The sequence below is a fragment of the Python bivittatus genome, unplaced genomic scaffold, assembly GCF_059951505.1.
Source record: "Python bivittatus isolate LINGU-HERP-01145 unplaced genomic scaffold, Pbiv_v1 ctg000840_np1212, whole genome shotgun sequence".
In the NCBI taxonomy this organism is placed as follows: Eukaryota; Metazoa; Chordata; class Lepidosauria; order Squamata; family Pythonidae; genus Python; species Python bivittatus.
This window is the reverse complement of record NW_028277113.1, coordinates 11,778,974-11,901,921: the sequence shown is the minus strand read 5'-3', so window position 1 is coordinate 11,901,921 and position 122,948 is coordinate 11,778,974. Positions and strand designations below refer to the sequence as shown.

Here is a 122,948-nt window from a genome sequence, read left to right as displayed (position 1 = left end):
AGACACTGATAAAGTCCATTCAAGTTTTTGCTGTGATTTTTAAAAGACTATGCCACAATACTTTTGTTTTTGCTGCAGTGGACTAACACAATTATCTTTATAGCTTGTTTAGTTGTTTGATTCATCTTAGAAGACAGAAATTAAAATGACAAGATTCTTTTAATCATTTTGTGGACGATGCTGTTTCCCCCCACCTTTTTTAACATTTCCAGATGTAATACTTTCAAATCAGAGCTAACTTAACCTTTCAGTTTATATTTTCCCTTTTCATGCCTGAAAGATACAAAAAGAAACTTAAAAAGCACTGTGTGTGGTGGTGGGGTGCACACGCATTTACAAGTAAAAAGTATTATATAAGAGTGAGGATGAAGATTTAATAATGGACAGGAGGCAATCCTTCTATGCTAAATATATTGAAGAGAGGTTGAAGAAATTGCCTTGATATTTCTTTGATTTAGCAATGAAAGCAGTAAACAAATTCCAAAACATAAGCTTTGGGGTTCTTCCCTCAGTCCAACTCCATGGCATGTAATGAAAGACTGAACAGGATGAAAGATTTATATGATCTGAAGAGAAACCAGAGAAACAACCGAAACAATAGACCAGTGCCTGCATTACAGAGACATTCGTACTAGCCTTATCTCACCATTACTGCATAAATACCCAGGGCTTACAGGACCTCCCTGCTGCTTTCAGATACCAACCCTGCTACAACAGCGTTAACAGCGTTATCAGGTTCTGCACAGCAGCGCTTAAAATTTGTTGGATGATGAACTAGACTTAATGACCATCTGGTTCGCCATACTAGAGTGCTCTGTAATTTGATATAGTCTTCCACGTACTAACCTTTATGCCCCCCAACACCCACCTATTGCTCCTACCCCTCCTTTTAGATTCTTTTAGACCCTTGCTTTTATATATACTTTGTTTTAATACATATATTTTTATAACTTCTAGTTTTTCATAACCTTTTTAGACTCTGATGTATCTTCTATGCTTTTTAATAGTAATTTTATTAATTATATAATTACAATTGTAAAAACTAACACAAACTGAAAAAACAGAAGAATAAAAAGAAAGAGTAGAAGATGCAGAAAAGAAAGAAAAAAGGGAAAAACAGAAAAAAATAGAAAAGAAAATAATAATATAGTAAAGAAAAAGAACATAAATATACAAAGAAATTACTTCCCCCTTCATCACAAGTATGAACAATTTTAGTAACTTATCACCTTCTCTTAAAATACAACAAATGATCTCTTCTTCCCATATCCCATCTCTTATCTATAAACAAATCCATAAAGCATTATCATTTTAGTCCTGATGTCAGCAAAAGTCCATTAAAGGTTACCAGAGATGTCTATTTTAACCTTGACCAAATAAACCAACTTTATATTCTGTCCTTTTACTTCTAACAATCTTAATTTTAGTCCCTTCAAATGTCATAGAGCTTGATTTCTTTTAATTTGTTCTCACAAAATTCTTCAAAACTTTAACAAGCCTCTTTTGTAAATCCAATATAGGAAAATTATCCAGGTTTGGTTCATTATTTGTATGTACCTTTTAATTATTAAGACATCAGCCGGTTTCTTTTCTATGTCCAGTGTAACATCTTTTTCCATGTCAGTCTTGATTTTGTCAGGTAGAACTTGTTCCTCTTCCATAACATCTTTTAGACACAATCTATTTATAGAGGCAGACACTCTTAAAATTAACTTCTGGGTCCATTGTTCAAAAATATCCTTCAATATGTCCAGTGTTCAAGTATTTGTTTCATTCTGTAATTGTAAATCAAGTTTAAGTGTTCTCCTTTAGTTGTAATCTTTAGTTCCCTCTAGTGTCTACTTTTTAAAATCTTATCTTAATTTTTTTAAAATTTAAAACAAAAGCATTTTCCCACAGGAAGGATTCTTTATAATTAATTCCAAAATCTTATTTCAAATTTACCTTAGTCTGCTTGTAACTTTCTAAAATCAAAGTTTTAATCACCCTTTTGCTGTTTATTCCAGAAAATAATTTTTTAAGTCCTTAAACTTGTGTTTAAAACTTCTTTTGCTACGGATTGAAGGAAACGCACCCAATGCTGTAAAACCTGTTGATCCAAAGGTTCCTAATAGCTAAAAAGCAGTTAACAAGTGATTTCTGAAAGTGATTAGAAAATGAAGTATGTCAACTCAGTGTCCTTTCAAAGGTGTCAACTGCAGTTTGAACAAGATGGCTATTCCCTCATCTCCCAGACCTTTAATCCCGCTGGAGACTACTGTGTTGTGGTCTCCTTGTGAGGAGCAGGTGTTTGGAGCACTTGTGGGTGATCTCGAGTCCTCTCCTTGTCCAGAGAGGAATTATCAAACAGCCTGTCAACTTGATGGCTCTTCATTTCGCCACAGTCATCAGCTCTGCTTTTTGGAGCCATCTTCAGTCTGCCATTTCTTCCCTGGAAGCCCCGTATCTTCTATGCTTTTTAATTGACTGTACCCCACTCTCCTTATGCTGGTCTATGACTGTAATAAAGTTTTGATTTGACTGAACATTTTTTTTAATGGCATTAGGAGGTTCAGCAGAAGGCAGGTGCAAAGATAATATATACTTCCAGTTCCATAAGTCTGCTTCCCAGAACTGGAACCAAATGAGAAAAAAAGCTTATTTCCGACCTCACTTGCCATATTTCTTCCTCCTCCTCCTCCTCCTCCTCCTCCTCCTCCTCCTCTCTCTCTCTCTCTCTCCCATCCATCCATCCATCCATCCATCCATCCATCCATCCATCCATCCTATTTTGATGCTGCCCAACTAATTGACTGTCAGTGGCTCACAAATAAAAGCAATATAAAAACAATAAAATACACAGAATTAACTGGAACAAGTTTTCTATCTGATTATTGGACCTTCTAAGGTCCAGTCTCTAGGCAAAGATCTTTCCCATCACTTGTTATCTACCTTTTAATAGTGCAAAAAACTGAATCAGCCACTTTCATATGCAATATATATGATCTGCCTTCATGTTATGGTGCTCCTTCAAGAAAATGCCAAGAGCAGGGCCATATCAATTGTGGCTTCATCCTTTTCCTTTTAGATGGCTTTCTAAGTCTCATTTCATCCACTTATGTCTTTAGAACACCTTTCGGGCAATAAGAAATATTGTTCTGATTTCTATGATCATTAGAATTAGGCAACTTCTGTTACTCAATGAAGGTTGTATTTTATTTTAGATTTTTCTTCCCAGTTATTACAGTGTCTTATTTGAAGTGGAGAATCCTTTAAACACTTGGACATGTAGGATATATTTTAAGTAAATAAGCTCCACTGGGGACACTAAACATGAGTTTACACTTACCCACTTAGACCAATGGGATTGGAAAATCCCTAACTTCTATTGAAATAAACACAGTCATAAGTTGTGCATGGGGGCATTACGCATGAGTTTCAAAGACTCCAGACACCTTCACTTGAGTGGGATTTTCATATACTCTCACATGTTTTTCTTATGTTAGTTTTTAACTGTTTTAATTGTATTTTTTAGTGGTTTTGTTTTTAATTGTTTTGATTGTTGTGTTTTTGTTATTTTAATTGTGTGTACCACCCAGCATCACAAGTGCAAGATGGGCAGCTATATACATTTAATAAATAAATAAATAAATGATTAAAAAAAACATAGATGATTGTGCTGCAGTCATGCTTATGGTGGAGTCTTGTATTCACTTACCTGGGAATAATTGAATTAAATAGTACTGAAGTTTGACAGACTATGTTAGTACACCCAGAATTATGTTTCATTGTTAAACCCAAAGGCAAATGGTGTTTCAGTTCAGTATGACAATCCTTTAAGCTCAGTGGTTTATATTTGCTTAAATTGTCACATACTGGTTGAAATGATTTGGGAATTTTGAAAATAGTCTTCAGTGAGAAAAGGAAATTCCATATAATTTATTTGTAATTAGATACATTTACTGGAGCTTTCTTTTTCTTTTCACAGGAACCTCTCAAAAATCTGTTATTTAAAACAACTTGCAACAGGAGACTGGGGAAAGAGTTTGAAACCATCCGCAACCCACTATTAATTGCAGTGGGGTTTTCACTAAAAATGGTTTTCTCATTCTCAGTTTCTTTTAAATCCAGCAGTTTTACCCCCTCAAGCAAATGTTCATTGACAGTCAAGAAATAAAAGCAAACAAAGCATGTGAGTGATGACAGAATCCTGACAATAAAATGTAATGAAGCAAACTTGTTTCTAAAGCATATCATGGGCTTAAGCTGATTGAGGAATAATTGGAATGGAGTTTATGGCAAGCAGACCTCTATTAAATAGTACAATATATCATAACAAGAGCCTCCTTTGTCCACTTACTCCAATTTGAAGCATCGGCTGCTCACAGAGAGCCAGGTACCCATTTCTGGTGTCCACGTATGTCCACATGGGGGCAAGTGATGAAACATTCATCATGATATCATCACACAAATACTGTGACATACATGCTTGCATAAGATGTCATGCATCATGAAAGCACCACGCACATGTCATTTTTGCATCATTGTGGCTTATAGCAGATGTCGCTGCTTATGTTTCAGATTCCCAAGAAATAAACTAAGGGAGATTTCTGGTGTTGTTTCTGCGTGTGTTTCTCGAGAGGGACACAAAATATATGTCGATCTTGCTTTAATAGATTTTTGCAACGTTGGTTTTCTAATCTGTAAAGAACTATTTATAAAATAGTTGAATATTTATAAAATAGGGATACAGTGGTACCTCTAGTAACGAACTTAATCCGTTCCGTGACTCTGGTTGCAACTCGAGTTCGTTGCAAGTCGAGGTAAAGTTTCCCATAAGGTTCAATGTAAATATGGCTAATCCGTTCCGCCCTCCGAATTTGGTCGCACCCTGAGGTAAATTTCCCCCATAAGGTTCAATGTAAATACGGCTAAACAGTTCTGAAACATATGCATTTTATTTTTAAACCTCAAACACATGAAAAAAAGTACAGTACAGCACAGTATGAAGAGGGAGAATGGGGTGGGGAGGCAGTTATTGTTTGGAGGGAGAGTCTCCCTCCAAAGGGACATCGGGGAGATCTCCTTCAGGGGTTTCCTCTCTTCTTTGCCTCTTAGCTGCAGGCTCAGCTCTGGGGAAAAACCTGTCTAAAGTCAGTTGCCAGCCTGCTCTGCATTTTTTTTGGAGCCATGCTGACAAGCACACCAAAAACCTTCCAAACGCCACAAAACACACCACAAGCCTCACCAAACGTCTCCTTGCTACTGCGATCTCGCCCACAGGAAGCCGCGACCGTGTGGCAGCAGGGCAAATGGCCGTGGATCCGGTTCGTAGCTCGAGGCGGAGTTCGCATGTCGAGGTAAATTTTTGGGGCCAGAGCTGGTTGTATCTTGAAAAATTCGTAAGGAGGGGTGTTCGTAACTAGAGGTACCACTGTATTTATAAAATGGGATAATCCATGCCATGCTACTGTCACATACCCCAGTCATGTACTAACATTACTGTACATGCTAGTGTCAAATGCATGCACTTTAGAGATTTTGTTTTCACATATATGTGTATGGGTGTGTGTGAATCTTTATTGAACCAGAGCTCTCTTTCCCTGTGTGTGTGTTTGGACAAGGCCTCGCATTTACAGAAAAGTTACCAAAGTCTGCATGCAAATATGCAGCTTCCCTGAATGGCACCCCTGACATATGCGAATGGGCTAACCTGAACATCCTTTGTACGTGGAGACTGGTCAAGATAATCCCACAGGATCTCCTCCCACCTTGAATTCTTGATTGGAATATTTCTATGAATGCAGAAGTCGGTGTGGACACTTTGAAATTATACTTCTTAAGACCTGACCAAAGGCAGTTGATTCACTAATAGGAGTCAGGGGAGTCAAAGGAGGCATAAAAGATGGGCAAACAGAACTCATCTTCCTTTTCCTCACTTTTTAATGGAAGTAGAGAAATGAACTTCAGTTTATGCTGAACTGGGTTTGAAAAGGTCTCAGTTCACATCCAAGTGAAGATAATTCAAATCCAGTGCAGGCTTCTCCACTCAAAAAAAATTTTTTTTTAAAAAGGGTGGGGTAGGTGGGTGGGCGCAATCTGCAGGACTGGCACACAGGCCTGCATCCATTTTCCTCATATGGGTACATTCCATTCATGCACATACCCGAACTAAGCTGGGGCAATAGGTAAATGGCTAAGTTAGGTGACCCTGAGTTGGGTTTGAGTACCAATGACTACATAGATAACACTCACCCATTTGGATCTGAAAACATTAAACTCCATCTTCTCTTTCATGTAAGCTTCCTGCACAACTCTGAGGTAGCTTTCTGTGCAGGGTTTTTTCCCCCCTTTTTTCCACCTCATTGGTGTGTTTCTTCTTTCTTTCTTATTTGCTGGGTTTATGTCACAAGCTGCTCACCTCATCGAAACATCACCAGTGAGGCAGTTTATAGGCTGATTGTGTTAAACAAGAAAAGAAACTTACATATTCATTACGGAAGTGATGGAAAGCTGTGATTATTTCAGAGGCAGCAATGCCAGCGCTGGACCGAGGTTCTAGCCTGGTTTATGGTTCCCAGGATAATTTGCAGCATGGAAAAGGAAGTAAACAGAAGAAAAGGAGAAATACACCTTTGTGAGCATGTCCTTCAGGAGAGGAAATCCTGCGCTCCATTTTTTCCCCTCCTTTGTCTTCTGATAAATCTGCCTATTCCAGAGACCTTTGCCTTTTTTAACCCCACTGGCTCCTTTTCTGTGCTGGAACCCAAATTATGAAACTCCCACTGCTCAAGTTTGCCTGCTGTGATTTTCATCATCTTGGGGGCCCCTCAAGAAATCCATCCTTTCTTACATGCTGTGCCTGAGATTTGGATATTCTTTCAATGGCTCTTGTAGCTCCTGTTTCCATCTCTTCATTGCATCCTTCTCCAATCTGGTGCTCTGCAAAGGTTTGGATTGCCTTCCATCAGCCCAGGGAGCCTGGCCAAAGGTTAGGGAGGATTCAAACTGTAGTCCGCCTCATCTGGAGGGCCTCAGGTTGAGGAAGGAAGCCTGATCATCTCCTGGTCCTGCTGTTCTGTCTTGTTGGTGAAGGCTTAGAATGTAGCTGATTTTTGTAAGTTGCCTTAAGATTACTCATGTTTCGGTGAGTAATCATAAGAATGAAAGACTGATGCAGGCCTTAGAGCAGTGTTTTTCAAACTTGGCAACTTTAAGATGTGTGGACTTCAATTCCCAGAATTCCACAGCCAGCATACTGGCTGTGGAATTCTGAGAGCTGAAGTCCACACATCTTAAAGTTGCCAAGTTTGAAAAACACTGCCCTAGAACACTATGGGAGTTGATATGTAAACAAAATAAAAGATAGCTAATGTTGTTTGATATTAACAGCTATTCCATCCCCTCTTACAGCCTGGGGCTTCAGGAATTCAGCCTGTGAAAAAAGCATTTTTAGAGGAGAATATCCTCAATATTTGTGTCAAGAGAGCAGCTGTTCCTTCTTTCTGCAGATTGACTCTTTTTGCTTCAGTCATTTCCCCTGAACCTGACCTCTTGACTGTCATTTGCTGTAGACTTAACTTGTGTATTCAGGCTGTGGTTACTTAGTGGTTAGTCCTGGCCTCCTGCTGGAGTTGAGGTAAGTACTGTGGGGCCATTTTAGCTCTTGCTTCTGCCAGGATGCAGTAAAACTGAGGGAAAAGTGTGACATTTTAACTGTGATATTTTCACTGAGGTGAAGGTAGTCTAGATGAGATCACCATGTGGTTAAAAAAAAAAGAAAAAAAATTGGGAGATAGTGGTCTTCTTAGAGTCTTTGGGGAGATTTTTCTTCAAAGTTAAATGAATGCTCTAGCTTCTAGTGCAGTCTAAGCCTCAGAGAGAAGTAAGCTCAGTGCCTCTAATAGTAATAATAAAAAAAATACAGAGTATCTCGGTGCTGGAATTTTAAGGGAATGAAATTAAAATATCACACTGTAGCCCACAAGTCAATGACCAATAAGGCTGGTTAAACTGGTGGATTGCATTACTCTTGTTGGTAAGTATTAGACTAATTAGTTCATTTGAATTTTGTGGTCCTTGTTTGACTCTGATGGTTTTTTTCCCCTTGGAAGACAAAAGGGTTTTCATTTCTTAGCCCTGGGTTCAATTACTCCTAATGAGACTGTTTGAAGTCATACAACTAAGTGTCCAAAACTGTCAAGATTTTAGCAGCAGCTTCCAAGTCCTGTTGATATTCAGAAGGGATGGATCTGGGAGTGTTTCCCTGAAAACAATTAATAATCAATTATGATAAATTTAAAGTTTTAGTTTTCTCCAACAAAAGACAAAGGCACAAGTGGACCATTGATTCCCATGAATTAGAGCAGGTCAAATGTTTTAAATATTTGGGCATAGTATTTCAGGCCTGTAGGAAATTAACAGCCCAGGTAAATTATGCCACCTCTACTGCCCAAAAGAGTACACAAACAATAACCAAATTTTATAGGCAACAGGGTGTGCATTACATTCCAGCAGCAATCAAACTGTTTATGGCTAAAACCATTGCCCAACCATTATATGGGATACAACTTGGCCCATATACAAACTTAAGGGCTTATGAAGCCATTCAATTAAATTTCCTTAGGACTCTGTTCAGTATCCCAAAATGTATCCCTAATGCAGTCTTGAGGCTTGAAGCTAATGGGCCAAGCATTAAGACCAGGCCTGGACCAGGATTCTAATCTCAGGTCTCATAGTCATGTTTGACCCTACTGGCCTGATGCCTCTGCTGTTGTCAGCCAGCTATCAATCTCAGTGGCACTGTATTTGTAGAAGAACTTTGCACCCTTGGCCTCTCTCCTAAATATTTAGGCCAATTAATCCTGGAAAAGGCCAAATCAATAGCAAAAGAAAAAATTACGGACATTGTTCGCCAAAATGATATCACCAGTGCTCCTGAATTATATTGCCAAATGTTAGATAGTCACAAGCCCTCTACTGCAGGATACCTATACAATCTAACCCTAAGCAAATATAGATGGGCCTTCTCCAGAGCCTGCTTTGATGCCCTCCCTTCAGCACTGCTGGTGGAAGGATTTCATGGGACTCCTTATTTACAGAGACTTTGCCCTTGTGGATCCAGGGAGGTAGAAACACTTGCTCATGTTCTCTTATGGTGTCCTTTTTATGATGCCACGAGACATACTCTGATCTCTCCATTCATCTCTAAATTTGAGGGCCATACTGATAAATGTTGTATTTATTACTTTTTAAGGGATGCTGACTTGTCACTCACATACCAGGTGGCCAGATACCTTCATCATCTTATACAAGTGCGCAAAACTTTTAATTAGTTATGTCATTTTATTGTCTTATTGTTTTCTTCTTTCCCTGATAACAAATTGTTGTACAGTTTATTTTTACAAAGGCTGGTCAAAGACCATAATAAAGATATTTGATTTGTTTCCCCAAAGAATTCTACAAAAGATTTAGGAAGCCTTTCGTGCTGGTAAGGTTGGTGTTGCAGTGTTGGCTCTCATTTTAGCTCTTAAGGGAAATGGGAATTCTTCCAACTTCAAAAAGCTAGAGGACACGCATCCTGAGATGCTAAGCTGGTGTGTTTTGAGTGGGAATGAGAAAAAACAAAGTCATTGATGAGCAACTTTAAAACTCAGATCTTCCTTATTTAGCATTTTCTATTGTGGGAATTCTCCATAGAAGGGAGGCAATGTTTTAACAGTCATCAGGGCACTGATATTATAGCAGAAGATAGAAATTTGGATCCATTTATTCTGCTTTGGGGAGTTGGGTCCTCCTAGTATGATAGCCATATTATACTTATTTGAGGCTTAACACACTTTTACTTTAGTTTCTGCTAAAGATCATGCAGATATTGCAGCACTGTTATTTGCTGCTCTGCCACTGAATTGTGCTAAGGTAATTTGAAGGGGGGAGCTGTGTGTGGTTTCATTCATAGAATGAAAAACAGAGGATGTCCTTTGTAAAGCAGGGTGCAGAACATTAAAACATCCTAATGTTGGCATCAAATAAACTAAATAGTAATGTATGTTTCAAAAAAGATTTGTGAGAAATGCCTCAGGCCTTGTGCAAGCACAGCATCTGTTTGTTTGCACGTCTTTTTTTAGAGCCTTCTATGCAAGAATAGCTTTTTCAAAGTATGCACACTGTAACCTTGCCAGATGGTATCATTTAATGTATACATCTACTGTAGAAAATCATGATTAATTAAAAAAAAAGACAAATTGTGTAGGAAATTTTCTACATGCATTTGCTGAGTCAATGAGATAGCACTCCAAGTACTGGAAATGTATTTTGACACAAATATTGAGCAATGAAATTAGCTGTTCAACTTCTAAATAAAGATTGAAATCAAATCAATGGTGACCTCTGAGAAAAGACTTTCTTTTATTGATTAATTAGTTGGGCCATCATAGACCAAAAAGACTGTAAAAAACTAGCACAGATCAAATAAAACAGCAGTGGGAAAAAAGAACAAAGAAAAATTCAGTTCAATCTTTATTGCAGTCATAGACCAGTACAAAGACATAAGTTTATAAAACAAACATAGTCATACTTAGAATATTGACAACTTGTAGTAGCAGGCATATATATAAAAAAATACATGTTACCTATTCAACTCAACGAATGAGGGCTAGGATGTAGCCTATATTATCTATTCTAACTATGTACGGATTAAAAGTGTATTAAATGTGAAGTATAAAACTTAAAAATCTGCATTGTGACTATGCTATATGTAAAAGTATATATAGGCAAAATTATAGAAAATTTACTATAGTGTACAGGCCATTACAGAGGATAGCCTTTCTTAGCTTTTGGTCTCTTGATGAGGCGGATCTTCATTGCTGCTGTGTGAAATCTTGTTACCTGCTCTGTTACTGTGGGGTGTTCATCTATGAGCAGCAATTGCACGTGCTCGTGATCTGTGCGTCCTGGATGTTTGGCAATCCATGGCGCAATAAATTTAGCACGGGGGTCTTCGTAAAAGGCGCAGTGCAGGAGGACGTGTTCTATAGATTCAACCTCCCTTGAGCAAAGAAAAATTAAAAATGTGTGTATGTGCATGTAGACACAAATACATACACACATATATGGGAAATTCTAGAAGTTTATTGGACCAGCAAAAACAAAAACAAATCCCTTCTGGTTTTCTCAGGCTTAAAATGTTTACAAAAATATATCAGCACTGATCTGTTCACTGACAGTATTCTGATTATGTTGTTATTACTGTTATAGATAAGTAATGTATGTTTATTTGCATGGTTGAGTCATTTTATAGGCATTAAGGTGGTACTGTAAGCCACAGACAGAGTGCTTGAAAGATGGCATATAAATTTTAATATATGAATACTTTTGTGGAGACTTTCAGTTTTCTCAAAACAAATAGGCCTTCACGTGGAGCAGTGTTTGCAAGATGGCTCCATGCCAGCTCCATCAGCCAGGTGACATGATCACATTTTTCAGCTATAATGGTACGATGATGTCTATATACTACTATTACTTACAGCAACTGATCTGTCTGAGATTTGGTAAAACCTCAGATTTGCTCTTTGGAGAACGTCTTACATTTTCTTGATAGGATCTGTTGAGGAAGTGAGCTGTATTTCTAAATGCTGCATATGGTCACTGTGCAAAGAGAAATGCCACTGCAAAGATTAGCAGTAAATGTTGAAAAAATACAGTTGTTTAAAACTAGATACTCAAAAAGGTCTTGCAGAATCCACCACTGATCAGAAAGCAAATTGTAGAGGCTGCCCTTCGGTAGTCTCTCCTGGTTCCCATGAAGTTTATCTCTGTATTTTTTTCTGGGCAGATGAATGCACTTTTCAAAAAAGTACCGAGTTTCAGTCACGTGCTCTTCTGATTTCGAAGAATGCTTTTATGGGCTGTTTGAAACCCATAATCTTCTCATAAGAATGATGCTAATATACCATTGTTATTTTTTTCATTAAAATATGTTAGAAAAAGTAATAGCAAGTGCAGGAGCCAACAGGATGCCCAAAGAAATGACTCTGGATTCTACCATTCAAAACAGAACTCGTGTATCTGAAACATATACCTCTTTCGTTTGTGAGTAATGTGGAGCTGGGTTACTTCTTGCAGGTTCTCTGACAAAATAGCCTGTTGTAAAAGGACCAAACTGATACCTTCCCTCTGAAATGTGTGTTTTTTACATACAAGAAACATTTCCTTGAAGCCTGTCTATCTTCTTACCACAAATTTAAAAAAGCAACTTGTTCATCTTCTTGTAAAACATAAAACAAACCAATAAAAACAAATCAATAAAGCCATAGTTCCAAAATGAATAAAGTGAAAATCCATTCATTCAGTATTATACTTTCCTTTCACATTCTTCTGCTGTCATGAACTAAAACCCAAGAGTAGCATCTACACTAGTTTATTTGCCTATTGAATAATCAAGTAATTGTTTCATCATCTGAAACTACATTGTTCAATGAAAGTTATGCATTATGTGAGTTTATCTTTGATAAGAAAATGGAGAGTAAACAATAATCATTCATGACTACATAGACAACACTCACCCATTTGGATTGGAAAACGTTTACACTCCATCTTCCTTTCTTTTAAGTTTCCTGTACAACTTTAAGGTAGCTTTCTGTGCTACAAGGTTTTTAAAAATATTTTTAACAGAAAATACTACAATACCAACAGAAAAAAAAGGATAAATAGTTATAAGTAAAAGAAACCCTAGTTATTGTTTGGTGATTAAAATAAACTAAATGTGGCAAAAGGGGAGGGAAGTGCTAATTGATGAGAAAGAGAAAAAGATCCATATATCTGTTGGTATCAATATAAAATTAAATCAGTCTTTAAGCCTACTGTTAATGAGGGTGAGATGTAAAGCTGAGTATCATCTGCATACTTATGACACCTGACCTTGTGTTGATGGGTGACCTTCATTTAGATGTTAAATAGGAGCAGGGAGAGCATCAAACTTTGTGGCAAACCACAAAGAGGAAAATGGGGCTTGATCTTCCCATCTCTACTACCACCAACTGGAACTGTCCCTTTAGGAAGGAGGAGAACCACTGCAAAACAGTTCCTTCATGCACTCAACTTCTGGAGGAGGTCCAAAAGTATACCGTGACTAGTGGTTGTGAAAGTTGCTGAGAGATCAAGCAACACAAGGAAGGTAGCATTCCTTCTGTTCCAATTTCTGTATCTGCTCAGAGGCTGAAGATAGTCATCTTCATGGCAAGACCCCTCCCTCCCCTGAAATTTCAGGGGTGATTTTATGGTTTTCCTAAAGTAAATCTTCTGGCTTGTGGTATTCTGGACATGGTCTGGTTCTGTTTTGTCCAGGATCCTGTATATGGACTATCACGTTTCATTTACAGTTCAGAGGATTAACTTCTAGAAAAGTGCCAGGCCACCCTCAGAACAGCTGGATCAGAGTGATCTGAAGGAGGAATGGAACCTTCCAGAGTTCTCTGTTCCATTGCATACCAAGTTCTTTATCTTCAAATCAGATATGAACTGGTCAGGTCTTCAGACAGAGGACAGTCTTCTAGGCTAGCTCAAGACCAACTGCTTACCCAAAGTGGTGGATAATATGGCATCTCTCATGTTCAATTTACTAGGTTAGGAATTGAATCTTATTTCAGCATGGCTGTTGGGTCAGTATCCTCTGCTACACAGTAGAAGTGACATGACATATTCCAGTTTGTTCTCTTAAAACTTGCTATCACTCTCTGCATCTTGCTTAATACTAGGCCTGGCCCTATTTTCTTCTGAAACCTCTTCAAAGGCAGGTCACACGGCCAAATTACAATTGAACGCCTTATGGAGGCTTTCCCACATATACCACTCCAATTAGGCGTGAATCTCCTACATTTCCTCCCATATTTCTCACCACATACATGCTTGTATATGTGCAACTCAGTTCATGGCTTGCCCTTTAAGTAGTCCCATGTGGTTTTCTTTAATAATATTGTAAAAACCACACTGAAGAGAAAGACTATGATTAAAAAGCCAGCCATTTCACAAATCCAGAGCTCAGATCTAGCCACTTATATTTAGCTTCCTTGGGTTTTCTCTGTCATCATTAAGTGCTCCAACCAGGATTTTTCTTCACAACTGGGGATCAAAGAACTAGTTTGTTTTCTCAAAAATGCATGAAAAAAACCCTTTCAAAAACAGTCACTTGCTTTTGAAGAAGGTCAGATAAATGGCAAGAGATTTTCTTAACCTTTTTCTTAAGATATTTTCTAGAAACAAATGCTAGCTCAATTGTTGCAGTCTTGATGAAGAAACATAAATTAGGCAATTTTATTTCCTAAGATTCACTGAAGGAGAAAGAGGATGAAAAAGAAATGCATTGTGAGTGCTATTATAAATGGTGTGTATGTATGCGTGCATGCAGGGATGCAGACATATGTAGGCTCATGAAGAATGGATGTCAATTATTAATCTGATAGTATTTAGTTACAGTAGTAGCAGCAGCAAGTAGAGATAGCAGATCCTGGTTTGCTTTTTTTTCCTTCTAGGTCTGTGGCTTGCAGATACAGGTAGTCCTTGCTTTAGCGACCATTCAAAGTTACGACAGCCCTGAAAAAGTACCTTTATGACTGGTCCCCACAGTCACATGATTGAGATTTCAGCGCTTCACAACTGATCAGCATTTACAACTGTTGCAGTGTCCTGCAGTCACATGATTGCCATTTGCATGCTTCACAACTGGCTTCTGACAAGGAGAGTCAATGGAGAAGCAAGTCACAGTCATGTAATGTCTCACTTAATGACCATGGCACTTAGTGACAAAGTTGCTGGTCCCAATTGTGGTCTTTAAGCGAGGACTACCTATTGTCTTTATGAGGAAGAAAAGAGCTCTAGGTCAGATGGTGATAACTGCAGTAAGCTGAGATGTTTTCATGTATTATTCCTTTCAAAGAAATTAGTTGGAATTTCACAGTCAAAAGCTCTACATAGCACAGGACCAGGTTTTCTGCAGGATTGCTTGCCTCTAAGAGTATCTGCGTGTCCCACACATTCCAGTGAGGGTAGATACATTGGGTCCCTTCATTAAAACAATGTAATCTCATGGGATCCAGGAGGCCTGTCTTCTCTGTGGCAATCCCTGCCCTCCCCTGGACATACAGTTGGCCCCAACTCTACAAGCCTGTAGGAAGGTGGTGAAGACCTGATTCTTCCCCTGGGCTTTAAAGTCAGGTTGGGCCTATCTCCAATGAGCGTTTGTAGAAGATTGCAGTTCTATTTGCCATTTTATTGTTAGTATGTTTTAATGAGCTATCTTATTTGTATTAACTAATTGTGGTTTTCTTTTTGGTCTTTTTGTGTGCTGCCCAGGGTCACAAAGTTTGAGTTGAGCAGTTGTATAAATTCATAAATAAATAAATATCAGGAGAGAGGGATGTGTGAGAGGAGATGACGACAAGGATTGTAACTTAGTAAAAGTTGCCAAAGTCATGGCATATGTAATAACATTTACTGAATCATCTTTGTTCAGCAATTACCATATATTGGCTTCATTTGGGGAATGGGAGAAAAAGAAAAGCTTGATAAGACCCAGTGCTTCAGGTACTGAACTTGTCATTAAATATTTCACAAAGAAAATATCTGTATTACTTTTAATTTTATCAAGATAACTGACTTTACTTTGTTAAGACTACAAGATAATTGGAAACCAAATATATTTATGAATATACATTTGGGGGTTTCCAAGTTTGAATTTGAGCTAGCAACAGCAAAACCTGAATGACTACTTTCTAAAGGTAACAAATAAGCAGCCTGGCTTGAAATAAATTTTATGGTGCACATTAACCCATTTGAAGGATAGAAATAGCCTTGATGACCGGATTTTTTTCCCTAGCACAGTGATTCATAACATTTGAAAAGCTGAGTAAAAAAGGAATCCTTTTTACTTTTTCAGGTTCTTCAGAATATACCACTGTATGTTTATTTTCTGCACCTACAAGACTTACAATCTTTTCCAATAACAGAGTTTTACTAGTTGTGAACCTGTGTATAGGCAGACTTGTATGAATGCAGAAAGACCGTTATGTGTTCAGTTTGCTTGGCTTACCTTTACCAGGTTTCATGTATGTTCTCAACTGATAATATTTTAACCATGTATCAGCTCCACAGAGTCTCATACAGACACAACTTCTTTGTATACTCTGAGCTGTTTTCTTCCAGACTGCAACAGCAAACATATACAGTACTGTGCAAAAGTTTTAGGCAGGTGTGAAAAAATGCTATAAAGTAAGAATGCTTTCAAAAATATATATTGTAATTGTTTATGTTTATCAATTTACAAAATGCAAAGTGAGCGAACGGAAGAAAAATCCAAATCAAATCAATATTTGGTGTGACCACCCTTTGCCTTCAAAACAGCATCAATTCTTCTAGGTATACTTGCACACAGTTTTTGAAGGAACTCGGCAGGTAGGTTGTTCCAAACATCTTGGAGAACCACAGATCTCCTGTGGATGTCAGCTGCCTCAAATCCTTCTGTCTCCTCATGTAATCCCAAACAGACTCGATGATGTTGAGATCAGGGCTCTGTGGGGGCCAAACCATCACTTCCAGGACTTCTTGTTCTTTATGCTGAAGATAGTTCTTAATGACATTGGTTGTATGTTTGAGGTCGTTGTCCTGCTCCAGAATAAATCTGGGGCCAATCACACGCCTCCCTGATGGTATGGCATGATGGATAAGTATCTGCCTGTATTTCTCAGCATTGAGGACACCATTGATCCTGACCAAATCTCCAACTCCATTGGCAGAAATGCAGCCCCAAACCTGCAAGAAACCTCCACCATGCTTCACTGTTGCCTGCAGACACTCATTATTGTACCGCTCTCCAGCCCTTTGGTGAACAAACTGCCTCCTGATACAGCCAAATATTTCAAATTTTGACACATCAGTCCAGGGCACCTGCTGCCATTTTTCTGCACCCCAGTTCCTATGTTTTCGTGCATAGTTGAGTCACTTAGCCTTGTTTCCATGTTGGAGGTATGGCTTTTTGGCTGCAATTCTTCCATGAAGACCACTTCTGGCCAGACTTCTCCGGACAGTAGATGGATGTACCTGGGTTCCATTGGTTTCCGCCAGTTCTGTGCTGATGGCACTGGACATCTTCCGATGTCAAAGGGAAGTAAGCATGATGTGTCTTCCATCTGCTGCATTAAGTTTCCTTGGCCGACCACTGCGTCTACAGTCTTCAGTGTTGCCTGCTTCTTTGTGCTTGTGATGGAGGACGTGCGTGAGGAGAGTCAAGGCCATGGGGAGAAGCATCTCCTCAGCCCACAGGAGGAGCGTGTGAAAGCAAAGAGAATGAGACTGGGACCACCCTAAGGAATTCGTAATGTTTAGTTGCAGACTTTGGGAATTAGAGTTAGTCTGGTGAGATTCTGTTTAGCAGGTGCAAGCTAATAAAGAACAGAGCAATTCCAGAACTGTCTCGTGTAGTTTCTTGGGCTGAACCTGACAGTGCTGCTTCAAAAGAGCTTGAACAGCACATCTTGAAACCCCAGTCTGCTTTGAAATTTTTGCCTGGGAGAGACCTTGCTGATGCAGTATAACTAACTACCTTGTGTCTTGTTGCTGTGCTCAGTCTTGCCATGGTGTATGACCTGTGACATGAAACTGTCTTCCACAACCTCACCTTAGTAGCAGAGTTTGGGTGTTCCTCACCCAGTTTTAAGCCTCCTACACAGCTGTTTGTTTCAGTTAATGACTGTGTTTCAGCCTACATATGATATTGTTGATCATTAGCACCTGCTTGGTATACTTGGCTAATCATACACCTGACTCTAATTCTACTAGATCCCTGACTTTGTGCAAGTGTACAAAGTGTGCAAGTGTAAGAACTGATGATGTTTTGAAGGCAAAGGGTAGTCACACCAAATATTTATTTGATTTAGATTTTTCTTCTGTTCGCTCACTTTGTATTTTGTAAATTGATAAACATAAACAATTGCAATATATATTTTTGAAAGCATTCTTACTTTACAGCATTTTTTCACAGCTGCCTAAAACTTTTGCACAGTACTATATCCAAAAGTACTATGGAACAAAATATTTCAGGGTATATACAGAAGCAGCCTGTGTATAGTCTCAGTGTGGTATTTCACTGATGAATTGTTCAGTCAGTGGTTTTCCTTGTGATACTATGGAAACAAAAATTGGACTTGAAGCAAATTGGACTTTGTATTTTGTAAATTGATAAACATAAACAATTGCAATATATATTTTTGAAAGCATTCTTACTTTACAGCATTTTTTCACAGCTGCCTAAAACTTTTGCACAGTACTATATCCAAAAGTACTATGGAACAAAATATTTCAGGGTATATACAGAAGCAGCCTATGTATAGTCTCAGTGTGGTATTTCACTGATGAATTGTTCAGTCAGTGGTTTTCCTTGTGATACTATGGAAACAAAAATTGGACTTGAAGCAGGATAGAAAGAGGATTGACACTTTTGAATGTTGGTGCTAGAGACAACTCCTGAGAATATCATGGATAGCCAAGAAAACAAACAAATGAATCATAGAACAAATCAATCCAGAGTTCTCATTCAAGGCTCAAATTATGATATTTTGGGCACATTATGTGAAGACCCAGCTCTCTGGAGAAGTCTACAGGTGCTGGGAAAGATGGAAGGAAAGAGAAGAAGAGGACGACCAGCAGCAAGGTGGATGGACTTAATTTCAGCAGTGATGGATGCTCCATTGGATCAACCTGGAGATCTACCTATATGGTCACTTAGAGTCAACGGTGACTTGATGTCACATCATCAATCAAATTCACTGATAAGAGTTCTGCTATAATGCAGCATGTCTGGTTGAAAGAATTCATTCTATAGAGGTCATCAGGCAAATAATGGATAGATGGGTCTATGCATGAAGATATATAATGATACTGGTATACATGTCATCTTTTAATAAACCAAAAATCTCTGTTGGTATGGAGAATTTTAGTACATTTCTGTATATGCTCAGAAATTTGAGGAAACTGGAGGGTGACAACACTTATCAATATTTATTAGGATAATAAATACAACCAGCTTGCCAAGCTATTAAGCATAATGTGATAAATTGCTGTTTAAAATCTTTTAGGACAAATTGTCATCAAAACAAAATGGTTTTGTTTCATATTTCTTGCAGTAATGGCTCTATTAATAATTTTAGTCTGAATTTTGATTCAAGAAAGTGAGGTCATAGAAAAGAAGAGTACAGTTATTTGAAAACAAGACTGATGGCATTTACTGTTCTCTTTCCATGAAAATAATTCAGTTTCAGAATTATGTCTTCACCATTGTGGAAGAAGAAGCTTGAAAGCAGGTGAGCTGCAACTGCATGCTGCTCTTGAATATGTTTAATAGTTCTTCTAGCAATCTAAAAAAAGGAAAATATATTGACTGACTTGAAGAGGATAGGAGCATTACAAGAACAATGAAGAACCAGTCTGGGCAGGAATGGGGATGGTAGGAAAGGAAATGGATGTATCTTGCACTAAACAACTTTTCAGAGATGTAGTTGAGTTCATTTGTATAACAAAAACAATGCATCATAAAAAGTATGCAAATTTATTACAGCCATGGTTCCTGTGAACTACAGAGCATTTTATCAGATACATGAAATGCTATGATGAGTTTGTACTATCTGTAAAATGGATCTGTGTTACTGTTAAGAATACCCCCGCATGGTCTCTATTTTCTGAATTTTGTTTCCATTCAACCTCTTTTCTAACAAACCTGTCCTCTATCATGTTATATACAACCTCAGTAATTCAGGGTGATCTACAAACACTTCTGCCAAAATATTTAGTTTGTCTTTTAAGATGTGAGAAATTGTTGTCAATAATGCTATATATAGGCAGATGCATTATTTATAGATGCATAACCTTATCCTTTCCTATTTGGTTTTCTGAGGAATACATGTGCATTCACACAGACTGATTCCTCATGGGATGGAGTAAGATTCACAACTTCAACAGACTTTTATGTGTTCAAAATAAAATTGCAAAAACACAACCCTATGTATTTAAATATTTTTGTAGCTATTTCATAATAATCAGAGATACCGATATTCTTAAGAATAATTTCATGTAGTTTGAAATATGGGAGAGATAATTGCTCCCCTCTTAGCTTTTAAGTGGAACTCCTAATGTTTCCTCAGAACTGAGTCATGTTGAATGTTGTAGAATTTACTCATATTAAGCAAACACAAGGTCGCAGACTTAGAGGTTAACATTTTTTAAAGAGCAGGAACAATCTGATGAAATTCAGAGTCTCACGTAATGCTGCTTTATAGACAAACTGTGTGGCACAATCAGAAACTGAACCCTTTTGTCTGGCCTTTAGTTAAGTGTCTCTTTTCCCCTTTATTGTTTGTTTACTTCACTGGTTAAATCCAACATTCAGGAAATATTCTGATAATCATAATCATATTGTCTGCAAAAAATATGAATCTTTAGCTAGTATATGTAGTTTTTTAAAGTGTTAAGTGGCAAAGAAAACAAAACTGTAAGAAACAAAAAAAAAAGGAAAACAATTTAATTGTATATAAAAATATTAAATTATGTTTTAGGCAGCCACTGATTTCCTTTTTGGAAAAAAAACCCCCTAGTATTTAACAGCTGCAGTAAATTCCACAGCTGTATAATCTTTACTAGATCCAGTGACTAAAGGACATTAGCGTGTGAGTATCTACTCCCTCAACACCATCCTCCAGGAATGAGTACAAATACAGCATCCACATATAGTCAATATTTCATAAGTCAGTTATTAAGCCTAATTTAATACTGACAACAGATCTAAATCCTTTGAATTCATTATAGGAAATGCTGCTGTGTAATGAGTGTTGAGCTTGCAGAAGCAACAAGAGCATATGTGCGCTTTAGCTGATAAATTGCATTCTGGGGGAAAGCTCCATTATTTAACATCAATAACTCTCTGAAGCAGTTGGGACCAACTCTGATTCCAGATTCTTCCAATACTGAAATGAAAATTTATCTTTTTGTTTAGTTTAGGAGCAATGAACACATAAGGAAATATCTGAGGGCCGCTGTAATGAATTAGATAAAGAGTTCTATCTTGGACACTGGTAATCCAAGAATACATTTCTTCTTGGTCTTGAATTTCTTGATGTTTCAAAAAGTCAGGCATTTGTAATCTTTGCAGAGTTCTTACAAAGATAAATCACATTAAAGACCATAGAATGTGTCCATGGAAAAGTGGTGTAATGGAAACACCACCACCACACTGTATTTGCCATGCCTTGCCTTGGATCAAAAATAGGTTTATCCTCATGGAATGAATGCTTCAACCACTGTACTATTTGCAAAATACACCTTCTAAATTATAAAGGATACCAACTTACTTTTTATCTCCACCGCTTGACAGCTGAGGCAAGGCTTCCAGAGCTTGCTTAAAGCTTGAGCTGTAAATTGAACAATTATTTCCTTTACACAAGGTAACCAAAATTATTAATTTCCAGCCTCTATATGTGTTTGAATATGTGTGTTGTGGGTGTTTGCATTTGAATCTAGACTGCAATATGTAGATTCCTACAAAATTAATATTTACCACTAAAATTAATAAAACAGAGAGCCACTTACAGGAGTGTTTTCTGGATAGCATTCAGAGTCCACGTGCATAAGCACACAGACACACGGATGTATTTGCACATATTTGCATGCAATGCCCATTCATTTTATTCCACAAAATTTAAAGCTTTCACCAATCTGTTTTCAGTTTCATTTTGACTCTGAAGTCTTATCTTGTCTTTTAAAACTATCTTCGTTATATGAATATTTCTAAACCTTATCCTTTAATAAAAAGACAGTCTTTTTTATATGAAATGGATATGATGTTACAGGTGTTACTTTCATGTGACACGCTGGTCAAAACAAACAGCCTTTCTCCTCATTGCTGCCTGACAGAAAACAAATGGATTGCTTCCATTTAGAATTAATACTAAATATGTTTCATCTGTGCTAAGTATCTGTAATATGCTTTCAAACTCACCTAGGAAGCCTCTATTATGCACACTGATGAAACTATAACTCTTAGGCCATAATTTAAGGACTGCTGCAGTATAACAGGAATTGGTTGAAGTAGGAGGAATGTTCCTTTTTGGAACTCCATTTACCCAGCCAGATCCATAACCATCTAAATGCTGGCCAAGGCCCTGCTCATAGATTTTTCCTAGTAACACTAATGTATTTTCACTGAAGGAAATAAGTAAAAAAATAAAAATAAAAATGTCTTAGGAAGTACCCAATTATACAAATGCTATTTTTTTTTCACTAGAAACAGGCAGACATGACTTTTTTGGTCATCAAATTTTCTATATTCCATAAGGGCTTCACAATAGTTAGGAAAACCCACTACTGAGAACAGAAAAATAATGAATTCTGTGGTGTTGCTCAGTGCTCACAATGCTATTTATGAGAGCCAGTTTGGTGTAGTGGTGAAGGAGCTGGCCTAGAAACCAGGGGACTGTGAGTTCTGGGCCTCCCTGAGGCATGAAAGCCGGCTGGGTGACTTTGGGCCAGTCACTCTCTCTCAGCCCAACCCACCTCACAGGGTTGCTGCTGTGGGGTAAATAGGAGGCAGGAGGATTAGGTATGTTCGCTGCCTTGACCTGAATATAAATATGTATGGTGGGATATGATTATGATTATGATTACACTAAAGGTCTTGGGCTTGAGTTATTTCCAGGCAAAAAACCAACCCATAATGGAAAATATGCTGAGAGCTGGAGAGTTGCTTGAATCTGCCCAGGAAAATCTACCTCATGCTAGGAGAAACCTGATGAAATGGCGGGGGGATTCTTGTACGAAAAGCTAACAATGAGAAGCTAACAGGAATTACTTGGGAAAAAATACTGGGGGGAAATTAAAGAAAAGACCCGATGAAATAGTTTAAAACAAGCAAAATATTTTTATATTGTTGCAAGTTGCTTAGATTCAAGACTCAAATAATGAAAACAGGGATACATTTTGACTGTTACAACACCTTGAACTTCACTTCCAATAACCCACAGACTAGGAAGGCTGATCTTAGGGCTTGAAGTTGAAAGGTTGCAAAATATAGAACACCCACCACTATTTTAAGGTAGGGATACAATCTGGTCACATGCCAAACTCACGGCTTTCCCCCCCTTTTTTACTGAGCAAATGAAACTATAAGATAAATACAAAAAAAATTAGAGTTTTTTTAAAGATCAAAGACAAAAATTAAAGCAGGACGGAAATAAGAAAATATATAAATATATATGTGATCTTAAGCAGAAATACGAACAGGTAAAATATTCATTTGATTACAAGGGCTCAGCTTAATGTTCTAGGGGAGGATCCATGAATGCAATGGATCAGGGTAATGAAGCAAAGTGAGTAAAATCAAGATTTTTAATTTTTTTCCTTCTGTTTTTGGGGGTGATGTGGAAGTTTTTTATGTTTTATCGATTATAGTAGGGCTGCATTAGGGCTTATACTCTGTGCGTGTGAGTGCGTGTGTGTGTGTTTGCCTCCTCAAAAATAGCAGGAAGTCTTTCTACTAATTTTTTGCACCTGGCCAGAGGTAGTTCCAGAGGCCACAAACATGATGTTGGGAACCTCAAGTAGCCCATGTTTATATTAAGGCATTTTATGTAGGCCCTTTTTTGTTTTGTGCACATTTTATGATTTTTTTTAAAAGAAGGTGTTAACTGAGGCTGTCACTTTTTCCTCCTACTTACTTGCTTTCAGAAGTGAGGAATACAGTCACAGAATCTCGCAGGGCACAAATTTCAAGTCGAGCCTGGAGGACAAAAATATTCCAATGTTATAGCTTCAGTATCTTATTTTACAATGTGAAGGATCTGCATAAGCAAATTTTAGGGATAGTTTTATAGAGCAAGCACAAGAAAGAGGCCTTAACTTCTAGAAATGTTTTTTGTTGCTATGAACTCATTAAACAACTGTAAGGACAATTATAGATTTGGACATTGAGGAAGCAATTAAACTCAATCTGAATATTATGTAAAGTTTCCATATTTAGATTATGCTTTCTTTTGCCCTATATAAAAATATTTTGAATATATCTTCTATTCATTATTCTTTTACCCAGAAAGGATATGGTTTAATATATCATTTACCAAAGAAGAAGAAAGTTCAAGAGAGTAAAATCTCAATATGCATTTTGTTTTCTGTGTTTGTGTATGATTGTGCATGAATGAATCCTAAACAGAAGCAGGAAGCTTTGTTTTTCCCCCTTACAGTAGCCTTCCCTAGCGCTATGCCCTCCATACGTTGAGACAAATGCCCAGAGGCTATTAGGCCAGGGAAGCTGGCACTGGGGGAAAACTAACATTTCCTACTTTTCAGGTGAGTGATTTTAAGATTTTAAGATCCAGGGGCATCTACTGAAGTTTACAGATACCCATTTCATCTTACTGTGGTGTAATGGGTTTTCAAAGTAAATTCAAATCCTGAAGTTTATCCTATTTCAAAGGATGCTCTCTTTGGAAAAAAGTTCCCTTAGGTCTTTGAATCACAGATGGAATATACTACTATAAGAGGCTTTCCTTGGATTAAGGAGAGCCTGTCTTTTGACTGCAGATGCCTGTTAATAGATTTCCAAGGAAGAATTACAACAAAATACATGGTATTGTTATTTGTATGTTTATGGGACAACTTCAGAAAATTCATATAGACTAAAAAATGATAAAATTCTTGGACTGTCTTAGACTGCTATCCTATTAGTGTTTGTAGAACAATGTGGAACTAAAAGAGTTTGTTCCTGCACAATTAGCCTACTTCTCTTAGCCAGCTGATGCTGATCTTAGCTCAAGGATATTTTTTCTCAAACTTACTGTGCATTCAACCGCCTACAACCATGGGATTTTATGAAAATTCCATCAAAAAGAACTATCTGTCTGGAAGCACCCAAGGCCTGTAGCAGAAACACACATTCTTTAACAATAACATCCCATAACTTTACTACCTGTAGAGCACCATTTCTGCTGAAAGATGAAACACACTGCATTAGTCTGCTGAGTTCTTCAGCAACTGCTTCAACAATTCTTGACAGAACTCTGGGCACAAGCTCTTTTGAGACAGTGAATACCTGCAGATTTCAAATTAAACACAATGTAAAAGTTTGAATTTATTTTTCTCTCTCGTATTTTACCTACAGTTGCTATCATGAGAGTAACTTTAAATGGTAGACTTTATGATTTAGAACACCTTACTTGGCAAAGTTCTGGAGAAATGTAAAGTTTGCACATACTTAGGTGCCTTCAGTTGGTTTTTCTAAAGATACTGTTCTGCTGTGGATTTTAGATTCCATTTTTCATGGACAGAATCACATACCACTATTTTCTCTCTTACATCTCTGAAGGTAATAGCTGACACAGAAGGGGTACAAAAATTAGTTAAACAAGCAGGAACATGCAACAAAAAAATCAGGCCCCCTCATTCTTCATCTGTGTCTTCTCTATACTCTAAAACAGGGTTTCTCAACCTCAGCAACTTTAAGATGTGTGAATTTCAACTCCCAGAATTCCCCAGCAGGCTCATAACTATCAACTGAAGAACTATCAATCAATTACCTTCCACATAAAATTTTTTAATTTATTTTTTGGCACTGGAAAAGGATTGTTTTTCCAAAGATTAAATTTCACTTATATATTTTTGGCACTCAGTGTGGATAAGGTGCATTAGTCTCACCTCAGCATGTACGGCAATTATGTGTACTAAAGCTTCCTTTAAATAGTTTCTGACACCTGTAAATAAAAAAAGGACATACAGAGACACATTAAAAGTTGTTCAATTTATTTGTACCATGCTGGCTTCTTTGAATAAAAAAGTAAAGTTAATACCAGCATATAGAAAGTGAAAGCTTCTTCCAACCACACCACCACATTTATTTCCTTTTTGAAAACAAAATGGGGAAAGGCACATTTCCTTATTACAAACATTACACTAGCCATAAGTTCCTAGTTGTCTGGCATCTTTTTTTTCCTTCTTCAAAATAATTTGCAGGGCTTTTTTGGTTTGTGTGTGTGTGTTTAATAATGAATAACAGGGAGCTTTGACTCTAATGATCTGACTGCCACAATTATGAACTTGGAATATATGACTGCAAGGTGCCTACAACTGGTTGTGACTTCATCATATGAGATAAATTACTGCCAGTAAAAGAGACACAGATTTCAATAGAAATGCTTTCAGGGGATGGAACTCTTGGCAGTATTTAAGTAGATACTGAGAATGAATGGGAACACATTTTAAAATATTTCCACTTGAAATAAATAGAAACTTGTAGAGCAATTAATTTTGGACTGAATTCAAAGAAGTGTCCAAATATGCTATTTGAGACAATTCCTCCCTCTTTTGAAAAAAAGACAGATAGCCACAGCAAAGTTCCAAAGTGCTATTAGCTCTAACACAACACAACATCCAGGAAAACAAGCATGAAAAATACTGTTCCTCTAAATTTTCATGTTACTCATAGATTTGCATTTTAGTAGAGCTTAGCAGAATTTAGGTCAGTTTATAATATAACAAAGGAAGGATTCTATCACTAATATAATAAAAAAAGTACAGTACATAGGTGGTCCTTGCTTAACAACCATTTGTTCAGCGACTTTTTGAACTTATGATGGCACTGAACAAGTGGTACTTACGACCGTTCCTTGTAGTTGAGGCTGTTGCAGTGTTCCTACAGTCACGTGATCACAATTCGGGCACTTGGCAACCAGCTCACAATTATGATGTCACAGTATCCCGTGGTCACGTGATCGCCTTCACTGCTGGCTTCTGACAAGCAAAGTCAAGGGGAAATCCGGCAGGAGATCACAAATGGCGATCACATGACTTGTGCTTAGTAACAGCGCGGGATTAGCTTAATAACAACCAGAAGTGCCAAAATTGCTGTTGCTAAGTAGTGCACCCACATGATGTCGCATTTTACAACTGCATCGCTTAGCAATGGAAATTCCAGTCCCAAATACCATCATTAAGTGAGGACTACCTGTAGTTAAAATACTATTAATACAATTTTTTAAGGGAAGTAAAATTTATTAATGGCATATAAAGGTTTTGTAGAAACATTTTGTATGTCCTTTCTCCCCAAATTAGCCCACTAATCTCAGATGAACTTTGTAAAACATTGGGGCTGCCATTAAGAAAGTCTTGGTACTAATAATTACTGAAGGGTTCTTGAGATTGGCTCCCTCCTCAACCTTCAGGGGTATCAGAGGATACAGAAATGTATTATAAGTGCCTTCTCAAATAACCATAATTTGTCTTAAAGGGAAGTTGAGAACAACTTCTTACCCCCATAAAAAAACTACTAAATTTATAACAAGTCTGAAATGCCTCCATAAAATATATGTAGGAGTTAGTAATATATCCAAAAACTGGTTATTGATAATAGAATATATTTTTTATTGTTTTATCAGGTAGTTTGAATGGAGTATGGAGAAACAGTAGTAGCAAGTCATTTCTCTCGAGCCTATAACTAAACACCATAGAGACACAAAATAAGCACAGCAGTATTATAACATTATTTTTTTGTGTCTTCAAGTCATTGCTGACTCTTGGTGACTCCACAAACAATCAGTCAAATCTTTATTATGGTCCTAGACCAGCAGAGACTCCATAGACAAGTCCCTGCAGTTTTCTTGGCAAGATTTCAGAAGTGGTTTGCCATTGCCTGATTCCTAGGGCTGAGAGTGAGTGACTGGCCCAAAGTCACCCAACTGGCTTTGTGCCTAAGACTAGAACTCACAGTCTCTTGGTTTCTAGCCTGATGCCTTAACCACTACACCAAACTGGCGCTCTGAGTATTATAACATACAACCAATTATAAAATCACAATATATACAACAAACAGCCTCTAGGCTTAAAATACATGTAATATTTACCATAATACCAACACTTATGCATTAGTTAAGTAAAATAATATTCACAGAGGCCCAAGGAAAAGAAGTGTTTTTAAAGCCTTTTCATATGTAAAGAAGTTTGAGTCCAAGTGTAATTCTAGTGGGAATTGATTCCAAACAACTGGGGCCAAATGAAAAGAGACTCTAAATCATGATGTGGCTATTCGAGTACACTGGAGAGCCAATCAACACCTGCCAAATAATCACATAAAATACACAAGCTCATGAGCCACCAGCTGGTCTTTCAAATAGCTGGATGTGCTCATATGCGGCTCATGTTGTGTCAACACCAGCAACTTTCACAATGGTGAAATGGCTTTGTGGATATCTTTCACAAATATCCAGCCAATGTAATGACGGGTGATGAAAAGAGTTGGGATAAAAAAGGAAGGTTCAGAATAGTTCAGTCAGCAGGAATCTATCTAAAAAAACATATACCCAGAAATCAGTGACTGGGTGAGATAAAGTCATACCATAAGACTAACCTAAATGTTTATTTCAGCTCTATCTTAAACATGGGATTTGAGCACACCTGAAGGTATCAAAGCTTCTTTTTCCTAATAATTCTAGAAAATAATCACTTCCAAGTCTTAAAATAAATGAAAAAATCTGGGAAGGCTTTCAACAAAGCATAAACTGCTGTAGTCCTCACAATAGCCTTCAGAACATAGAGCTCAAAATACTAAGTTAAAAACTGCCAAGGGAAAGCAAGGAATCTTTTCAATCCAGCTTCCTCATATCATTGATTCTGAGGTTCATACAGTCTTGATATGATGAACAATGTGGGTTCAAATTAGGAAGCAAAAAGCTGTACTTCCTTTTCATAAGCAATCCAAGATCAAAATCCTCAAACCACTTAAAAAAGTGAAATAGCATTACTTGTAAAAAGTTAAACCACTTTTAATAAATCGTCTAATGGCTGTGACACAATATTATTACAAAATGTGCACTAGCTTTAATGGCTTTTTCAGCTAGCTTCACACATAGACCCTCAAGACTGATTCACTGACTATTTGTATTCAAGGTGTTATATGAGCATTTTATATTTATGATTTATTACAGCAATCTTTATCTATGCATATACAGCCAGCAAAAAACATATAGGTGCCAAAGTGTGTGAAGATCTGTTTGAACATGGATGATCCCTCTACTAAATCAGTGACTGGGTCCTGCATGATCGACCTACTATTGGAACATTTAACTAACAGAAACCTTGAATTCTGAAAATAATCTGTTATCCCAAGTTACACTGAGGAATACAGTCAGGTCCAGAAATATTGGGACATCGACACAATTCTAACATCTTTGGCTCTATACACCACCACAATGGATTTGGAATGAAACAAACACAATGTGCTTTAACTGCAGACTGTCAGCTTTAATTTGAGGGTATGTACATCCAACTCAGGTGAACGGTGTAGGAATTACAAGAGTTTGCATATGTGCCTCCCACTTGTTAAGGGACCAAAAGTAATGGGACAGAATAATAATCATAAATCAAACTTTCCCTTTTTAATACTTGGTTGCAAATCCGTTGCAGTCAATCACAACCTGAAGCCTGGAACGCATAGACATCACCAGACGCTGGGTTTCATCCCTGGTGATGCTCTGCCAGGCCTCTACTGCAACTGTCTTCAGTTCCTGCTTGTTCTTGGGGCATTTTCCCTTCAGTTTTGTCTTCAGCAAGTGAAATGCATGCTCAATGGGATTCAGGTCAGGTGACTGACTTGGCCATTGCATAACATTCCACTTCTGTCCCTTCAAAAACTCTTTGGTTGCTTTTGCAGTATGCTTTGGGTCATTGTCCATCTGTACAGTGAAGCGCCGTCCAATGAGTTCTGCAGCATTTGGCTGAATGTGAGCAGATAATATTGCCCGAAACACTGCAGAATTTATCCTGCTGCTTTTGTCAGCAGTCACATCATCAATAAATACAAGAGAACCAGTTCCATTGGCAGCCATACATGCCCACGCCATGACACTACCACCACCATGCTTCACTGATGAGGTGGTATGCTTAGGATCATGAGCAGTTCCTTTCCTTCTCCATACTCTTCTCTTCCCATCACTCTGGTACAAGTTGATCTTGGTCTCATCTGTCCATAGGATGTTGTTCCAGAACTGTGAAGGCCTTTTTAGATGTCGTTTGGCAAACTCTAATCTGGCCTTCCTGTTTTTGAGGCTCACCAATGGTTTACATCTTGTGGTGAACCCTCTGTATTCACTCTGGTGAAGTCTTCTTTTGATTGTTGACTTTGACACACATACACCTACCTCCTGGAGAGTGTTCTTGATCTGGCCAACTGTTGTGAAGGATGTTTTCTTCACCAGGGAAAGGATTCTTCGGTCATCCACCACAGTTGTTTTCCGTTGTCTCCCGGGTCTTTTGGTGTTGCTGAGCTCACCGGTGCGTTCCTTCTTTTTGAGAATGTTCCAAACAGTTGTTTTGGCCACGCCTAATGTTCTTGCTATCTCTCTGATGGGTTTGTTTTGTTTCTTCAGCCTAATGATGGCTTGCTTCACTGATAGTGACAGCTCTTTGGATCTCATCTTGAGAGTTGACAGCAACAGATTCCAAATGCAAATAGCACACTTGAAATGAACTCTGGGCCTTTTATCTGCACATTGTAATTGGGGTACTGAGGGTATATCACACACCTGGCCATGGAACAGCTGAGAAGCCAATTGTCCCATTACTTTTGGTCCCTTAACAAGTGGGAGGCACATATGCAAACTGTTGTAATTCCTACACCGTTCACCTGAGTTGGATGTACATCCCCTCAAATTAAAGCTGACAGTCTGCAGTTAAGGCACATTGTGTTTGTTTCATTCCAAATCCATTGTGGTGGTGTATACAGCCAAAGATGTTAGAATTGTGTTGATGTCCCAATATTTCTGGACCTGACTGTATATTTTTAGGTGATATCACAGGGTTTCCTGAGGTTATTGTGTGACAACTGCTGTCCAAGGCAAACTGTTGTGCAAGGCAAATCATACATGACAATTTCATTTGACTATTTATTTATTAGTGAAGCTCTGTCACATTTGATAGATATGAGAAGTAGGAAAGACCTTCAGCCACGTATGTCTAGTTCAAGTAAAAAAAAATCATCACATTATTCTGCAGATAAGATTTGCCTCATCTCTGCCTCTTCAAAAGATGCAGGGCTAGGTGTAACCTATACATTTTAAACTGGGGTGCAAATTACCAGCTTAAGACCAGTGACACACAGAATGTGTGAAATACCCTTAATATACCTTAATGCATGCTTTTATCGATTCTACTTGTTCAAAAAGAATATTCATTATTTTGATGTTAATCTACAGGTCAATGATGGTGTTATAAAAACCATAAACTTCTAAGACAGTCACAGGGACCATGTGATGTCATGGTATTCAAGAGAACTGCCCCCACCCACATACCTCCTGACTCACTTAGCAAAAAGACAGAACTCTGTCTTGGAAATTCCCCAGGGACACACATAATATGCTGTCTGGTATTAAGCAGATATATTTACCTCACTGAGCAACTGGATAAAAGGAGAAACTTATTTACTATGAAGTCTAACAGTATCTAGCAATTGTTTTACTGGTGAAATTAAGAACCACTTCCCTACATTTCTTTTTCTAACAAGCCATCAAGATATACTTGGAAAGCAACAGGGACAAATGTATTGGTAAAGTAAGAATTATAAATAAATGCATACATTAAATCTTAATAAACATGAGAAAAATATCTGCTCGTGTTCTTGTTTTTAAAAATATATGCTACCAAAGTGTCCATCCATAGTTGTACACATGCAGCGCATAGCGAGGCCCGTGAGATCTTGGGAACTGGGACCAGACAAAAGGAAGGTCAAAGAGCCCCAGTAGATTGGAGATCCAGAGAAGGGGCATCCTGGGGAACTATCAGGAAACTTAAATTTCAGAACCAAAGGTTCTCTTTGGCCAAACACTTTTAAGGAAGGATAAGATGACTACTTGGTCATCTAGGATTCTGGACAATCTCCCTTGATGAGGTGCTTTATCTTATGGAGCCATGTTGCTCCATCTCAACAGGACGAAGTACCTATTGGAGGCAAGAGTATTCAATCCCACAAGCACTGAAGTGGAGTAGATCTGCCACAATCAGCTGCTTCATTTTGATGGAAGTGGTTTCTGCACTGCTCATGCCCAGAGACCATTTTTGCTTGGTATAGCAAAGTTAAGCCACTAGAAAAGGGGATGCCACAATGATTCGAAAGTACTTGAGTCACACCATAGTCACTAGAAGGCTACTGCAAAGATGTGCACAGCCCTACAGGCTACTTTATAGGAATGTAATGGTATTAGTTTTTATGTCCTGGCAGGGTGCTGAATGGGTTGAGTGGAACAAGACAGAAAAAGTGATGGCACATTTGAAACCCAAGAATGCATGAGAATGGTGACTACTTGGTCAGGATCTGCTTAGGAAAAGGTCTGTTTCAAATAATGTGGTTTAAATTTATTCATGCCTGGAAATAGAAAAAAAATGAATGAAAAAAATAGGTCTTCCTACACTTAGATATAAGTGTATATGACATAAAAATAATTCTAAAACTAATGATACTAATCTTTAGATCTGGGCAATTTTTCTATGCTTGCATTAGAATAACTGGGAAGGATCTCTTTGAAATGTTCTAAAATGTACATAAGAAGAAAACACACTACACTGCTCTTTCTAAATCCTTTTTTTATCAAATCACATTGGGATGGTAGAATCAGAGTGCATTCACCCCTTCAAAAATCTAATGTGGATTTTAAAAGGTAGTAAGCAATATCTCCAGGTCTTGCCTGGCTGGGAATGAAGGCACCTTCCTCCTTTTTACGCAATGGCGAAAGCGTGTTTACTATTACAATTAACATCTGAAAAGCAAAGAAGCAATCTAGTGGCATGAAATGCCTTATAATGTGCTGAACTACCTCATGCTTTCCTCCATAACAGGAACACAAAAGATGTTCTATGTAGCTATTCAGACTACGTAGCCTAAACTTGCTGAATTGCAAGCCAGGATTAGGACATATATGCCTCCGAAACCATATACTTACTAATCCTGGCTTGCGATTCAGCAAGTTTGATTCGAAAGACTGAAAGGACTTTTGATGCTTATAGGATCCTGAGCAGCTAATATAGGGAGTACATGTTTCAGAGAGAACAGAAATTAAAGCCATGTTTATTTACAATGAAATCATATTTAACTCTGTGAAATGCCCTGCAAATGGATACTGTTTCAATGGGAAGTGAAAGAGGAAGCCCTTCACCAAATCTAAGGCAGCAATGCTAATCTCATTTACATCTCAGTGTTCAAGACTTGCTTCAAAGCTTTTTGATCATGAAAAACTCCAAAGGAATTTTAAAGAAAAATACAGCAGTTATTTGTAAGAACTGCCGTTTATCAGTTAGCAGACAGATTAATTCATAGAGTGCTTAATACATTTGTGCTTAAGGTCCTTGACCACAACATAAGAAGCAACTCCTTAAAATAGTAATTTTGTTCCTTCTTAAGAGAATAAACTTTCTAAGAGGTAAAGATTAATAGTGGATTTGTATAGTGAAACTTGGACCCTAGTTTAAAATTTAAAGCTTCAAACATGCAGTAGCTTGTGTGAAGAGAGAACAGCTAGCTTGCTTAAAGCAGAGAAAAAAAACAATTGCTGGAAGCGATGATCATCTGCATGTAAGGAAGCTAATTTCTTTCTCTTCAGTGTGAGTAATTTCCTGCTTTTACTGGAAACATTCCTCCACTAATCATAGAAGGATCTCAAGATGTGATGGTTCAATTTTGCTTCGATATTGTTGTCACCAGAAGAAAACGTGAATGTGTAGGCAAGTTCTGGAAAGTCTTCAGAAGGACAACCCACCCATTTAATTACATTTCCTGTTTTTAACCCCTTAATTCTGCATGAGCTCTGCCTGCCTGACAAAAATAAATTTAAGAAAGCTGGCTATTTATATCTCAGGGTTTCCCCTCCTTTATATGTTAAAAATAAAATGGTTAGAAAAAATACTATTTCATTTATAATTACATTTTTATAGTGCTAACTACTGAAATATCAGATATAGTTTATAATATAAACATAAAATCAGGATTAATTCAAATATTAATTTTTGCTTGAAAAAAATGTTAATGCTAACAAGGAGACCAATTTTCTCAGTTCAATGAGAAGTACACTGAGGGACCAGTAGAGGCTATAAAGAACGCGTGACCAAGCTTTCATCAGACGAGTGAGCTGTACCAGTTGTTGACTTCCACAGATAATCTCAATATAGTTGAAGATAGTTTCTCAGTTAACCCAGACTCAACCAATGTAAGATTTCAAAAGTGATAATCAGCATTTTGCCAGGAAATAAACTGGCAGCCAGTGTAATACTCTCAGTTAACGTGATATGGGACCTGAGTCTTTCCAGAGACCAGCTTGGCTGTTGACTTCTATACCAACTGAAGCTTCTAAGACTCATTACAAAGGCAGCCCATGAAGAGTATAATGCACTAATTGGAATCACACTCCTTCTACCGCTCCACAAATAAAGACAATCCATCCAACAGCCCATTCGATATAGTCAAGGTAATGGGATTATAAAACGTTTGAAGAAAAAGTCTGATAAATACAAGATTTAACTTTAGTTTCACCTTTTTGCTTTGCATAAATGCGATTTATTAACATTATTAAAATTGTACCAATATCTTCAATAAACCAACTAGTTTAAATGTGATATATACTTATAAATCCATAAAACTGTGGCTGCCCTAATAATGTCCTGTTGCAGTCTTTGTGAGATGAAATGACAGCTATTTTAAAATGAAAAATGGACTCGAAGATATGTAGTGCTTATGAATTTACTTGTCACTCAAACATTATGAATATTATCCTGGAGCTTTTAAGGAAAATGCAAAAGGGAATCCACTGATTTGAGAAAGGCTTACACTGACAAAAATACTTGGAATGCCAAGGAGATAACAGAAGCTCAATTATCTTAAAAATATATTCTCTCTAATTTTCCATTAAAATGCCAAATTGTTTGACAAAGATATAGAGAACATATAACCTAGCTAATGGCAAACCAAGGTAGTCCAAGGTAGGTAACTTTCTGGATCATTTGCTAACTAATTTTCTCTCTCTCTGCAGAATATTATCAATTCTAAAATGTTCATGTAATTCGCTTTGCTCCTTAGCTAATCATAAAACAACATAGATGAATGTGTGCTTATTAAATAAAGTTAAAGGACTGCTCATCTTCATTTAATGAATGAGGTCATGAAAACTAAGATCAAACATATACTCCTCTCATAAATAATTACTTGTGTCAGAGAGCCAATCACACCATTCAGCCCCTTTCAGTGTTCTCTATAGTGCAACACAGTATTTTCTATGTAATATACCCAGAAGCAATAGGAAAACCATTGAAGCACTTGATTAGGGTGGGTCAGTGTTTTGATTTGTAGATTATGTGAATTTTTTTACTGATACTTTGTCAAATTGAAGTACTCCTTTGAGGCTTTGCACAGCCTTGCAGTTAGGATAACTGCTGAAAACCTTTGCCCAGGCTCTCTTATCTTGGACATAAATAGATTTATAACAGGGATTTTCTCTCTTGCTTTATTCAATTTTGGAAATATCTCTCTGGGAAAATTCACTAGATGCATTCACAGATGCTTTTTAACTACTAGGCCATACAGGTAGTCCTTATTTAGTGACTGCAATTGGTTCCGACAACTTGGTCATTAAGCAAAATAGTCACTAAGTGAACACATGACTGAGAGAGATGCTGAGAAGATAACTGGTTGCTGCTGTCACATTCAGATAAAGTTTTCTTGTACAGTGACCTGTGGCTGATCCATTTTTTCCCTTTTTTTGCCCCCCTCAGAGGGCAAAGAGATTGCTTAAACAAGTGATCTCTTCCTGAGCTGCTTTTCTCCACAGTGCAAGGCTTCCCAAAAAGTGCTAATAGCAAGTTAACAAGCTCAGCTGTGTGACTTTAATTAGTTGATTAGAACCCTCTGACCCTTAGCAGATGCTACCTGAAATTGACCAAATCTTAATCAGTTTCACACTGAAGGCTTTTGTTGTCATAAATGTGTGCACTGGTCAGAAAATGAATTTTTATTACCATTTATTACTGTCATTTTTCTGAATGGTTGCTATCTGAGGCAGTTGCTAAACTAGGACTACCTGTAATGTTTTGCAAGTGGCAATTTCGTATTATTCTACTCTGAATTATTTTTTTTTTTATATTTTCATTTGTACTTTTATATTTTGACGCTAACCATCCTGGTTCTTTATTTAATTGAAAAATAATGTCTTCTAAAAATAAATTACTTTCACCAATAAGCACCAGAGATCAGAGAATATTTTATGAAACAATAAAAATAAGAAATAATTTTTTGTTATAAAATTTTATTTTATTTGTAGCAAGCCCAAGAGAAATAAACAATGAATTAAATGCCAGAAACAATGGATAAAGTTGCAAATTTGTAAGCTAAATTGGAGAGGCAGCTTTTAGCTGATATTGACTAATCTTGAAAAAAGATTAGGATCACATTTTAGCTGGAAGGTCACCAGGAAATCCCAGAACTGAACGTTAGACTGGGAAATTAAAGACCCGCAGAAAAAGATAATGACAAATCATGTCCATATTGTTGCCAGGAAAACAACATGGACATGTCAATGTAGCCATGGGAAGCTGAGCCCAACTTGAAGGAGTTTTTAACTTCATCTTACTGTTATAAAAAGAAAATACTTCACAAAGGTGTTGCTTACTCCACCAGAGGAAGACTACATTTTTTTCTCACATGTGATTATGAGTGTTCTTGGTCATTCATAATTTCCCCCGTTCTTCTTAAAGAACTATCACCCAAATGAACCCATCAGCTTGTATACTGAAAGAGTAACATAATGTATTCCCCCCCACCCCCCATATGAGCTATGGCATTCAGCTAAAAATTTAAAAGTCTTATCTAATAAGCTTATAAATGAAGTAAAGAACTGGAAAACAGAAGAATTTTTACAGTTAAAGGTTAGTGATTTGAACATTTTGAATCATTCCAAGTGATAAAACAAGTCCAAAGCTCTAATCTCAGCCAAATGTTAATAAAATTGTGAAGTGTTTCATTAAATTCAAATTGTAAGCACAGTGCATAGAAAAACCTACTTTAAGGTGTTGCTGAAGATGTGATGTGAGACCCATTTCATGCTCAAATCACCTTTTTCTCTTCGAACCTGGAATGCTGTACAGCCTTATAAACCATCACTTAAAATATTTTTACATGACTATTCCATTATTTTTTTAAAAAAATATACCTTAAATACTTATAAACCCAGATACTGCCATATATAAAGTATTTGAGAAACAGCTGGGGATATGGGTGCACATGGGACACAGCGCAGCAATGGCAATTTAAAGAGCAACATGTGGATCCTGCTACTTCCAATTAACATCTTCCATGCTGGGTCAGCTAGGTTCCCTTAACTTTTAAATATAGCTGCTTGAGACTGATACAGAAATATGGTAGGAGAAATCATTCTTTTTAACATGCATGAGGGGACCCCAAAACCTATGCACATAAAATCCCTTGACCAAAAAGTTTATCTATAAGGCTCTCCAGGAAACTCCAGTTCTGTGATATGTGCAGCCCAGCTCCATGTGTGTTTACTCAGAAGTTAACTCACACTGTATTAAATAAGACATACTCTTAATGTCAATGAATATAAGACTGAAGTCTAAAGAGTGAGAATGAGGCAAACTTCAGGAAGAGCAGTAGAAAACTACACTAATAAATTCTTGGAGTAGTAGCTTTCATCAAATACTGTCTCAAATGTACTACAGATTATAGAAACAGTAGGACTAGCACAAAGTAGCAAGTGTATGAAAGAAACGTCCTAGGGATATAGGAAATAAAATTGTTCCTCCTTTGTGTTCTTCTATCCCTCCTGGTACACAGTAGTTTGGTAGCCAAAAGAAATACATAGATGCCTTTAGTAGTGTTTAATGTATTAAAATTTAAAAATCTTTACGATCCTAAGAATGTTCACATTTTATTCTTAATTCCAGTGTCTTTGGCTAGGCTCAGATAATGCTATTATGAATAATTTGTTTCAGTGAACAGTCTTTTACAATGATAACTATTACATAATCTATACATAGGTGGCTAAATTAGGGATTATAATAAAATTAAAGGGTATAAAAATATCTTTATATAAATTATGAAAATAACTAGAATAGTTATTTTCATAATTTATATAAAGTATTCTGGACCCATACACAAATATTCAGATGTAATGTAAGTTACAATGTATTATAGCAGCTAAGCTATTTTTTATATTTATTCAAGAATGCTTGCAAAACTAGCTTCTGAGGGAATTAATAATAATACTACAAATACTTGGGCAATCTGAAAAGCAACAATACAGATTTCAGTAGTACAGAATATTTGAAAAAATTAAATCATATTTACCCATACTAGATATTCCATGAGTTCTAATAATGCTTACCTGTTGGAGGAAGACAGTCTTTCCAATCAAAATAACCTGCATAAATTCCAGGTTCCAATGAACCTACTATGGGGTCAGCCTTTAGCTCAATGTATATTTCAAACAGCCGCTGATCTAGTTCTTTTAATGAATCCATACTAATCTAAAATAGAGACATAGTTGTTACACTTACAATATTAATTGATGCAATTTACACGTCACTTCCTTTAATCTTGCAAATATACTAGACATTTAATACACATTCACACTGTAAAATATGTATACTTTGTTAAAAAATCCAAAATTGAAGAGTTAGTGCCAAGATGCTTCATGAACTACCTGATAAAATCCCAGAAGTTAGATTAATTGCATATTTTGCCATATTGGCTGTATTTGGACATAATGCTAAATCAAAGTTATCTTGTTAGAAGAACAGAATATTGGACAATTTCCAAAAAATCCCATCTGGTTCAATGAGAAAAATAACATCCAATTATGTTAGTATGCAGGAAAAGCAGGTAACTTGACCAAGATTTTGTGCTGTTTTTGGCTTGCAATTCCCATCTACAAAAGTGATACTCAAGATTTTTGTTTGTTTGTTAAACTTCAACAGGGAAGAGATAAAGTATTGTTTTCCAACGCAAGAATGCACAGCAGAGCAGAAAGCAAGGTATCGCTGTGCAGGGTGTAGCTATTGCTATTTCACAGCCTTATTCTGCTTAAATTTGATTGATTGAAGTGACATAAAGCATTTGTAATGTATGCATGTATTTTATCAGAGTGTGATTTGAGCCACATGACACTGGAAGGAACCTTTATGGCTGTCAGTCCTTCAAGGTAGGTAACATTAAGAAATAGGAACTGCAGGGATTCCAGGAATGGTATGTTATAGGATATAATAAAAGGAATCTTGAAAGCTTGTCAGAGTTTCTGTCCTTCCCATCTTATACCAAACAAAATCAAGGTGGGATTAATTAAAGTTTCTTTCTCTTGCTTTCTCAAGACTGAGTAATCTTTTTTTAAAGTCCCCTCTTAATAGTTCACTCATTCCTTTCTCATTTGCAAAGCCAGGTTCACATTCTTTCACAATGGTAAATATTAAGTTCCAGTTTCGTGAGTGGAGGCACCCAGTAAAGGAATGTTTGCAAGCTGATCTACTCTTAAGTAAAATGATGTTGCTTTTTTCAGTGAGTCAACACATTAAAGCAGCTACATCGATAATACAACTCTTAAAGCAAGTGTATGTTTCTTAGGCTTGTGAGAAAGCCCCCCCAAAACATGGCTGCCTAGTGAATAGGTGCTGTGCTTGCATGAGTTCTTTTTCCAAATCATTTTTGAAGCATTCACTGCCCTGCTATGTGTGTTTTTCTTCCAGAATGAGATGGATAACTACAACCAGCATTGGTCCAGATGTAGTATTAATCCCTAAGAAGAAAAGATAAAGTACTGTCAGTGGAAATCAGGATTCTGTGTAAGGCACACGTAGGATTTCCAAGAATCAAGATCAGCCTGGCCAGTTTGGCCTATGAGGACAACCAAATCTTTCTTAAGTCTTTTGTGAAACTGAATCCCAGAGAATGAGGTAAGTGGTTGCATCACAAAAAGCATTTTATAGGAAAGAAACAGCTGGAAAAGAGAAATTGTTAACCTATCGAGAGATGTTAGAACAAGAGCATGGAGAATATAAGATGAAACCAAGAGAGCAACTGGCTGTAGAGGGATTTAGCTTTCAATGGTTTTTGTATGCACAGTTAAGACGAAGATTTAAAATAGACAATAGGACATTTGGAATTAAGCAGCAGAAGACAGAATTTGAAGTTGAATTATGAACAAATGATGAATGTGTAATTGTTAAAATGTATAAACTTTTGTTGAAAATTGAAACAGAGGAAGAATAAGTGAAAGACCGTATGATAAAATGAGCTAAGAACTTTGGTTGTAACATATTTTTGAAACAGTGGGAAAACATGTGGTTGAAAGAATTGAAATTCACTCTTTGTTATAATTTAAGAGAATTTTTATAAAATGAGGTACCATTGGTATATGACTCCAGAAAAATTATCTAGAATGTATAAAGGTACTTCAAATTTATGTTGGAAATGTAGACAACATGAAGGGTCATTTTATCATGCCTGCTGGACTTGTAAAAAAGCCAGAAAATTTTGGATTCAAATACATAAAACAATACAAAGAATTTTAAAGACTAATATTCAAGTGAAACCAGAACTTTTTTTGCTTGGACTAGTGGACAGACAATTAGAAAAGAGTCATGGAAGATTATTTTTATATATGATCAACCCTGGAGACTACTATATGCGCAAAAATGAAAAGACTCTGAAATACCCACAACAGACCAATGGTTGGCAAAAACATCTCTAGCAGATGTTTTAAAAATTAAAAAATTAACTTGTTTGCTTAGATAAAGATGAACAACTATGTTTATTAGTGACTGGAAACCCCTTATGGATTTTCTGCTGAAAAAAACAAAAAAACAAACTGATTTATGGATTTGTTGATTAGAAAGGGTAGATTATGGAAAGAAGGGAATTATGATGTAACCTCAGAGAGAGAGGGTAAAATATAAATGCACTTATAACTGCTATTAAGAGGATTGGAAGCCACTTCCTTATTATTTTTTTCTCTTTTTTTCCTTTGCTTTATTTCTTTTCCACTTTCTTATTACTTTTCCCTATCCTTTTTCTCTTCAATTCAAAATTTGTATTGTTTTTATTATGTTGAAAGCTTCTTTCATAAAAATTATATATATAAAAAAAGAGAATGTGGTAGGTGGGAGGAAATACTGGAGACCTGGAGGCCACTTTTTAAAGATATCAAGAGATCTGCATTTGGTGAAGATGAATATTAAAGGCATTATATATACCCAATTCAAAAATACAAGGGATAATTCAATTAACTAACAAAGATATATCTAAGCATACAGTTCCTAAATTGGATGTTTCTATCTCTATTTAGAAAGTTCCTTAGCCTGATCTGTTGCTTGTTAACCAATGTGAATCTGATTTGTTAAGAAGTCTCTTGGAAAAGCCACATAGACTAAGATGGGTCTACAGTGGGGCTAATAGTTTAGATTCTTAGATCTGAGGTCTCTATCTCACTCTCATTCTTTAAGAATACCTGATTTATCTGGAATCTGGATTTGTAAACTGGCTGTGCCAGAGTTCCTTCCAAGTTCTGCAAGGATATGACTAGTATCTGATTTTATTGTTATAGACAATAGCTTTTGACACAACACATACTTAAATTAAGAAAGCCATTAATCACCCATAATTAGCTTAAGAAAGCCTTCAAAAGAAGTACAGGAGTTAACAGATAAGAAATTTAACAATGTAAACTCCAAGGATAGAAATAATGTTCTGCTTCCTCAACCAAAATATCTTTTCTCTTTTCTCCCTGCAACTCATCATATGTCTCCCTTCTGCAGTCCCCCCAAGAAAAGATGCTGAGGGTGTGTGAAGAGCTGCAGAGAGGCTTTGCTGACTGAAGCACATTTGCCTGTAGACAACTGGCATGGGATTTGACCCCAAACATAAAGGAACCATACCTCTGACATTAAGACACAGTGGATAATAGGGCTGTGCAGGGCTTTGGATTCAAAGGCAAAAAGTATCGTAATGCATAGCCCTTGCTTGAACTCCCCTGTGCTGAAACTGCATACCCAGGCTAGGTTAAACCTCAGGCTTAATAGCAAGACATTTCTTACATTAATTGTGATTAGTGTGGAGGATGCCAAACTGTGAATATATATACTTCACAATATTCAGATTTTCCGTTCTTAAAAATATACATAAAGCATTTTGAAATTAGGTGGACAGTAGCCTCAACAGTCAGGATCAATTTATTTCATGATTCATTTTACAATTTGTGAATCCTGCTTTCTTATGAAAATAAAGTCAACAAAGTCAGTATAACAATTTAAAAAATGAGAAAGTTCTAAAGTGGCTTATTTTTTTTTCAAGTTACTCTAATCTTACTAACATTACTTTATCTGAAATCTACAGTCAGAAAATACTTACTTGAATAATTTTTTCCACTCCTTGGAAACCATGTTTCTCAAACTGTTCAGCTAGATTGAGGAATGTGTGACGTTCTAAATAGCAGCAATTACTGAGGACAATTAAAAGCCTCCGTTCCTAAATCAAAAAAGAATCTAATGAAGGGAAATTCTTTAAGAAGAAAATGCACATACCAAATAGTTTGCCTTAACAGTACAAGAAAAGGCAAATGCTAATCATTTAAAAATTTAAACAGTTCTTAAATAGGATCTATTTTTGAATACCTTTAAACATCTTTATTATTTTATTGTATGTTCAGAAAAACCAGAACCTTTGACACATGGAATATTCACAAAAGAATATACAACTACATCACTGAACTTATGTAAAAAACTATTCTTTCAAAAGGCAGCAGTTACTTACAGTGCTTCATTCTTCTTATATAGAAACATAATAAACAAGGAATCATTTATCAATACAGCCAAGAAATGCTATGCATGTATCAAATATCTTTCTACAAATTTGAATGCATACTTACTTACGGATCAAAATAAGAAAACTGAGTATGGCAGGTGCAGTCTGGACATTATAACATCTTTTTAGCAAAATAATACCTTCCCAATGTTTCCTATTTCCAGTTAAGAGTGGGTTGCTGGGGTTGTTTTTTTTCTCTTTTGGAATTTTTTCCCACACTTCCTTGCAGAACTCTTCTAGCTCAGAAATATTCTTAGGTCTCCTTGTATGCACTGCATACTTGATATATCCCCACGGATTTTCAGTAATATTCAAATATAGGGATTTTGAAGGCCATTCCAAAACCTTCACCTTTCTTTCTTATAAGTACTTCATGATTAATTTAGAGGTATGCTTTGGACTATTGTCTTGCTGAAATATCTAACCTTTCAACTTCAGTTTCTTCAATGACTATAGGATACCATCCTCTACGACAAGCTGATGTTGCAAAACTCCAAAGCATAGAACTACTCTAACACTTTATGATTGTCAATGCATTCTTTTCTTCAAATGCTTCACCGTTTTCCCCCAAATATATTGTGTGGCTGTGGCTGTGGTTGAACAGCTCAATTTTTGTTTCATCAGTCTAGAGAACTATGTTCCAAAATGTTTCAGGCTTACTGACTTTTTCTGACAATTGACAATTGATTTTGTGATGATTTCAGAGAAAACAGATCATGGTTGTATATGTAATGCTGTATTGTGAACCTATAGACAATTACCCTGGGGTCAGCTAAACTTTTCAGCAGGTTGTTTCCATGATTCATGGCTTCTGTTTTCAGATCTGATTAGTTTTATGATAGTTCTAGCAGGGATTTTTTTTTTGGTCTTTCAGATCTTCCCTTGCTGAAAGCATTTAGATTTTTTTATAGCTTTCTCCTGCTTTTCTAAGAGTGGTTTATTTTCATTTTAAAATGCTCAACTGCTTAGAAGAGCCCAAGTAGACAGACGAATAATCACACTCAAAGAGGTAAAAAGGGTGGGATTGTTTTGTTCACTTGGCAAAGTATCTTAATCAAGCTAACTGTAATCTTAATGAATCAAATAATTTTTTAACCATTTTTTAAAACAGTAGAACTAATTAACTGCAAAGGTGACCACATTTTTGCATCTGCCATATTTATTTTTTCCTCTTTTGAATCTGTAAACAATTGGATATAACTAGTAAGTATGGATTCAAATGTGCAGGAAGATGTCATTTAACTTTCTACCATGAAGAGGTTGTTTCAGCTTCTGTTCCCTTAGGGATTGATGAAACATACAATTTAACCAGAGATACCTAAACCTTTGCATACAACTGTATATGCAAACAAATCAACTGATGTGGAGTTATGAGCCAGTTTAAGTGTTTGTGCAAGCTTTTAACTAAAACAGTCATCTTATCTAGCCAGCCACAGATTTCTACTATGCTAGTATGCTACAGTCTGCAAGGCATGCTCAGCTAGTAATATTTCCATATTTTAAAAACTAAAATTAGTACAATACATAATAGTAGATACCAGAACATACTTCTAAGCAAATTGTAATGTATTACTTAGGTTGTTGTTGTTGTTCAGTCGTTAAGTTGTGTCCGACTCTTCGTGACCCCATGAACCATATTGCGCCAGGCCTTCCTGTCCTTCACTGCCTCCCTGAGTTTGCTCAGTTTCATGCTCATTGCTTCAGTGATGCTATCTAACCATCTCATCCTCTGCCATCCTCTTCTCCTTTTGCCTTCAATCTTTCCCAGCATCAGGGTCTTCTCCAAAGAGATCTCTCTTCGCATTAGGTGACCAAAATATCTGAGCTTGAGCTTCATTATCAATCCTTCCAATGAGCAATCAGGGTTGATTTCCTTTAAGATTGACTGGTTTGACCTCCTAGCAGTCCAGGGGACTCTCTTAATTGTTGGTTAATAAACAGCAATTGTACTTACTACAGATAAACTGGAATCTTCATAGATGCTTCCAAATAAATCTGAAGATGAGATGTCACCTGGAAGACTAAGGGATTTTGCAAGCAGTTAATGATTAAGCCATGATGGTCTTATTCTAAACAAATAGGGTAAATCTGCCTTATAAACTTATGTTTGTTTCCTAATGATCCTAATGAGTTTAACTGACATGGATTCTTTAAAAAAAAAACAGTTAAATACATAGAATCAAACAAACTCTAGGTTCTAGTCACCACTCAAATGGGAATACCTCTTGTCTTCCTTGCTAATGTTTTTTAATTTTTTAAAAAAGATTTCTGCATTTAATTTAGGCCTATTTTTCCTCTGTACAAACCCCCTGATGAAACATGATTCATTGGAGTTGGGAGGCCAATAAATTTAAATAAATAAATAGATAAATAAATAAATAAAAAACATGGAAACTACAGTTTATGGTTTGTCAAGATCCCTAGCCTTATTTAAAGAACTAATTTCAAGTACAGGGAAACTAAATACTGAAATATGTTCACATGATATATTTACCTGTGATTAATTTAACCATGGTTTAAACCAAATTGCCTGTGTTTGCGTGAAACAATGAACTACAAACTAACAACACAGACTAAGTTCACGACAGACTATACTAAATGTGGTTTGGACAGTTTGTGATTCAGTATAGCACAGTTAAATTGCTTAGCTGTGTCAAATAAATGCCACAAATTGCCTGTAGGATCTCTAAAATTAGAGGTCTATGAACAAAGTACTCCTAAATAATCATTTCAAGGTGAATTGGTTGAAGGACCCAACCAATAATGTGACTGGAAGCTGGATGTCTGCAGAATCCTAGAATTTTACTGTCAAAAAGATTATCACCAAATTATTGCACTTACTGGTTAGTATCTATATCACTATCAGGCTTTGTACTCAGTTGTTCCAGGCAATCAATGAAGACCTGCGAAAGAAAAAAAAATCAATATATCTGACATCATCATTAATTACTAGCAGTGTTATCCAAGATGGGGAATTTTAAGTAGTATTTTCTTTCCCAATCTTTTCATCTCCACAGCATATTTTGTACTTCCTTCAGACAGTTTAATTTTAACTGACCTTTAGTGTCCTATATTATTTTTAATTCTACCTCTTATTCTCAAGATGTTAAACTGAACAAAATAAACAGTTATGGCTTTAAAGGTTTTACCAATCCGTAAGAGAGCTGGAGCTACATTAACAAAAAAACATGTTTTAATGTTTTTTAAACATTAACATTTAATAACAAAAAAACATGTTATTCTCACTGTACCTCAAAACAACATGAGGATTTATTCATTGCTTTTTTATACAAATGCAGGGGGGGTCCAAAGGAAATGAGAAGATATGATGGAAACATGCTTTCCCCAATCTATTTTCTCTTTCTAAGGTAAACTGTGTGCAGTGGGGCTTGTTGGGCTAAATCAAGTTAAGGGAATAGCTATTTAACTTTTCTTCAATTCACCAATTCTCCATCTATATTTAAATAGATTTTATCTAACCCAGCCCTGAAACCTGAAATAGGCATGGAAAAGGGAAAAATGGTTAAATGCATAATTAGCAGGAAATGTAGTATCATTTTCCGTTTCTGCCCCCCCCAGTACTTCTTCTATATGTCTCTAAATCTAACGTTTATATTCTCAGTTTGCACAAATACAAATGTTAGCCTTCACAATTTCTGTTAATACAGTATTTTCTTTTCCCCACTTTGGTTCTGTCCTTAGAGAATGAACAAATGCTGAGCAGTGCTTTGGACTTGAAGGCAGAAAGATGCTTTGGTGTATGAGGGGTTTTCATGTAGCATCTGTCTGCAGCTCCTTAAAGCATCTGCATCTTTTCTTGGAATTGCAGAAAGGTGCTACATTCATGTCTCTGCATGCTGTAAAGGAATTTTCTGCCTATGGATTTGAAGCACTGCATAGTCCTAATGTTCAGGAGGTTTCAACAAACATAATGGCTTTTTAATACACTACACCTGTTAATTGATAAGGTATTTGTAATCAGTCTTACATGTAAACTGCATCTGCATAACCAAACTATCTTCCCCGCCCTTTCCCTTCCACCTCCCCCCAACTTACTCCAATTTAAATCCTACATTAGGCTAGCCACTCTATGCATCTGAAACAGTGAGTAGTAGCTCACAAAAGCTTATGCCCTTTAATAACATTTGTTTGTTGGAAAAGGTGCTACTAGACTCCAGATTTTTTGCTGACTCATCCATGTACTCTGCTTGGTAAATCAGTTTGCTATTGTTTTCTTTTGTCTAGGTCTGCCTAGATCAGCTGTATATCTAAAAAACAGAGCAGCTCCTTGGGATCTGTCCTCAGCTGTATAGATCCATCATGCATTTTTTTAAAGAAACTCCAATGCTCCTAATTAGCTTTCCATTTTTTCAGATGTTAGTTCTATATAGCTGTACAGTTCATCTGCAGCTAAATTTTTTATTCAGGTCCCATAGTCTATGGCAGAAGTACAGAAGTAGCAAAGCGCATGTCGAGAAGGAGCTCAGAAAAACTTGACTTGGGGCTGTTTTACTGGAAAGGGGAGGGTTGGTATTCTGAGTTACCCCAAAATAACTCCTTCCTAACCCTAACCCTAACCTAACTTCCTAGTTCAGTACTAATCGTTCAAGAAAATGGATGACATTTATAAACAGTAATTTCTCAAGTGCACATAATTGAACAAACCTTATTAATTTAGACCCTTCTGTTAAGTCATGTATTACCTGCATGATATTAATGCTCAGATGGCACACATCTTCCTGTATTTTTGTTTGCTGGAAAACCTAAAGAAACAATCATTGCAAGAACTGAGTGAAAAGCTAAGCAGTTCTCCATGCATTTGTCTTGCTCTTAACTGACAACTTGCAGCCACCCAGTGTACTCTCTAAATGGGGACTGAAAGAAGCAATTCCCAGGAGCTAGATTTAATTTATCATGACATCTTTCAACTATTCTGCTACACAGATCCAAAGGGATTCTGATCTTGTGAATGCTTTACAAAGTATTGATGCCAGCTGCACAGATTTGCATACAGTCAATGAATACATATATGTTAATCCTGTTCCCAATAAACCAACCAAGGATGCTAAAAGCTAGTTTTCTCTTCATGTTGTACTAAAAGAGAACATATAGGAATCTGAGTGCTTTGACTGCATACTGTAATTACTACTGTGGCTTGATCTATTTTCTGCATCAAAGTCACCTAACATTTTTTAGTGATTTCTCATTTTGAAGCAGTCTTGGAATCAAAGATTGATTTTTGAAGAACAGGTTATCAGTTTAATACTACTAATTTGTAAAAAGGGTAAATGTTTACTGAATGTTTAATTCTTTAACATGATATAAATAGACTGCACCAAGTTTCACCTACAACAATGTACCTTTAATTTTTGCTTTCTGCATTTGATACAGTTAACAATACAGATTATGTTATACTGATCTACCAAGTTCAATCAACATAACTCCATGATTTTATGAAATCCTTTACATTCTCATTCAATCATGGACAATTTCCATGGTTTAGTGTTGGTATCTCTTTCTCTCTAAATACAGTGGAACCTTGGTTTACGAACTTAATTTGTTCTGTGACTCTGGCCGCAACCCGGATTGGTCGCAACCCGAAGCAAATTTCCCCATAAGGTTCAATGCAATTACCGTTAATCCGTTCTGGCGTGGAGGACAGGGAGGCGGCTATTGCTTGGAGGGAGAGTCCCCCTCCCTACGACCATGTGTCAGGGGCGGAAAATAGCCGCGGACCACGTGTCAGGGGTGGAAAAATGGCCGCAGACCACGTGTCAGGGGTGGAAAAATGGCCACAGACCACGTGTCAGGGGCAGAAAAATGGCCACGGACGTGTTGGGGGCGGAAAAATGGCCACGGACCACGTGTCAGGGGTGGAAAATGGCCACGGACCATGTGTCAGGGATGGAAAAATGGCCACAGACCACGTGTCAGGGGCAGAAAAATGGCTGCAGACCACGTGTTGGGGGCAGAAAAATGGCCACAGACCACGTGTCGGGGCGGAAAAATGGCCACGGACCACGTGTCAGGGGCGGAAAATGGCCGCGGACCACGTGTCAGGAGCGGAAAAATGGCCGCGGACCACGTGTCAGGGGCGGAAAATGGCCGTGGACCACGTGTCGGGGCGGAAAAATGGCTGCAGACTGTGTCACAGGAGGGAAAATGGCCGTGTATCCTGCTCGTACCCCGAGGCAGAGTTCGCAAAGCGAAGCAAAATTTTGCGGCCAGAGCTGGTCATAACCCGAAACGTTCGTTAACAGAAGCGTTCGTAACCCAAGATTCCACTGTATATGGATACATACTATGCACACAAAAAGAATTAGTATTATGGCATAAACTGTATAAACTGCATTCTTTTAGTTCACTACTGGGTTTCTGAGATTATTTGAAAGTTTGAATATTTTTGTGATCTATTGAGTTTTGCCTAATACAGTTCTGTCTTAATATTTGATTAATTTTCCTATGCAAATAGCTAATGTTTTGCATGATTCAGCTATTAATGAATTTAATGATTTAAAAGCAAAGGTCTATAACTGTGATGGAATGTATCTACGAGGAGGAGAGTGATCTGGGAGATCAAGGCTATCAGGAAGAAGGGGGTGCATTTCAAGAGGGAGACAAGAGGCAGCATAGTCTGCAGGAAGAGTGTGGGAACAGAAAGAAATTCAGGATAGCCACTCCCTAGAATATCCCAGGGTACATCCACTAGTTGCTGTAGTACAGATTTAGTTTGGTAAACATTCAGTAAGGTGTAGGCAAATAAAGGAACTGGACTGGACTGGACTGGACCGTTTCATGGTTGTTCTTGGGCTGGGCCTGACAATAACTGACCAAAGAAGAATTTCTATCACTTGTAATAATTGTGCAAATGACAACTGAGATTTTAAATTAAATATACAGAGGGGTTAACAGTGTGATCTTGAAATAATGTATAAATATTTATATTTTTAAATGGGAATAAATCATACAATAAAGCAAAAATCCTCAATTTGGAATTTTCAGAGTATATTATGGAACTGTATACAAAAATACTGCCATAGTTCAAATGATTAGACACAAAACAGTAATTCATCAGAAGGCAAACTGATGATGCTAAACACTAAACACTACTACCTCTAGCCTACTTTATGTCTTTTTTCTTAGTAGGCAAGGGAGTAATTCTAAACAGAGCACTTAGGTGAAACTTCTTCTTCTACATGGGGTCAGGGGTATTCTTGAAAATAAAGATTATGCTTGAGTCTGGTACTCATTTTTGAAGAATGCTAGATTACTTTTATTTTTTAAAATAAATCTTTAATATGTATATTTTTAAATACTCTAAAAAATCTACATCATCGAATCAGATGGGGCACGAAGTCTCTGGGATAGTAAGGGCAATGTCTGTGAATACACTGGAGCCTACAGAGGTCAGGTTGGGGGACCAGGCAAATCATAAAAATAATGGAAATGATGTAACCTTGAGAATTTGATAGGGCCTCTTAAAAGGAGAGCTACCATTAGAATTTTCAGTGCAGCATTGAATTACCTGGCAAATTCTATTTAGGTTGTTAATATAATAGAAAAAAGGCTTCCCCTGGAATTTTTTAAGAGAATTTTCTGCAACTCTGAATATGTTCATGCTTTAATTAGCATTACATTTTAATGAACAAAGTTGATTGTTTTTCTATCATATGATAAATGACATTAATGCTGAATATATTATGGAAATAACATATCTTTATTTACTATAAAACATTACATTTTCTACAGGCATGTTAAGGAAGATAATTTTTCAAGATTGCAATAATTATTAAGTCGAAGAACTATTTATTATCAGTCATTCAGAATCTGAACGCAAACAAGAATTTATCATTAAGATTTTTAAAGTAAAAATTCAGAAATTATTTTTATGAATGACTCTTTATATATAGTATATATAAAAACCTAACTTTTTTATTACAATTAATATTGTAGCTACCTCTTTCATGTCATTAATAATTACATCCACTCCTCGCTTAGTGACTAAGGTCCGTTCCAATGACTAGGTTGTTAAGCGAAATGGTCACTAAGTGAACACGTGACTGACAACGAGAGACACTGCGAAGATCAGTGGTTGCTGCTGTCTCATTCTGACAAAGTTCTCTCACACAGGCATGCCAATGTTACTCTCTGTGGCATGCGCTGTTGTCAGGTGCATGAAATTTGATTGTAAATGTATGCATTGGTCAGAAAATGAATTTTTTATTACCGTTGTATTTGTGAATGGTTACTAACTGAGGTAGTAGCTAAACAAGGAGTGGCTGTACAACATTTATAACTGCTTCTATTTATTTGAAAATTGGCAGGAAACTAATTTACAAGATATTTGAATGATTTCTATGTCTACTATATTATTAAATAAAACAGAAAAGATGTATTAAACATTACTTACACTAGTCTCCCCAGGTTTACAGTCCAGAACTCCTTTAAGTGACTGGATAGAATACATAACACATTGCTCAAACTGAGATGGCTAAAAGGAAAAAGAAGAAAAAGTAGAACATTACTTATGAAATCACAACTGCATTAGACTTTTTAATTAGTTATTGATACTTTCAAGCACTTCTCCACTTAAAGATGAACTCAGTTTGTCTACTACTAATTAGGTGTTCAGGTACACAATGGTATATCTGAAACTGTGTGTAAATCTAATAATACGTCACTGAGATCAGTGAAATAATCTAACAAGTTTTTTCCAACATGGTGCCCTTTTATTTTTCACAATTCTTCATCCAGCAGAGCCAACATATTTGAAGGGGACAACAATAAGGATAACTTTCATAAATCAGCTTTCACAGAAACTGTCTGTCAGTTGCAATCCCATTATAAACTTTGTCACTCTCTTTCAGCCCAACTTACCTCACAGGGCTGTTGTTGTGGGGAAGATAGGAAGAGGAAGGAGTATTAGGTATATTTGCCGTCTTGAGTTATTTAAAAAAAATAATAAAGGTGGGATAAAACATCTAACACACAGACACACACACGCACACACATATATACAGACAGTCCCCTACTTACAAACGGGTTACGTTCTGAGAGGCTGTTTATAAGTCTATTTTGTTCGTTAAGTCCAACAAGCAAAAAAACCATGCGCAGTTCGCACCTTACATAAGCAGCAGCATTGATGTAGGTGCTTGTGGTGATGGTGTAGGCTCATCCTCTGTACTTTTTTCCACCTTCCTGGAGAAGTGGTCCAGTTAACTTTGGATGGTGATCTTCCTCTTCTCCTCATAAATGACGCTGTAGCACTGGATTGCATCATGGACAGTTGCAGACGCCTTGGTGAAGTGCTCCACATCAGGGTCCTGCACCTCAAACAGGGATAGCGTTTTCTCAGTCAAGCTGAACCCCTCCGCCATCAGCTTGGTCTGGAACTGCTTCGGTGGTTCGATCTCTTCCTCTTCCTTTTGTTTTCACTGCTCCTCCAACGCCATGAGGTCTTCATTGGAGAGGTCCTCTGTCTGTGCAGCTAGCAGCTCATGAAAGTCCCCCTCCTCCAGGTCGAGCTGAAGTTCCTTGCTGAGGGCAACCAAGTTGCTGATAACAACCTGAGACTCCCTTTCTGCCACCTCAAGCCCACAAGAGTCTTGAATGAATTGAGGGCACAGACGTTTCCATACCCTGTTCATGTTCGCAAGGGTAACCTCACACCAGGCTGCATCAATGTTCTTGATGGCCTTGTAGATGTCATAGGACTTCCAAAACTGGCGCAAGGTCATCTGTGAGTCCACTTTGGTTGCCTGGACTGCCTGCCTAAATGTGTGCTGAAGATAGTATTTTTTGAAGGTTGCTATCACTCCCTGGTCCTTCGGCTGCAGGAGGGAGGTGGTGTTGGGAGGCAGATACACAACCTTCACGTTTGGATGGAAATTGTCCAAGTAAGGAGGATGACCTGGGGCATTATCCAATATTAGCAGAATCTTGAACTTGATGTTTTTCATGTGGCAGAACCTCTCCACTTCCGGGATGAAATGGTGGAAAAACCTGTCCTCAAAGATGACAAGGGTGACCCAAGCTTTCTTGTTAGCCTTCCACACAACAGGAAGTGAGCTTTTTGAGATGTTCTTGAGAGCTTGTGGGTTCTCAGAGTGGTAGACTAGCAGCAGTTTTAGGCTCAGGTCACCAGAAGCATTGCCACCTAGCAGCACAGTTAGCCTATCCTTTGCAGCTTTGAAACCTGGCATGGTCTTCTCCTCCTTGCTGATGTACGTCCTGTCCAGCATTTTCTTCCAATAAAGCCTCATTTCATTCACACTGAATATTTGCTGGGGCAAATAACCATCTTCCTCGATGATCTCCTTGAGGGTTTCTGGGAACTCCGTAGCTGCAGCCTTGTCTGTGCTTGCTGCCTCACTACTAACTTTCATGTTATGAAGATTCGTATGAGCCTTAAAGCCGTGGAACCACCCATGGCTTGTAGCAAATGCTTCTTGAGCAGCACCTTCCCTGGCCTTCTGTTGTAAGTCATGGAGTAAGCTTTTAGCCTTCTCCTGGATCATAATTAGACTAAGCGGCACACGTTTCTGATGCTGGTCTTCGATCCACATGCCGAGCAGGGCCTCCATCGCTTCCATTACTTTTCCTCTCCTCTTGCATATTATTGTGGATTGCATAGACACTGAACTTTTCACATGTTCCGTGATCTTGTCTTTGTTCTTAATGATTGTTCCAATAGTGGAATGATTCATGCCATAGGAATGTGCCACATTTGCCATCTTCTCCCCCGCTCTATTTTTTTCAATATCTCCATGAGCATCGTAATGGATTGCTGCTGCTTCATGCTATCTCCCTCCCCTTCAGGACTCTTGTGCTTAATTGCAGACATTTGCAGTTAAGCAATTTGCAGTCGCCACACCAAATACAACCAACCATGCAAGATGTTAGGACAGGAAGTCAGCACTGGAAGTCAGGAGATGGCAGGAAAGGGCTAGTTTTTGGCACACTTTCTCCCGACTTCTGGCCCAACTTTTGGTTCCAACTTCTGGGTCCATCCTGTTTGTATCGGTTGAAGTTCGCAACTTGAAAGTTTGTATATAGGGGACCTTCTGTATATACACACATACATATACGCACGCATATACATGCAGTACAGACACACAGACACACTCTACAGTTCAGTGACAATAAATGCTTTTCTTTTCCCTTCAACAATTCTGTGAGTTAGGTTAAAAATTATGACTGAACTAATGAGAAGGAATAGTCTGCAAAGGTGAATGGGGATTTGACTTCACAGATTTTCTTGGTCTCAGTATACCATTCTAGCTCAACCTTCCTCAACCTGTGAAATCCCCCAATTCCTTCAGATGTGGTTTCTCCTAAATATGGTTAGGCTATGGCTTCCAGTAACTGCCATTATATTGGTCTTCTCAAATAGAAATAGTTTTTTTCACATTCAATCTCCAGTCTTACTAGCCCAAATCTAACACTGAACTGTACAACATTTGAAAAAAAAATATGGCAATTTACCTACCAAACTGGTTAAACTTTCATTATCAACAATCCAATCTTCTTTCTCAGCTAATTTTTTCACATCTGCAAAATAGCAATGATTTCAAAAACTGTTATCTTCAGCATAGCATATGCCTATAATATCAACTGCAATGAATTGCCATTTATGAATGTTGTCAATGGTATATTAAAAAATAACTGCAACAGCTTTTATGTGTTAAGCTTACTGGCAAGCAAAGCAAGAAACTTTTTGGAAGTATTGGAAAGATTGTACATTAAAAAATTGTTATAGGTATAATACCTTAGGTATGTTTGCCACCTTGAGTTACATATAAAAAAGGCAGGACAAAAAATCAAATAATAATAATAATGTATGTTGTTCATTGTACCTAGAATACTGACAATGCTCTTAAGATGTAAAGCAATTATTGAAATGAAATTTAGTTTTAATTTCCATATTCTATATACTCTTTAATTAAAAGCTATAGAACAAAAATAACAATAAGATAAATTCGGAGGTACAGGTAGTCCTCACTTACTGACTGCTCGTTCAGTGATTGTTTGAAGTTACCACAGCACCGAATGAGATTTATGACCGGTCCTTGAACTTGCAGCTATTGCAGCATCCCCATATCACATGATTGTGATTCAGGTGCTTGGCAACTAGTGCACATTTATGAAGGTCCTGTGGTCACATGACTGTCATTTGTGACCTTCACAGCCGGCTTCCAACAAGCAAAGTCAATAGGGAAGTCGGCAGGAAGTCGTGGTCATGTGACATCATGCTTAACAATCATGGTAATTCACTTAACAACTACAGCTGGAACTAATGTTTTAAGTTGGACACAGTCACATGATGTTTCACTTTATGACCATGTTGCTTAGCGACAGAATTGCCAGTCCCAATTGTGGTCAATTAAATGAGGACTACCTGTTATATGAAAATAAAATCACAGATGAGAATTAAAAAAAATCAGTAGGAGATCATCACTGACATTTATTTATTTATTCAACTTATATAGCTGCCCATCTCAGACCAGTGGCTTTGGGTGGCTAACAATAATAAATAATATATAACAATTAATATATAACAAATAAGAAATTTTCAAAAACCTATATTACAACCTTCAGCTGTATGTTGTAACGTAATCATTATACAACGGACTCTCAGGTCAAAAATAAGATCCTGGATGATCTGAAGCATATCATTTGGTATTTCAAGTGCAGTAAGAGATTCATAACTAAGCCTGGAAACCCAAAGAAAAGAAAGTGAAGACATAATTAGCCTATTGTTTATTATGGGGTTCAGATGTCAAAGTATCCTCAAAGGGGGGTGGGTAAGAAAAAGCATCTTAGTACTTCCTCCAGTGGGGCCATTGCTTCCACCAACTGCAGAGCCATATGCCTGGGAAAAGTCCTAATGATATTTAATACTGATAACTCAAAAAATAGGATACAAATAAAAGTAAAAGCACAGTAGCAGCATTAAGTGAACTCTAGACCTGAAAATAGCCACTTTCTTTATCATACAACTCTCTCCATGTTCTATGATAAACAGTATGGTATCATTATTATGTCACTGGGTTAAGACAGTGCCAGTAATTTCACCCTTAAACTCTGGAGGTATTCATACCTTTTCCTCCTATGAGTGCATATTATGGTTTCGAGTAATCTAGTAGCAAAAACACTAATGTTTTGAGTGCACAAACGTTTACTTTCTGCCACAGTTGCATGACAACATTGCAAGCCAACTTCTGCTAAGAGCAGGATGGACTGTACTTTTTAGTAGTTCCCTAGATTCCATAATTATTATCACTATTTTTTGGTTAGCTATCTTCACCATTTAGTCTTGAGCAGATGTTGACAAGTTGCAATTCTTAAACTCTGTTTGTTAGTACTTCCTTGTCTCAAGCATGTGGAATAGTGAGAACTTTGGGAGGAAATGTTGGAATACTTGACAGTACAGGAATTTAAAGTTGATGATAGTCAAATGTGTAGCCTGGACTCAACAAAGCATATTTTAGCAAAAATAGATCAATACTAAGTAAGATTACATGCCAGCAAAAGCTAATGGAAAAGGAATTTTAGATGGGTGGGACTTCCTAAAAAAAAGAAAAGAAATATTGAAAGCATAGTCATAAATAATTCCAATGAGAAATTTAAAGAAAGCAGAAGCAGTCAACAGAATGCACTAAAATTTTAATGAAAATATGAAAAAAGCATTTAATGAGGGAGGAAAAGGAGTACATACAGACAGCCCATAACTTTGGAGACACAAAGCTACACTTCAGAAAAGCTTAAGTTAGTGAAGAATGGTAGGAACCTTGTGTTCAAATAAAAGAAGGAAGAAAAAGAAATAGCATAACAGCTACAAAGCAAATATGGAAATCATGTAATAGATAACATTGAAAAGGTAAAACTACTCATCCCCAATTTTGGCTTATTTCCTGACAATAAGCACTGTGAAGAGCTAAATGAAGGACTGGGGTTCCAGCCTGAGCTTGACAGGAGCACAGCTGGGGAATACCACTTGACTTGGAATGAGTTTTATCTTTAGGGACATATAAATTGAATCCTACAGTACTTAAGAAACATGTGGATGATCTGACTTATCTTCTATACATCATTTTCAGAAATCCCACAGAATATGGAAAGTACTGGATGATTGGTACCAAAGGCATCTGCAGAATTTGGCAGTTTTGTTAGAATGATAAAATGAGCATTATGACATAATGACACAAACGCCACAAACACATGTACAAAGGGGGCAGAATTTGTGTCACATCATTACAATACTCATTTTGTCATGTGTCTTCCTTGCTCCCCCCCATCCTCACATGGATACCTATGACCAGCATTTACCTTCAAAACAGAGGTAAAAAGGAGAACCCAGGAAACCAAAATAAGACATGATATGAAAGCAGGGGAAGATTCTAGGACATACCATAAAGTGATTAAACTATAAGCCCATGAAAACAATGCAGTCAGCTGTGATTTGTCTCAGTTTGTCTTTTATTTCAATTTCTTAAAATAGATTGTGGGAATGATGTGGTAAAACATATCCTGATTAACAAATTAGTTAACTATGAACCCACAGATGGCTTGAAAACTATACTCAAGGGATTTCATCAACAGTTCTTCATCAAACTACTGTGAAGTAACAATCCTGAGCCCAGTACTCTTCAAATGTTTCATTAATGACTTAGATGAAATGATGGAGGTAATGCTTATCAAATTGGCAAAACTGTTGGCATAGCTAATATCCTGAACAGGTAATTCCAAGGGTGGTGACTCTTCAGAGTGATAATGAGCAAATTTGAAGGCAGTTATTTTGGGAATGAATGCACATACAAAGCAGGGTCATTCTTAGAAATGACTTGCACTCTACTTGGAGAAGTCAACTGTCAGCTTATCCAAGCAAAGCATAGAACATCTTCTGTAGCCGTAGTGCAACTCTTATGACAAGATCACTATTAGAACTTGCTCCTGCTCAGCCTGGACAATATAGTTCCATATATTGTGTAATGGTCAGATCCAGCTTGGAGTACTGTGTTCAGTTCTCAACACCACATTCACAAAAGATTCAGAGAAATCGGAACAGGTGCATATTATCAGTGGATTGGAAACTAAATCTCATAAGAGCAGACTGATGGAATCAAATACATTTAACCTTGAATGGAGAAGACTGAGGAGGGGATACAATAGCATCCCCAAATATCTGAAGAGATATCACACAGAAGATAAAGACCTAAGTCTCTATTATCTCAGAATGCAGAAAATGAAGTAACTGTTTAAAGTTAAAAGAAAAAATATTTTGATTAGTAAGAGCAGTTTGATAGTGAAATGAATTACCAAGAGAGATGGCAAGATCACCTTCAATGGATGCATTCAAGCAGAGGCTTGTCAGAAGATTTAACTTTGATTCCTGCACTGAGTAGGAGACTGGACACAATAGCTTAGATGTCCCTTTCCAATTCTAAGACTCTGTAACTTATTTCTGTTAGTACTTTTCTCAATCAGAACTGCAGTTTCATAAACTCCCAAATTATTTGGGTTCATATATTCAAGACTGGTTCATAATAGATGGGACTTGCCAAAAGAAACCAAAACGGATACTGATTTAACATAAAACTAACCTAACAGTTTGAATGACATGGGGTAGCCATTGACTAGAAAGTTCAGGTTTCATGTCCCAGCCACCATATTCTTTTAGTTCATTTTCTTCAAGGCTAAATGGAAGCAAAGCGCCACGTATCAGTTTGACCTGCGATTGCATCACTTGCTGAATCATCATCTAAGACAGAAAAAGGAAAGACATCATGTTAAGCAATGATAGTTGTACATAAACCACTGTGTACTAAAACAAAGGAACATTCTCTTTGATAAAACAGTTCATTAAGCCACATTTTAAAGTACTCAGATTTTATTAAAGTAGATACAAACACCAACCAAGTTACCAAAGTAATTAATTAGGCTAAAACTATAAATGGAAATGAGCAATATGATGCAGTGCAAAGAACTGGCTGCTCAGTTATAGAACAATGTACAAGTTAGTACACTGTACTGTACAACTAGTTGTACATAACAGTTTGTCAAAGCAATCACTTTATCAGTTCATTCATTAGTTTCAATATTTCTTATTCTGATTTTGAGAATAAGGGCATATAACACTGGTTTGGTTCAAGGCCTATCCACCTCTTTATTTTATTTAATATATTCCTATGTAAAAAAAAACCTTAAAATACCATATGTAGCACCATTATTAAAACAATGGAAAGTTACATACCCCTTTCTGCACCCCATTTTATATATTTAAAAAATTATACATAAAAGTAAAAAATGGGAAGATGAAAAGTTAAGAAAAAAGCATATGCAACATAGCATATGTAACATGTATACAAGGAAGAAACAGGCACCTAAAACAAATAATATCAGGAGGACAGCATTCCAGAGAGTGGGGACTACCACTGAAAAGGTATACTATGCAAGCTGCGATCAGATTATTTATTTATTCTATGAAGATATAAAGAGTTTTACTCAGGACTTCTGAATTGTTTTAATCATACTATTAAGTAAAAGTGTAAAAATATAAAAAAGAGGGTAGGGAAACTGATCATCTTGCCTTCCCCTCTACCTTTTAAAAACTTTTTCTCAACATGCACTAAAACAGCAGTTTGCTTCAACTGCATTTTAAGCACTCTAGCCTAATTTTCATTTCCTTTGCAGGTGCATATATAGTTACCTTCCAGATTTAATACTTTTGCAACTCTGCGCATACTTTAATTTCTGGAAAATGTAGAAATCCAATGGAACCTAAAGCTAAGAATACGCCAAACAGAAATGAACCAGATTTAGGTGGTTCTGTACATTCCTAATGGATTATTATACATATTGCCACTGAGAAAAAAATGTGTATCATCTCATAGTTGAAGCTAATTCCTGCTCCTAGGTAGTCGCATCAGCTGTATGGATAATAAACTAAAGGTAAAAAACAGATGCCAGTCCAGCATTCAAATAATCCATGAAGCATTAAAAGCACTATCAGGGCTGAGGTGAAGGTAGCAGCAATCTGAGTAACTGAATGTGTGGAAGGTAAATTCCTTATTAGTCAATCTGATTAAACGTCCTGTTACCACAGAAGAGTCACTGTTCTTGGCTGGGAGATCAGCCTTGCTAAATTTTCATTCTAATCAAACAACCATCACCAGCCAGGAAGTGAAGCAGATACTGGATTTATATCAGCAAAAGTAACAAAAAATATTAATACAAGAACAAAGTACAAATTAGGTCTAGGGAACAAGACAAGGGTTCTAACAGCTGGTCACAGGAGCGCACGAGGTGAAGATACATCCAGCGCTGGCTTACGTCCCATTAGCCAAAGTGGTATTGCAGGCTTCGAACCTATGCCATAAAGCAGCTGGATTACACTGGCTCAATTCAGACTCCCTGTATATCTGGGAACAACAGGGTTTCTTGAGTAGACTGTCACAGCAAACAGCCTTTCCCTACAGTCTCAATGTTTCTGTGCCTTTCAGCCTTCTAATTCTTTACCTGCTGTCATCACTCAGTGAATATAGAGGGTGTTTGGGGAAGCCCTGAATGGAATCTGGACTGCAGGTATCCAAGGGTACAGCAAGGGGCACATTTTCTTCACTTGTCCTGGTGGATCCTGGATCCTAGCCTCGTCAATTCTCTCCAGGCTTTTCCTCATCTTCTGAAGATAAGACCTACGTGGCCATTGCATTCAAATCCACAGTTAAAATATCAATAAACAAATCTTCAAGTTGAAATCACTTCCTGTTTAAGAAGATTTGAAACCACTTCTGATTTCCAAAACCATCTAAGTGGATGCCTGCTCATTTACCTTGAAATCATTTTGCCTCTGCCTGGCATTCTTCTTTGATCTTTCCATTTGGCCTGATTTTTCAGCAGTCTTATGAAAGCAAAAAAGAGACACCAATCTTACCACATTAGTATTTTTCAAGAAAACATGAATTATTTTATGTATTCAATTTTAGTATACAGAAGAGTAATTGCCGTAAGAATACTGCAGCAAGTGGAAAAGTTTAAGGCTGGGTTAATACTCTAGCATGTTTTAATAAATTAGCAGAGAACATTAGCAGAAATAAAAATATTTTAACAGATTTTTTTGGTGGACCTTTTTAGTACCAAAACAGTTCTCCTACTACATACTACTAAAAATGGGTTTACTGTACCAAATTCAAGTATACTCATTAAATTCAAAGTATGTTAAAAATATTGACTTAGTGTACAACCATCCTTTCATCCTTCCAAAGGACTAAATATAATCTGCCTACTAAGAATGAACCAAAGCATATCCTCTTCTATTTAAAAATGTTTAGCTAAGCAAAGGAAACCCTGTCTATACATGTTGAATATATAAACACTATCTATTTTGGTTAATTCCTGATTGTGATATATAACCTAGATCTCAGGGTCATTAATTAGGGGAATCAGGGGAGAATGGGACTGGTTAATTGAAGTTCTTATCTTTGAAAATGGGGCTAGATTGGATGATCCCTGCTCCCGTTTAGATCTACAAAATCTATGAACACTAGAAATATATTCGCCAAAAGACTTCCCTACTTTAATTTTGTTGAATAGGTTAACCCCTTCCTGTAGAAATTTCTGGGGTAAGTCCAACCGTTATAATTTGCACGTTCACCACATGCATAAACAAGTCTCACTTCAGTTACAAACTTTCTAAGCCTGGTAAAACCATGGTAATCCTTAACTGATTTTTTAAAGTATGCAGGTCATCCTTATGAGTAGTGAGAATAAGTCATGCAGCTTCTTTATTACTAGTTTTTTCCATGATTGCTCATCACATTCATGACTGAATTATGTCCCATGTGGGTTTTTAAAACGACTTTTATGACAGCCATTATATCTGTGTTCAACTGGGTTTTTAGTTTTAAAATATCACAAAAATGAGAAACAGCTGGCCAAAATGGAATGCAACATAATATATTTTTGCACCACTTCCAAGCACGGATACCATTTTAAAGCAGGCTTAGCAGCTCGAATACTGAATTTAAGCCTGGATTTCAAAGAATTGGAGATAAAAAGCAGATCTTCCAATTTCCTTAGAACGAGACTAGCCTCAAGTGTCCACCAATGAGGCATGCAACTCCTCTTTAGCCTCTTCATCTGCCAGGCAGATGCACAGAGGAAAGAGCAGTCAGTTGGTATTTGCTGCTGTGCAGCTATTATTCAACTCTCCTGACTTGACAGAAATGGCTGGGAGAAGAAGTTGCCATTCTTCTTGCAGATTGATGGTAAGGGGTGACCCTGTTCTTCCAATGTCATACAGGGCAAGAGGGCAAGCAATAATGGTGGCAGCTGCTGCCATGTCTTAACAGCTTAAGAATGATGAACTTTGGAAGTGCTTAATATAGTCATCTCTGGTGCAGAAGGAACAGCAGAAGCAATCTAAAAAGGAACAATAATAATATATTTATATTCTACCTTCCTTCTCCTAGTCTCAATTTGCCTGCAATTCCCAATTCAATTACAGGTGGAGAGATGCTGACTGGGCCATAGTCACCTAGTGAACGTCACTGAAGTTTGAATCTGGGACTCCCCATTCTTACTCTAAACTCCAACTACTGCATCAAGCAGGTTCTCAAGGAGTGCAAAGAATGATTTCCCCCCCAAATCCTCTGACCAGTTGGCTCTTCCTTAGTTCTTCAGAAAATGAATCACCTGGTTTTTTAGCAAAAAATGATAAGAGACTATATCACATTTGATATTCAAGTAAAGGAAATCTGAATAAACTAAATCTTATTTTATTTTCCCCATAAAATGCACATAGTCAAAGTATCATAAAGCCCCAATACAAATGACCTTACCTCACTAAATAAGCTCCCATTCACATAAGAAATCCAAAGTTTCCAGAAGTTGGGAAGCTGGCTTACTACAAGCTTAGTTAACTTTTCAACAAATGCTACTTGCTGAGGAGTTTTAAATCGCCAATCTGGAAAAGGAAGGCAAGATACGAATTCATTACTGGAAAATTATTAGAGAGGAATCATATTTAGTATTTGACATCAAAAGAGTGATAATTCATAAATGTGCTAAACAAATAAATATGCTAAATAGTACTAAATAAGACATGGCACCACACTATTTTACTTAGCAAATTAAACTTTAAGTATCACAGAAGTGCTCATATCAAGAGTTTAGCTGAGTGACATGTGTGATTCAACATAAATGAATCCAATCAGCTTCTCTTGAAAGATCTGATGTCAGTATACAGTATTTAAATATAGCTATCCATCTTAAGCCAAGTTAAGGCTACATAATGAAATAATGAGAAGTGGGGTCTAACCTGGGACCTCCTAATTCGTATTTTCAATGTTTTACCCAATGCATTACACCAGCAAGGCAAAGAAGCTTCCATGATTTCTGGAATGGAAAGGAAAGGGAATCCAACACACAAAACTTACTTTCATCATGACTGGACTGATTGCTACTGCCTCTTTTCAATGAGGCACTCCGACTGAGATGGCCAAGTGAAGACGGGCGAACTTCACCGTCCAGATCAAGCAGTGGACTATGTATTAATGGACTGACTGAAATGGGAGAGAATATTAGTTATTGGCATTAGTTATCTATTGATTCTACACAGTATTAACCTTTACAGTTTTGTCCATATCTACTAAATGAAAAAAAATAACAACCCACAGATGAATATATAGTTCTTGCAGCTGATTGCAATAAACAGGATTGGTTTTGTTTATTCATACATACTGTACATACAATTCCTAACATAACCCAAATCAGAAACTCTAATGTATCTTAATATGCTGGTATTTGAATGTATTTCTTATAGCCAGCAGGAACTGGGGAAATAAAGAAAAAAAAAGTCTGTTACGAAAATGTACAAGGAATAAGCTATTAAGTATCTATGCCTCTGAAACTCTTGAAATTACTTCAATTTTTCAATTTCTAATTGTCAGAAGGGCTGCACATAATGTGAGAGCCTTATCCTTCACACATTTTAGAATTAAGGTGATCTACTAAGTGAAAAAAAGCCCACAAATGAAGATAAAAGTAGTACTTGCAACTGACTGCAACAAACAGGATTGATTTTATTTATTCATACATACGTATACCAAATAATGAACTCCAATACTAATAAGCTGGTATTTGAATGCATTTCTTATAGCCAGCAGGAATTGGGGAAGGAAAAAAAACAAAACCAAAATGTACAAGATATAATTTTATATTATTTCCATATAACACATATACTTAATTATGTATGAGAGTTCCATAGTTTATCAGTGTAATTTCACATGGTGATATAAAGTAAATGAAACAAACGTTGAAACCTTTAATCTTTTCTGTTTTCTATGTTAGAAGGGCAAGTACTAGAGAAGGATAGTTGCCTTCATAGTCTTGCTTGCACATTTCTAATACGCATTTGCCTGATTTGCTGGAAACAGGAAGTTGAATTAGGTGATCCAATCTAATACAAATGCTCTTGCACATGGTACTCTAAAAAGCCTACATAATGTAAACAGGTGAAATGGATATCAAAGAATTCATTGAAATATCAATCAACGTAGCTTTAACCAGGTACAACTGGATGAGCAACTTTTCTGTTTGGAAGCCACGATAAGAGCTTCTGAGTTTCCTAAGGACCACAGGAGAGCATGGTTGGTAATACTATTACATCATTACAGAAGGTAGGATCAAAACAATTTTACTCTTTTTTTGGTTTTACTTTTTTAGGGTTTGAGGGAATGTTGTGGACATGCAAGTAGAGGATATTTTGCCCTTTACACCCTCAAAATTAGAAAAATCAATCCAATTTTGGAGGACTGGGTTTTTTAGGGAGTGCTGTAATAAATTGCTGAGGCCCAAACAGTAGACAGACAGCTGGAAGTCTCAAATCTTCTCTTCCAAAAGCCTGCTTGGTCTTCACATCCTGCTTCTACCTACTGCTTTGAGGCAGCATTTGGTAGTTTCTGAGGCTACCACCTATCTTCCAGGGAGCACCTTACTTAGCGTCTATACCCTACTCTAAAGTGTGTGAGAAATAAGGCATTCACACTCTATACAGCTCTTCTGACAATTAGAAAGCCAAATTGAAAAATTTAAGTAATTTCAACAGTGCCAGAGAAATAGTCACTGGAGTGCTTCCCTCTCCCACTTTGGTAGATAAACCAGTATCATATGAGACAAAAAAATCAAACTTTATTAAAAGAAAATATGAAAGATAAAAAAATGTTTTTTAACTTTAAATATCAAAATACAAGCATTCAATGTGGAGAATCAGAGAGATGACCTTGAGGGAAATAAGCAAACTGTTATATAAGCAGAGAGGGTTGAAACATTCCTTAAGTCCTGGGAAGCAAGATAGTGTTCAGAAGACTCAGGCAGGCTCCTGAGATTCTGTTATTATAGCTTATGTCAATAAATATAGTTCAATTCTTCAGTCTGTTTCCCAATCTGGTCTACCCTGAAGGACTGACATCAATCTTTCAAGCCTCACTGTGATTTACCTCCCCTCCTTCTTATATCCCAATGAATCGTGGAGGGAAGTGCCTGACTTAAAACACTAATTCTGTACATAGATCTACTCAAGGTCAAAGTCAAAACGCTAGCTAGGAAATTAGTTAAAAACAAAAAACACACACACATAAAAATCCACAAGGTGGCACCAGTGTGCTATAAATGACATTCTCTGCCAAATCTCTGAAATGATACTGGAGAGGTTATTATTAATAAATTATTATTACAGACAAGATGTTTCTAAAAAAAAATTCTATCTTCATAAATACAGATTTTATTGAGGATGGACATTAAACACCCAGTCCCATAACTTGTACTAATAAAGGACATTAGATTGAACTCAACACACTAAAGAAACATCAAAAACTGAACACAAATTCCTGACTACATGTATTTACCTATTTTCACAGAAACAGAAGCTTCCTGAAGCCAATGTTCCTTTGCTTCAATTACCTGCACTTTCCAGTTTCTTGGATATTCCAATATGTTAATCAGAGGCTCCTGGGATGATAGAAGATCATGTCCTTTACCAAAACTCTCCCCATGGACATCTGCTGAGCTCTATCCGTTGTACAAATACCAACTCTTTTCAAACTTTAGCAGAGGAGGGGCTAGAGTAATCTGACTCTGTTACATGACCAAGAACCATCTCTCTCTCATAGCAATGTGTACTGTGCATCTCAGTCTGCAGTCTGGTGTGCAGGTTATATTAACATAAGGTGTAATAGGTGCCCAAGCCTCTCCAAAGCTTAAGGCACCCATTTTGTCTTTTAAACACAATTCCCCCAAAATGTGTCCAACAATTTCAGCCCCACCAACTCTGGGAGGGAATTGTGTATGTCCCTAGAATAATATCATGACGATTAGGTACTCAAAGTAGAATCAGATCCTATGCTAAATTCGGCACAAAACAAAAAATGAAGATAGTGCAGGTTGTAAAAAAAGGTTTTTCAAAACCAGTAACATAGTCACTCAAAGTCATCCAGACCCACATCTTATTCAATGAAGATATGAAAGTGAAGCAGCTGAAATTTAATTCATGTTGGTCAATATTAAACCAGGCTCTGGGACTGGAGCTTAGCTGATTCTCAATAAGTCTGTACTCATTTGAAAGAACAGCTCTGCAACCTAAGAGTGCTCTTTAAGAATCAAAAGCATCTGTTTGAATATGTAAACTTTGGCTATACAGGTAGTTCTTGAGTTACGACCATTCGTTCAGCAACCTTTTGAAGTTACAACAGTGCTGAAAAAATGGATTTACGACAGGTCCCCGAAGTTACAGCCGTTGCAGTGCCCCCACACTCCCGCTGGGGAACCCATTTGCACTTAGGACTGGTTGCTGAGCACCCCACGATCATTTGCAACCTTCCCTGCCAGCTTCCCACAAGCAAAGTCAATGGGGAAGCCAGTAAGGGAGGTCACAAATCGCTCAGGTAAATCTCCCACACCGACCTTGGCCTTTCTTTGCTTGCACACACACATTGCACCCTCTTTCCTCCTCTGCTTGCTTGCATGCACTGTTTCCCCTTTGTGCTGCACTGCCGCTCTGGGGCTTTGCAGAGGAAGGTTTTGCAGGAGGAAGGAGAAAGCCTCACAAACAGCCAGCAGCTTCCAACGTGAGTTGCAGAGCGTGTGCTGGAAGCACCCCTTGAGAGTCCTTCAGCACCCGGCATGCCCCTGGAGTGCTCCTTCAGCACCCGGAAGTGCCCCTGGAGAGTCCTTCAGTCCCTGGAAGTACCCCTGGAGAGTCCTTCAGCACCCGGAAGCAGCCCTGGAGTGCTCCTTCAGCACTGGAGAGTCCTCGAAGGAGGGAAGGAGGGCATGGTGTATACATGCAAGCGAAGGGGGAAGGAGGGTGCTGGTGTGTGTGAGCGAGTGAAGGAGGGAGCAGTGTGCATGGCTGAGCGAAGGGAGAAGGAGGGCCAAGAAATCCCTGAGTTGCAGCCTGACAAGCAGCCCCAGAGCCACACAGTTCTGGGGCTGCTTGCCGCCCCGCAAGGCAGGATCCAGGGTGGCCAAAAGGGCAGAGATGGGGGGGAGATAGGAGGGTGGGGGGAATTGGAGGCAGTCCCTTACCTTACTGAGGCTTAAGGCTGGGAGGGACCAAGCCCGGAATGGTTTGGATTGGGATGGGTCCTGGGCTAATGACCGGTGGAATTCACTGAACGGCAGCAATGGGGAGTTCCAGGATTGCCATCACTAAGCAATGTGGACACATAACATCTCACTTTATGACCGCATTGCTTAGCGATGGAAATTCTGGTCCCAATTGTGGTTGTAAGTTGAGGAATACCTGTAAGTACAGAAGTATCAATGGTACAGCAGGGATTAATATTTGTAAGAAAGTGAGAATGAAGAATAGGAAATTTAAAATCTACTTACAAAGCTCATCACATTAAAGCATCTCCTGCTTTAATACACCGAAACCTAGCTAATTTTGCTGTTGGGATTGTAACACAGTTTGGAAATTCCAATCCCTTACCGCAGGGGTCCCCAACTCCTGGGCTGCGGACTGGCATCAGTCCGTGGCCTGTTAGGAACCAGGCCGCACAGCAGGAGGTGAGCAGCGGGCGAGTGAGTGAAGCTTCATCTGTATTTACAGCCGCTCCCCATCGCTCGCATTACTGCCTGAGCTCTGCATCCTGCCAGATCAGCGGCGGCATTAGATTCTCATAGGAGCGTGAGCCCTACTGTGAACTGCACATATGAGGGATCTAGGTTGCACACTCATGAGAATCTAATGCCTGATGATCTGAGGTGGTGATGCTAGCGCTGGGGAGTGGCTGCAAATACAGATTATAATTAGCAGAGAGGTTTGACTGCACAGAGACCATAATAAATCAACTGCTTGCAGACTCATATCAAAATCCTATCATGTAATGCACTTGAATCATCCCGAAACCATCCCCCCCCCGGTCTGTCTTCCACGAAACCAGTCCCTGGTGCCAAAAAGGTTGGGGACCGCTGCTTTACAGCAGTATCTTCAGGTTTCATCCATTCCCTTATCTCCTCCAATTCACAACTGATCCTCCCTAATTTATATTGTAGTATTGTATTCTCTCTAGCTCCATCTTCTTGCTCTCTTCATCAGACAGTTCAGGTTCAGAATGTTACTGCTGGAATAATCTCTCTCCAGACCTACCTTATGTGTCTCACTTTCTTTTTTTTATAATATTTTTACTGAAGTTTTACATATACTGTATAACACTAAAAAAGATGAACAAAAAAAGAAAAAAAGAAAAATTGAGAGACAAAGAAAAAGGAAAGAGAAAGACATATAAAAGGTGCCTTCCCCCTCCCACCAAACAAGCATATGCATTTATAGTAACTTAACACCACCTCTAATATTACAGAAAAAAACCCTCTTCTTCCCATTTCTCATCCCTAAACAATAGTCAAATTATAAAAAAAAAAATCATCAATCAATCTTAGTCAGCAAAAGCATTAAGAATACCAGTATGTATCCCATTTTCTTAATGGCATATCAATATTGTTTTCTTTAACAGGTTGGTTTTTGTGGAATCCTTGGTGTTCTCTGAACTTGGCTGTTTTCTTGCAGACATTTCATTACATCTTCAGTCTGCAACCCTGAAGTTCAACCCTGGGCTACTTATATTCTCTTCTGTTGGTAGGTTGGATTTTTCCCCTTCCACCAAAAGGTAATTGAGTATAGTGCTAATGAAGATTTGAAAACTTCAATATGAGATGTTTCACGTTATTTTGTAAAATTGTTTTAGGAAGAGAACTAAATGTTAGAAGAACTATTTCTAAAACTTTTATAGGTCCATTTGAAGAGAACATGAATAATTTGAGTTCCATAAAGCCTTAAATATCAGCAAATGTGGGCTCTTTGGATTATTCAAATATTTTAAATTGTTTTAGATTGGCATACAGTTACACATGTGCTCATGTACGCTTGATACTGAAGAATGTCAGTATTATTTATATTTTCATTTCCTTTGTTAATAATTTGTAGGAAAGTTTATTTTGAAATGTATTAGAAATAATTAAAAAAAACTTTTGCCCCAACACAGATGTTCTGTCCTTTTGTTCAGCAACAAGACATTGAAGTTATACATGTATATGCAGAAACATCTGGAATTGGAAGTGATGGAATAGCATGAACATTTCTTCCTATGTCTAGGGCTGTCTTTTTATCTTTTGTATGTGTTAGAGAGAGTGAAATACCACTCTTCATCACCTACCCATACTACTCTGCACCACTTCATGTAATTTTCTTCCAACCCTACTTCAGTATCATAGCTGAACCAAGAAAACCAGTATTTACAGCAAGATAAGGTAGAAGATGGTTCAGGACTTCATTCTCCTTACTACGTGCTCTATTTCACAAAGTAAAAAAGACTAATCCCTGCTTTTTTTTTTTTTTATCTGCGCTCAGTCGTTACCGACTCTGCAGTGACTGCTTGGACGAGTCCTTTGCAGTTTTCAAAGCAAGGTGTTTCGGAAGTGGCTTGCCAGTGCCTCCTTCCTAGAGCAGAGCCCAGCTGGCGAGCGCAGGAGGCGGGGTTTCCGTTGCTTCGTGCCCTTTTCGGGCGTGCACGGTTTTTCGCGCTTACCAGCAACTGCTCCTGACTCCTTTTTGCAAGGCACCGCCAGCATTTTTCCTCCCACCGGAGTGAGAGTACCCATTTATCTACTCACGTGAGTTTTCGAACTGTTGGGTTTACAGGAACTGGGGAGGAAACAGGAGCTCACCCTGCTAACGTGAAGGCTGGACTCGAACCGCTGAAGCGTCGACCATTTCTGGCCAGCAACTTTCAGCGTCATTAAGCCGCTGCGCCACCGCGTCCCCCACAATCCCTGCTTTATATGTGAATAAAAAAACATGAATGAGATAAACATGTACCACATCACATCTAGGAGACTCCTCAGCTGGATGTACATTCAGTGCCAATAGATAAACTTGCACAGAAAATCTATGACTGGCTCTTTCAGGGATATGAAGCCTTAGATTTGAGGGAAATTTTAGGATACTAATAGATCTGTCAATCATTTTTGAATATGCTCTAGTCATTCAGAGCGGGGAAAAAGTGAACAGATTTCACTTTTCACTGGAATTCACTTGAATCCTATTCATGTACTGAGTGAATTTGCAATATTTACATTGTAACTATTTAATCAAAGTGTCTCTTTAATTTATTCAAATGTTACTGATATGCATTTCATACCACATACAGATTTTAGGACAATTTTTTTTGTTTCTTTCTTTCACAGAATAATTAAATCAACGAATCTAACAAACTACTCCCTCAGAAGAATATGTTACTTACCCCAGACAATAAGGCTAATAGCAACACTAAACAAAGGAAAAGTCAAGAGAAAACACAGTCCCAACTATGTAGTAAAGGAAAAAAAAATGGGAATAATCTGGAAAATAATTTGGGAAATACATCTATTCCTGCAGATGTATTTATTGAGCGTTTGGCCAGTCAACCAATATTTGCAGAATGATTTTTAAACTAATTAAATTAGTGTTAACCTAACCTCTCTTAAACAGGAAAACCAAACCAAACAAACAAAAAAGGAAAGCATACTAATTATAGTTTTTCCCTTCAACCCAGAATTCACATGGGTATTCTAGAAACCTCACTGAAATTCTAAATGCTTTGAATCACTCGCTTTACATATATATGGTTTGGCTCAGTATGCTAAAGCTAAGCCAAATAATCTGTAAATTTCCTGAAATTGTTGGAAGAAACTAGCAAGACAAAACAAAATTATTCACTTGGCAAGGGGTTTTCCAATTGAAATGCACTAGCTCATACATTAAAATTACACACACACACCCTTTGCATATTCACATTAAAAATAAAGATAGTACACAATTTAGTAGAAGTCTAAAAAAAAGTTTAAAAATTTTTTTTGCATTAAAGTTCCAAGAAGTAGTTTATATATGAGAGAACAAGACTACGCACTTTTGATTTTAAAACTGATGTCTCGTTTAATGCACCTTATAAACCTTTATTTATATGTTGCATGAACAGCAAATGATTTCTTATAATTAAGAGTTCAGAAATAATTAACATAGAGATACGATTATTTCAGAAAACAGACTAGTTTAAAACTTGACTGTTTCTGCAGAATCATTTGAAATAATTTGTCTGATACTATACCTACAGGATGAGAGTATGAATCCAGTAAATGGCCATGCTGGCAGTAAAAACCAAAAACAAAACCCCCAATGGTTTGTTTATTCATCAGTAACAGAAAACAGGGCAAAGAATACTCTCTTGTTCCACTAGAAACCACATCATCAGTTGGCAGTGGTATCAGGAAAAGAAAGTTTAACATGAAACTAATTTCTTAATTGGTTGTCTAGCATTACAAGAAAGTACAACACAGGAGCAGGGAAGTACAACAGGACATATACCCTCAGGACTAATGAACATCTGGAGTACATTAGCAAACTTGATTTCCCCCCCAAGTTGTCCAGGAGATAGCGCTTCAGGACTATATATGGCAAATCTGGAAAAGAAAGAGTTGCTGCACGAATTGGTCCTCAAACATCTTTCTCTCAAAACAAGTAAAAGAACAGTATTTTTATAAGCACTGAATATAGATGAAATGTGCCTTTTTCCCCCTAAATCCATAAGAGATTATTGGGATGAACCATACAAGACATTCTAGACATAAACAAAAGGAAAACCTTGGCAATTATAATATATGCAAAAAAGTATGATATTCTCTCTGGGTGGAATATTCCTACCTTGCTATGTTTATATAAAAAATGCATTCATGATACCTAAAGGTAATTGAGTACAGCTGTAAAATTAAGAAGAATGTATGTCTACAAACAATGCACTAATCAAGATGATTTTAAGAAATGTGAATAGAAATCTTGATATAATTTATTTTAACACTTTGTTATATTACTTAGAATGACATTTATTGAGATTGCAATTTTCAACCAATGTAGAGGTAAAATCTATGCAAACTCATAGTTGTGTTGGAAAAAAAAACACAGGGTAACATCTTTGAATGTAATATGCAGACTGACTTCAATAGTTTTTTAAAAAAAATAACTGCAAATAAAAATTTGTGATTAACATTGCCATTGCCTTCAAAATATTCTTTGAATCTATTTACTAAGTATGTGACTATGCATATATTTATTAAAAATAGTTTTACCATGAGGCTCTAATGTTAAAAGAAGGATTGCACAATCATTTTCCGCAGAACTTTTTAGCTTGCATTAATTTTTCATTAAAGTTACTCAGTCTTATCATGTATTTAAACGAGATAGTTTAAAATGGTTGAGGAGAGCTGATGAATAAGGTTTAATATCAAGAGATACTATTTGCCCTTCATTGAACATAGTTATTGCATTTTGTTTCCATTACCTGATAGTTTGGTTTGAATATGCAGTACATTTAAATGAGGGAAAATCCATCAGATAAAAAGAAAATGCCATTGCAATGTTTGTACTGCTATGTAATGGAGCTCTATGATTTGTATGGAAAATTTATTTTAAAAATGCATTACAACATAATAAAGTTATAGGAGAAGTTACAGCATTTGCTTTTTGTGCACCATATCATGAGCATTCACAAAGGGTACAATACAATACAAAGAAAAAAGCCTGATCTGTAGCTGCTGGATTCTCTAAAGGGTGGCAGACTTCCTTACTGCCCTTAAACACCTCTGAATGTTTTCTCCTGTGCACAGCAGGCTCTTGTCCCATGCTGCAGCCTGACCACCCACTGTTGCTTGTTGACCAAACAGGCAGGGCCTAAAGCCTATACCAACAAAAGTAGGATAGGATTCCTTTCAAACTGAAGACTCAATTTTCAGAAGCGAGAAATTCAGGAAGTTAAAATTAATCTGAAGGAATAATACATTTTAAAATGCTGGTTCATTCCCTATGTTTCTGCAACATTTAAAACCTAAAGTAGAACATTTATAGAATATTTATTCAAGATGTATACTAAAAGGGCTACTTAGGTTTATTAAGCTGCTTGCTGCTATTACTACTGTAGTTTCGTTTAAAAAAAATTAAACATATATTTAAAATACAAATGAAATTTTATACTGAACAAACTGTATTGATCCAGATTCAGTTAAATCACCGGAAACCCTCCCACCCCAAAATTAAGTCAACCTTAACTTAAATCCCTCTGATTCAAGCAGTCTATGCTAAATACGACTAAATTTGGATCAACCCAAATCTGTAGTGATAAAGGAGGTTTTTATTTTTAAAGTTTATGAGATTTTTCATGAAATGTAGAAATAAAGCCTATTCTTAATATTTATCTTGTTTCTGAGCTGCTTCTCTTAATGCTTTAAGTGAATGGTACAATGCCAAACCAAACCTCTTATTTATTCATTTAGATCTCATTGGGAGCCTTTAAACTGCCAGGGGGAAAATGCCATTTTAGATGACGTAAAGGAAGCCAATTCTTTGGCTTTGCTTTTCAAAGATAGTGGAAGAGGTGGGGTCCACAACACCCTTCCCCAACCTGACACCCTCCAAATATTTTGGGACCAAATGATACAAGGTTGGTCAAAGTTGGATTAGAGAATAGGATCTAGCTGCTCAGTGCATTAATTTCCTGCTGGAGTTTCCAACCTGCAACAGATGAGCAAATATTCTGAACCCAACTGCAATTACTGCCAAGTGCATTTATGTAAGTAAAATGTAGTGAGTGTATAATTTTATGTTTGTATGATGCCAGTGGATGAGCAAACTTCACCAATTTTGAAATGGAACCATTTATCACATTTAACATATGAAGCTACACAGCATGTTTCTGAATGCTAGTCTTAATATTGCTTGACATTCATAGTAGTTGGAACTGGATTCATTTAAAGCTTTTTCTCCACAGGTTTCAAGGCAAAATTCCCAGTTAAGATGTACAGGAGTTTGCCTATCTTTCCCTTTATTATGCATTTAAGATCCATAGTGCACAAATTTACATAAATGCAGTCATGGCCAGGTTCATATTGTTTTAAATAGGGACCAAAAGAAAGAAATTATCATCTCAAGAGTCATTAAAATTATGCTAAATTCATGAAGATTTACCAGCTTTGTCAAGGATTTCAATGATTAACGTTTTACTTTTCAATACCATGCCAAGGCTTTTCTTGTCATTAGGTATTAAAAGAATATTCTTATTAGGAATGGGGGACATGGGTTAGACATGAAATAGCTCACAGCTGCAAGAGGCCTTCCTCCAGATGTACACTATACAAAGACAACATAGAAGAACTAGCTCTAGGATAACAAATTTTAAAAGCTTCTTTGATACAGGCCATATTGGTTTACCTGATCAAACAAAAATATATCATACATTGCATGTGAATATAAATGTTGCATAAGACAAGAAAAGGTAAGGCATACAGCATTCTGGCTACTTAGCCCTTAGGCATAGCTACTGGTAATTTAACGTAAAGCTTTTTTTTTTTTTTTACTAGAAGAATTGAAAACCTGTCTTCCTCTTAAAAAAGAAGTATGAAATACTTCTTAGAAATATTGTATAGGAACTATGATTTTCTTAATCATATCTAGGATTAATTCAAGTTTTCTTAACAAATATCCTCATCAACTGTGTATCTAAATTATACAGCCCTCCTACCTGCATGTTTGTAGAAATATACAAATCAGGAAATGCTAGTTTGAAGATCTTTTTGCTTCTTCTAAGGCCAGGAGAAAGTGAAAAGAGCAGAAATTACAGACCAAGCAGCCACATCATACTAAAATTCTTCCCAAACTGGAAAACATAGTTTTATCACATTTATCAGCATGGGGAATTCTGACCTATAGTACTCCTGTGGTGATCGTAATCCAGTTTGTTTCTTGACTTAGCATAATATATGTGCAAATTTATTCCAGGAAAGAAACTATGTACAAACCCTAGTGGATGGCTTTATAAATCCATTAAGCTGGAATCAAATCACATGATGGCTTAATGGAGTGTAAAGCCATCCTGATTACTGTAATTGTTAATGAGGTTTTTTTCACCCACAAACAATATACCTGTACACTCAATTCTCACCCTTTTATATATTAGACTGATATTGTAATCACAGGTTGTCAATTTATTTAATACCTCACCATTACACTCTGGCAAATACTTAGGGAGGCTAACAAAATATAAGAACAAAAAACAAACATAATAAGCATAATAAACATAAACAATTAAAATGATCTATTTAAACTAACAATAAATTGAGCCATAACATCATTGATCAATCAAAAGTCTGGCAAATAAATGCATCTTGACAGATTTGCTGAACATTGAAGCAGGAGGGTCCAAACACAACTCCAGATGGAGTGTGTTCCTTAGTTTGGACTCTCTCCTGCATGCCAGGAAAAAAAAAAAGACCCAGATAATACACGCTGACTTACCAAGATATGAAATCAAAGTCAGATTCTGCTTTCATTATTACACAATTGTTCACAGTATCATTTTAGACACTTTGGTAAACCTACTTCAATGAAGATACATTCTTCATTAAGCAACTCTATTATCAAAATGACACACTTCACATACACTGGAAGAATAGGTCAGACTCATTTTCTTCCAACAGTATTTAAAAACTGAAGCCTGAGGATGAACACAAAAGAAGCAACTGCTGCACACAATCTCTTTACCATTGCTTGTCTTTTTCAGCAGAAGACAGACAAACAGCAGTGGAAAAATTCTCAGCCTGCTTCTCATACAGAGAGATCTGATTCCCTTCTTCTAGTAGTAAATCTAGCTTTCAATGAGCTTAATTCTATAAATAACTAGACAACCCTGTGACCCGTTGGGTCATCCTTTGAGGGAAAAGTAGTACAGTCTGCAGATGTGACCAGAATGAACATTAAATTTTAGGCTGACCATTTTTTTTTTTACCCCAATGCTGGACAGTCCTGTGATCATCTAAGAAGAGTATATATCATAAACATAAAAATAATTGTAGTGGCAAACGAACTTCAATAAGTCAATATTTACTTACCTAAACAGATAAACAGAATGACCAGTGATGGGCAAAAAAGCAGTGGGAGTGGGAGCGACTTCTAACTTCTTGCCGGCTTCCCCAATGACCTTGCTTGTGGGAAGCTGACAGAGAGCGTCGGAAATCACGATCATGTGACTGCAGGGATGCTGCAATGGCCACAACTTTGAGAATAAAACTGGTCTGAACATCATGGAAATTTCAATTCCACAGGAGTAACTGGTCATGGATTTTTAACGCATTCTTTAAGCTAGCGGAGCTTAGGTACTTTGATTCAAAAATTGGTGTGGTATAATGCACCATTTGGGCTAACTTGAGGATACAGACAAACGGATAAATGCAATGAGAATTTTAGTAGTATATAGACAGATTAAGGTTGCAATGTTAAATTGGAGTCTAAGATGTACCAGGTTGCAAGGAGACACAGAATAAAATTGTAAAGTTCAGTTTAAATGAAAACCTTGATTAAAATGTTACATGTTTTTTTAAAAAATTACATTAAATAAAGAGAAATGTTGCATCATAAGTTCAGATAATTCCCTAAACAGAAATACAATTACCTTTTTGTTCTTTAATGTAGCTCTCTTTACAGTTATGCATAAGCTGCAGAATCCATTTATGCTGTGCACCAATGCATTGCCAAGCTGGATCTCCTTCTGCATGGAGGTCAGAAAGGTATCTGTAAAATTGTAATTTTGAAGAAAGGAGGTTTGGAATGCAACATAGCAGGCTTTTCCTCTATGTGCTTCATTACTCTTCCACTAAATTCAATTGAACCTACTTCTTGGAAATTCAGTATAAAATTGCTTTTAGAAACACTACTCCAATAAAAAGAGGACTCTAAAGACTAAGTATGGCATAAGATTTTATTTATTACCAGTATTTTATATTAATCTCCATTAAATAGAAGCCCCTAGTTAACTTAACTAAGCAGGGATGAAAAAGCTGATCGGGATCAGATTTTTCCAGTATGTGGGAGAGCACCAGAAAATCCCAAGGCTATACTGTAGATTAGACTGGGAAGTTGAAAGAAATGTCTTGAAGAAGATAATGGCAAACCACTGTCAAGTAAACTGCATGGATGTGCCCATGAAGTCATTTCAAGTCAAGCCTGTTTAAGAGATACTTGAATTTACATTATACGAACACAGTTGTGTTTTTCTATTATAGCCAAAAATCAGAAGGAATCTGGTAGCACCTTTTCCCACAAAATGTGTTAGTTGGAAACTGTTTCTTGGTGCAAAGGATCCCAAAGCAGATTCACAAAATATTATTCACAAGTGGAGTATCTGTGTGTGTAAAAAATATGGTCAGAGACAACAGAAGTAGGGAACGTGGAGCAAGAGAATGATAGAAAGTATAGACATTACATTATTAATAGCAATCATTCCCAAAACAGTGCTTGACATTAATAAGTTAATTAACTTTCAGGATGATAAATATGATAAATATTTGTAATCATATTAAAGTTGTGCTATCAATGTTAGAATATTTGTGCAACATAAAGAATTACTTTGTGTGAACATTGTAGTCATTGTTTCCAGTTTCTGTCCTGAATTGTCCTAAATTTCAGTGTTGTATCTAAATAACATGCATCTATCAACATGTAGTTCAGGTCAACCCTTAATGAGTTCAGCTTGTAGCCCATAAAACTTCAAGCCTTAATACATTTGCTGACCTTTTAAAGGGCTATAAGGTCCTTTACTTCTTTTGCTGCAACAGATTAACGTGGTTATTATTTGGAAACTATTAGTATCAGCACTTATTTAAATATGTTTCCAGCACTTTATCTGGGTTTTCATGTTCTAATTATAACATACATAAGCTGATACATAATGACAGTGAAATTCTATGAATATTTTTTCAAAGCTAGGCCCTGTTTTGAGCCCTTGAGTCATTTTGAAAACTGTCCTATTTAGCTTCTATATGTCAAAAATAGGGTACATAGGCAGTTGGAACTGATCAGAATTCATTGGCATATGCTTTCATAATTGCTACCCAAATAATCTGGATTTTAAAAATGAGAACATTTTAATTTTCTTATGTATCTTATGGTGCAAATATAATTGGCTTTGTTCATTTATTTGATTTTGCTATATTGCACTATTTTAAACCCATATATTTCACATTCTGACTTCTTAATATGAACTTGTATAAACCTACTTAATCTGCTTCTATTTCATTATTTTCATACATTGGAGGTAGGGGTGGATAAAAAGCAGAAAGAGATTTTTTTTTTTAATGGACAAGACCTGTGACCTAAGTTTTACTGAGATTTCTCCCTAATATATTAGGAACTTCGTTGTTCTTTCCTCCTTCTGCCCCTGATTAGAGGGACACCAAAAAAAAAAAAAAAAAAATGAAGTTGTTTCTTCATGACATTTGATGAAATTTCTTATGTCTGAATATTTGATCTGACTGCGTTTAGAAACAAGTTTCTGCATTTAGAGCTGCATATGGCTAGGGAAACAGTTGAAATGTGAGTTGCGTGACCTGCATTAGCCAGTGTTTGTCAGGGTCACATTTAAAAAATAGCACCCGAAAGCAGACAGCATCTTTGTAGCTATGAACACAAAGCCCTATCGTTTCATGAAGCTGTTTTTTTTTAAAAGTTAAATTAGATATATCTTTCCTCTGTGACATGGAAACTGTTTCAACACGATTATATTGGCAAGTGTATCAGTACACTGTTTTCCAAGGGTAAAGTAGTTTTTACTTCCTTATCCTACTGCAGTTGTTTATTAAATTTATACCCTGCCTTTTTTCCATGACATGGAAGTTGATGCAGACGGAGTTCTGGAGCATGCTTCCACCCAGGCACTAATCAGACCCAGACCTGCATGGTTGCTGTGTTTATTATGGGTCTCTTAATATTACATGCTGTGTTTACAATGTTCATCAGAGCAGCCAGTGGGACCTAAACTAATGACAACCCCTATTACAAATGCACAGTAATGTTTTAACATGGGAGGGACTCATGTGACTTATATCCTGGTAACATACCAAAACCAAATTAATCATTTTAAGCCTCATTAAGTCCCCTTCATTCTATGTGGTTTGAAGGATTTGGCATTATTTAATATAGTTAAACCAGCCTATGTTCATTCAACATTGGCATGTATTCAAGATTTTGTCCTTTCAATAGAAAGCTAAAAAGGCAATACAAAGTGATGTATCTATCCTTTAAAGAGGGAAATAGAGGCAGTTATAACATATGCCATTAAACAGTACAGAGTAGCTTGGTATTCAGCTGAACCTACTGTCTGCTTTGCCTCAGAACCTCTTCACTTCTGTAATACTTTATAAAGATGGAGAAGCCCCCAAACCATTCTCAAGCTCTCGGATCAGCTCCAGTTCATTGAGCTGTTAGAAGGGCTTGTCAACAGAACATTTACCTATTATCCATTGTCATGAGATGACACTGGAGAGAAAGCTACATGTAGCACCCTCATTCAGATGCTTACCTGAGCAAATTATATTCTTTGATGGAAAAATAAGCATACTTCCTCTTAATTAGCTCATTCTGAACATTAGGAAGGCCAAATAAGTGGTCTGTCACCTCTTTAGTGAAAGAACTGTATGGTTCAGACAACTTTGCACACAGTCATATATGAGGTCATTCCATATATATTAAATGTGGTGATAGAATGCATGAATGCTGCTCCTTAACAACTACAATTGGATCTGATGTAAGTGAGCTCCTCAAATTAGGAGCTACAAGAGATGGCACCATTTGTCTCATTCTGTGTTGTCTCATTCCCAGTGTTCCCAGCCACTGGGAATGAGAAGCCAATACATGAATCCTCAGTATTACTGTGATCCTTACTAAAGAAGCTTTTGCAGTTCCACATGATTGATATTATATATAAATTAGGTAAACGCCATTAGTCCCCCTCCTTTTTTTAAAGTTGGATTTCATTAAATTATTCCAGTTTTTCAAAGTTCCTTCAAATTTTGATGTAACTGAATTATAACCTCTCCCCATGTTAAATCCTACATCTTACAGAAGCAAGTCCTCAGTTTAGACCAGGAACCTATGCTGATTTTGCCTTCTTGATAAGGTAGTATTTTTCTAAGCAACACATAAGATGTGCAAGAGGAACTTTAAACAAGCTTTGGAGCACAATAAACAAAGTTTATTTAAACCTTAAGCAGATGCTATTGGGAAATTACAAACAAGTCATGAAGGCATCTCTTATTGTTGTTTCCTATATTGGAGGTGTACACAGACATCAAAACTAATACCCCCCCCCTTCCCTATCACATAAACTAGTAACCATGACTGAGAGTATGGAAATAAAATCTGCAAATTGTGTCATTGGTTATGTGAATTTCTGTCAATACTTTTCTCTGGATCACTCAAAATTCTAAAGAAAAAGTAAGCAAATTTCTTTCTACCCACTATGTCCAGTGTATGCTCTTATGCTAGGTGCCATTGAGTCAGGCTCATTGCCTATTGACTTCATGGGCAAATGCTTATTGCTCTAGTCTCTAGCAATAACCCATAGCTATTGGGTTTCAAGAATATTCCAGAAATTTCTTTGACCTGGTTAATTCACGTTCTCTATTGTCTTTTCTTTCTTCCTTCAACCTTCACACACATAATCATAATTTTGGAACCAATACTTTCACAAGATTTTAATTTTTTAGATTCTTTTAATTAAAAACAAATAAATAAATGGAAAGCTGAAACAGTGCAAAGATTCAGATGCCCACAAAATTTTTATTCCCAAGTTTGACTATGAAATATTTATTTTATAACATTTTATAATGTTATAAGGCTACATCTGGGCACATATAAATGAAGCCCAGGGGTAGTCTTATAAAATAAATATTGTGGATGGCTACATAATTTTGCTTAACTTGAAAATGTGACCATCTGCCAGAAATTTAAAAAGTAACCTGAAAAAATTCTGGAAATAATCTAAAATAGCCCTTTTGTCTAGGGCATTAAATTGGTTGAAGGGAAGCAACCACACACCAGTTTGACTTCTAATAATTGCACATTTTTTGACTAGCCATGTCCATTATGGCAGCCATTTCTGGAATGTGCAAGTCTCACCTGTCAGCTCTCATCATTTGTCAGAGCTACCATTTTTGCAATGGGAGAAAAAGACTACTCCTTGCTTTGGAGGGAAACTGCTTCAGCCTCTTCACAGTTCCAAATGTGCCTTTTCAAATACAACAACCATAACTGTAGGTAGTGTTTGCACTAGATTGGTACAAGACTGTATACAGAAACAGATACTATTTTCTTCTCTTTCAGATTTCTCCATACTGGGTTAATATTTTCACTGATTTACCATGCTGTCAAATTTTTTCTCCAGACATATCAGTTAATATGCAGATAAAAATACTGTTTTTGTGCTAGTAGGCTAGTAGTCACTTTGGAATTCTGACTTTGAACTCCATCTGTTATAACGTTGTACAGGGGTAAATCTTTTTTGCAGCTGCTTTGTACTTCATCAATCTGAATTACTCTCAGCAAACTCACAACTCATCCCAATTCCAGATAACTTATGAACAAGCTAAGAAAGCACTTGTTCCAATTTGGGGGGAACCAAACTTCTGATCTGACTCAATTATGTGAATTTTATTCCAACTTCCTGTTTCTTGTCTGCAGTCAGTTATCAATCAAATATTTTATGATTACTGAGCTTAGTGAGGCACCTTTTTCAAGAGCTTTTTTAAGAGTCCAAGAATTAAATAGCTATTGGCTTTCTTTTACTTGCTGACACCTAAAAGTTGAGTGAGACAGGACTTACCTTTGCAGACTGCATATCAGTTCAGCACCTCAGTAACACTTCTAAATGCTTGTTATTGTTTTCAATAATCCTTTCCACGATTGATTCAGAACAGACAACAGGTTAAATTGTTTGCAATTTCCTGAATGCTCTACAGCCTTTCTAAAGGTGTTTAACTGTCTACTTTCCACTGTCCTGGTACGGAAATTAATCTTAGCAACAAATTTTTCTTCAAAGATCAAATTCACATTTGACCTGTTTAAGAACTTTCAGGGAAATGTTGTGCGGATCTACTCATTTGTTTATTTTTAGTCTTGTTTTTATTTGGTTTAATCCTTCAGGCACCTTATCTGAAACAGCCGCAACAGAATCTGCCTTATACCAGATCAAACTATTTGGCCATCTACTCAGTTCTTATTCTAACCTGCAGTGGTTCCGTTAATTTTAATTTTCTGGAGATGCCAGAAACCGAGATTCAAACTATACTACTGAGCAAAGTAGTATAGTTTTGAAATCAGGTCAGGCACAGGTATCTGTCCGGTATGTAATTGCAGTTAGGTCAACCATCTCTTTCAAATCCCAGGGAATCGTGCCAAATACAAAATTAATTTGAACTATAAAATTTTGTGATTTAGATTTTTAAAAGGGAAGAATGCTCAATTTGGACAATGTGCACCACAATAATGTTAGTCCATATAGCTTTGAAAAGTGAAGAAACAGCTTTTTTTAGGCAAGGAGTTTGACGGTACAAAAGGTCACTTAGTGTTCTACAGATTTTGTAATTTATATAGGGGATGAATTTCAAATAAACCAGCACTGGTTTCTATTATGTTCCTTATAATACAGGTAGTCCTCACTTAACAACCACAATAGGGACCAGAAAATTGGTCGTTAAGTGGAGTGGTCATTAAGTGAGTGAGCACATGACCAGACCTGATTTTACGACCATTTTTACGATGGCCGTTAAGTGAATCATTGCGGTAGTTCAGCGAATCATGTGGTCATTAAGTGGATCCAGCTTCTCTAATGGACTTTTTTGCTGTAATTCGCTTAACAACTTTTATTAAAAGGTTGCAAACTGTGATCACGTGACTGCGGGGGTGGTGTGTACACAACAGTTTGTGACAGTTGTAACTGCCAGTACAGGTTGTAAAGCTCTTTTTCTGAGGCCGTCATAACTTTGAACCTGGTCTTTAAGCAAGGACTACCTGTATGTATTTTGAGAAGGACAACATGAAAGTGTATATTCTGAGCTGTCCGCTATATAAAAAATGAAGAGATTTCAAGGATGTATGGGATGAGGTATACACAAAAGTGTTTCAGAAGGTCTTATAGTCCAAACCACATACAAAGCCCCACTTCTGCTGCAGAGTTTAAAATATTATCTCCTCTTCCAAACTCATTATTGGCTCTTGGATGTTTCCTTGGAATTTGGATTGCCCAACATAAAGAAGTATACAATTTAATGACAATGAGATATAGATTAATGCAGAAATACATACTTCATGAGCCTTTTCAACAACAGGATAAAGACCAGTACGTCTCTTTCAACTCCCCATACCAATAGATACACTGAATAACTAATTGAAGTACAGAATACTATTCAAATGCCCTATACTTCCATAGAATGAACAGTGACACCAATCTGATTCATATTAAATAAATGCATTATATCAGTGAAACAAGTTCTCAAATCTTCAGTATATTTTCATTCAGAATTTAACACATTTTCAGAAACAATTTTCCCCAAATTCATTTAAATTATTAAAAATGGAAAATGATATTTCTGTTTTATACAAGACAGTAAACCATACCCTACATGCATAGAAAATAAAATCCTATGCTATAATGAAGTACCCACAGCCTCTAGAAGCTGCTCAGAGTCTTCAGAAATGAATAAAATAAAAGCTGCTTATAGTATTGGGTGACCCTTGAAAGCAAGGTATGAAGTGGTGCTATAGTATGAGAATGACAAGAAAAAAAAGCTAAAATTGCCCAACTCATCCTCTTCTTTGAAATGGAGAGCTTGTGCTGGCTTTTGGTTCTTTTGTGGTACTAATAAAAGGAGCCTTTCTGTTTGCAGAAAAGTACCCTGGATACAAAATATACAGACTATCTAATTTCTTCTTTAGTAAGGATGTTTTCTCATATAATAAAATTATTATCAAGGAAATGTTTCTGCCTATACAAAGAACATATATAAAGAAAAAATAATCAAAAGGGTCACCTTATATAGCGTTTTTGGTCATGTAATGTTGATGGTGTCTCAAGCAATTTATCCAGAAGTAGTTTCCTTAATGCTTCAACTCGTGTTTCAACTTCAGCATAATCTATGATATATAAAAGACAACACCATAATTAACCCTAGAATAAAATGCCATGAATTACCTAAGTGTAAAATTAATTTTATAACCTTTATAATTCAAATGAACAAACTATAAGAAATTACTCCAGTATCACTGTTCTATCATTGTCTTGCATTTGAACTTGTTGGTTCTCAAGTCTTCTTAAATTTCTCCAATCTTTTTAGTTAGAAACTTTTAATTTATATTATAATTCAATTCATTTCACTGTTCATGTGACTATTAATTTATAGATCTGGAAATACACACTTTCAATATACCAAGAGCCTTTTTTCTGTATTGAGACTGACTACCTAAGATTTCAGTTTTAACTTTATCCCAGGCAAACTTGCATTAAACTATTTTATAAAACTGCAAACTGCAACTTTTGAACTTCATTTTAAAATAAATATGTCTGCAAAGTCAATTTATTTTATGTAACATAACCTGAAAATTACCAACTTCAAGTCTTGTTATGTACAGTATAAAATAATATATATTTCTGAGGCAGAAACACTGCCAGACACAGTTTAAGGAAGTATTTCAAATGCTGCATAAGCTATATAAGCAAAAGATAAAACTACTCAGCAAACATAGGAATTCTAAGTTTGTTCTCACATTAATCCTCCCTACTAAAACTAAATTCAAGTTTAACAAAATCCCAAACTCACATTTTTTGAAGACTTGAACCTCTGTCTTCCCAAATAATGACTTTGCTTTTTCATAGTCATTAATGACTACATCATAATCTCCCTTAAAAACACAAAAACAAGTTTTAAGAAGTATGCTTGAAATTTGGGGCAAAACAATTTAACTTGCATCTTATAATATTAATACCTTTTGAATGTTTCTTTCAATATTTAATGGAAGATTGAAAAGAAATTTGAAGCGCTGTAGAACATTTAAGGCATTTCTTGTTGAGTCAGCCTTGTCTTTGCGGCCCAAAACTTCCTGGAACAATGTATCTGCGGTATTACTTGCTCCTTTTAAGAAAAGGGGACAAACAAGGAGATAAACTGTATCATGCAGCTCTTGCTATATTTAATCAAAAAGTTGTCATGCTTTTTATACAGATTAAATCTAAATCAACAATAATAACTGTTTATATTAGAAATGCGTTTGGCTTATAAATGTTCTGAAATAATATTTACTATTGATTGCTTAGATTTTTAGTGTGGCAGAAACCAAAGTGCATTTAAAACAACTTTCATTCCTGCAACAAATGCTTGAAATTCATTGCGTAACTTTAAAGTTTCCTTTGGGTACAGAACTGAATTCTATGCTTCCAGCAATGCCTTGTACACAATTTGATCATTACTAATGTATTCCTTTCATGACAGAACACAATGAAAAAAGCGTGAATATAATTTTACTGATATGAACACCATAACTTAGTTCTAACTAACTCATTCAGTGAGTTCTGAGTAGGGGAGAGGCAAGGTGGCAAAAAACAAAATATTTGGACTTTTGAGGAAAATATGTCTGAAAGGGATTCTTTATTCCTTTTCACTGAAGAATTCCATTTAGGACATTTGTTAAAATGACAAAGTAAAACCATTAGTCACATCACAAATTCTGACACTATTCTGTATCAAATTCCATGATTTTGAGCAATGTTATCTGATTTCTATAGATCAAGAAGTAGGAACATGAGAATGAATCTAAAAGACTGAGAAATTCTACACTAAGCTATACAAATAATAAAATATTCAAATATTTACTTGTTAAGTATTCAGTCTTTATAATTTGATGTAGAATGCTAAAGCATGTTTCAGAGTTACCCCTGCCAAAAAAAGTCCTTGCCTTTTCTCCTCATAATAAAGATGTGTCAAATATGTTAATTTTTCCTCAACTTGTAACTTATCTTTAATTTACCAGAAAAAAAGTGAATGTTTCTATTCCTTTTGATGGCTGCCTGTAAAACTTTCTACATTATCTGGTCTAGTGACTATAATTTAAGCAAAGATGAAAAAATTACATCAGTCTCACTGGGTGGCTTGCATGCCATTTTCTCTCGTCAACACTGTGGGTGGCCTGCTCATGTTAAAAGTAGCCTTTGTAAAATAATTGTTATATCTAAATAGCGCTTAAACACTGTTGATGTTTCAAGACCCTAATGCAAGAAACTTTGTTTTGTCAGGAGAATTGGTCCTACTACATTTTATTTGGTTGGGAGGGGGAGACACAATTACCTGATATCTAACTTGATATTGCTAAACCATTTCATTCTGAATGTCTTTTATGATTTAAAAAGATTAGCAAATATGAATAAAGTAAAATAACACTCCAATTATGAAATGGTGAATAAACTGATGTGGTCAAGAAATGCTTTTAGAAAGTATTTAATAAAACACAGTAGTTACATGGCATTATTTGTCTACTGTTTCAAATGCTTTCAAATTTGAGATATTTTAGTTATTTAATTTTTTTAAAATGTTAAACCATGAATAATCACACTCAAGAACCTTCAAGAGCATTAGGATAATTTAAAAAACATTTTTTCAACTGTTCCAAAGATAAATGCTATCTAGAACTTGCTTTTAAAAAGAACATCTGCAAAAATCTTCCAATAAGAGCATAAAGCATCCATTTCAGTAAAAGGACCAGGAATTAGGAAATAAATATTGTTATATCAGTTTTACTCAAAAGGAAAATGATATTCACGAAGAAAAATTAGTCAATAAAAATTCACTTTTCTAAGGCATTCCCAGGATGTCTAACAAAAGTCTACTTTGCAAAGTTTAATACTGTTCCTTTCAGATAAAATAATAGCTTCTTCCAATATCTATTAACAGTTGTTTTTTTTAAAATTCTTTCAAAAGGACTGGTATAATACCAGTTCAGTTAATTTTATACAAGCAATTTCATCTCATCTTTACAGAATCCTCAGAATTATTACTTTCATTCTTCTATAAAAATTAATAAACTGTATATTACTGTTATTGTTATTATTAAAAAGTATGTTCCTTTCCTACCCAGGTACCTAAATACTGAGAGAAATGAGTTAGGAATGAAATAGATATATATGTGTGTGTGTGCGTATGTGTGTGTATGTATATATGTATGTGTGTAGTCACACACACACACATGTATACACATACACACATATATATACACACAGAAAGACACAAATGCACACACACACATTTTATATGGCTGAGACAAAGTAATTCTATTTACAGGCTGTAAATAATATATAAACTGACACAAAAAGTAGGGTCAGGGAGAAAGAAAATACTTCCATCTCTCTCTCTCTTTTTGTTTCACAGAATATGCTCATATTCTAAAAGAATAAGCCTATTAACAGGATGCAATTCTGAGCTTGCTGATAATGCTTTAAGGGAAAGAGTCCTCATATTAGGATAGAAACAAAACAAAGAAAAATAGCTTCTCTAGGATTTTCTCTCCAAAGAACTTTAACAAAATAATCTGAATATGCACACAAAATGCATTTTTTTCCACTGAAACCCCTGTCTGTCTCTCGATTCGATATATAAAAGCTCTTGAAAGAAAACAAATGCAGTTCCTTCACATTCTGTTTCTTTTAGATGCATTCATCTCTCTTGAATAAAATGGCAAAGTGAAATCCAACATTATATGCAGCGGCTACTTTAGTTAGAAGTTACTTTAATTCAATGGCTTAATTCTAGATGGAAATTCTATCCATGTATTGAATTATACTTCTCTATAGTGTTAACCTGATTTGCTAAGAAAGACCAAGTCAATCTAAGAAGCGTGGAAAATAAGCTTCTTTTCCAGATAACTTTTCTTCCTTGCCAGGAACTGAAAGAAATGCGTCACAGAGGCAAAAGGGATTTAGGGCATGCCCCCTGCTGAAAGAAGGGGGCAAGCAGGGGTTTGTGCCAATTCACTCATTCACCCTGCATCCTTTTGGGACTTCTCATGTTCCTTAGAGGATCCTCCAGTCCTTCAGCACAATATTTCATGACACAGAGGGATATAGAGAAAAGGAACAAGAATGAAGATTAGATCCAAAACAATTTCCTTCCACATGAGCACAACTCTGCTAATTTCTGCTCTAGATCCATTTCATTAGCTTGGAACCCAAGATACTATTATGAACAGTATTTTTATCCACTAGTACTTTTTATTCATTTTTTCCCTGAATTCAGCCATTCCATTAACTGGGCCCAAAGCATCAGTGTTAAAGGAAACATGGAATTATTAAAGGTACAGGGAAAATTAACAAACTGCTTTCCTTTCTGTGTGTGTGATGCTCCCTTTATTTAATCTGAACAAAAAGTTAGTATATTCAAAGTTATGCAAAGAAATACAGTGAATTACAGAAAACTGGTATATTCTCTGGTATATCTAATACTCATTGCCATTTTCCTGTATTATTTTTGGATGTGCCATTTTATAGTGCAAAAATATGAACTTATTTGATTAACTCTCAAATTTGAAAAAAAAATACTAATCTGACAACATGCTTGAAATTCTCCTTTTCTATCTTAAATATACATCTGCAAAATGCCATTCTAAAAATATAAATTTCTTTTTTTCCATTTATGAGGAGTTGCTTCATTATTTTTTTAAAAATACTGTATGAAACTCCTAAATACTATATAAGGATAACTGACTTAAATGCATTAAACAACCAGTCAGACATAAAAACATCTCAAAACTACAAAAAAGCTGCAAAAATTAAAGGGTCTGAAACTTGAAATTCAATATGGATAAGACTAAAAACATAAAAAGGTTGATGACTTTTAATTCATCTTCTAGACTAAGTGGCTCCCATTTGCCCTAAAGTATAAATTCACACTTGATCATATCTTACTCGATACTTAACTTTTTCCTATTGAAATTATACTTTAAAAAATAGTCTGTAGGTGCAAGTCACCATTTATTTAAATGCATTTCCTCAGTCTAAATGATGGGGTTTAAACTGACAGACCTACATTACCCCTTTGTTATTACAGGCTTACAAAATACCACAGGCCATCAGAAATTCTTTTGCCTCTTTTTTATTTCAAGCATCAGCCTCTGCAATAGTGTCAGAATTCAACTAGTAAATTATCAGGTTCCATATAGACTTAAGATTCAGAAACAAATACTGGGAAATTTCCATTTTTATAACTTTAAAATAAAAGAAGTAGCCTTGAAGTGTATAAATAGATGTACAAAACTTACTGTTGAGAACGTTCTCTAGTTTTTGCGTCATGGATCCTTCTACTTTTTCTGTTCCATCCGCTTCTAGTTTTTGATGGATAGCTGAAATAAAGCAACTTGTTAAATTTCAACTATTTTAATGGATGAAGCTACATGAATGAACTATAGTCATAGATTTAAACAGCACATGTTTGTTACAAGATAATTTGTGATCTAGTGACACAGGCATTGTGATAAGAGCCAGATACTCCAGACTTCTAAACTTCACTACGTTGCTAAGCTTATGCTATGATTTTTGGCAGTAAAGTTAATCATCTGGGCATGGGTATGTTCTCTTATTTAGTCTTCTAATTACCATGACAGTTCTGCTATATATTTCATTTTCTCGTATGGAGCTTAAAGTAGCTCTAGTTTTACACTGGCTAAAAGCTCTGGTTGGAAGTTAGTTGACTTTGAAGAAGCAAATGCCTTTTATGCTAGATTATGCAGGTAAAGCCATGTTAACCTATGTCTAATCTGAAAGGGTCAGAAATACCAGTATGGCATTTTGGGATATGACAAATCAAATACAATTGTTATTTCACTATTGTATAATTCCCCTTCCATTCTTTTTCCAACAACTGTCTGCACGAACAGTAGTTGGGAACATTGCGTTAACTCTAGCATTTTTCCACTCCTTAGGTGCTTTTATTTATTTGGGGTATCCTATAATAAATTTTCAAAGGTAACTTCTAGGAATTGTGAACCATGTGGTGGTGGGGATTAGGAAGTGTTGGAAGCACTCCACTGAACCTGCTGCTTGAAACATCAAGGTGCCATATCCTCTTAAAGGCTTGGATGCTCTGTGGACCTTCCTACATTATCTCAGGGTACATGTACAAGCAACAATAATCCTGCAAGGATTGCACAACCCCTGTAATTTCCAAAAGAAAATAATTCCAACTTCTATTATTTGCTTCCTTTCTCATCTGGTTCCTACTAAACATATTTTCCTTGGCTACTCTGTAGTACAGTTTAGGGCCAAGAATCTTTGAAGTAATATGAAGAATGGAATTCTGTATATGGATTTCCATATATAACCATGTCCTTTGAGATGGATACTGAAAATAACAGTATAATAATCTGTTTTAGTCAATGAGTGAGAAATACTTCTTGTTTAGTCACTGGGAGTATTGTTCTCAATTACAATGCAGTCAGAGAATATTCACTGATGTCATTCCCACCAAAGATAGGCAAAAGTCTTCATTAATTTCTATAACAGAGAGATGGGAACTCTGTCTTCCAGGTCTAATCTTTGAACCCAATTTGCCAAAGAAAACTAGGAATGAAAAAAATATTATCTCACACAAAAATATGTCAAGAAAAAATTACTTTTTCTTGCACTGCATCTCATATCACATATCTGAAGTATTTTCTATTTTAAAACTACTATATTAATTTAGAATGTAAAATATCTTCAAGAACATTGTTTTAAATCTGAAATGGAAAATGAGCTGCTGCAAACTAAAAAATCACTCTGTTAATGAGATAGCAATCCAAGGCTTGATATGTATTTTGCTGCAGAAATTACCCTTTTAGTAATGTTCAGTTATGTTGTAAAGTTAGCATCATCTAACAGCAACATCTTTACAATTATCTTTACAAATACAAAGAATTGTATACAAAATTTTAAGCAAAGATGGAAACCCAACCATAAACACTCTCTTATATTTTGAAAAATCTTTGAATCTAAGATTCTTAAATTTTAGATATTTTAGCTGCAATTATTTAAATTAGTCTTATGCTTTTGCCCATTTATTCATTGGCTGAAACTAGAAATGTATTCCGGTGAAATGCCAAATGGATATTAGAAAGAAGGCACAGATCACATCATTTGCAGAGCACTCTTAACAAGCAAAGAAAATGCAATGTAATGAAAAGCAAAAGATTTTTTTGCAAAATTATGTATAAATGATAGTAGGAATATCTAATAAAAACAATAGAACATATGAAGAGGAAATACTTAAAAGTATAAACTCTCCTTTGTGAAATGTAGTCCTCACCTAACGGGGGAAAGATTAACTTCATATTTCAGTATGTAACATATTAAAGTACCAGTTCACTTTCAGAATTCTTATCTAACTGTATTACATCTCCCTTCTTATCTCTATGCATTGCAAGATATAAAACTAGGAAAAGTTATGCTGTTCTTGTATCTTTAAGATTGAATACTAAAATAAATCAATGCAAAGATCTTTTGCTTAGGCTTTTACTTTAGAAAAGTGATATAAACTATGATGACATTTAGTCAAATATTTAGGATTATTTATGTATTTAATCTAAGAAAAACACATCTTTTATAATAATTCATACTTCAATATTACAGAGAACTCAATCACCACAGTAGAATGATGTGATCAGGTACAGAAAATAATTTGCTGATCCCTTCTAATGGTAAATCACAGATACTTTATGAAACACCTTACAGATCTTTTTTTTAATTGATGTACAGTTTATCAGACATTTTCACTGCCATTAGTGGCTTAGGTCACTTAAACCCTTAAGATTCCTTCAGTCTATTAGATTTCTGAGATTCCTTTTGTAGTTCTGACACTTACCTGACAAGGCATCTTGTGCTTCAAAAAAAGTGCTGAGACCTCCTTTGACATACTGTAGATTTCCCTCATTTTTCTTGTTGGCTTGTTTCCTTAGATTTATTACTGCCATTTTAAACTGATCAAAACTAAAACCAAAAGAGGAAAAGACAGATGGTATTCAGACAATAAATATGAAATGATATTTTACATTTATCTTGATAAAATAAATATCAAGCCAAATAGTTTTATACTTGGAGAAAAACTAGGATGACCTGCTATAATCTCCCAATCACCTGGAGGCAAGTTAATCCTAGTATGTGCTTTCTACTCAAACTGAAAGAGTACCTCAATGTTTGCTAACTCATGAAAATATGGTTATGCAACTCCACCTTCAGGAAGATAAAACATAGATTGAAAAAATTAAACAAAGATAGAAAAAGCAGGATATTGGTGGTCTCCATGCCAACAAAAAGTTTTCTGTGCTGTCTGCTATTTGAGAATGAAACAAGAGTTATTGTATTGATCATTAATATGTTTTTACTGTATGTGTGGAACAGCAAGTGTGAGACTGTGTGTGTGTGAGAGAGAGTGAGACTGTGTGTGTGTGTGTGTGTGAGAGAGAGAGAGAGAGAGAGAGAAATGGAGAATCCCCCTCTCTTAAAAGAGGAAGAAAGATGACAAACAGGCAAATTAACAAAATCACCTACAGCTGCACAATATAGCAGACTGAAATGTCATTCATACAAATCTGTCATCTCCTTGTTGCTGTTACTGGTTTAAAACAATAATTGGATCTTTGCCTTTTAAATTTTCACTTTTCTATCCTTGTACTTTTGTTTATTCTTGTCATAATGACAAATGTATTTAGTTCAGCAAACATGCCAAGAGAAGGGATATTCAATTTAAATGAGTAAATATATAACAATGAACTCCAACTATGAATTATGGCTACTGTCTAGATGACTGAATTCCATGAGAGCAAAAAAGCTTTTTGTTTCAAATATGGGAAGCTATGGAATAATGGATGTTACAATGGAATTGTGAAATAGGAAACACAATTTTTCATCTAAACAAGCAGTAAAACGTTGGAGAGCTATTAAAAATATGCTAAAATCAAGGCATTGCCTGTTGTAAAAATAAGTCACTATTTCTAATAACCTGCATTTTTTATTTTGTGTCTTATAATCAATCCACACGGAAAAACAATTATGAGCAGAGGCATGAATCCAGATTAAGTTAGAGGAATTTAGTTTCCACTTAAAGTAATGCGACCAAGTTCATCCAGATCTTAAGTCAGTCCCACCAGTTTCAGTGGGACTGGCTTGCAGCCACATTACTCACAATTTTTTGCCAATATTATTGACACTCCTTAAACACGAAAAAAAATATTAATACAAAATGTACACTAACCTTGCTGTTGAATGGTTCTCTATTAAATACCAAGCAGCAGAAAAGTTTTCACTCGTAAAATCAGCACTCTTTCCAGGAAACAGTGTTTCCAATTCTTTCTGTGGAATATTTCCTCTAGACAAATCAATAAGAAACAAAGACTAAATGATGGACCTGGAAATGAGTCATCTTATAGACAGAGGCACTCACAAAAAAAATTATCCTTAGGATTAAAATATCAAACATCAAGACTGCATTCTCATACACAGATCACATATATACAAATATCACTGGATTGAACTGCACTTTACATGGGATTGGAAAAACTGACCTGATTGTGGGGGAATTAGGTTTTTCTAAAGGAGCATAATGCTTGGTATACATCTCTGTAAATTTAAGGCACCCATTTCACTTTTAAATGTGCAAAAAAAAAAAAAAAGTCCCACTTGGAGAGGTTTTGGGGCTGTGAATAAAAGGGCTGGCCCAACGTGAGGCCCATGGATTGGCCATTCATGTCATAAATTAACAAAGTAATGAGTACTTTTATATCTATTTTAGAGTGCTAAAATAAAATAAAATAAAAAGTCCTTGGCCTGGTACCACATCCAAAAAGGATTTTTTTGTGGTTATGGAGAAATGACTCTGTGTGTTTATGCAGGAGAAGGTAGACCTTTAGATATAGTTTAATGGTTAAAATGAACATAGGTAGTGGGTGAATTTATTTAAGAAGTGGCAATATGTACCCTGTCTAATAAATATCAGTCAACAATTTAGCAGGTGTGTTTTGGACCAAATGAAAATTTTCAGTATATTGAAAAGCAGCCCCATGTATAAAGTGCGGCTGTAATCCAAACCATATGTCATTCAGAAAGCTTCACAGCTCCTTGTTCCATATGCAATTTAACCAAATGGTTTTCCATGACAAAAAAAACTGTTTATCTATATTACTGAACCCTTACTTTACTTATATATCTATTTTTAACTCTAGATTGCTTGTTTAGAAAATTCAGCAACAATCTATACACGCAACAGTTACTTCCTAACTATGACAGTGATATATATCATTAGAAAGGCTGCACTATAATACATGATGTATTTGGGTTAAGAAAAAAAAAGTGTACTGAATAATAAATGTATGATTCTCTTTGCATCCTGTTTTTATACATGTTTCCTAAAATATTGTTGAGGAATGGAAAGTATTCTAGTCACCTGCTCTTCATAGGCTTTGCCTTTAAATGTTATCAATGTGGAGTGATAAAAAAATCCTGTGGAAGAGATCACTGTACTCTAAAGGAACTACATGACTTTGTTTTACAGTTTATGTGTGTGTGTGTGTGTGTGTATTCCTCTTTCATTAAAAAATATGAATGGCTTTCTACATTGTGAAAGAGAATGCAGTAAAGAAGTGAGACACTGCTGGACTATAGCTCTCATAATCTTTGGTTATGAAATATGAATTTAATTTCTCTCTTATATTCCACTGCATTATAGCAATGGAAAAATGGAAGGGAGAACTTGTTTTAGAACAACTTTATTTCCCACTGACTTTTAAATATCTACATTGATAATTTAGTCATCTTATTTAGATCAAGTTATATTTGTTTGTCATTTTTTGGAATATAGACATAAAGGATTAGGTGCAATACATGCATTTCTGATCTATATCCCTTCAAACTGGGAATAAAGCATAGGGGTTTGAGGGGAAAATGAAAATCTTACTGAATTAAAACCCTGAAACACTAGATCCAGGATGCATACTAAAAGGAGGCATGGCAAGCATCATAGTAAATATTAATCCTTCCAGGTAGTCCAGACAAGAAGCACAACTATGAGTACAAACTCTATCTTTAGTGTACGGTTATATTAACAGACTCTTGCAAGACTGAAAGTATTTCTCGCCTCCTCCTTTTACTCTCCAGAAAACTAGGGAGGGTCCCTTCTGAAACGCTTCCCACGCCCCCTCCCTGAGATATCTTTTACATGATGGTAGTCCAGTCTGCGCCTCTTCTTTCTGTCTCCCAAGGTCATTCCCATATACCATTACAGTAAATGTAACTTTGTTACTGCTTTACAGATCAGGTGAACCAAACTTGTAAGAGATGCTCCAGATAATATGGAGGTGAGTATCAGAAAAGCAAATGAATATAGCTCAGAACCTATTTACAAGAAAAATAAGAAGAAACAACCTGGGTGGAAGTAACGTTTGAGCTACTGTAAGAAATAAGCCTTTGGAAAAAAACGCAGAAGGTGCACAGCCAACTCCTTTCCTCTTATCAAGGTCATGGGCAGCTCATTCTAGTGGGCAAGAAATTTGATCTCAATGGAATGTGCATGTGGCACATTGTCCTTAACACACAATTTCCAGCAAGAGTGGAAGAACACAAGAACAGAGGCAATCCTCCTTCTCCAGTAAGTGACAGTTCTACACATGCGTGCTTAATATTTAGGATATACCTCTCCCATGTGGTTCTCAAGATAACATTTACATCCTCCTAATTATTGGAACAAGATCAATGCTTCTGCTGATTGAGAAGTATGAAACATACCCACAATCTGAAGACAGAAATATTCAATTTTATTCCATTATTTTACTCAACACAAATAATGAAGGTGATAGAACATTACTGATAAAACAATTATGGAACAGTGAACTGAATAATGCATGTGAAAAATAGATGTTTGGGAAATATGCAGGAGTGATTTTATTTTTCACGAACAAGATACATATGCTAAGAATTCTACATAATGTTGCCTCCAGCAGTTAGAAAATTATTCAAAAAATACTTTAAAAGCAATAATGTTTGGTTTAAAAGTTTTAAAAAACTGTGCTAAAATACAAAACATGAAATCAAATTCCTCTTAGAGGCAGTAAAAATAAACCTTTCAGATATGCAAACTATACTGCTGCAATCCAAAGATTGAATCTATGCCAAACAGTACTGTACCTTCAGTGTGAGCTATAGAATGTGAAATAAATTTAAGCTCATGGTTCATCTCATTACAGATAACCTAAGTTAAACAACAAGAAAAATGGAAGTACCCTAAAATTATATTTTAAAAACTTTATTCTAATGGTATATAAGGAGGATAATTGTTTTGAGTGATGTTTCTTAGGCATTCAAGAAAATAAAAGAGATAAAAAAATTAGTCACTTAAGGAAATATTTCAAAGCCATGATTCTATACACTTATTTGCAAATAAGAGCCATTAAACTCAACAGGACTTATTCCACAAACATGGAGAGGATTGAGTTATGTGTATTGTGAGCCAACTACAATCTTACCAAAAGTAATACATGTAAAAGTAATGATTAAATTCACATGTGATCACATGATGCAATTGCAAAGTTGCATTTTATACTGCTTTTGTGTTACTTCAATTTTATTCAGTTTTCATTCAGACACATAGCTGAATGAATAATAAATAATTACAGCAGCTGGTACACACAATAGACCAAGTCTGTGGTTTAATAAGATATGTGAACATGAATACAATGGGTGAATCTCAGTTATCAGAAATTGACTAAAATATCTTAACTCCCAATAAACAATATAAAAGCTGAACAATAGAACTTAGATGGCAAAATCTTAGAAACCCTACTTATTACAGCTCATAAAATTACACAGCTTTAAACAGGTTGAGGAAATATAATACTTATATAATCAGCAATGATCAGCATTAAATATCCTTTCCTTCCTGCCTTTCCTACTATTCAAATTGGCTGGAAGTTCCAGAGACTATCATTTATAGTCTAGTTATTCAGCCCAGTATTTTGAATATGTGCATAGTTCCAGAGACATCCATTTTTAAAAATGAAACATCAGTCTTAAAAGAAGCTGAATGCTGTACCCTAACCGTATGTTTGTGCACGTGGAAATTAATAACTGCATAGTCAAAAAAGAATCATGTTGAAAAGAATCAACGGAGACTATAATAAGGTAAAGATCCATAATATAACCAGAAGTATAGTCTAGTAAGTGGTTTGATAATCAAAGTACAGCCTCCATATAGATTGAATGGCAATATGAGATGGTAAACTCTACTCAACAGTGTGTTATGTTTTCATTACATCTCATTGCCAAATTAATTTTCACATACTTGCTTACTGACTCAAGCAGTATACCAAGAAAAACAGCAAGACTAGGATGTACGTCTTACTTGAGTGGTGAGAAGAACTGAAATACTGGGTGGCAAACATCAAATGGTAACCAAAAGGAAACCATGTTGACACCCCTGGAAAATGTCAAATACCATTCTGCGTCCAATTTATCATGAAAGCAAAATAAAAATATCATGGCAAGAAAAATGTAATCATTTTTTTTTTTTGCTGGCTCCACTGAAATTATATAAAGAGGTAAAGCCATATTTACAATTTTGACAAGCTGCTGCATAAAGTACATTATAAAGAACTGGTTCACACATTCATATATATTCATACAAACCATCAGATTTCTCATCACATGATGAGAACATTTTATATCAGATTGTCTGAACTGACTACAATGGAAAAACACTGTAGCAGGATTAATTATATCTGTGAAAATTTTGCTTCTTGATAGCTCATCCACATAAACAACCACTGAGTGGTTCTGCTGCCATCAAGTAATGATTTTCAACAAATCAACAAGCTATAAATAACTTGCAGCTATTATTATACAGGTTCTCTACTTAAAACATTCTAAAATAATATAAAAATAATAAAAATGAAATTGAAAATATTGTATTTCAGGTAATATGAGGATATAAAAGCAATTTATATTGATGGTTATATCATACATGTCATTCTTTGCTTAATAAACATTAAGTTGTTAAGAAAGGAACTTGTGTGACCACACCTTCCATAATCACATTACCTGAGGTAATGAGGCAAATTAAAGGATGGCTTATATAATTGGTGATATTAATCAGATGTGTGTATTTTGGGGGAGGGGTAAAATCCACCAAGGATTTTTGGAAGGAATCAAGCTTGTGGATTGTCCTAGATCCTTCACTCCCCCTGTTTATTCCAGTAACAACTGTGGCTACAAGCGCTTTTTACTAGTTTTAATAAGTTACATATAACCTATTTCTTGAAGACAAAACAAAGTAGCATGGGTCATACATGTCCTAGACACATCCACCTCTATGATGTGATTACTATTTTATTCATAATATAGGGCCACCTTTGAAAACAATTCTGAAATATAAATCAGAAGAATAAAATTTGAGGGTTGGAATGTATTTGTCAGGTTCAGCCCAAAGAACACCAAGAGACAATGCAAATACAGTTCTGTTGCGTTTATTAGCTTCAACCTCCAGACAGAAATCTCCCCAGACCGAACCCTAGTTCCCAAGCCAGCCAGCCACAACACCATGAATTCCTTAGGGAGGTGCCAGCCTCATCTTCTTGAACTTCCCACGCTCCTGTTGGGGGCTAAGAACATGCTTATCTCCCTGAGCCTGGCCTTCATAAGTCCATTCCATCACAGTATTACCATTAATTACAGTGGTTAACTATCTGCTTCCAAGTTCAATTTAAATGCTCCTGCTACTCGCTAAAATCTTAAATCACATAATTCTTGTATACCTCAAGAACTGCCCCAAATAGGTCCATTTTTATGAAGGATCAGTCTGGATGTCCTATGTTCTCTTTTATTTTCTTCAAAGTATTTGTTTTTTTTAAGTGTTGACTACTGGTGACTGCCTGAACAAGTGCCTGCAGTTTTCTTGGCAAGATTTTGGAAGTGGTTTGCCATTACCTGCTACCTAGGGCTGAGAGAGAGTGACTGGCCCAAAGTCACCCAGCTAGCTTTGTGCCTAAAGCAAGTCTAGAAATCACAGTCTCCTGGTTTCTAGCCTGGAGCCTTTAAATAATGAGCAAGTTCAGATGTAATCTGAATTGAGTCTATGTTGAATAGCATTAGATAAACCAATTTCATATCAAGGTCCAGAAGGTTCATCCACCTACAACACCAGCCAAAGCAGTCTAAACCAGATCCTGTAGAAATAATATGTCAACACTGTTTGACATTTGACAAGAAAATATTCAATATAAGCAAGTGTTTCTAAAGAAATTGGACAGTGGTATCAGTTTCCTTTACAAATTACTTATTAGAGCAGTTTTTGACAGCTTTACTTGCTTTCATTTAAAAAGAAATGTAAATGTGAAGTTCATAAGTATAGCTTTTAAGTAATTATCAACCAACTAGAGGTAGTGATTTTTGTGTACATGATTCTGTAAAATCTATTTAAAACTCAAACTAAGCAGTTCTACTGGATACTGTTAGTGAAAACTAACATTAACTAGATTCTAGAGGATTTTATAGGTCAAGAAGAGCCATTTTAAGTAAATAAAGTCTGAATGGCAACCACCATAAACAAACCAAGTTACCATACACATTCCCCCTGTCTAGTATCAGCCAGACTCCATGGAGCAAAAGTTGTACCAGCTGTATTCTGTTAATCAAGCATGCAGGAGACCAACAGAAAGGATGCTAGGGCAGACTAAACAGGACAAACCCATAGGTGTTAACAGGGACTTTCTCCAGTGGTAGGACAGAAGACAAGGATGTTCTCTGGAAACAACCTAAAGAGCAACTAACAGCAAATCCAGACCCAGCCTAAGTAAAACACCGATATGGCACAACGTCACTTAATCAGTGCATCCAAGTGAAACTATAGTCAGGAGGAAATTACAGGAAAGTAACTAGATATCTTAAACAGTTAACAAACATTTGCATTATGTATATATAGGGAAAATCCCTATGCCATTCATTTCACTGGAATATTCTCCAACTGAAATCAATATTATTAAACAGTAACAATATTGGGGCTTATCTAGGCAAATGTTGTGCTCTTGGGACTGTATTCTGATTCTTAAAACTGCAACAATTTACTGAAATTTGCACCAACTCAGCTGAACAGTGCAAAACTGACACACACACACACACGCATACACATATATGTCTGTATGTGTGTGTGTGTGTGTGTGTGTGTGTGTAAAATAAAACCAAAAATGTTTTAACTCTACTAAATAGTCATCACAAAAAAGGATTCTCCTCTTCCATTAGGTGGCAGCGCATGATCAGTAAATTAGACCTAGAAGAAACTAAGCTAGTGATAAAATACAAACTTCCACTGTAATTATTTTTCATAGTTATTTCCAGGAAAGTAACATAATTCCAATTAGCTATTTCTAGCCAGATGAAGCATATTTATGATTGTTCCTTACTGTTAGATTTTAAAGAATTGTTGCTGGCATTATGGGATGTGTTAGGGAAATGGTGGGAGACTAGGAATAGAGTTTGGCCTGAAATGAACACTAAAGTAGTATGTGACAGGAGGAAATAGGGTGAGAGGGTACAATCTCAGTGTGGCAGAAAAGGGGGGGGGGTAGGCTGGTATCTGGTCTCCCTTTCTTTCAGACTGCAATCTAACTACAGAGATCTAGGTGACAGCAATGGTGAATCCTTCAACCTAAAAGTCCTGCTTTTTAAAGCTAAGCAAATTCCTAGAGAAATATGCTTTATCAAGGATTTAATTCTGGATGAAAGAGCTGACTTGGTAAGTTGTGGACATTCTAGTCTTATCTTCAGAGATTTCAATGTCAATGCTAAGGCTGGCCAGTTAGCTCAGAAGTTTAAGGCTGCCATGACAGCTATTGACATGTTCCAACTGGTATGTGGCCCTAAGCGTGCAGCAGGGCAAATGCTGGATTTTACCTTCTGTTTGTCTGATGCTGGTGATCTCAAAAAGGAGTTTTCTGCAACTTGTGCTGTCATGAATAAATCACTCTCTGGTTTAGACTAGCAGTTGCTATATATTTCCAGGAGTTAAAATAGTCCAATCAAGGTATTGATGTGTCTGAATGGCTTTCTGATGGCACCTGGGGAATTTCCCACCTCCTATGTCAAGGTACTGTTCAAGCCCTGGCTGATCTGTGGAATGCAAAGATAGCATAAGCAGTCACACTAACATTCCTAGGCACCTCTTCCCTCTGGCACAGCTCAGCTGGCACTTTGGTTTACCAAGGAACTGAGAGCAATAAACCAGTCTGATAAGAGAGTTGGAGCACAAATGGAGGAACTCTCATGACAAACCAGACCCGCATTGGGGTAGGACCCTCTTTCAGGCTCATACAAAATCCTACTCTATGATAGTTGGTGCAGCAAGGAGGGCTTACTCCACTCTATCTGTAGAGGTCAGGCCAATGATGTTTTTCTATACCGTACATCACCTCCATTAATACATTGGAGGAAGGGAGCCAGAACAGTTGGAGGTGCACTGTGAGAAACTTTCATTGGTTTTTGCAAACAAAATTTATCTGTTTTGCTTTATTTGGAGATCCAGAGTTGAGGTAACCTTAGGAATCACTTGTCAGATTCATATGGCTACCGCTCAGCTTTAGATCTTGAGGATTTGGGCAGGGTGCATGATGCGAAATGAGGACAACAACTTGCTTGCTCAACACTTGCCTTTCTTAGCTTTTTAAACTGGTCAGGTTAGGACTGACTCAAGTGTGTCTACAAGAGGTGTGTGTCACTTATGTCAAAATGGCAGGCATAACTAGGCAGTTGAGGTCCTGCCCCTTCTTAAGTGTATGAGATGCATGCAGTGCATATTTAAAAAGGCTGGGGCTTTGGTCACTCAACAGAGCTTGACATTCGGACATTGTTGATAATTAAGGGAGGTGATCAATCCTTCCTTGAAAGTGAGATGTGTCTTTGCATTGTTAGAGGTGGTGATTTTAAAATCTTTACTGAAGAAACCTTCCCTTCACCCAGACAATTTTTTCTAATTATAGGGGAATCTCAAATATTCCATTCTTGGCTAAAGTGATGAGAAAATCGTAGCTTTATAACTCATGGTACATTAGGATGAAATGGTTTTGATGGACCCATTTCAATCAGGGTTTTGTGGAGGATGGGATTATCTTGATTGCTTGGTAGATGATCAACACAAGAAACTAGATAGGAGGGGTATGGCCCTGCTAGTTCTCTTGAACCTCTCATTGGCCTTTGATGCCATAAACCATGGTATCCTTCTGGGCTGTCTGGCAAGCATGGCCTTGGTGGCACTGTTGTGATGGTTCCAATTTTTCCTATCAGACACGCTCAGAAAGTGGTGTTGGGGAATTACTGTTTGACTCCTAGGTCATTGACTTGTGGTGTTCCAAAACGTTTAACCTATTTTTTAATATTGTTTAACACAGACACAAAATCACTGGGGGCAGGGGGGGAGATCATTTGGCACTTTGGAATGGGATAAGAGCAATATGCTGATGAGATCTAGCTTTATTCCTCCCTCTCTTCTACTTGAAGCAGTCAATGTCCTTGAACATTACCTAATCTTGATGATGGTCTGGATGAGGGAGAACTTCTGAAATTAAATCCAGACAAGGTGGAGTCATTGTTGATAAGGACAAAACTGAACTCTGGGATTGCAGATCAGCAGGAGAGGCCTTTTTGAAGATGCTTCTGCTGTCAGAAGTTTGACTACTGGGTTCATGGGAAATGGTCTTCTCTTGTGTGGCTCTCAGGCTATGGAGTAACTGTATTACTGTAGCAAAAAAGTCTTTGCAGATATTTCTAAAGCACATTAGTTTACTATGATCAGATTTTTCTTAGACCGATTCCTACCTCACCAAATATAAAATCTAGGTCAATTTGCTTCTTAGGAAGAAGCTTTGTGGGAGGTTGCTGAAGGAGAATAGAGGAAACTTTTCTTCAATTTCTTTTTGATTATCTTAGAATCAAAACTTAATTATGTTTTGTAATTGTAATGAGTATTCCCCATTCTCCTTCTCTGTAGTAGCACCTGCCCTCTGGAATGAAGTTCCCCTCAAGATTCAAACAGCACACACCCTACTGGTGTTTCAAAGGGCCCTGAAGTCCTGGGTCCTCACTCAGGCCTCTGGTGAACATGATTGAAACCTCTTTTCTTCTTTGTTCCTGTCTGGGTTTCTTATCTCTGCCATCTTTGTTCTTTTTTTGTTTTGTGTTGTTTTCTTCTTTTAATGTTTTTAACAATTTGTAAACTGCCCAGAATTGCTGGGAGTCAGGCAGCATATACATTAGATAGATAGATAGATAGATAGATAGATAGATAGATAGATAGATAGATAGATAGATAGATAGATAGACAGACAGACAGACAGACAGACAGACAGACAGACAGACGACCGACCGACCGACCGCTCTAAATGCTTTGTTCCTAATTATTCAGAAAGTTTACTTTTCCCTTCCCCAGATTTCAGGATACTACTTTTCTATAAGTACTGTGCTGATATATTTTAGATAACTTTATCTTTAAAGGGATTTCTTCTGTTTTAATTTATAGACAAGTTCCTTTTCCTATGTTTTCCTATCTTCTTCCCTACTGTAAATGATTATGAGATGAAAACACCAAGGTGAAGCTAATGCCTAAGTCTTTATACTCTGTCCTTTAATACATTATTTCAAATACTTTTGCAAAAAAAGATTTTGCTTTCACATATATATGTACATCTAATTTGAATTTTGTAGAATATGCACCCAATTTTCACAAATACATTAACGTAACTGAAGATCCGAAATCTCCCAAAATGTTAAGGAGTGTAGTTATATACAGTATACTGTAGCAATGCAAGGAAATGGTGTTTAGATTTCTTCTTAATATGAGGGGGCCAAACATTTGATCCTTCAGTTGCAATGTGAAGTTATACAGACCAGCAGACATATCACCTGGGTCTGATTATAAATCTCAGCTACATCCACAATTTTTTCATTTCAGTGGGTCACAGAAAGAATTCCTGACAAGCAACAGAGCCTGGCAAGTAACCTTCAAATGACTGTAAAGGTCCACTCCATACACCTACCTCTCATTCAGTGCTTTAAATATATAAAAAATATTTTGCAATTGACCAACACAAAAGCAACTGTCAAAAGCAACTGTTTATTATGTCTGCCCTCTCACATATATTAAAGTGTTGCCACAAAATAAATGACTACTAAATATATTTTCAGCTATAAAATATTCAACTTTGAAATAAAATACCTGGAACTGGAAAGAAATCTCCCACACTGAATATAGTTAAGGTTTTATTTCAAAAGTCTTCACTGCACAAACCAACTAAGAATGAAATATCCTCATAAAAATAAGAACATTAAAGTTTTGGTTTCTTAAGACCATAAAATAAAGTTTGCTACTGAAGGGCTACAATGAAGATGTTTGTGACTCTCATTACATTTCTTTAAAAAAATACGCCCTGATAGTAAAGTATTTACACTTTCTCTTACTGCCACCCTGACCCCCTACCAAAATAGCTTAGTGCTCCATTGGGGATCGTAATCCTTTGTGAAAAACATTCTGAATACAGAGAAGTTAGTATATTCCAAAATATGAACAAAAATGGAAAAGCCAATGATGTTATACCTTCTACCTTTATATTAAAACAGAGCAGTTTTTTTTACTGTGGAAGCAGGTCATTTCATTTCTTCCTATTATAATTGCAACATCACAGAAAAGACAGCTGTCCCATTATTATGCTAACAAACAAAATAGAAAGAGAACATACTGTCTTCGTTTAAACTTAATTATGCCCTTTATCCATGCTAGAAACAAAATTACTTTCCAGGATAAATACAATTAAATTGTAAAATAGCCAAGGGTGCTTGGGTTGCAGTGTCATAGTGCTGCAACAACAGATACAGATTTTTTTATTTGAACCCTGAATAATCTGTGACCCACAGAGATTACTGGAAATGTGTTTAAGTATCAGGTGTTTAAAAATAATCCTTTTTTTTAAGGGAGGTCAGTTCTAAAGTGACAATCATAATTAAAGAATCTAACAAACACTGGTGAGCCACATATTGGAAATAGTGAATGATGCTACAGTTGGAATTTACATATATAATTAATATTTATTACAACAGGCAGTAAAACACTACTAAGTCAATAACATTATTGGAGGTAGGATTTTATAATATTTTATAAAGAACAATAACATATAATGCCAACTTATATGCAGTGTTTAAGTTGTAATAATTGAGTGCTCCTTTTAAAATATTTTAATAGTATATCTATGTGCTACTTTGTAATTGCAGCATATGTGACAAGTCTTGTTACACTTTGGCTAGCTCATAAGCCTCTGTGGTTTATTATTCACATATATATTATGAAAGCAAGTTTTAACAAAAGAACAAATCAACAGTAATTTATCAAAATGTCACTATTGAAACCTTGTCATAAAGACTGTAGGAATTTAACATGACCACTACTAACAGCAATAGAATTTATGGTTAGAAAAACCATTAAAATTTCAATGAAACTAAAATACATACAGTGGGGCAAAAAAGTATTTAGTCAGCCACCAATTGTGCAAGTTCTCCCACTTAAAAAGATGAGAGAGGCCTGTAATTTTCATCATAGGTATACCTCAACTATGAGAGACAAAATGGGGGAAAAAATCCAGAAAATCACATTGTCTGATTTTTAAAGAATTTATTTGCAAATCATGGTGGAAAATAAGTATTTGGTCAATATCAAAACTTCATCTCAATACTTTGTTATATATCCTTTGTTGGCAATGACAGAGGTCAAATGTTTTCTGTAAGTCTACACAAGGTTTTCACACACTGTTGCTGGTATTTTGGCCCATTCCTCCATGCAGATCTCCTCTAGAGCAGTGATGTTTTGGGGCTGTCGCTGGGCAACATGGACTTTCAACTCCCTCCAAAGGTTTTCCATGGGGTTGAGATCTGGAGACTGGCTAGGCCACTCCAGGACCTTGAAATGCTTCTTACGAAGCCACTCCTTCGTTGCCCGGGCGGTGTGTTTGGGATCATTGTCATGCTGAAAGACCCAGCCACGTTTCATCTTCAATGCCCTTGCTGATGGAAGGAGGTGTTCACTCAAAATCTCACGATACATGGCCCCATTCATTCTTTCCTTTACACGGATCAGTCGTTCTGGTCCCTTTGCAGAAAAACAGCCCCAAATGATGTTTCCACCCCCATGCTTCACAATAGGTATGGTGTTCTTTCGATGCAACTCAGCATTCTCTCTCCTCCAAACACAACAAGTTGAGTTTAGACCAAAACGTTCTACTTTGGTTTCATCTGACCATATGACATTCTCCCAATCCTCTTCTGGATCATCCAAATGCTCTCTAGCAAACTTCAGACGGGCCCGGACATGTACTGGCTTAAGCAGGGGGACACATCTGGCACTGCAGGATTTGAGTCCCTGGCGGCGTAGTGTGTTACTGATGGTAGCCTTTGTTACTTTGGTCCCAGCTCTCTGCAGGTCATTCACTAGGTCCCCCCGTGTGGTTCTGGGATTTTTGCTCACCGTTCTTGTGATCATTTTGACCCCACGGGGTGAGATCTTGCGTGGAACCCCAGATCAAGGGAGATTATCAGTGGTCTTGTATGTCTTCCATTTTCTAATTATTGCTCCCACAGTTGATTTCTTCCCACCAAGCTGCTTGCCTATTGCAGATTCAGTCTTCCCAGCCTAGTGCAGGTCTACAATTTTGTTTCTGGTGTCCTTCAACAGCTCTTTGGTCTTGGCCATAGTAGAGTTTGGAGTGTGACTGTTTGAGGTTGTGGACAGGTGTCTTTTATACTGATAACAAGGTCAAAGAGGTGCCATTACTACAGGTAACGAGTGGAGGACAGAGGAGCCTCTTAAAGAAGTAGTTACAGGTCTGTGAGAGCCAGACATCTTGCTTGTTTGTAGGTGACCAAATACTTATTTTCCACCATGATTTGCAAATAAATTCTTTAAAAATCAGACAATGTGATTTTCTGGATTTTTTTTCTCATTTTGTCTCTCATAGTTGAGGTATACCTATGATGAAAATTACAGGCCTCTCTCATCTTTTTAAGTGGGAGAACTTGCACAATTGGTGGCTGACTAAATACTTTTTTGCCCCACTGTAATGGTAAGAAGTATGTTTCAAGCCTAGAAATGCATACTGATCTAAATATATCATATTAAAGCTAAAATATAAATTATCTAATATATTTTGTTATATAATACATTCTACTAAAAATACAATGCAAGAAGCAGAGTATTAGCTATTAGGCAAAGTTATCACTCACAGAATTGGTAAACTATGGCTAAACTCCTACCTATACTCTAATATTTATGTTTTAGTATCTTATCATTCTTATTTTGGGACCATTCTGCAGGTTATGTAGAACAAACCAAGTTCTGATACTGAAGTCTAATTCAGATGTTATGATCTTTGGCCAATAAAGTGACCTGGAATTAAACTAAAAATCCAATGCCCTTCTTCAACTCTATCCCAATATACTCAGATTCAATGCTGGTATCATGGTTTCTTAAACCATAGATTTCAATCACATCCAAACTTGGAAAACCTGGAAAAGTTAAGATGGTCAACACTTTATAAACCAGGACATGAAACCAAAATCTGATTAGCGTCAGGAACATACTGCCAAAAAATCACAGCCTAAGGTCATTCATTCTCAACTGGACTTGAATTAGATTTGCATGTACATGTCAGACAAATATACCTGAATATATATTTCCAAATATGTTTGTCACCTTCACACTTTATCAAATGGATAAACTGAAGAAATTCTTTTCATGACTAAATCAAATTCCCTATCTATATTACCTTCCTCAAATCACAAACTCTAAAACGTATAGAATTCATGCAGGCAAAACTGCTAGGAATATGAATAAATATTCAGTACTCACTTGTTTATCTCAATACCAAGAGGATTAGCAGGACGTAAAGACAAAGGGGGCATCCCTTTGTTCCTGTCAGTGCGCATGTCATAGTAGTTGATTTCATCAACCCAGACAGCAGACTGATCCAAGATACCTAGATAAAACAAGCACACATTCTTATAACAATAAACTCTGTCCAGTCTCATGAGGTTCTGAATTGCTGAAATGAATCAAAGAAGCTAGTCAAGTATAAATACATATCTAGTTAATTGCTTTGGAAAAGTAGGATAAAATGAACCTGGATTCTAACTTCCCAACTGTTGTTATTGTCATCTTCTAGCCTAATAATACACTCCAAAACTGCAATTAACAGTGGATTTTATTTGAAAAATAGTTCTTTCACATGCATTGCACTATTTTTTATTTTGTTTTTCTTGCAGCTATAATGCAAATGTAAAAGGAAAAAAAGTTAACTCACTGGTAAAAAAAATCTGCATATTTTCCTTAATTCCACTCGGTTTAATATTACAAATACAAACTAATAGTGAAGACAGGATAACAAATAGTATATAGGACCAAACATAAAATTATGTTGTGTCACCAAATCATTATTATTTGGAACTCTTATCTGAATTTACCAGAACTGATTGCTGTTCATAAACCAGGGGATTACGATGCTAGCCTGGGAATATCTTAATTAAACCATGATCAAAAACCAACAAAAACTTTATACTGAATGTAAGCCTTTTCTCAGAGAAGGCTTCAAACAGTGTGGTAAAGTAGTACTTTACACAATCTTGGGTTCAATTCTAATATATTCTCTCAGAGGGCTTCAAACAACAGATCAGAGGGTTTCAAACAACAGATCAGCAAAGACTTATACCACAAAAGTTTATTGAATAAACCACACATCCAGCTCCCATCACCAGTTCATTTTTAAAAGCCTAAACAACATATTAAGTGTTAGAAAAATTATAAACAAGTATGGATATATACACACCTATCTTTTCAGGTTTCAGAAGTTTAAAAGAAACAGTCGAAGTCCCTTTCCCTCCTGACTTTGTAGTTACGATAATGTCCCCTTTGTCATTCTTAGCTTGACCTACTCGACAGACAATTTTGCTGGCAGACATCCATTCAGCAGTGAGAAGGCAATTGTGTCCACAGATTGTCAAGCCTTGGTTAGTGAAGATTCAGATAAAACAGAGAAATAAAAATTGTTATGAATATTTTTAAAATGTCATTATCTCCTATATATCTGAAATACTTTTATTTAAAAGTAGGTCTCATATTAATTACATTCACAGGTACACTTTTAACATACAGTTTAAATGAATGTTTAAGACATATTCACTAGATATACTCAGCTTTACCCACTGCCTGAAAGTAAAGACATAATATAAACACTTAAAAAGTCAGAGTGCCAGTGACACGCTCCTAACATTATTCTCAAACTGTGAATCAAACTTCCTGGGAATAATGGGATCCCTGCATTTTGTGATACATTATATTAATCTAATTTGGCATGGTTTTAGGAAAGGATTGAATGTTTTATCCTAGCTTTCTCTTGATTTCATCTGTCCCATCTTAAATCCAGAGTCATCTTCTACATCCTTCAGCATAATCATTTTTCTACTTTATCATCTGCTTGTCTAAAACTTGTCATTGCCTTCCTCCCTAGGATTAATTTCCTCTTAATGTCTCCAACATAGTATTCATCTTGATCTATTCTTGGACTCAATAAAACATAACCATCTACTACACTCTCTTCTTCACCATCAACCTTAAATCAATAAACATGCTAAGTGATATTAACATTGTCTTCTCAATATTTAACATTACAGATTAACCTTTTACAGGATTTATAGACAGCTCAAACTGACCAGTGACACAATTAGAGAAGCAGAAACTTCACCACTTGTATTATTAGATTTTTATCCCAACTTTTTTATACATAACTCAAGGCAGAGAACATATGCAATACTCCTGCCTATTTTTCCCACAACAACAGCCCTGTGAGGTGGGTTAAGCAGAGATAGTGACTGGCCCAAAGTTACCCAGCTGGCTTTCATGCCTAAGACAGGTCAGAGTCTCCTGGTTTCTAGGCTAGCAACCTAACCACTACACCCAACTGGCTCTCTCTCAGTATTGCCACTGAGAAGGGTCAAAGATGAGCTTGTCCAGGGCTCAGCTGTCCACTGTTGTTTTTCCACCACTGTTACTCCAGGCATCTTTTCATAATCTGGAGCTCTTTGGTAAAGCTCATTATTTATTTATTAGGTAATTGTTTGAATGATTAATTATTAATTAGATTTATATCCTGCCTTTTCATTCAAGAGTTGAAAGGCGCATACATAGTGCTCCTACTTCCTATCTCTCCCATAATAATCCTGCGAGGTAGGTTGGGCTGAGAGAGAGCGATTGGACTAAAGTGACCCAGTGACCTTCCACAGCTGAGGGTGGACGTAAAACAAAAATGCCAACACCTTAACCACTGTATACCATAGTAGTTTAATTTTTCATTTTCATGTTTTATATAATGAGCTTTTAAAAAATCTTCTCTACTTTTGTAGATATCAGGTATATGTAACGTAGACAGTTTAGACAATTTAAGCATGGAAACACCCTGTATTCCGGTGTTTCAGCTTAAGCTCATTTTTGTTCCAAATTGTTTTGACTGTTTTGGACTCCTATAACAGGCTTTTTCTTCTTTTAATTTTTCTAGCCACAGAGACTTGGGTGTAATAGCTGGTGCTTGGATCAGTGCAAAGTCTAGTTCCAAAACAATCAACAGGTCAGACTGTTCCTCCTTCACAAAAAAGATAAAACTCCTCCCTCCCTTCACACAGAAAGTACCCAAGAAGCAGAACTTTCCCACCCTAATTTCCTATATATAAAAGGTTCCTCAGTTAAAAGTAAAGTAAAAAGCTGGATTTTTTATGTTGTTACTTTAACCCCCTTCTTAATAAATCTTACTAATCAGAACTCATAGAGACTTTGTTTTGGGATTAACAGCTTCCAGGCCAGGACACTATCAGAAACCTAATGTTGGATATAGAACGGGTAAATAAATCAGAAAGAATAGGTTCCATCTTTGTGTCAGTGGTTGGAACAAGAGGATTGGAGAAGGGGTGAAGAATTAGTTGAGACAGGAGTTCTTAAACTGTGGATCACAATGCTCTGGGGTTCATGAGCAGCTGGTGGGGGGTGTAGTCGTACACAAATCAGCTGCTCAGGTTTGTGTCAATAAAGCAAATGCACTGTTAAAACTTGCTCCCACATCGCTTAGGCAAACCCACATGTCAATTGCAAAGATGAAATGGGAGCAAAGCTCAGAGCATGCTTTGTCAGAATTTTCACTTTGCCTGTATAAGCCATCAGTTTTATTCGGGGTGGGAGGAGATGTTGCACAAATTCATTTATTATTCTAAGATACTGGAAAGTTTGACAATATGAGTTAAGTGCCCGTGTAGAGCATTTTGGACACTTATAAATTGCATCTGGTGAATAAGTTCAGTTCTAAATTGTTATGGGGAAGTTAGAGTTCACGAATTGCAGTGTAATGCTATTACTCCTCTATGCTGTCCTACTAATACAGGCAGGTTAATAAATACAAAAGTGTGCTTAGGCTGCTTTCTTTTCAGGCAGGTTGTCGCACAAAAAGTGTGTACTGTGCATGTACACTTTAAAAAAGCCTGAGAAATGTATTTTTGCAATTATGTCATTCACGGGCTACACTGTTAAAGTAAATCCTGCTTTGCTTCTCTGCTGGGCTCCATTCTGTTTGTAGAAGCAAATCAGGCAGCAAAAACAAGCTTAACTGCTGCCCTGTTTGATCTGGGAAATTTGAAAAAAAAGGGAACATTTTTTCCTTAAGCTTTCTCTGCGTTGGACAGTATGTAGCATTTAGCATGAACTTCTACCCCCATCTACTTTTGCAGCTGTATGACAAAAAAGAAAAAAAATGAAACAAGGAACTTGTTTTGAGATCCCTTTGTTACCTAAGGAAAAAAAAGTATACTGACTTTTGTTTCACTGGAACACTTAAAACTCACGATCAGTATTTTCACTCCTTGCAAGTCCAAATATTCATTTATTTACTGTGTGTGCATATATATCTATATATGTAAACATACACACACATATATTTAATCTCATCACAAACAATACTAGAACAATTTACAATACTCATAAAATACATAAGATAACTCTCCCCCTTAGTAGTAAATGTCTTGAGAAGGTGAATATAAAAAAAGGTAAGTTTTTAAATGATGCTTAAAACTTGTTAGCACTGAGGCTAACTTACTGTTGAGGGGACAGATGTAGGTGGTCCTCATTTAACGACCACTTGTTCAGTGACAGTTCAAACTTACGATGGCACTGAATGAGGGGTAGTTACGATTTGTCCTCAGAGTTCCGGCCATTGCAGTGTCCCCCAGTCGTATGATTGTGATCTGGGCACAAGCAACCAGCCTGGATTTCTGACCATCACAGCGTCCTGCAGTCATGTGATCATGATTTGTTACCTTCCCTGCCGGCTTCTCATAAGCAAAGTCAATGGGGAAGCCAGTAGGAAGTTGGAAGCTGCGGTCATGTGAGGTTGCTTAACAACCCATGTGGTCCTCGCTTAATGATGGCAACTGGGACTGCTGAAACTGCCATCACTAAGCAGTGCAGTCATGTGACATTGCACTTTACAACCACATTGCTAAGCAATGGCAATTCGGGTCCCAACTGCCATTGTAAACTGAGGACTACCTGTATTTCAATGGCTGTTTATTTATCCTCTACAGTTATCTTAGTTGCCATCAGTTACATCACTTCTTCAAATTCATAACACAGAATTATCAAAACTGGGCACTAATTGGTGCTCCTGATGAAGCTGTGTGGAATGAATTCCACTACCTTTACTTATTTATTAGTTCAACTTCTAAGGCTGCCCTCTTGCCTGGCAACTCTGAGTGGTTTACAGAAGGTTAAAAAAATAAATAATGAAAAATCAATATCACAATAATAAAAGCTGCTATGCCAGGGAGAAAGACAGACATACACAATGTTCAATGGGTTCATGCATCATCCTAGGCCACTGCCTGTGGAAAGAACCAGGTATTTAAGGATTTCCTAAAGGTCAGCAGGATCAGGGATATGGATCAGAGGCAGGGATGCTGCTCCAAAGGCAGGTACAATGACAGAGAAAGCATAAGTTGATATTGTTTTATTGATGGGACCCAGATTATGCCAACACTGTCCAATCTTATAAGATGAGCAGAAATAGTTGGAGAAAGATGGTTCTGCAAATATCTAGGCCTTCATCCAGGGTTGTCATGAATGGCTTTATAGATGACAACCAGCACCTTGTATTGCACTTGGAAGCCCACTGGTGTACTTCACAAAGAAGTGTCTCATGGGACACTGAGACATGCCCATGCCTACTGACACCGCTGTATTCTGCACCAGCAGTAGCTTCCAAGTGGTCTTCAAAGCCAGCTCCATGTGGACACATTGCAATAATCCAAACACAAGGTGACTAAGGCATCAATGATAATGAGAAGGGCACAACGGTACACAAAATGAATCTGCGCAAAAGTAAAAACTTACCTATCAGATCTGTTGGTCCCATTCCCAGGTTTTCTCCTCGAATTGTGACCTTAGTCCATGCAATGCCTTCATTAGGAGAAATGCCCGTCACAAGAGGGGGTTTACGTGTATGAGACATAGTTGCCTTTCTTCTTTGATCAAAGATTCAAATATTCCACAAACTAATTAGTAAAAACATATAATAAACTATTTATATACAATTTCTACAATAAACATGAAACACTTCATTGAAATGCTTTTTATGAACATGTTATTTAACAGAAATATAGCTTGTTAAGTTGCAATTATTTATTTTCTGCATTTCTACCTTGCTGCAATCTGATAACTTTGGTGGATCACATTATAAAAGGAAATTAAAATATCCATGGTACATTTAAAATTACAGTACAATCACTAAATCAGAAAACCCATAGGCATTATAAGATCAGTACAACATTGATGATATAAATAAATGCAATTTCTTTTAAAAAAAAGCATAACCATGAGAGTTTTATTCCAGATTATATGTTGGTGGTACAGATGGTACCAGTTCTCTGTGATTTTTTTCCCCCCATGAAAGTTAATCTGATTTGGATGCACTGATTCCTGCAACATCAGTGTGACATTTTTTAGCCACCATCATTATGTGACTTTGGATTTTTTAAGAAAAAAAAAGTTTATTCTACAGTCTGTTCACTGTTCTGGAGCTCCTTTCAGAACATTACCTGGGCCTCCAGATGTTGTTAGCCTCCAACTCCCATGAGACCAGGTTACCATTTGGGGATGACTGGGGTTGTAGTCCAACAACATCTGAAAGATCACAAATTCTCTAGTGCTCCTATACAGACTACCAAGATTGCTGTTAGCTTCATTTAAAAATAAAACTAAGACCAAATCATCATCTGACCCAAAAACATAAGATTATCTGCAAGACTGCCTGGCACCATAAATATAAATGGGTAGAGATCAGGTATATAGAAAGTCCTTCAGCTACTATTAGAGAGGACTATTTTAGGTCAAGACATCTCCAACCTCAAGATGACAATCAAAGGGTGGAGTGCGAGGATGTTGAGCGGGTGCTTGTTGACAGGTTTAACTTGATTCCGGGAGGTTTAGGCAGGATTTATGAGGACGATTCCAAAGCTGCTTCTAAGACGACTCTGGCCCAAGAGCTGGCGACAGACTTTCGAGAGGCCGAGCCTGCTACTCGCTTACTGCGTACAAGAGCATCTTCTGCCTCGTTTACAGCAAAACAAGGCTCAGTCGACACCAGCTCTCGCCTCGCCGACAGAGGCTCGAGGGCCGGGCTCACGAGAATCAACGCCTCAGCCGTCGCTCAGGAATAAAAGACAACAACGCCGCACAATCCCAATCTCCCCCTTCCCGCCCCCCGCCACCACAGTCCCACCTAAGCCGACCTACCGGTTAGCGGAGGAAGCCGCCTGACCAACAGCGTCGGGGGTGGGAGGAGGCCGCTTCGGATTGGCCGAATCCGCCGTGCGGAGCAGGAAGGACACGTGACAGGAGTGGCCAAAGTCAGGACGCCTTCGCGCAAACCCGCGAGCACACGTGACGAAACTCAAGGGGAAGCGCTGGCTGGCTGAGGCTGAGCTGTCACTCAGTCAATTCCAGCCAGTGGCTTGCAAGAAGGGGGCGAGAAGGTGAGCGGACGTTCTCGTTCCTCCTCCTAGGGGCGGAGCGGGCGGGCAATGGAGAGAGCGAGCGTGAGGAAGAGGGGGAAAATTGGAGTTGGCGCTTTGGAGGTTGGACTGGTGGAATCGGTAGTGTTTTATTTCAGAAAGCCGTCAGTTCATTAACCATAATCCAGAGGGCCAAGGTGGGTGCTACTCTTCTTTATTAGCATTTAGAGAGTAAAAATAAAGTAAAAAGAGTTTTCCATGTATTTTTTAAAAATCCCACCAAATGTTGTTCTATGCTTCCGAAAAACAGGCTGAGGTAAGTGAAGGAAAAGGAAGTACATACCCATTTTGGCAGGTTGTTTTTTTTTTAAGTAAATGTAGTGGTTAGATTTATGTCCTATGCTCAAGGCAGCATGTATAATAATCCTCTTCGCAGCTGTATGTCCAAAACAACCCTGTGAAGTCCATTTGGCTGAGAGAATGACTCGCTCAGAATCACCCAGTGTACTTCCATGGTTTAGGATAAATTGGAGCTTGGATCTCTGTGATCATAATTCATTTTCAGTCATTTTGCATACTGATGTCAAGCAGTTGGCGCTGAATTACCAGAAGTGTCCCGTGAACAACACTTAGCAACAGATGACCTTTTAGATTGTTAATTACGGGTGGTGATGGTGAAGCGTTCTTCATTGCCTTGGCTGCTTTTTCCGATTTAGAAAAAGAGTTCGAGAACATGGTTTCTTAATTCAGTAATACAGCCTCACAGTGCAAGACAAGACAACCCCGTCTGGTATGCTGGGCATGACTGCTCCCTTCATCTTCATGTTTCTGAAAATCTGGCATTATGAAAGTAGCGGTGCAAAATGATAGGATTTACACACTGAGGAAGAATTCAACTAAAGTCTAATTACTCAGATATTTGACATTGAATTGATATTTTGGGTAGGAAAGTGGTACATTTTTCAAACATCTGCTTGTTGAAAAATACATCAACCAAGTTTGAATTTAAAACTTTAATAGAAGACCTATGTATAAGAAAAGAATGGAGCAGCATTACAAGAAATCCTCTGTATACATTTCTGACATCTGTAAAGCAAGGAATGTTAATTAAAATAATAAAATACAGCAGTACTTAATACACTGGGGACATTAATTACATTTAGGTACCCAACTGAAGATTATTGGAACATTTGGAATAAAGTTATAATACCATAAAAACAAAATAAGACTACAGCCTAGTGGATGAAAAAAATAAATAACAAGAAGGAAGTACATATGTGTGTGTGTGTGCTGTGTATGTTATTCACTCCAATTTTTTTCCATCCTCCCCTAGTCTGCAGTAGCAAAGCATTCAAGTCAGATATTCATTGGAATTAAGACAGAACTATTCAATAATATTAGAAGTAATAGCAGTACACTTTAGTGGATTTTAGGAATTGGCACACTATATCTCTTTCCATTATAATATGGATACATGTATTGTAATAAAAACATTGAGCTTCCCAAAGTCTATTTCTACTCAACTGTTTTCATGCTTATTGTAGAACACTTGAAAAAAATCCTCACTGTAATGATGAGCATGAAGCACATTTAAAGCATTAGGGTTTTTGGTTTGACCACTCTTCGAAACCAGTACATTAATAGGATTGATTTTTTTTTTAAAATAAAGATGCAAAGCACGGACAACACTTGTCTGTAAAAGTATTCATGAAGATGTTTATAGCATCCATTGTACTATAGTTATTTGTAGACCATAATCCATATAACAGAACAGTGTATTTCATTAAGACTGCCGTTCTGTTCATTAAATCTTAATTTATGATGACTGATTCAAATAATTGAATGTATAAACATTTTAAAGTGAAAAAAGGGCTCTTGTTCCTTTTTCATCTGCAAAAAAGTTTCTGCCTGCCAGTGGGTTTCATACACCAATTGATTCTGTATGCTTATTTTGACAGACTTGCCCTCCCACCCACCCACCCCCCACCAAATGGGCTAGGGTGAGGCTTAGGCTTTACCACCACTTTTAAAATACGCATTCACAGCCATATTGTAAAGAGGCTTATGCATGGTAGCTCTGCAAAATGACTGACTATTAGAAAGTCTCTTTTTCCTTCTTCTGTCATCACTGTACCCTGTCTTTAGGTATGCAGGAAGCAGGGACTTGTAACAGGAACACGAGTATTTCCAGCAGGAGTTCCTAGTGATGCCACCCAGGTTGCTGCTTTCTTTCCCACATGGATTTGTTTAGTAATTGAATTCCAAAAAGCTAGATAAAAAATATTTTATTGAAATGAAGAAAATGGCAGTAAGAGAAGATGCAAGAAGGCCACCATGTGAAATTAATTAATATACGTTAGGGGATTTCCTTAATTCATCTTGACTAATTAATGCCCAGCTTTGTTTGGTGCACTAGTAGTGCCCTGTCAGGGGAGAAAAAAACCCATCAGAATATAGTAATATAAGTCTTTGTACAGGAGCTGAAAATCAGATGACTATAGGCAGCTCTTCTATTGTTACCTCTCAGTTCCCCAGGATTATGCTACCAAAATTCAGATGCAAACCACCAAAGAGCATGATACGATTTTCTGTGAATTTTCAGAGAACATCAACAAAAATACATGCATTAACTTCCCTAAAAGAGAGAACATTCTAATCCTGTCCCCTGCAGTTACTACATCACTGCTGTTCCTTGTGGAACTCAGTCATAGAAAAGCAAAATAAAAGTGCAGTCCCCTACTACAGAAAGTTGCCTACTCCTGCACTATAATAAAAGATTGGATTTTGGCAACACACTCTATGTGGAGAGAGATTAAACTGTTCAGAGGCATTAGTTTGTGTAAAATGTGACATTTATTATATAAGCTGGAATCTATTTCATAGAAGCTGTAATTCTGCCATACAGAAGAGGTACTGGTTTTCAGTTTATTTCTGGGCACAAATGCTGTGGGCCCAAATTATTTGAAGGCCTGTTTTCCCTAATGTTAGTCTACCTGTATTTTATAATTCTCGTCATTGCTCTTCCTGTGTAGAAATGTGCTTTCAGAGGCATGATGGGTTAGTATGTTAAATAGGTCTCTCTAAATTGTGATACTGTTTGAGCTTTGGAATGCTCTTTCTCAAAAAGTGCAGTAGGCTTCTTTTTTTTAGCTGTTCACTTGGTCAAAAATAGGTACAGAGGAAGGAAATATGTAGCCCAAGTTGACCAAAAGCAGTGAACTAGAACTGTTAAGGAATTTAGGTTATCTGCAATGGAATACACATACTTACACATTGCCACATCATTTCCACCTGGCTTTTTCTGCAGACAAAACTAGCTTTAATAACCAGGAACATAGTCAAAGAAAACTTTATATTATGTCTGAATATGGATGCTCTAAGAAATCAGGGATCTGGAAGCCATCTATAACTCCTAGCATCTTAAAGAAGCAATTGTCAGAATTGCAGGTTCTGATGTGATGCTTTTATTTCTGTTCCTAGGAAGTTCTGGGTTATTGTAACCATCCTCCTTGCAAGAGGAGCCAAGTGGGAATGATCGGCCAGTGGGCAATGGTGTCCACGGAGTGTCAAACTGATGGAAGCAGCATTGCAGCATCATGACATAAGCCACGTCCCACGTGTACGTGCAGGCACATACAAACTTTGCAGCACAATGCTGCTTTCATCATTCTAATGAATGCAGCAAGATTGTGTGGAAGCTGCTGCCAGCAAGACACTCAACAGCTGGCCTACTGCTTTGTTTTAACATGGCCATAGTGAAGTATCCCATTTCTGTGCTGTATAGGTAGAACAATATTGATTAGGTTTTTCCCTGTTAAGTCGGTCAGATTTGGTCCTAGATTACTGTTGGTTCTCTGTGTTCCATATTTACTGTGTTTCACAGCCCAAGGAAGTTGCGTTACAAGTTTTTAACTTGAGGAGACTTAAATTGTGTAGAGAAACAGATGTTTGTTTGATGGGATGATGGTTAGAGCTTGATTAAGGGGATCCATGACATGGAGAGGCTAACTGCTGGGCCAAAGCAGAAAATATCCTAACTGATAGACATTCTGAGTTTAGTATGATCTTCACATGAATACATTCAGAAAAATAATTGATGTAAATTAAATACTACTAGACAGTCTCCCCACTCTGCAATTCTAGTTGTCCGAAAAATCTGGTAATAGTTTTTAATCCCTCTAGAGAATTTTAGAGCCACAGATTCATGACAGCTTTCTCTGCTGCTATGAATATTATAAACCTCATAGCTGCATAGTAAATTTATTTCTGTAAGCTGGCTAGCATAAGCTTGGAATGAATAAACTAAACAATGATGAATTTCCAAGTCACATTATGAGTATATGCATGTTTGTTTAAAAAATGTAAGGAAAGTTGTCGTTTTGAACAAGAATTGGTGATGAACCTTAGATTTCACTTAAAAAAAAGACCCTCTATATAGCTTTAAGCTATTTGAAATGAAAAGATAAAGTAGGGGGTAATTATAGTACAGGAAATGAAATAACTAGAGTTAATTTCCCTTGTTATAAGCTACATTTGTGTCAAGAAAATAGTTGCAAATGACAGTCATGTTAATTTCAATACCTTTTTAACAGTGCAATCTTTAGCATTTTTAATCAGAACTTATATTACTGCAATTTTATTCTAACATTTGAGCTTAAAGAGACAATAAAGGTCTCTTGAAGCAACTTATGGAAGTTGAATATTTGACCTCAAAAACAGAAAAATTGGTGGAAAAATAAGGATTTGAAATCACCCAATTTAATATCATGTTCTATAGTCCCTGTTCCATTATACGACCCAAAGAGCAATAGCATCTAGATTGAAATGTCTTTGGCTCTAAAGCAGACAGTTAAAATACAGGCATAAACATGCCCATATCTTAAATGCTATAACAGATTTTTATAATTCCCATAACTTATTTCTTAGTGAATTGCCCCTTTAAATAATCCCCTGCCCCAAAGTCCCATCATCCAGGATATATATAGAGCCTATTTTGACATAGGAAAACCAAAATAATCACAGTACTCAGCGGTGCCATTAAGATTTTTGAGTCACAGGGGATTAGCAGTCTGGACTCAAAGCAGATGCTATAAAAGCACTTGATCGAGAAGTTCAGTGCATATTTTTGACTGTGCTGCAGCTGTGAGGGATTGCTGCCACTAACTGTGGAATCAAGCTCAGGAGAAACCCTGGGCACAGTTCCGGCATCCGAAATAAATTAAAGTAAACAGTGTTGCTCTCTCTCATCCACCCTGTTAGCAGCCTCTCGGCCAAGCTGGAGACCACACACCCAGACCACACAGCGCCAGCTGAACTCAGTCGCACGCAACATGGAGCGGCTGTCACTCAGCTGAGTTATTGGGATGATGGGGGGTGGGAAAGTGTGTGTGTATTTAAGAAAGCTGCTTGTCGCCTTTCCCTCCAATCTTTGCAGCTGGCTGGAGTTCTGTGTGGTTTGCCGAGGAAGAAACTGGGGGTCCCTGGTCCTTGCTGAGAACACAGACAACCCGTTGGAGAACTTTATCAGGATTACCTGTGCTGCTGCTGAACAGTGACTAGTTTGGGCAAAATTCTTTGAACACTAACCAGAATTGTGCTGATGTTAAGTATGAAACAAACACTTAACAAACAGATCTCCTTATTTGTGCCTATTTATTTAAAAGACATATATGGCTACCCATCTTATGTGCCATAACTCTGGGTGGCTCACAGCAACAGTGATAAAAACATTAAAAACAATAAAAACCAACATCCAACCTCCCTCAGCTCTTGGTACACTAAACAACACTTGCCAGTACATAAAAAAATCACAATCACTGGGTTCTAGCCTCATATGATGTGGGCTTTCTAAATTAAAGTTGCATGTGTTGATCTCATGTTGCTGTCTCTGTTTCTTAGCTGAGTCCATTTATTTTGGTTCAGGTATGGTGCATCTCAAACCACATCTGAAGCAATTTCACTTTGCTGAAACTTTGGATTTCTTGTGGGTAAACCATTGGCAGGAATCATCCCAGCCTCCCACTCTACTCCCTGTAGAGGTTCAACTACTATAGCATCTTACCAATATACTACAGTTTCATAGGACTTTAAAATGTAGCAGAGGAATGATGTCTTAGTGTCTTTGCATCCACCCCACCTGCCCCAATAGCAACTGCCCAGATTTTAGAGGAAATCATCAAAGAAATGTACAGGACATGAAATGAAAAGGTAGACTAGAGGGAAGACTGGCTGGCTCATTATTTCTTTGGTGTTTCAGGGGCAGGAGTTGTGAAGACAAACAGATTTTCTTTAAACTGCTCCTGAGAATTGGGGTGTGAAAAATAAAGGTGGTGACAGAGCAAATGACAGAGGAGAAGTCATGAGATTCATAGTGAGTGAAATTCAGAAAGATGAACTACGTGAACTTCTTCCAATACTATTATGCATGTTGGAATAATCCATATAAGCAGCGTGCCTATGTGCGTGTGTATGCTTACCAAAAAGAAGAAATTTTCACACTCCTCAGTCAAACTCACCATATACTGAGTTGGCTCCACAGCTATGTCTATCGGTCCTAATATCTGTGTACTACTACATGCTTCCTTTACACATACAAAGAGAGCCTCCATTCAAGCCATATCCTCTTCATTCCTAGGTGTATGTATCTCTGTGTCAGTGAAACTCTTTCCTACACATGTTAAGTTCGTAGGTGGTATTTCAGCCATGGGCTAGCTTGCATAGAACTGAGTCTCTTCCCAATCATATGTGGAGCTGTGGCTGCTACTAAAGAGCCCTATTATACCTGTGCATAATGTATGAATGAATTATTTAGGTAGATGTTAAGATTTACTGTACTTATCATACATGCTGTTTGTTGCAGAAGTGCATACTATAGCAGATGTAAAATTCTTACTTTATATAGCTTCTTTCTGTTACTTCTCTTTATATTGGCATTGATTAGTACTGAAACAGTAATAAACTGAATTGGGTAGGTTTTCTCAGGCTCATAAAATGATTTGTGCAGCCGAATCCTCTGCATGTATGTAGAAGTAAATGCAAATGAGTACACGGAACAAACCCATAGATGTGCATTGGACAGCAAGCAATTACACTTCAATATATTGTATAAATTTAATTTAATGTGGCTACTTTTGCTTACAGGCCAGCATTTGTTTACTTAGAATGTTTTGATTAAAAGATAAAAGAAAAATGAAAGCAAATTAGTCTTGAACTATATAAAACAATATGCCACAATATTTTGTTTATTTTTAAAGCTATTTAATTTATTTTTGTTTTTACTGTGATTAAAATCAGTTTCAATTACCTGTTACATATAAAAGGAAATATCATATTAAATACAATATTAAGGATATATCCTGGTGAAAATATACACAACTTTTGTCAGAGTTTAAAAAGTAGGATGGTCAGAATTAGGTACTGCAAAATAAGCTAATTAAAGCCATGGGAAAACAACTAATTTCCAGGGAGTTGTTAACAAATACTAAGTCTAATGGGTGGCTTTCGTACGGTAAAATATCTTGGCTGTG

The 122,948-nt window shown here is 36.7% G+C and overlaps 1 protein-coding gene across 2 annotated transcripts; it reads right to left on the bottom strand.

Moving 5' to 3' along the window:
- Positions 1 to 18,266: 18,266 nt before the first annotated feature.
- EXOC2 (exocyst complex component 2) lies at positions 18,267 to 115,294 on the bottom strand. Of its 2 annotated transcripts, none has more exons than XM_007423857.3 (28): positions 115,205 to 115,294; positions 113,804 to 113,964; positions 109,206 to 109,382; positions 108,233 to 108,359; positions 93,566 to 93,679; positions 92,177 to 92,301; positions 89,601 to 89,681; positions 85,284 to 85,429; positions 85,118 to 85,199; positions 84,332 to 84,434; positions 76,921 to 77,039; positions 63,331 to 63,456; positions 62,734 to 62,858; positions 60,726 to 60,794; positions 58,498 to 58,655; positions 55,487 to 55,608; positions 54,384 to 54,445; positions 51,306 to 51,386; positions 47,599 to 47,658; positions 45,737 to 45,798; positions 44,850 to 44,916; positions 42,443 to 42,559; positions 38,430 to 38,571; positions 25,702 to 25,757; positions 24,977 to 25,099; positions 23,730 to 23,791; positions 21,369 to 21,428; positions 18,267 to 19,382 (listed from the first exon to the last, which is right to left on the bottom strand). In XM_007423857.3, exons 2-28 carry the CDS (start codon positions 113,919 to 113,921, stop codon positions 19,289 to 19,291), a joined length of 2,778 nt encoding a protein of 925 aa, XP_007423919.1. In that variant the 5' UTR covers positions 113,922 to 113,964; positions 115,205 to 115,294; the 3' UTR covers positions 18,267 to 19,288. The 2 variants fall into 2 exon arrangements, with proteins under 2 accessions (XP_007423919.1, XP_007423920.1); XM_007423858.4 differs by lacking the exon at positions 115,205 to 115,294 and adding an exon at positions 114,815 to 115,146 and having other exon boundaries at positions 18,268 to 19,382.
- Between the last annotated feature and the right edge of the window lie 7,654 nt (positions 115,295 to 122,948).

Excerpts from the sequence above, each read along its gene's own strand:
- EXOC2 (XM_007423857.3), bottom strand. The coding sequence starts at position 113,921 with ATGTCTCATACACGTAAACCCCCTCTTGTGACGGGCATTTCTCCTAAT. Across the intron at positions 45,799-47,598 it reads TGAGCATTAATATCATGCAG|GTCTTCATTGATTGCCTGGA; the intron begins GTAATACATGAC and ends TTTCTTTCGCAG. Across the intron at positions 38,572-42,442 it reads GAGTGGAAAAAATTATTCAA|ATTAGTATGGATTCATTAAA; the intron begins GTAAGTATTTTC and ends TCTCTATTTTAG.